General features: G+C 47.3%; 2 protein-coding genes and 1 non-coding gene across 3 annotated transcripts; 1 reads left to right on the forward strand and 2 right to left on the reverse strand.

Annotated features, from left to right (window-relative positions):
• Positions 1–2240: 2240 nt before the first annotated feature.
• On the reverse strand, positions 2241–81226 carry ITGA3 (integrin subunit alpha 3). The gene is made up of 26 exons (XM_056864620.1): positions 80997–81226; positions 75747–75854; positions 54130–54257; positions 50749–50831; positions 46173–46425; positions 44267–44353; positions 42408–42615; positions 36810–37003; positions 34993–35081; positions 34333–34466; positions 32819–32905; positions 31524–31591; positions 30444–30580; positions 28867–29013; positions 26210–26307; positions 23880–24045; positions 22200–22268; positions 20920–20999; positions 18813–18890; positions 18039–18141; positions 14350–14526; positions 13515–13625; positions 12598–12711; positions 9438–9536; positions 7883–8008; positions 2241–2526 (listed from the first exon to the last, which is right to left on the reverse strand). Exons 1-26 carry the CDS (start codon positions 81224–81226, stop codon positions 2365–2367), a joined length of 3336 nt encoding a protein of 1111 aa, XP_056720598.1. The 3' UTR covers positions 2241–2364.
• An 11130-nt stretch (positions 81227–92356) lies between these two features.
• On the reverse strand, positions 92357–92428 carry TRNAV-AAC (transfer RNA valine (anticodon AAC)). The gene has a single exon. It is a non-coding gene; the product is annotated as a tRNA-Val (tRNA).
• A 31732-nt stretch (positions 92429–124160) lies between these two features.
• DLX3 (distal-less homeobox 3) lies at positions 124161–137546 on the forward strand. Its single transcript, XM_056863424.1, has 3 exons — positions 124161–124598; positions 127535–127725; positions 137001–137546. The coding sequence occupies exons 1-3, from the start codon at positions 124268–124270 to the stop codon at positions 137346–137348; spliced, it is 870 nt and encodes a 289-aa protein (XP_056719402.1). The 5' UTR covers positions 124161–124267; the 3' UTR covers positions 137349–137546.
• Positions 137547–144179: the final 6633 nt, after the last annotated feature.

Raw genomic sequence — 144179 nt, forward strand, 5'->3', positions numbered from 1 at the left:
ACCCCTCACCATCTTTGTTGCCCTCCTCTGGACCCGTTCCCGCTTGTCTACATCTTTTTAAAATTGTGGTGCCCAAAACTGAACACAGTACTCTAGTTGAGGTCTAACCAGAGCGGAGTAAAGCGATACCATCACCAAGACTGCATTTGCCTTTTTAGCTACCGCATCACACTGCTGACTCATGTTCAGTGTTTGGTCTACTAAGACCCCAAGATCCTTTTCACACACACTGTGCCCTCACATATCCCAGTGAAGAGTACTGGCAGTTACCTAGCTATCTGGAGCATTTTTATCCCACCCTTTCTCCAAGGAGCTCAGGGCAGAATACATGGTTCTGCCTTCCCCGTTTTATCCTCACAACAACCCTGTGAGGTAGGCTAGGGCAAGAGACAACGACTAGGGCAAAGGTGACCCCGGCTACCGGAGGAGGAGTGAGTTTTTATATGCCGACTTTCTCTGCCGCTTAAGGGAGAATCAAACCGGCTTACAATCACCTTCCCTTCCCCTCCCCACAACAGACACCCTGTGAGGTAGGTGGGGCTGAGAGTGTGACTAGCCCAAGGTCACCTAGCTGGCTTTGTGTGTAGGAGTGTAGGAAACAAATCCAGTTCACCAGATTAGCCTCCACTGCTCATGTGGAGGAGTGGGGAATCAAACCCGGTTCTCCAGATCAGTCTCTATCGCTCCAAACCACCGCTCTTAACCACTACATCATGCTGGCTCTCTTAACCACTGCACTAAACTGGCTCTCTCGCTAAAGACAGATTCCATTGCTGATTTTTCGCTCACAGTAAGGCCAATGGGAAACAGTTTTTGTTGATTTGGCCCAAGCATTCCTCTCGCTGCCACCAATGTCAGCATTTCCCAAAGTGCAGCAGGTGATTTTTCATGTCATTTCAGAGAGGAGGAACCGAAAGGGGGTTCTAAAATAAAAAAAATTCTGCCCCATCCCACCTTTCAAGCCCATCTGCTTTGTTCCCCTTTGAAGCAGCCCCCTCCAAAAGCCTATGGAAGAGCAACGGGAAAAAAAGGTCAGTAGTTTTGCCAACACAGTAGAAGCTCCAGTGCCGATACATCCAGTGTTTACAGCAATACAAGTTTGGGGGTGCACATAGTGAGAGGAGCCGTATCCGTTCACCCTTCTGTCCAAACGATGCATAGTTTATAACGAGGACTTTGGAGAAAAGAATCTTTCTCCAAGAGCAAAAGAGAGGACGTTGAAAGTCGTAGTTGTCAATCAGCAAGGGAATAAAAGCCCCCCCCCCAAGCATGTTCATTAGCGAGGACAACATCTGTGCTATGCGCAAGCAACCTCGCACAAACAAACAACTGACCTCGCACGAGGATTATAAAAATACTGAGCGATCACACACAAGGTGGTCTTACACAAGCACATTGGGCATACAGTTGCCAACATCCAGGTGGGGCTTGGAGATCTCCCGGTATTATAATTTATCACCAGGCTACAGAGATCAGGTCCCCTGGAGAAAACGGCTGCTGTGGAAGTGAACTCTATGTTATTAGACCCTGCTGAGATCCCTCCTCTTCCCATACCCTGCCATCCCCAGGGTCCACCCCCCAAATCTCCTGGTATTTTCCAACCCAGAGGTGGCAACCCTAATTGGGAACATGGGCAAGAACCTGGCTCTATGCAATTCTGCGCATGTGAGCGGCGTGAAAAGCAACCGTGTTTGTGAGAAAGCGCCGTTGAGCATGAGCGTGCATGCTACAGTGGCTTGGCAGGACTTTGAAGCAGCGGACAGACACCCATTCCTAAAAGCGTGAACAGTGGGAGTCTTGCGGAAGGCCAGATAATCATTGGAAGGCAAACGACACCGCTCCGCTGCTAAAGCGAGGCAGGTTTAGCCCTGTAAGCTGCCCAGGTAGGAGACCAACTTGGACCCAACACATAAGCTTCTGTCACAGCAAGAGCAGGGAATAATCGTAAGAAATAAGAATGTGGGGAATTAAAAACGGGCACCAGAAAGCACTGTGGTGAGCACCTATATGGGCATGTATCCAGTGCCTAGGTAAGTTGGTTTCGAAGCTATCTTCTGGCAGGAATTCAATTCCCACGGTCCTGGTGGTGGTGGGGGAATGAAAATCCATCAGTACGCATTGGGAAAAAAAGGTTCCCGTCTTGGTGCCCCACAAGTCCCTCGCAGCTTTGGCGTCAAGTGAGGATCATTTCCTCCCTAGGACCCCCCGGCATCTGAGGAAGGATTTGAGGTACCCCCAACTTGGATCACATAACTTAGGTTTAAATAACAGTTCTTTTGTTGGTCCAGCGCTATTTACAGAAGGCAACCGATGCAGGCCCCGGGAGTGGAGAGGAAGGGCCGGAAAAGGGGAGGCAAGCAAGCGTCAGTAGTATCTCCCCGGCTCCTGCCAGCTTGTTACCCATTGCTTCTTGTGCTTTGCGGGCAGGAAGCCGCCGGCGGGCTGGTAGCGATCCTCCTGCCGGATCCGAATGGCGTGGTACTTGGGTAGGATTCGGTAGTAGCGGGTTCGCTTAAAAAAGTTGCACTGCACAGGAAGAGAGAGAGAGAAAGAGAGAGATTAAGAAAGAGTGGATGGAAAGCCACACGCAAACCGAGCTTGAGAAAGAGAGATTCCAAGACTGGCGGCAGGAGAAAAGCAAGCCCAATTATTGTTTCAAGGCAAGGGGGAAAGACAAAGAGTGAAGAAAACTAAAAGGGCCAGTTCAACTGACCATTTTCTGGTAGCGATTGAAGGACGAGCCCACCAGGTTTAAGCACAAGACGGGTTTGAAGACTAAAGTGGTCAGATATGCAAAATAAAAATCACACTCTCAAGGTTCAGGATTGTCCATATCCTTCAAATCAATACTACTGCAATATTCCTTGACAAACTCTTCAGCTAGCAACTGAGCTTTGCCCCGAAGCTTTGCCAAGGTTAATGATGGAAAGCCAAGGTTAATGATGGAAAGCATCCTTTTTGTGCTGCCTCCCGTGGTAAGGGTGAAGCAATAATGGCTCAAACAATTTGATATGGTGATTGGCCTTGTGGAAATGGCCTGGTGTCTCTCAGACACACTATACACTACAGATGTTTGTCACAAGGGGAAGAACCTCAGAACAGATGTTGAGCCATTCGGGGCAGGGAGTGGCTGAAATTCTGGACTTGCATTGGAGTGCTCACAAAACTAGGGTTGCCAACCTCCAGGTGGTGGCAGGAGATCATCCGCTATTACAACTGATCTCCAGCTGACAGAGAAAATGGCTGCTTTGGACATTAGACTATATGGCATTGAAGTCCCTCCCCTCCTCAGGCTCCTCCCCCAAAATATCCAGGTATTTCCCTACCCACAGCTGGCAACCCTACACAAGACTGATTATTAGGGTTGCCAGCTCAACTGGGAAATACCTGGAGACTTTGGGGATGGAGCCTGAGGAGGGCGGGGTTTGGAGACTTCAATGCCATAGAGTTCAATTGCCAAAGCGGCCATTTTCTCCAGAACTGATCCCTGTCTCCTGGAGATCAGTTGTAATAGCGGGAGATCTCCAGCCACCACTTGGAGGTTGGCCACCCTACTGATCACTGTACCAAAAAAGTCAAGTTGCACCGTCTTTGCCACATCACAATGGTCATGTGGATTGGCCAGAGGGTGTGAAAAGAAGGAAGGAGACGAAGGGAGAGAAAGACCCTTGGTTACAGCAGCAGGCACCACCTTAGAAGCCGCCCAAGAAATTCCTGGTTATTAAAGCCTTGAAAGAGAAAAGGACTTTCACAAGTTAGCAATACCATTAGAAGGTTGGCTGGCACCTGGTGGAGAACGTGAAGGGCACTGCAGGTGAAATACCCAACAGGATAACTGGTACCTGGCTGGGAATGCGGACACGTAATATTGGGCTTTTCCGCATCCTCATTTTCCTTCCTTCTAAGCGCCTGTTTCTTTGGGGGAGGGGGTTCAATTCCGCACGTGTTTTCCTCCCTCTGGTGGTCGATTTGGTATGAAGCAGCTTTAAACCCAGCGTATCTCCCTGCAGTTGTAAACCGCAGGGTTTTTTTAAACCGGATTTAATGCTGATGTTGAATCAACCACTAGAGGGAGCAAAACATGTGCAGAACTGACCTCCCCTGAAGATACCAGAACTTGCAAGAGAGGAACCCAAGAATGCGGAACGGTTCACAGTCTGGTCCTAAATGTTATTGACAGACCTGGTCTTCTAAACCTTGGAGGCCTCGGTAGAAGGTGGTTCCCCCCACCCAACCAACAAAGAGTCACATAGGCACTGATTGAGGAAGTATCGGGACACCCGATCATCTACATTCCACGTTTTCTGACTTAACACTGGACCACCGTTCTCCATCTCAGTGGGAAGCGTTAAAAAAAGTGGGAGGGTCAAAAGAGACAGCGAGAAAAAGATAGGCCCTGCCTACCCACCCCGCCCAGCATTCATTTACCAAGAGATGGGGCAAGGAGGTGGGCATTGTTCCCCCCCACCCCGAAACAGGAACTAGTAGCTGTCGGTCAGTCGCTTAGTTTCAGATGGCTGGATCTTCCTCTTGGCTTTCTGGCCCTTGGCCTCGTACATGGCACGTGTGTTTGCCCGCCGGAAGAAACCGCACTATGAGGAAGCAGGGGGGTAAAGGTCAGTTGCAATGGACAAATAGTGTGCAGTGGGTTTGGGTGTGTGTGTGTGTGGGGGAGGAACAGCCAGCTCATGTGTTTCAGCATCTTTTGCCCCAATAGATGCCTCAACTTTGGATAAGTTATTTCCCCTCCCCACCCACCGCCCACCCCCAATATGATAACTAGCAGGTCAATACCAGGCTGATACTGGAAGTTTGGAAACACCAGGCTGATGCCAATCTAAATAGTGGAATCTTTCAGGTTGAAAGTCCAGCCCGGCCGAATGCTTCCATGCCCACTCTGTGGGTAAAGCATCACGCATGATCAGCAGAAAGCGGCATACCAGTGCTGGCCTGTCCGGCGCTGCTGCCAAATTGTCACTGCATTGTCCAGACCTGAAGCACGTGCAGCTGAATGCGGTTCAGATCAATTTGCAAATTGCTTTTCTTAAAGAGGGAGCAACGTGTGTACGTATGACCCTCTTTGCCTGTATTAGGCTCCGGAAGAACACAGCAAGTTCCCTTCTTCAGGCAGCCAACGCAGACAGCCACAGCTGGAGAGCACTTCCCTCATTCTCTTACCCCCTTCTCAGGTCCAGCATGCTGCAATATCTAGGGTTGCCAGGTTCCTGTTCGCCACCGGTGGGAGATTTTAGGGGTGGAGCCTGAGGAGGGTGGGGTTTGGAGGGGAGGGACTTCAATGCCATAGAGTCCAATGGCCAAAGCGGCCATTTTCTCCAGGTGAACTGATCTCTATCGGCTGGAGATCAGTTGAAATAGCAGGAGATCTGCTACTACCTGGCAGTTGGCAACCCTACTTCAGTGCCATAGAGTCCCATTGCCAAAGTGGCCATTTTCTCCAGGGGAACTGACCTCTGTTGGCTGGAGATCAGTTGCAATAGCAGTAGATCTTCAGCTAATACACTGAGCTGGAAGGGAGGGGAGCAAAGACACTCGACACGCTCTGGAGGCAGCTGCTTTCCTTGCTCAGGGGAAAGTGGTTGTAACTCAAGCAAATGATATACTCCGCCTACTTAGTGCTGCTACTAAATAGTGCTATAATGTGGTTGGGGTGCAGCAGCAATTCAGTGAGTCTCGCCTGGCCAGGAGCATGAAGCGAGGCGAAGAGTAAGCTTGACATTGCCCTCCAATTAGGGCTGCCATCAAGCTTAGACTACTTGGTACATCATCGTGGCCTCTGTGCTGTCGCACATGGGCGCCTGCACAGAGGACCACTCAATGAACAACAGTTGCGGGTAAGTGCAACGTGGTTTTTCTTTCTGAAGTTGGTTTGTCAGCACTGCCTCGGCAACGGCCAGGAGATTTTGAGGGCAGGGCCTGGAGAGGGTGGAGTCTGGGGAGGATGTGACATCATTTCCAGCCGATGCTTTAGGAAGTTCCCCTAATCTCTATGGGAAAGACCACGGAGACATGGGGAAATTCCCAGAGCATCACGATGGAGTCCATTATCCTGCCGTTTTTTCTCCCGCTGCTCCATTTCTCAAGGGCGGGGGATCGAGGCTGAGGAGCAGAGTTTTACCTATCACACCTAGGCAAATGGCAAGCCTATTCGGAGGGCTTAGACAGAAGGTAGGTTAGGCTGAGAGTATGCAAGCTTCCATGGCAGAATGGGGATTTGAACTTGGGTCTCCCACATCCTGGTCCAGCACTCTAGAGCACTGTACCACACTGGCTGTCGTATTCTCACATCGTCCCAAGAAACTACACAGTCAAGCATGCATGTGTAAAAGCTTCATTTATGCGCACTATGCACCACGTTTCGGTTTGGCCTATGCAGCAGAGCATTCTTGGCAACAGAGGAAGCAGCTCCAGAAGTCTCCTTGGACCGTTTCCTACCAATCATGGGCACGGGACACAGAGTTTTCCAGCGTTCCCCTACATTCCAAGAGGCCCACCTCCCCCCAGCAAGGTAATTCTCAGGGCCACAAGATCTCAATGGAGGAATAGCCACATGGATTGGGGAGGAGCCGGAGTCAAGAAGAACAAGGGGATGAAATCTCTCCTCCTCCTCCCTCTGAAAGCCCATCCTTGCAGAGGCACGGGGCCGATTCCATACCCTCGCCCTTCCGCACTCCAACCCACCAACCCACATGGCTGCTCCTCTGCATGGATCCCGTGACCACAGGAATGATCTTTCCGGGGATCAGAAGGGGCTGCAGGAATGGAGGAGAAGGTGACCAAACGTCCATGCGCAAAGTGTTGGGAATGGGCCATCAACTGGCTGAGCATGTCTGGGAGATAGCTGCAGCAGCGCATGAAACAATTGTCTTCTCCCAGACATGGAATCACAGTCTTAGGTGTTCACCAGATGCTTCTGTTAATCAGGACGCAAAGCATCTGTTTCCTGACAGTCCAACCAGTTTCTCCGTGATGCAAAACAAAACCTTCTGAACATTTTGTACTGAACTCTTTGGCTGGTTTCCAGAATCGCCTCTTTAAGTGCCTGAGCTGAATGCCAGCACCAAAGTCTCGCCCTGACTTAAGAGCGGATGACGTCCCTGTGGATTGAAACGAAGAGGCAGGCTTCCTTCCTGCCAGGCCCATGTTAAATGTGCATGGCTGCAATTTCAAGGAAGGCAGCTGGTAAACTTCACAGCAGCTATGGATTCAGTGGATAGGGCCGTGTAGCACCTGTCCTTCAGACAACCTGGGGAGGGGCCATGGCGCAGTGGCACAGCTTCTGCTTTGCTCGCAGAAGCTCCCGGGTTCGATCCCCGGCTTCTCCAGTTTCAGAAAAGGATGAAGCAGTAGGTGGAGTGAGAGACCTCTGCCAGAGATCTGGAGAGCCGCTGCCAGTCAGAGCAGATTGCAGAAAAAAGGGTCTGACTCAGTACATGGCAGCTTCATGTCTTCAGAGCTTTGAGGCAGAAGGTCCCAGGTTGAGTCCCCTGGCGTTTCCCTATTCCATGCCCAGAAGATGCCCAAGATGCCCTCCCTCTCATCATCTGCTTAAGGTCATAGAATCAGCATTGCGGACAGATGGCCATCTAACCTATTCTTAAAAACCTCCAGGGAAGGAGAACTTACCACCTCCCGAGGAAGACTGTAGGTAGGAGGTGAAATGAAAGACCTCCACTTGAGACCCTTGAGAGCCGTTGCCAGTCAGAGCAGACAATACTGCCCTAGGGTCTGACTCAGTATACTGCAGCTTTATGTGCATTCAATTTCCAGAGTGTCCGTACAGAACACAGGACTATGAAGAAGCCTGTTCGCTTTCTCCTCCTCCCCTCCTGGCTCACCCCATTTCAAAACCTTCCCTTCTCACCTTCCACAGCACTACGACAATGATCCCCAAAAGCAGAAGGCCAGCCGCAACGGAAACCAACACCAGCCACAGTTCGAGCTCAGCTGGCTGCTCTTCACTCAGCTCAGAGTCAATGTTCACGGAGAACTAAAAGAAAAGGGGCAGAACAAGGAGGAACTGTTATCCCTTTGGGGAGGAAGTAGAAGAAGGAGAGTTGGTTTTTATATGCCCACTTTCTCTACCACTTAAGGAAAAATCAAACCGGCTTACAATCACCTTCCCTCCCCCTTCCCACAACAGACACCCTGTGAGGTAGGTGGGGCTGAGAGAGCTCTAAGAGAGCTGTGACTAGCTCTAAGTCAACCAGCTGGCTTCATGTGTAGGAGTGGGGAAACTAACCTGGTTCACCAGATAAGCGTCTGCTGCTCATGTGGCGGAGTGGAGAATCAAACCCAGTTCTCCAGATTAGAGTCCACTAAAGAGCAGGGGAAGCTGGTGCCAGCCAGGGACAGGCATGCATGCACCCTAGTAGAGGTAGGGATCCCAACCTCCAGACAAGGCCTGGAGATATCATGGAATTATAACTTATTTCCTGATGACAGAGATCAGTTCCCATGGCGAGAACGGCTGCTTTGGAGGGTTGACTCTACGGTGGTATACGCTGCTGAGGTCCCTTCCCTCATACCCTGTCTTCCTCAACCTCTGCTTTGAGGTCTTAGAGCTGGCCAATGCCAGAGAGAGGAATTTGTGGCCTCGCAGACCACAAAAGTGACCTTTTGGGAAGAGGCAGTGTCCTCCCGAACACATCCAAAGTGTAAAACTCAGGCCTTGCGACTTGTGGCAGCACACCAGACCTAGGCATGAGTTATTAAGAAAAACGTGGACCAAAAACAAATGGGATTAATCAGATAAACAAATTTGGGTTAGCCAGAAGAACTACTAGAGAGTTCACTCCTTCCTAAAATCATAGAATCATAGAGTTAGAAGGGACCACCAGGGTCATCTAGTCCAACCCCCTGCACAATGCAGGAATTTCACAACTACCTCTCCCATACACCCCCAGTGACCCCTACTCCATGCCCAGAAGATGGCCAAGGTGCCCTCCCTCTCATGAACTGCCTAAGGTTGTAGAATCAGCATTGCTGACAGATGGCCATCTAGTCCATCTAGCCTCTGCTTAAAAACCTCCAGGGAAGGAGCGCTTACCACCTCCCGAGGAAGCCTATTCCACTGAGGAACCGCTCTGTTAGAAAATTCTGCCTAATGTCTAGACGGAAATTCTTTTGATTTAATTTCAACCTGTTGGTTCTGGTCCGACCTTCTGGGGCAACAGAAAACAACAGCACCCTCCTCTATATGACAGCCCTTCAAGTACTATGAAGATGGTTATCATATCCCCTCTCAGTCTTCTCCTCTTCAGGCTAAACATACCCAGCTCCTTCAACCTTTCCTCATAGGACTTGGTCTCCTAGTTATGGGGTTTAATCTGTGAGGAGAGCCAGGCATGAGGCAATCCCGCATCGAGGTGGTAAGGGGGCAGGAGGTTGTCTCACCCAGCGAATCCAGTTTCACTCACCCACACAGTGTGGTTTTTCATGTTGATGGTGGAAGTGTTTGTCCTGAGAAACAGTGTGGCTTGCCCGTCCACCTTCACGCGGTCAAAGTTGTTGTAATCCTACAGGGGGTGGGACAAGAAAGGCCTGTTAGAAGCAGCAAGACCAGCCCTCTTTTTAATACATCCCACCTGCTGAACTTTGACCATATCAAGCTGCCTGACTGAACCAGACTGAGAGGCAGGTACAGGGGGCGACGATCGGCGTCCATGTGTAATGACATCATCGGCATCGCACCGGGGAGACCCTCTATCACTTTGTGGAAAGTGGTAGAGTGTCCCCCATATCCAATGCCGGTGCTTCCACATTGCACCAGAAATCATGTCATCACGCACGGACGCCGATCGCTCCCCACCCTTTCGGCTGGCCTGCTTCCACCCGCCAAACAGCTGAGTGTTGCGGGCCGTGGCAGGAATCCTCGGGAGATTGCCCGCCATTAGCGGGCACCTGAAAAGCCTATAATAAAAGGCACCATGTGGACTGTGACATGATCTAACAGTCTTGAAGAAGCTAAATGGACCTGGGTCTGCTCATGGCCATTCTAGGAACTGTGTGCTCACTGCCTTGGATTCCATGGGAGATGAAAGGCATGTTATCATAAAGCACAGGAACATATGAAGCTGCCTTATACTGAATCAGACCCTTGGTCCGTCAAAGTCAGTCTTGTCTACTCAGACCGGCAGCTGCTCTCCAGGGTCTCAGGCAGAGGTCTTTCACATCACCTGCTTGCCTAGTCCCTTCAGTGGTTCCCAACCATTTTTTGACCAGGGACCACTAGGACATTTTTGTTCGGTGCAGGGACCCCAAGGTTCAAAATAAAAATTCTGAGAATTTGAAAATAAACTTTAATCATAACTGTTAAACATTAAACTTAGAATAATATTTGAATATCTATTTTTATAATAGAGAACTTTTAATTGAAAATATTAATTTATTATGGGTTTATAACTTTGTTTCGCGGACCTTAATTTAGTTCTCGCAGACCCCTGGGGGTCCACGGACCCCCAGTTGGGAACCAGTGACTGGAGATGCCAGGGATTGAACCTGGGACCTTTTGCATGCCAAGCAGATGCTCTACCACTGAGCCACAGTTCCTCCCCAAAGATCAGTTTCTTGCCAGGCCAAGTACCTAGGCAGCTAAATGCACATTCGGGCTCCAGTTTAGAGGCACAGACATGGCTGGTTTGCAAGCGGCGTGTTGCCACAAGCGTATAATCTTCCACGCCAAGTGGTGCAATACGTCACTTCTGGCAACAGCTACAGTTGCTCAAAAATCACAGGCAGGAATTTGAGTTGGAACGACATTCGCGATGCAGTCAAATGGAATGCCTTAAGCCTCCCCCACCCCGCCGGTTTATTCTGCTTGACTGATTAATTCATCACTAAGAAATAGTGTTTCCAACTGAGAACTGGTTCAGCCTTTCGCTGAGGTTATTCCTGTTCCGAATTTTGCATCGTATCGAGATCAGTTCACACAGTGTCTACCTCGAGCCGGCAATAGATGTTTATCAGCAGGGAAGATTTCCAGAATGCCGGAGCTTGTTATTGATGGTTTGAGCAATACTGATTCCAATCTAGCTGCGGTTCAGTGGAGTGGATGTGTGGAGGCTGCATTTCTTTTATCAGTAGGAATGTGTATCCTTTCAGAATATTATTAACACTAAATGGAATGTGGATGTGTATGAAATTCATTTCGGCCTTTTCCTATCTCCTTCATAGGCAGTCTAGTAAGGACAACAATAATCAATAGCATTTGGATAATGCTTTCAGCGGTACACCATGCTCCATGCCCATTATCCTGCCGCAATCCTTACGACAGCCTTGCAAGGTAGGTCACTATTGTTACTGTAGTATTGTAGATGGAGGGGCACAGTATGCGTTCAAGATTTAATTGCCCTTTTTCAATGGTTTTGCTGGGCCGTATGCTAAAGATCCCTTTTTCAGACCGGCTGTGTTCCTGCCCTCTTCAGTCAGTGGACTCCTTGGTACATATCCTTTTGCATTGCTCTTACGTATACCAACTTAGGCTAAAATGGATTATATCATGTTTTAACAAATGGTCCACATCTTGTCCAGCAACTTTGGAGCAAAAGGTTCAGTTCCTCTTAGAGGACTCTGACCCTCAGCGTACTTATTTTGTTGCTCGTTTTTGGAGGCTGCAGAGAAGAGACGAAGGGAGGTGTTTTTAGAGATGGGTCTTATTTAAGTTTTATGGTTTTATTGTTCAATACATCAGTCTAATAACAGGAAGGAAGGAAGGAAGGAAGGAAGGAAGGAAGGAAGGAAGGAAGGAAGGAAGGAAGGAAGGAAGGAAGGAAGGAAGGAAGGAAGGAAGGAAGGAAGGAAGGAAGGAGGGAGGGAGGGAGGGAGGGAGGGAGGAAGGAGGGGCACAGTTGGAGTGGCTGAAGACCAACCAGTGGGTTTGTGGCAGAGGGGAGATCTGAACAGGGGGGCAGTACCCCAACTCTACAGGAATCTAATACACACAAACACATACTCACACATACATACTTACATACATACATTGCTTTTCATGCAGTCAAATGCTCTACCACTGAGCTATAACCCCTATACATACATTGCTTTTCATATTCATTGTTTTGTGGTACATCCATTTTGTCCCTGACCTGGATGGGCCAGGCTAGCCCAGTCATGGAAGCTAAGCAGCGTCAGCCCTGGTTAGTACTTAGATGGGAGACCACCGAGGAAGTCCAGGATCGCCATACAGAGGCAGACAATGGCCAACTGCCTCTGATTGTCCCTTGCCTTGAAAACCCCACGGGGTCACCATAAGTCAGCTGTGACTTGACAGCACTTTCCACCACTCCATCTGCTTTGAAATAGACTTACTGCACACTTCTAGGCCTCCTAGGGTTGCCAACCTCCAGGTACTAGCAGGAGATCTCCTATTGCAACTGATCTCCAGCTGATAGAGGTCAGTTCCCCTGGAGAAAATGATCGCTTTGGCAATTGGGCTCTATGGCATTGAAGTCCCTCCCCTCCCCAAACACCGCCCTCTTCAGGCTCCGCCCCCAAAAGCTCCTGCCGGTGGCAAAGAGGGACCTGGAAACCCTAAGGCCTCCCCTTAGCCAGGGCCACAGTGGGGAGGAAACCGGCGCTCACCTCAATGAACGTGCTGTTCCAGACCCGCGCTCGAACAATCACGTGTGCTGAGGCTCCGATGTCTTGCAGGGGGCACTCAAACCAGATGCAGCGAGATGTCCCTTTGGAGCAGCTCTGAGAACAAACCAAGGCTAATTAGAAGAAGAAGAAGAAGAGTTGGTTTTTCTATGCCGACTTTCTCTACCACTTAAGGGAGACTCAAACCGGCTTACAATCACCTTCCCTTCCCCTCCTCACAACAGACACCCTGTGAGGGAGGTGGGGCTGAGAGAGTGTGACTTGCCCAAGGTCACCCAGCTGGCTTCGTGTGTAGGAGCGTAGAAACCAATCCAGTTCACCAGATTAGCCTCCGTCGCTCATGTGGAGGAGTGGGGAATCAAACCCGGTTCTCCAGATCAGAGTCCACCGCTCCAAGCCACCGCTCTTAACTACTACACCACGCTGGCTCCCAGGGGACAAAGATAATAACTTTGGAAGAATAACACATGATGAATCTTTAGGGTGTCCTCATATATACAAAATGATACATTTTTGTGCTATAGGACTCAAAGGGGTGTAGGGAGAGACAAACCTGCAAAATATAATGGTTCAGTGGCAATGATGATAGGGCTCCCAGCTCTTTCTCCACCTACTACACTACAACTACGCCACCGTGGTGTAGTGGTTAAGACCAGTGGTTTGGAGCGGTGGACTCTAATCTAGAGAACCGGGTGTGATTCCCCACTCCTCCACACGAGCGGTGGAGGCTAATCTGGTGAACTGGCCCTGACCCCCCTTGACTGCAGCCGCCAGCTTGGAGTGGCCCGATATTTATTTCAAACATTTCTACCCCACTTTTCTTCTGTTGAAAGGACACAAAAACTACCAATAAAAGGTCTTCTGAGCTGAAGAAAAATGATGCCAGCTGCTAAGCTCACCAGTGCCGTTTCCGATTTGGCTTTCTTCGAAGCTGCCAAGGTGATAGGAAGTTCAGTTTTCGGAGATGCCTCCAGCTCCCGTTTCCGACGTGCGCTGCCTCCATCAAGTAGCTGGAACGGTAGAAGGAAGCGGTCATCTTTCCCTGATCTTTTGTCACACCTGCTCTGACCGGACAAACACGGCAGAGCCCACGGCGGTTTTCATGCGGTGGTTAAAAGTCCTAAGCATCTATGTTTGCTTGCACACTATTCACATGAAAGATGGCAGCTGTAATTGGGGCAGTGATGGCTATTGAGGGTGGCACAAGCATGGGACTGTGATGGGCACAGATCCAGTATGGCAGGGCAGAAGGTACAGCCCCTTCAAAAGTGGGATTGAGTAATGATGACCTAGAAAAAGCACACAGAAACAAGTCTTTCTCTTTCCAGCTTTTTAAAATGGTCTGCTTCTGGTCGGAAGTCTGTTTTATACAGGACTCTAGGTAAAAGGTAAAGGTAGTCCCCTGTGCAAGCATGGGTCATGAATGACCCATGGGGTGATGTCACATCCCGACGTTTACTATGCAGACTTTGTTTATGGGGTGGTTTGCCATCGCCTTCCCCAGTCATCTACACTTTACCCCCATTTTACCAACCTCGGAAAGATGGAAGGCTGAGTCAACCCTGAGCCGGCTACCTGCAACCGACTTCTGTCGGGATCAAACTCAGGTCGTGAGCAGAGCTTTTGAGTTCAGTACCGCAGGTTACCCCTCTGTGCCACGGGGCTTGCAGAACTATAAAAAACCCACTCAATAAACAAACAAATAAAATGGTCAGAGGTACATAGGAGACTCACTGTGAGGTTGAGGTAGTTGATAACATGCCCAGGAGGTTCACAACGCCGGTTCTCGTTCCCTTTCACCAAGATCTCTGTCGGGTACAGCAGCCATTTGCCGTTGCTGGCTTCATAAGGCCATTCGAAGCCTAAAGTGATAGTTCCCAAGGAACCCAAAGATTCGCCCTTTGTGGTCACCTAGAAGACAAAGGCCCACATTATTATTATTATTATTAATTATAATTATTGACCTTATTAACAAAGCTCCTCCGACCACAGATCTTCAGCTGTACAATAAGATTAAAATTAATTAATTATAACACACACTAACAGCCCATTCCTGAGAGAAGTCGCAGCGGGGGACGGCGTGGCCGTGGCACCGCGGCGCTGCCTCCAATGCCACTGCAAGGTCAAAAAAGGGGTTTTTATTTATAAAAAACCCAAAATGAGGGGGGGGGAAGCCCCATAGAAAACAGCGATGTTGCACCAACAAAAAGGTGGCACAGCACCTCTGTAGCTTTAGGGGGCATTCCCGAGCTGAAAGGGGTTAGGAAGCAGCCTAAAGTCCGCTCCGCCCCCTGAACGCCCTGGGAACGCCTCCTGGGACACTGGCGCTGGGAGGACGCCAGCTAGGGTTGCCAACCACCAGGTACTAGCTGGAGATCTCCTGCTATTACAACTGATCTCCAGCTGATAAGCTCCCCTGGAGAAAATGGCTGCTTCGGCAATTGGACTCTATGGCATTGAAGTCCTTCCCCTTCTCAAACCCCGCCCTTCTTAGGCTCTGCCCCCAAAAACCTACCGCCAGTTGCAAAGAGGGACCTGGCAACCCTAATGCCAGCGTGAGGCCACGCCGGCATCCACACTGCCACTGCAGTCCAGGGAGGCCAGCAAAAGTGCCCTTACGCCAGCGTCCGTGCCAGTTTGCATGGCGTTAAGTGGCACGGACGCGGGCCTATGGGTCACACCACCTCCTGACCTAAGCCCATCCAGCCCCCAACCTCAGGAATGGGCTGAATGTTGTTATAAAACATTGTTGTTATACACTATAAAACATATGACAATAATAACTAACATTATTAATTAATTCTGAGCTGGAGGGCGCTTTAAAAATATTACAGCAGACAGAAACTTAATTACAGATCCTGTCGTTTCTTGACAAATATCTGCTAGCAGAAAAGAGACTATCTTTGGTTCAAAAGCAAGTTGATTCTTTGTTAAAATAGGGGTAATCCACAATTCCCTAAGTGAATCCTATTGTACACAGAATAATAACACATGGTCAATAGTCTCAATGTTACCAGTAGAAAAACTATACAGGCGGTCAGAGAATGGAATTGCAATTATTATAATCAACTTCATTTACAATACAACTTTCTCACTGAAGCTCAAGGACAGATTACAAAATATGTAGAACAATTCAAATAAATAGAAAAAGATCTCCACGAAACAAAACAATGCAGGTAAAAAGCTGAAGGCCGGTTCTTCTTTCTGCGGGTGGTCCATAGAAGGACAATAAAAACAAATCAGTGCATAAACCACCATAGACCAGCATGGGAGAAAGGAAAGACGATTATGAAAAACGTTTGGAGTGGAGGTGGAAAAAATTATTTACGCTCTACGAATACAGATCTCGGGCCAAGTGATGGAAATAAAGCAGCAGCAGGGGTCTCACAAATCTTTAACACATAATTAATCTGGTGAAACTCAATTGCTATGGGAGACTGGGATGTCTATTAGCATTACATAGCTTTAAAACTCCCTTGGTTAGTCAAAGAATGCAGCTGGTTTTCCAGGAAAGCAGCTTGCTAGATTTTCTCTTCTCCCTATTAAAAATAATAATCCTCTATGAGCATTCTGTACACCACGCGTACCGGTTTGGCGTGCACCATTTCCTAGGCTCACAGTGCACATTTTTTTAAATTAAAAAACTCAGGGGAAAAAGACACCCAAACGGATATCACATGTAGCTTTAAGGTTGGATGAGCACCTTTAATATCTATTCTGGGGGTGGGGGTGTTGTATGCTGTCTGTTACTGATTCAACATATTTATTTTTCCATCCTTCCTATTCAGCAGCATTGGGTCCCCTTTGTGGGGGGGGGGGGAGAAAGGGAAAGCAAAATAAAAAAAATAATTACATATAGCAGTACAATCTGAGCCAATTTAAACAAACAAGAGGAAAGCAAGATTTAATATTTTAAAAATTAATTACACATAGCAGTACAATCCAAGCCAATTTAAACAAAGCAAGCTTAACAAGAGTTATTGGCTGGGAGAGGGGGCAGGATACAAATCCATAAGTAAGTAAGTAAGTAAGTAAGTAAATATTTTATTTATTTTATTCCATTTCTATCTCGTCCTTTCCTGACTACAATCAGGCTCAGGGCAGCTAACAACCAGGAACTACAATTAAATAAAATGGGTAGTTATATAAAACAGAGTTTAAAACCTTATTAACTTAAAAAAAATTCAAATTGGCGCCCTTAACCATGAAAGGCAAGAACAGAGATAACCTGTCAAAGAGGGGGAGGAAAGCAAAGGAGGGAAAGGTAGGAACAACTGTAAACAGAAAATAACTAAGGGAATGGAAATAGGGGTAGGGAGGCCAGCTAGGATGGAAAAACCGTCGCTGCTTCAACCATAGGCCTGGTGGAACATCTCAGTCTTACATGCCCTGCGGAATTGAGCCAGGGTTTGTAGGGCCGGGGTCTCACTTGATAGAAGAAGAAGAGTTGTTTTTAATATGCCGACTTTCTCTACCACTTAAGGGAGAATCAAACCGGCTTAATCTCCTTCCCTTCCCCTCCCCACAACAGACACCCTGTGAGGTAGGTGGGGCTGAGAGACCTCTAAGACAGCTGTGACTAGTCCAAGGTCACCCAGCTGGCTTCATGTGTAGGAGTGGGGAAACAAATCCAGTTCAACAGATTAGCCTCCGCCACTCATGTGGAGGTGTGGGGAATCAAACCCGGTTCTCCAGATCAGAGTCCACCGCTCCAAACCACCGCTCTTAACCACTGCACTACAATGACAGAGAGTTCTACCAGGCTGGGGCCAGAGCTGAAGAGGCTCTGGCTCTGGTAGATGACAGCCAGATACTTCTTGGGCCAGGGACCACCAGTAGGTTGTCACTAGCTGAGCATAGCGCTTTTTTCCCCAGGGTATAATGGGAGAGGCGTTCTCATAGGTATGATGGTCCCGGATCTTTCACGGCTTTGAAGGTCAGTACCAAAACCTTGAACCTGACACAGTACTCAACCAGTGCAGCCGGCGGAGCACCGGTTGTACTGTATATTGGCTTTGATTTAAATATGAGATATCATCCTTAGTTTCCTGTGACTCTTATTGTGAATTTGGCCTACAGGCTAGAAGGAGACGGCATCTTGTAAATATTTTTCATAACATTTGGCACAGAGAAAAAGACATGGGCATGCCTTGCCATTGAAGAATCCCCCTCCTTTAGGTGTCCTTTGCCCCACAAATTCGTTGTGGGTGGAGAAACAGTTTTAATCTGTGGTCAGAGTTTTAGTTCATTGATCTACTGACCAAACTTGAACAGCCCCATGGGCTATAGATTTCTTTCAGTACACAGATCAGTCTGGAATACAGATTAATAAGCATTTAAACCCACAGAGATTAGGGGCCGGGGGACTCTGAGATCAGCAGTCCCTGATGGGAACAGCCTTCCATCCCAAAGTAGGCCCTTACCTGGAAGTAAAATTCAATGGGGCTGCCCACGTCAACCTCACTCTTCATGGCCGACTCGCCCATGACCGTCCCACTAAAATACGACTGGAGCCACCGATTGACTCTGCCACAGAAGAGACAAAACGGACATGTTTATAATGGTTCACCCAGTGCTGGTCCTGATGACCTTTTGATACATAACTAAAACCTGTGTTGTTTTTTAAACCCAGGTGGTGGATTGTCCCACCTCTTGCTCGGTCCCTCCCCTTCCATCCCAATTAACCTCGGGGAGATAATCCTAAATAATGCACCTTTGTCTACGCAAATGTATCCATTTCCCACAATTCGGTTGCACAGGCAGCTTCCATTCTCCGTCCTCTTACTGGTCCCCGTTATCTCCTGACGCAGCCAGCCCAATGTCTTGGGCGTGCTTGGAAACTGGCAGCGATCCGCAGTGTGATGCCAACGTGCCCACCAGATCTTTTTCCAGTACCCACCTCTGTGTTTGAGGCAAACAGGCAGGGGCTTTTCCTAGCAGCCCCTGCCTGGCAAATGCACCCCCCTGCCCACAGTCTGCTGGGCAGTGGGGCCAGCCTCACGCTACCCAGCTGACAATAGTGCCCACCCCCCTCTCTCGCAATTCTAAAGGAGCCCACCTCCTCAACACCATCGGGGAACCCCTCTACTTCCTTCAGCCTCCCATCTTCCCTAGCAATAAGATGCCTATTAACATTTCCACTAATTTTTAACAAACACACAAACAAACACAAAAGCAACCCTTCAATAGATACGTACATCATCAATGATGCATCGACTGTGTAGTCCACCATCAAGACTGCCGACACTGGCATCAGATCTGATTGGTTGCTTATCCTGCCAGAGACACAATATTCAGAAGGTCAGTTTTTGGCCTCCCAGAATGGATTCTTTAGTTATTTTGGTGGCCCAGAAACCACAGTAGGGTGGTTCCTGTGTCCTGTGTCTGGGCCATATGAAAGGAGTGCAACTAGCAGATCTCCTCCACACTAGGATTACTCATGAGTAGGGTTGCCAGGTCCCTCCCGGCCACCGGTGGGGGGTGAGGGGGTTGGATTGCCAGCTCCAGGTTGGGAAACCTCCGGAGATTTGGGGGGTGGAGCCTGGAGAGGACAGGGGCCTCAGTGGAGTACAATGCCATAGAGTCCACCCTCCAAAGCAGCCATTTTCTCCAGGGGAGCAGATGTCTGTAGTCTGGAGATGAGCTGTAATTCTGGGGGATTCCCAGGTCCCACCTGGAGGCTGGCATCCCTAGTCATGAGGCTACCTTATACTGAATTAGACCCTTGGTTCATCAAGGTCAATCTCGTCTACTCTGACTAGCAGCAGCTCTCCAGGGTCTCTGTCAAAGGTCTTTCACGTCACCTGCTGCCTGGTCATTTTAACTGGAGATGCCATGGATTGAACCTGGGACCTTCTGCAAGCAAAGCAAATGCTCTACCCCTAAGCCATGACCCGTCTTGCTTACATCCTCTCAGTGCAAGCAGAGGAGCAGGGAATACTGGCACACCACATGGTCCCATCTCTGGTCCTGATTGGAAATGGCATTTTTTGTTTATGCAGAAGAGGACGCGAGAGGTAACCCACCCAACCATGCTATTTGCTAGAGGGTCTCCATATGCTCGCTCAGATGCCAGGTGTTGAGCCCACATACTAGGAAATTATTAGGGGTGTGCATTGGATAAAGCCGACCTCCCCTCCACCCCCGAAAAATACTTTTTTGGTATTGGGGGGGATTATACTGGGGGGGGGGAAGCAGCAATAAAAGGGAGCCAAAAAGCAGATCCTGAATAATCCCAAATTTATTCATCATTATTCAGAGCAACCTTGGCCCCGTTGCCTGCCCACAAAGAGAGATTGAATCAACTGAGCGCATATTGTTGGACCGTGCCTTATACAACAAAATCCACAGTGAAACTGTTGGGCCATTGTTGGAAGCATTCCCAAGGAGATCTAATAAAATCAAAATTAAATATCTTCTTTCGGATAAAAACCATCAAACGGCACGAAGGGTTGCCAGGTTTTGTGCCCAGGCCTATAACCTTAAAAAACTGAGAATCGATCTTAAATTAAAGAGTGTTATAGATTGTAAGTCCTTGAGGCGACTTTATGTTTAGCTCTTGTTAAACACATTACGTTTATCTGCATTCGTGGTTGATGTGTTCGATGATTCTTTTTATAATGTTCCCATTTTTGTACTTTTGCTGTATTTGCTGGTCGTGGACTGTAATAAATACATTTGATTTGATTTGAACTTTGGCCCCATCGCCTTCTTTACATCCCCTTCCCCCTCCCCCTCTCTCCCACCCTTACCTGCTGGCTGGGTTCGCTGCTGGCTCTGAAGTCCTGGTGGCGCTCGAAGGCAGCCGTGACACAGGCAGAACTGAAGGCTGGCCTCCAGTTGACCCCAGCCTTAACTCTGCAGGCGTATTTTTCGGGTTTAGGTTTAATAAACCTGAAAAATTTTCAATTTTCCAAGAAAAGCCGAAATAAGTATTCGGCTTTTTTTGGATTTATTGAAAATTCCCGCTTCTATGAAACCCGAACCCGAAAAATATCGGAAAAAATGGCTAGAAGTTACAAGCTAGGCTCCCTGATAGTCTCCCTGATTTTCAGCCTCCTTTTTTTGGCCATTGAGTCACATCTGACTTATGGCAACCCCTGGTGGTGTTTTTGAGGCAAGAGAGGGTCAGAGGTGGTTTGCCATTGTTTGCCTCTGCGTCACAACCCTGGTATTCCTCCCAACCAAATACTTGCCAGGGTTGACCCTGCTTAGCTTCTGAGACTGGATGAGATCAGACTAGCCTGGGCCATCCAGGTCAGGGCTTTTCAGCCTCAGCCACCTCGCTAGCAGAACCAAACTCACGTGGTAGGCTCCACCTGAACGACGACCTCCTGGGTGTTCAGCGTAATTCCGATAACTTCAAACGTGATAATCAGCTCTGCCTGGAAGGAAGGTGACATTGCACAACCTTGTTACGCAGCATGCCTTGCTGCATGGGGCAGAAGCAAGCCAAATGTTCATCACAGCAGGGTGCCCTCTCTGCTCTGTGACCTTGATTGCAAGATGTCAGGGAGTAGGAAAGTGAGAACAGGACTCCTGTCGATGGCTCGTTGCAAAAGGGTTAGATGATATCTCTGGGCTTGTTCCTCTTTTGTAAGTTTGAAAGGACCGCCCCCCCACTCATCTATAAAATGTGTACACATACTGGTGCTAAGGAGGGTTTCGCTTTTCAAGTAGGACTGTGCATGATGTTTGGCCATGTTGATTTCTGATTGAAAGAGGCCTTAAATTTGCAAATGTTCACTTTTTTGAAGTGCATTACTTCAAGAGTGACAAACTAGTATCCGGGAGACCCAGGTTTGCATCCCCACTTGTGCCATGGAAGCTTGCTGGGTGACCTTGGGCCACTCACATGTTCTCAGTCTAACCTACCCCACAGGGTTGTTGTGAGGTTAAAATGGAGGAGAGGAGACTGATGTAAGCCACTTTGAGTCCCCATTAGGGAGAAAGGCAGGGTGTAAATGAATTGAATTGAATGAATAAATGAATGAATGAATGAATGAGAAGGACAAACACTGTGAGAGCCAGCGTGGTGTAGTGGTTAAGAGCGGCAGACTCTAATCTGGAGAACTGGGTTTGATTGCCCACTCCTCCACATGAAGCCAGCTAGGTGACCTTGGGCCAGTCACAGTTCTATCCAAACTCTCCCAGCCCCACCTACCTCACAAGGTGTTTGTTGTGAGGAGGGGAAGGGAAGGTGATTGTAAGCCGCTCTGAGACTCCTTAAAGGTAGAGGAAAGAAAGGTATAAAAACCAACTCTTCTTCTTTTTACTTTTACTACCTTGCAATAACCAAGGATAAGATGCTATTGTTCCACAACTGCCTGTGACCTGAAGTGTGTGTGTTTGTGAGAGTGTGTGGTTGCAAGTGTGAGAGGGCTGCTTCTCAGCGGCACCCCTGGGAGGCAAGGAGCAGTTGGTGAAGGTTCCAGTGATCAAATAGGTAGAGTTTCAATGACCTGCAGCTCACCAAAGGGATTAAGCGTTTGAACCCACGTTTTCTCTGAATCAAACTGCCTTCTGTGTCTCCTACAACAGACATCTGTCCCTCCGAGCGCACTCGAGCCTACAAAGCCACTCACCCGCTGGTTCTTCTTGAAGGGGTTGCCTAGCTCACACAGGACTGTTTCCTCAAACCTGCAGGCCCCACTCTGAAGAAAGTAAAGAGCCCTTTTCAGTCGGGTTGGCTTTCAGTTAAATTCATTTCAATTAAAGACCTTTATACATTTTTTTTAATATGATGAGAACCAGTATGGAATAGTAGAGAGATCATTGAACTCTGACTGGTACGGGGGAAAGGCTTATGTCCCCTTTCCCTGCATGTCACAGCCCCAATCCAGATTGCATCACATAAACCTGGAAATTACAGCCTGAGCAAGGAAGTCCTAGCCCATTTATGCTTAGTAGTTAGCAGCAAATTCCAGGCTGCAGTGCCCCACAGCTTTTTTTTGAGTTTTTCACACTGAACCGTCATCCAGGAAGTGACTGCGAAGCCGGCGCATACCTGCTTCGCATTTCTTAAGAGCCCCTTTAACTCGACCTTTTGTGTTTGCTCCGCTCCGCCCCGCCTCGAAGAATCCCCTCAAGGAAGCATGCAAAATTCACAGTCACGGGTTAGCTATGCAAACGGAGGTTGCTAATGGAAGGAACAAAGGAGCAGGCGAGTGGGGGTGTGTGGAATTTCTCCTTTTGCGTCGGGACCGTGAATCAGCATTTTAAAAAAACAACTTTGTGCGAGCATCAAAATTGACCCTGCATAAATGACCCTAGAGTACATCTGATTGACAGGACAAGTGGGGGACCCAACGACTTTGCAATGAATGAATTGACCCCTGTTGCTAACCAAGGCAAAAAAACAGTAAGGAACTATGGAAAAGAGCACTGAATAGCCAGAAAAAGTCAAGGGATTCACTGGGGAATCAGAAAGGAGCAGATATTTGGGGATTTTTGAGGTGCCGTGGCTCAGTGGAAGAGCACATACTTTGTTTGCAGAAGATTCTGAGTCGAACACATAAACACAAGAAACTGCATTCTACTGATTCAGACCATTAATTCATCACAGCCAGTACTGGCTCTCCAGCGTCTTAGGCAGAATTCCTTCACATCACTTTTTTACCCGAGCATAATGACTGGAGATGCCGAGGACTGAACCGGGGACTTTCCACATGAAAAGCGGATGCTCTCCCCCTGAGCCACAGCCCCTCTCCTAAACCAGTGAACACATTAGCTAGGCTCCCTGATAGTCTCTCCCCTTTTCAGTCAAGACTGACCTGGATGGATCAAGGGTCTGATTCAGGATAATGTGAGAATATAGCGAAGCAAACCATGGGTCTATCAAGGTCAGGACTGCCTGTGCCCATCTGCCCACAGTCACCACAGCAACTAGCTGAACCCCCCTGTGTGGTTGCCACAGCAACTGCTCACACCCACCCAATCATGGTTCAGGGTGGCAATTTCTTTCCACCTTGCACTGGGTGAGGGATGCCTCTTGCTTGATGCCAGGATGTCCCAGTGTAGGGGGGTCTTCCCAACAGGAGCAGGGGAAATTATTCTAAAGCCCCATCCTGGACTTTTGCCCAGGGCCCCAGCATCACTAAGACTGCCACTGTTCTTCTCCATGTTAAGATCCTTCACAAACCATGGAACATCATCCCACCACCCTGCCTATAAACTTCTCCTTGGCTTCTGGCAAGCTGCTGGCCCAGGAACTAGATAGTCCATGGTAGTGAAGAAGTTCTTATAGAAGAGGAGGTCTCTCTCACCGGCCGGACAGAGGAAGGTAGCAAAGAAGGTGGAACAGTGATGTTAAGCTGGGCCTCATGAGCATCCTCCCCGTTGGTGGCTGTCGATGGGAAATTGGTGACGGTGACGTTCAAGTGCAGTTTCTTGACTTCCCGGCTGTACTGCAACACCTGAGTCCCATGCCGTCTGTCATGGAGGAAGAAGAAGAAGAAGAGTTGGTTTTTATGCCTTTAAGGAGTCTCAAAGCTGCTTACAATCACCTTCCCTTCCCCACAACAGACACCTTGTGAGGTAGGTGGGGCTGAGAGAGTTAGGAGAGAACTGTGACTGGCCCAAGGTCACCCAGCTGACTTCACATGGAGGAGTGGGGAATCAAACCTGGTTCTCTAGATTAGAGTCGGTTGCTCTTAACCCCTACTGAAGAGCTGCAAAGGTCAAAGAAGCAATGTGTAATGGAGGAGAAGGGGTTGTGAGAAAGGTGCTTAACCCCTCCCACCAGCCTACCATTTTCCCCATGAATCTTGGTTCCTCCCAGCTGCTTTTCACTGTGATATCTTGTGAGGGAGGTGGGGCTGAGAGAGTTCGGAGAGAGCTGTGACTAGCCCAAGGTCACCCAGCTGGGTTCATGTGGAGGAGTGGGGAATCATAAGAACATAAGAAAAGCCCTGCTGGATCAGACCAAGGCCCATCAAGTCCAGCAGTCTGTTCACACAGTGGCCAAACAGATGCCTCTAGGAAGCCCCCGAACAAGACAACTGCAGCAGCACCATCCTGCCTGTGTTTCCACAGCACCCAAGATAATAGGCATGCTCCTCTAATCCTGGAGAGAATAGGTATGCATCATGACTAGTATCCATTTTAACTAGTAGCCATGAATAGCCCTCCCCTCCATGAACATGTCCACTCCCCTCTTAAAGCCTTCCAAGTTGGCAGCCATCACCACATTTTGGGGCAGGGAGTTTCACAATTTAACTATGAGTTGTAAACTCGGTTCTCCAGACTGGAGTCCACCGCTCTTAACCACTACACCACATTGACAGAATCGGGATACAGCTGCAGATAGAGAGGAGTTTCCCATCTACCCACTACCTCACACCACATTTGGACATTTGATCCTCTCAGCAGAACATCTGCAAGGTGATGGACTAAGGACGGGGGTCCTCCAGCACATCATGCTTTTCAGACCCAGGACCCACCTTGAATTCCAGCTTGTCACATGGGACCCAATTTTTAATTTTTGTTTAAAACACATTTCTCTTTCTCTGGCTGCGTGTTCAGATGTCGCACCAAGCAGACGTTCAGTTGGTGTTGTGCATAAGCCCAGTCCACAGCTTAATTCAGGCACAGCAGGTTTGCAAGGGGCAGGAAACCAAGGGTTGGATCCAGATTCAACAGGCAGTTTCCATTGCTTCCCACTACTGAGCCCCGCCTCTGTCATTCCTCAGGGTCTCCATCCCCCAGGAAAAGCATTTCATGCAACTCAGTGGGCTGCAGTGGGAGGGGGGAGGCAGGAAAGTTCTGTTTTGCTGATGGAAAATTAAGTCTGGAGACTAACAGTGTAACCCAGCATGGTGTAGTGGTTAGGAGTGGTGGACCAGGTCTGGAGAACCAGGTTTGATTCCTCATTCCTCCACATGCGTGGTGGACTCTAATCTGGAGAAACAGGTTCGATTCCCCACTCCTCCACATGAAGTCTGCTGGGTGACCTTGGGCCAGTCACAGTTCTCTCAGATCTCTCTCAGCCCACCCGGAGGCAGGCAATGGCAAACCATCTCTGAGCGTCTCTTGCCTTGAAAACCCTACAGGGCAGCCGTAAGTCACCTGTGACTTGACAGCACTTTCCACCACCAATCCTAAACAGAGTTACACCATTTTAAGCCCATGTCTTTAATGGACCTAGGAGGGTATAACTCTTCTTAGGATTCTACTTTAAACCACATTGTCTCCATTTGTACATTGTGGGTAACCAGAGCTCGATTTCAACCAGGATTTCTTCCTTCTACCCTACACAAGAAAGGAGGAGGCGGTAGCAAAGTGTGTACGACAACCTTTTTTCCCTGTTTCACCAGTGGAAAAGCTGGCTGGATCCCACCCATGAAGGCAAGAAGACTGATGTTCTAGTGAAGTCGAAGGTGGTTTGCAGTTGCATCGATGACACCCAAAGGTTCTCCACCAATCCACCTCCCCCCCAAAAAACACATACACACACAAACACATACACACCAATCCACCTCCCTCCCACCAAAACACATACACACCATTACTATCTTTTCACATATCCTGAGCAGGTTCCCCAAATAAACCTGGGTGAAAGTCTACGAAAGCTGTCTCCCTCACAAGAGACCCTTACCTGGGCAACACCTGGTTCTGCTCGTTTGCGAAGACGGCCTGAATCTGCAGGTTGCTATTGCAGACACTGTCGATCCCACATTCCTTCTGGAACTGAATCTGAAAGAGAGGGGTCGGTTTTATTGGAGGCCCTGAAACAGGCAGCACGTCTCTCTTGAACATACACGAAGCTGCCTTATCCTGAATCAGACTCTTGGTCCATCAAAGTCAGCATTGTCTACTCAGACAGGCAGCGGCTCTCCAGGGTCTCAGGCAGAGAGGTCTTTCACATCACCTACTTGCCTAGTCCCTTTAACTGAAGATGCCGGGATTGAGCCTGGGGCCCTTCTGCATGCCAAGCAGATGCTCTACAAACTGAGCCACAGCCCCTCTTTACTGTTTGCCACTTGCTGTGTGAACATGCACAGGACATGCCATGAAAACAACAACAACACAATATCATTGTAATAACAAAAGTGCCCCATGGCGCAGAGTGGTAAGCTGCAGTACTGCAGTCCAAGCTCTGCTCATGACCTGAGTTCGATCTCGACGGAAGTCGGTTTCAGGTAGCCGGCTCAAGGTTGACTCAGCCTTCCATCCTTCCGAGGTTGGTAAAATGAGGACCCAGCTTGCTGGGGGTAAAGGGAAGATGACTGGGGAAGGCACTGGCAAACCACCCCGTAAACATAGTCTGCCTAGTGAACGTCAGGATGTGACGTCACCCATGGGTCAGGAATGACCCGGTGCTTGCACAGGGGGACTACCTGTACCTTTTTTTAACAACAAAAAATGGCCAAGTCAAGAACTTCTATGAGCAATCCTACGCAGAGTTACTGCGCTCCAAGCCTACTGAAATCAGTGGGCTTAGAATGGCATAGCTCTGCCCAGGACCATGCTGTTACTCACTTTGTTGTTTTTGTCATCAAGTCACCGCTGACTTATGGTGACCCCAGTAGGATTTTCAAGGCAAGAGATGTTCAGAGGTGGTTTGCCATTGCCTGCCTCTGCATGGGCTGAGAGCGTTCTGAGAGAACTGGGACTGGCCCAAGGTCACCCAGCAGGCTTCATGTGGAGGCATGGGAAATCAAACCCGGTTCTCCAGATTAGGGTCCACCGCTCTTAACCACTATACCACACTGGCTCTCTGTTAGCCATTAGGAGAGCAGAAGAGCAACAGCCTGAATCACCCTGACTAGCCTGAGCTTGGCAGAGCTTGGAACCTCTACAGGGTCAGCCCTGGTTAGTACTTGGATGGGAGACCACCAAGGACGTCCTGGGTTGCTACACAGAGCAGGCAATGGCAAACCACCTCTGCTCATCTCTTGCGTTAAAAACCTTACGGGGGGGGGGGCACCGTAAATCAGCTGTGACTTGACAGCACTTAATCATTATTATTAATCTCGCACCGAATGCGTGTATAAATAAATGAATACATCGCTCTTCAGTGAAGCAACTCCATACATTTGGCTGCGTCACTTGGCTGTGGCACAGTAAAACATAAGGGCACGCTGCAGCCATCACGTGATGGCTGCACAGATCAATACCCCAAATAAAAAGGTCTGGCAATGTTTAAAAAAAATGGACGTTCTTTATGGAATATCACTTATTCTAAACATTAGAACCATGGCAAATGCTCTTCTCCATTAGATGGTGCCAGAGGGCAGCTTGGACAATGGAACCATCAAGTGATGACGGCAAACCTGGGACTTCTTACAGACTTTTTAAGGTCTATGTCTGTATGTCTCTGACAGTACAGATGCTTGCTGTCATCTGGTTGCCTGCCTGCAAGAACTCTAATTGTTGGCTGAGCTCTAAAACATCCTGGCGTACTCACACATACTTTAACTGATGAGAAGAAAGCTGCCAGCTATAGAATGTTGGCAAACAGCACAGAATCGACGAGCAAAGTGAAAGGGCAGGGCAACACATAGGGAGGGGGATTCCATACATAACCTCGTGTCTAGAACAAGCAAAGTTTCAGTTCTTCCAGACTACCACAACAGAAGGCCCAGAAATGCATGAGCACAGAGTGACTGCTTAAATGTGTGGTACAGTAGAAAGCATAATGCTGCATTGTGGCTCCGAATAAAATGGGACATGCGGTTCTTTGGGAGGACACAAAGCTGCCTTATCCCAAATCACAGCCTTGGTCCATTGAAGCCAGTATTGCCAATTCAGACTTGCAGCAGTTCTCCAGAGTCTTAGGTAGAGGTCTTCTGATCTTTTTAACCGGAGATGCCAGGGAATGAACCTGGGACTTTTTGCATGCCAAGCAGCTGCTCAACCACTGAGCCACAGCCCTTCCCCTGGTGTTGGTGCTGGTGTCCATGCCTCCTGACTTGGCTACTGCCAATGACAGATGCCTTTGAGGTTGGGCAGGGCTTCAGGACAGAGTGTGTGAATGTGCATGGATGGAGAAAACATTAAACCAACACTTGCCTCTTGGCTTTCAGTTTGGTTTGGGAAATTTGCGGATCTCTGGAAGATCTGCCAGTATCTACAAAAAAATCACAGCACAGCATGGTAGGTGGGGCAAGTTGTAAGGTGGAACAAGGGCATGGCCATGCATTAATGATCCTATGCAGTTACTGGAATGGAAGAAAGAGACAGAGACAGCTAATAGCACATGAACTCGTGCACACAGGAGACAGAATGTCTAATTTTCTGCACATAGCCAACCTCAGTATGCTCTTCCCGGTGCTGATCCTCATTCAAGACAGGAAACTTGTCAAGGGAGCGAAGACCTAGCTGGAAGGTCATGGGTTTTTCAGCTAGGGAGTAGTTCATGGAGAACGCAATAGGGTTCAGCTTGTCTCGGATGTCTTCCTGCAGGACAGGTGAGAGTTCATCACAGGTAGCTCAGATCTGAAGCTGGTCTTTCTTGATTGCTCTTGGAGCCAAGAACAACCGTCTCTCTTCTTGCCCAGGTACTGCACAGATTAGCCTTCCTCACACTCTAACCTGACGATCTTCCTCACTATTTCCTGCTGCTTATCTCAGAAGCATAAGGGACCATCTGATACCAATGGTCCTCCTTGCCTGGGGACTTCCTACCGAGTCCCAAAACAACCCCAAAGTCTTTGGGCAAACAGAGGCCTCCACAGTTCACTTTGAGAGCCTATTAAACTGGAGATGCCATCCACTGAAATGCAAATCCAGGGCTGGTTAAAGGCACTTTTGGTCATCCCAGACAAGGGTATCCATTAACTCTGGGACCCATGCTTCCTTCAACTGAGTCCATGCCCTGCCGCCGTGGCATTGCTGCCGGGGCTCCGTTTGGTCCCAGCTGGTGGCAGCACATAATCAAGAGGCAAAACCAGCTTCCACCCATGCTATTGACCTCTTTACTCATCATTCACTGGGAAAACTTACATGCCACCTCTCATGAGACCTGCTTGAGGCATCTTACAACTCAATCAATAAAGTATGGGTGGGAGCAAGAAAAATCCAGAGGAAAAATAATGGGAAGGATCCAACTAGTTTCTTCTGGTGGTAAAAAAAGAGAGGAGGGATTCCCCCTTTGACCACCCTGAAAGGTCACTCGGGATCATGGGACCCCCATGGACAAAACCCATGTGGCTGTCATTAGGATGAATGGGAAAGCTGTCTGGATCCTACCCTATAGCTTTTTTATTGATTGGTTTTGGGATACATAACCTGTTTGAAAATATGCTGCCTCATGACATGGGATCATAGGTCTTTCTTAAGCTCTGGGTGGTCCTCTCTGATTGGCAATGCCTCTTTGGGGCATCAGTTTTTTTCTCCCTAAAACTTGGTATTTGAGAGCTTTGAAAAGCAGGTATCTGGAGAGGTGGCATCAAAACGTTTTAAATAAATAAACAAAGATGCCTGGGATTGAACCTGGCCCTTCTATTCGTTCTAATTTTATCTACATACTTTATTTATACCCCAATGCGGACCCAAAGCAGCTTATACCATTCTCCTTCTCTTCATGTTATCCTCGCAACAATCCTGTGAGGTAGGTTAGGCTGATATGACTGGCCCAAGGGCACCCAGCAAGCTTCTTTGGCAAAGTGGGATTTGAGCCTGTGTCTCCCCCATCCTAGTGCAACCCTCTAACCACTACCCCACACTGGCTCTCTTCTGCATGCAAAGCAGGCGCCGGAGCCACGGTCCCTTGTCAAATGATGCTAAGCAGCAGGATCATGGGGAGAGGCAGTGTCCCTATGTAGACTAGAGGCCCTCTGGTTCCCTCCCAGTCATCAGTTTTGGCCCTTGTATTGCCCTCTCCTCACCCGTAGGAGGACCTTCAGATTTTGGCACTTCCTGTTCGGCATGTATAATCTCCCCCGGTAGACGGCAGAGTTTGTGCCGGCAAAGTACACTCGAGGCGGCCGGCGGTCGCGGTCAGCTTCCACGATGTAATTCAGCTCTGAAGCGAGGGGAGGGGAGGGGAAAGACATGAAGACAGGCCAGGGGCACCGTTGAGAAACGGAGAGACGCATGTGCCATTATCACTTCCATAAGAATGTAAGAATAGTCCTGCTAGATCATTCCATGGTCAATCTAATCCAGAATCATTGTTCCATCAGTGGCTAGTCTGATGCTTCAGGGAAACACACAACGAGGATCCCCCCTCCAGCAATGGCCCTCACCAGCTGACTGCTCCCCACCATCTGACAACCAAGGGCATTCTGCCGCTGAACCTGGAAATCCCACTCACCTATCGTGGCTAAGAGCCAATAATACCCCTATCCTCCAAAAATTTGTCCAACCCCCTTTTAAAACAATCTAACCCAGCTATCTGCCCTGACCAGATGGCCCGGACTAGCCTGATCTCATCAGATCCCAGAAGGTAAGCAGGGTCGGCCCTGGTTAATACTTGGATGGGAGACCACCAAGGAATACCAGGGTCACTATGCAGAGGAAGGCAATGCGCCAAGTTCATCTCTTGCCCCCAGACTCATACGTTTAGAAGCCCGGCCATGGTAAAGGCCAGTTCAGATTAATTCTGAAAAAATGCTGAAAACAAATTAATCCTCAAGAAGAATAAAAATGTTTTCTGAGGTCATGTCTGACAGGGACTCAGTTGAAAGATGATGCCCATTTATATACAGAGGAAAATTCCAGACAAATAGAGAAGGGTGCCCCTGAGTATATTCAGAGTGCCGTAAGAAAGTCCTGTACATCTAGAATGATGGAGAAGAGCTTCAAAGTAAGAACTCCTGGATGTTGGTAAGTGCTGTAAGCAAGTTCTGCACATCTAGAATTATGGGATAGTGCTTTACAGTCAGCACTGGCGGAGTCCTTGCACCTCTTTTAATAATAATAAAAAAGCACTAACAACCTGGGCAGGATTCCAACCTCGAACTCACCAATGCTCTCTCTGTACTTGGGATCCCCAGCACTTTGGGAGTAGGAGAAACACACGCGAATCTCGATGCTGTCAGTGAGGAAATGGAAAGGAGGAAAGAAAGGAGTGAGAAAGACAGGGAGATGCGCTCAGTAACAATTACAGTAAGCCAGACCATCATTATTATCCCCACATTACTGAAGGGGACATTGAGGCTGACAGCAAATGAATCTGTGGCTAAGGTAGGTTTGCCAACCTCCAGGTGGGTCTTGGAGATCTCCCGCTATTACAATTGATCTCCAGATGGCAGAGATCAGTAAAATAAATTTAAAAATTTAAAAATGCAAGGTTTCCCCCAATGGGGCAAACAGCATGCTACTTTGGGGTCAGGAAGGATTTCTCCTCCAGGCCAGATTGGCCAGGGATCCTGGAGAGTTTTCTGCCTTCCTCTGGGCATAGAGCAGGGGTCACTGGGAGAGTGGGGAGGGGGGAAGGTAGTTGTGAATTTCCTGCATTGTGCAGGGGGTTGGACTAGATGATCCTTGAGGTCCCTTCCAGCACTGTGTTTCTATGACTGACCCCCTTGGGCCATTTCAAGTCAGGAAAACAGAGCAGGGCTGGGGGGACTGAAACATCTTCTCCCATGCTGTGGTCTCAACTGGAATCAGACCGCAGTATGCTTTGGGACCAAATTCCCAGTGAGAAATGCGCAACTGAAATCTGATGGGAAGTCAGAGCGAGGAACCCTTACACAACCCACGGAAAAACACATTTAGTTATGACTGAGCGTAACTGGCTTTAATGCTGACCTGCACTTATGATTGGGGAGGGGCCGTGGCTCAGTGGTAGAGCATCTGCTTGGCATGCAGAAGGTCCCAGGTTCAATCCCCGGCATCTCCAGTTAAAGGGACTAGGCGAGGTGATGTGAAAGACCCTGCCTGAGACCCTGGAGAGCCGCTGCCAGTCAGAGTAGACAATACTGACTTTGATGGACCAAGGGTCTGATTCAGTATAAGGCAGCTTCATGTGTTCATGTGAGCTTTGTTTTGTTTTATTTGCATGTATTCTAAATCTCCTTCCCTCTTGTGTAAACCCCATCACATCTGTCCATGCTGGGAAGGGCAGCCCATTGTTCTCCCGGCTCTTTCCGACATCCTCTGAAAGACCTGCGAACTGGCAGAACATTTCCCCTTCATCTTCCTTTCTGTAGGCTAAATATACCCCAGTTCCTTCAAATTTTTGCTAACATACCCTAACACTCATTGGGGGTGGGGGTGAGCAAGGGAAAACCCACAGAGCTAAGAGAGAGCACGTTACCAAGAGTCTTCATTACATCTGGCTGGGTCCAAGGTACTCGGTGTAACCGTGAAATCCTTGCTGACGATGTTGATCACCGGACGGGCTCTGCCGAGAGACAATTGACAGAAGGGAAAACGGTGAGATGACCAGTCATAGCAGGAAGGGCTGGATCTAACCAGCTTTTCTGGTTGGTAAAGGTAAAGGTAGTCCCTTGTGCAAGTACTGGGTCATTACTGACCCATGGGGCGAAGTCACATCCCGACGTTTACTAGGCAGACTTTGTTTACGGGGTGGTTTGCCAGTGCCTTCCCCAGTCATCTTCCCTTTACCCCCAGAAAGCTGGATCCTCATTTTACCGACCTCGGAAGGATGGAAGGCTGAGTCAACCTTGAGCCGGCTACCTGGAACCAACTTCAGTTGGGATCGAACTCAAGTCGTGAGCAGAGCTTTTCACTGCTGCACTGCAGTTTACCACTCCGCAAGACAGGGCTCTTTCTGGTTGACCACCCCAAAACAGTTATGTCATGGATGAGGTGATCTTCATGGACAAAAACCATTGGGATATAGGCTGTCATAAGGAGGGGAAGTGAGTGAGATGGCGCAAAGCTGGCCGCATCCCATGTCAGAGCCAGAGAATATAAAATCTCTCTAACCTTGGAATTCTAAGGATACTTTTGGAAACTGAGCTGAGAAGCAAGGAATTCAGCCCTTGTAAACATAGCCCCCTTCCAAAATAGCTTTTGGGTCCTAATCCTGGTTCGAATTAAAACCCTCCCTCACCTAGAAACACAGCCCTCATGTGCTTGACGGTTACGATGATTGGACAGACAGCTGAGCACTCAGCTCATGCTCAGGGTTGCTCTGTCCGGGGGCACCAAAGGAAAAATCTCAGCTGGCACACAACATAGAGTTCAGGGCCAAAGAAAATCTACCTTGGAAAAGATGCCCAGGGATACCACGTCCCCCTACTTGAAAGTCACTAATGATTAGGGGTGTCCATTCGGCTGAAGCTGAACCCCCCCCCCCACAAATACCTTTTCGGTATTTTTCGGGGGGGGGGGTTACCAGTAAAAAAAAATGGTGGAAATTAAAGGGAGCCGAAAAAGTGGATCCTGAATAATGCCATTTCTTTCCGGCATTATTCAGGCCGCTTTGGCCTCCCTGCCATTTTCCCCTCCCTCCCCACTCTCTTCCTCCCTGCCCCCTTACTTACCTGAGTCTGATCCATGCTGCCTGCTGGCTCTGACCTCCTTGTGGAGGTCAGAGTTAGCAAGCAGCATGGATCTGAATGCCCCAGGGGAGCAGAACTGAATGCTAGGCACCTTCAGCTCTGTGCCACATATTTTTTTGGGTTCAGATTTAATAAGCCCGAAATTTATTTAACAGGGTTATAATTAGTTGGTAGGAGCCAGAGTGGTAAGCTGCACAGGGGACTACCTTTACCGTTTATAATTAGTTAGCTCACGCTAACTCAATAGATACCTCTCTAGACAGACAGACAGACGGCCTCAGCCAGTCTTCTCCCATCTCACCTGAGCAGCACAAGGTTTTCAGACAGGCTTCCCACCAGGAGATCAGGGTAGGAGTTCCCATCCACGTCCATTCCCCCGCTGAAGGAATAGCCAAAAGTCCTGATCCCGGGGCCAATATCTTCCCCGCTAATGACCTACATTGGTGGAACACAAACGGGGAGGTGTGAGGAAGGCCACAAAGGAAAAGATGGTGGCAGTGATAATGGCGAGATTCATAGAATCATGGTATCATAGAATCATAGAGTTGGAAGGGACCACCAGGTTCATCTAGTCCAACCCCCTGCACAATGCAGGGAATTCACAACTACCTCCCCCCACACACACACAGTGACCCCTACTCCATGCTCAGAAGATGGCAAGATGCCCTCCCTCTCATGACCTGTGCTAGGTCATAGAATCAGCATTACTGACAGTTGGCCATCTAACCTCTTCTTAAAAACCTCCACGGAAAGAGAGCTTACCACCTGCCAAGGAAGCCTGTTCCACTGAGGAACCGCTCTAACTGTTAGAAAATTCTTCTTAATGTCTAGACAGAAACTCTTTTGATTTAATTTCAACCCATTGGTTCTGGTCCGACCTTCTGGGGCAACAGAAAACAACTCAGCACCATCCTCTATATGACGGCCCTTCAAGTACTTGAAGATGGTTATTCCTTTTTACCTGCTGGGGCTTTTCAAAAAGCTTCTCGCTGCTGCTCTGGTAGATGTATACTTTCCCTGAGCCCTCAAATGGAGCGCCGATGGCGATATCTGTGGGTCAAAGGAAAAAGAAAAAGGGCAAACACACATATGGATTCATTGCTTATCTGAAGATGGAGTCAAATAAAATAATGGGTTTCATTTACAATACCAGAGTCTCTTCTTTTTAAAAGCAAATTTTCTCTACCTATCTCCATTGCCAACCAAATACCTTCTAAATCTCAGAATCCCCCCCTTTAAAAACAACACCTCTCTACTTATTGACCCAGTTTTAGAGAATTGTGAAAAGAGAAGGCGGGATGAGAAATGGGCTGCCCACTGAGGTCCACCACCTTGCAAGGAAAAGACAATGGCACAGTGTGAAGTTGCCAGTCAAAAAACCAATTTCCTTGACCTTTGGTAGTCCCAAAATAAAGCAGACCTCTTAGCATTTCCTCGGGGACATACCTGAGGAAAACATAATGTGTAGTTGGGCCTATTAATAACATTCCAGGCTCTACCAACATCATGCAGGGGCCATTGGTCCACAAAGACTATTATGGTACATCATAGAATCATAGAGTGGGAAGGGGCCATACAGGCCATCTAGTCCAACCCCCTGCTCCATGCAGGATCAGCCTAGAGCATCCCTGGCAAGTGTTTGCCCAGCCTCTGCTTGAAGACTGCCAGTGAGGGGGAGCTCACCACCTCCCTAGGTAGCTGATTCCACAGTTGAACAACTCTTACTGAAAATTTTATACAGAATATCCAGCTGGTACCTCTCCGCCTGCAATTTAAATCCATTATTGCGAGTCCTATCCTCTGCTGCCAACAGGAACAGATCCCTGCCCTCCTGTAAGTGACAGCCCTTCAAATGCTTAAAGAGAGCAGTCATGTCTCCCCTCAACTTCCTCTTCTCCAGATTCAACATTCCCAACTCCCTCAGCCTTTCCTCATAGGCAGGGTTGCCAGGTCCCTCTTCGCCATCAGTGGGAGGTTTTTGGGGCAGACCCTGAGGAGAGCGGGGTTAGGGGAGGGGAGGGACTTCAATGCCATAGAGTCCAATTGCCAAAGCGACCATTTTCTCCAGGTGAACTGATCTTTATCGGCTGGAGATCAGTTGTAATAGCAGGAGATCTCCAGCTAGTACCTGGAGGTTGAGCAATCAAAAATCAACACCTCTGCACCAACTTGTATCCCATTTGGGAACATGGAAACTGTAAATTTGTCTGGGCAACCTTGTTTCAATGGATATCCTGATGTTGGAATAGATAAGCTAAAAAATACACATGGTTGCAACTTTACCCCTAAAAGGGTGGTGCTTAAAAGTCTAAAGAAATTTTTTTGGAAGCTACAGACGCTTACATTGAAATGAGTACATTTTGACACCAATATATAAACGGGACTGAGGAAGAACTGAAACGATCGTATCCTTTTCTACCCTTCTTTACTTGAAGACATCGACCTCGGATTGATTGTTACTGTACCAGGACTGTGAAATACTTTGTTATATATATGCAATTGGTTTGTTAGCACGTTGTTATATACCCAGGACTGAGAAATACTTTGTTGTATATATACAATTGGCTTGGTAGCACATTGTTACATTCAATATACTATTGTCATTACACATTGTTATCAGCCTGTTTCAGTACCTGGAGGTTGGCAACCCTACTCATAGGGCTTGGTTTCACTGACTAGGCCACACGCACCAATCAACCTCAATACATGCAGGGCCCTATCAGACCCACCACTGTCAAAAACAAAACCTGAGCTCAGCCTGAGAGCAAAGCAGCCTACCTTGGAAATCATCTTTGTCAACATCTCCAATGTGGGCCACAGACAAGCCGAAGGAGGAATTGCTAGGGCCTGTCAGGGTGTGGTTGGGGATGTGGTGGAATGTCCCACCAAGGTTCATGTACACATAGACTGCCCCGCCTTTCTCCTCCTTCCGGTCGAAGTAGTAGGGTGCCCCAACAATCAAGTCTTGCCACCTACCAATAAGAAAAGGGTGAAAGACCAATGAGCAAAGCGTGAAAGGTGACCCAACCTCCCTACTGGGCAACTGAAGGATTTAATCAAGTTCTAGAACTGGAGGGTGGACATAATACAACACAACAAGTCTTCTGGTCTCATTAGGTTGAAACACATTTCTGAATTAGGGTGTGGGTAGTGTGCTTAGAAAGTTCAGCCACTTTCACTCAGCAAAACCATAGATGCCAGCATTCCCAGCAGCGAGGGAAGCTTCTGAACACGTCAAAAGCCTCCATTGTGTTACCAAAAACATTAAGCCTTCCGCAATCCCTTTACTGCTTATTTCCCTCTTCCCATTCCAAGCAAGAAAATTTTGGAAAAGGGGAGGGGGTGGAAGAGAATCAAGGGGTTGGATCCAACCAATTTCTTGGCTAGTGAAAAAAGGCGATGCTTGGGAATGTGGGACCTGCATGGACAAATGCCACATGGGCCACAGAGATAAATAAGGAGATAAGTAAAGAGATAAATTCATTGAAGACTGAGGGACCAAGCTGGCTGGATCCAACCCCAAATTAGGTAACGCTAGATGGGGTTTCCAAGTCCAGGTTGGGATATTCCTGGAGATGTGGGAGTGAAGCCTGGGTATGGCAGGGTTTGGGAAGAGGAAGGATCTCAGTGAGGTATAATGCCATAGAATCTACCCTTTAGAGCAGCCATTTTATCCATGGGAACTGGTCTCTGTAGTCTGGAGGTTGACAACCATAGGTAGGGTTGCCAGATCCCTCTTCATCACCGGCAGGAGGTTCCTGGGGCAGAGCCAGAGGAGGGCGGGGTTTGGGGAGGGACTTTAAAGCTAGAGAGTCCAATTGCCAAAGTGGCCATTTTCTCCAGGTGAACTGATCTCTATCGACTGGAGATCTATTGTAATAGCAGGAGATCTCAGCTAGTACCTGGAGGTTGGCAACCCTAACCATAGGCTAGGAAATAGCATAATGCAGGCCGGTGGGAGTTCTCCTTGGCTGTCCTTATTTGAGAATTCTCTAGGAATGTTTGGACATGTCCGTTCAGAATCAAGATTTTGGTGTTGGAAAGTGCCGTCAAGTCACAGTTGACTTATGGCAACCCCAACGCAAGAGACACTGGGAGGTGGTTTGCCATTTCTTGCCTCCACATGGGCAGAGGGAGGTCTGAGAGAACTGTGCCTGGCCCAAGGTCATCTAGCGGGCTTCATGTGGAGGAGTGGGGAATTGAACCCGGGAGTCCATTACTCTTAACCACTACACCACACTGGGACGGCCAATAAATCAGTCTCTGACTTCTTCAGTTAAAAGAATGAGTAGGTGATGTTGAAGAGACCTTTGCCTGAGACCCTGGAAAGCCACTGCTTATCAAAGGAGACATTCGTGACCTTGACGGACCAAGGGTCTGACACAGTATAAGGCAAATTCATGTTGTGTGTCCACGAGAGACTTGTATAATTAATGTACTTCTGGACAGAACTATGGAGTATTAGATTAGCTGCTGTTCTTTGCTTTGTCAGATAGTAAATGAGATTAGAATGAAATTTTAAAGTGCTCCTTGTGGAATCTGACCGAAACTGTGAGCATAAGGTTTTGTTTTTTTAAACCACACCATTAGAATTTGATAGGGTTACCAGGAATCAGATGAAATTGCTTTGGGGCCAGACCTAGCAACTGTTGTACTGGGTGGGGAGGAGAGACCTATAAATTGTTTCATATTTGGATAAAGTAGATCAGAAGTGGATTCCCACCCCCCCCACACACACACCAGATATCATACCAATGTGGTGTAGAATTTAAGGTATCAGACTAGATACGGAGAGAACAAGATTCAAAACCAGTACTCAGCCGTGAATCTCCCTGGGTAACCTTGTGCCATTCACTCCCTTCTCTCTGCCTAACCTACCTCACAAGGACGTCGCGAAGATCAAATAGAGGTGAAGGGAATGATGTAACCTGCCCTGAGCTCCTTGAATGAAAAGCTGAGCTGCTGGGGGAGGCAGACTGTAGTCCTGCTAGGTGGCCAGGGAAGAAGAGTTGGCCTTCATATCCTGATTTTCTCTACTTTTTTAAGGAGACTGAAACTGGCTTACAATTGCCTTGCCTTCCTTTCCCCACAACAGGCACCTTGTGAAGTAGGTGGGGCTGAGAGAACTACCTTGTGAGGTAGGTGGGGCTGAGAGAACTATGACTAGCCCAAGGCCACCCAGCAGGCTTCATGTGTAGGAGTGGGGAATTGAACCTGATTCTCCAGATCAGAGTTCACACACAGCACATGTGAAGGAGTGGGGAATCAAACCTGGTTCTCCAGTTTATAGTCCACCACTCTTAACCACTACACCACCCTGCCTCTGGTTGTCTCTCTCTGACATCACTGGGGCAAGCAGCCTTCCTTTACCTCATCCCAATGTGCGTAAGTTAACAAGAGATGCGGCATTTTTCTTCCCCCTCCCTTATGCCAGCACTATGTAGTGGTTAGAGTGTCAGACTAGGACCTAGGAAACCCAGGTTTGAATCTCCACTCTGCCATGGAAGCTCGTTGGATGACCTTGACACACTTTCTCAGCTTAACCTACCTCATAGGGTTGTTGTTGCAAGGGGCCTATCACAGAAAGAGAGGTGGCTAAAGGAAAGAGCATATAGGAGCCTGTGTCAGGCTGACCCTCCCTCTTTGGGAAAGCGAACATAGGAGACAGCGAGGGCAGGGTTGCCAGCTCTGGGTTGGGAAATACCTGGAGATTTTGGGACAGGGGAGGGACTTCAATGCCCTAGAGTCCAATTGCCAAAGCGGCCATTTTCTCCAGGGGAACTGATTTCTATCACCTGGAGATCAGCTGTAATAGCGGGAGACCTGGAGGTTGGCAACCCTAAGCGAGGGAGACACGACGGCAAAAAGGAGAAGACTAAGAAGACTTCCTGCTGGGGCTGCTGGGTTGAGCGCCATGTTTCCTGGACACTTCAGGAACAATCCAAGAAATGTTCAAATTGGGGTGCTAAATAGCACCTCAACCCGGTCCTAAACAGTGGACTTGGGAAGCAGGAATTCCCTGCAGCCACTTATGCGGTTTGACCTCCAGAACTCTCCGAGGGAGGCTCCTAAGCCCCTCGGAGGTTTTGATGCCGGTCCTGCGGGCAAGAGGGAAAGTCATCGCCGGAACATTTCATGGGTAATCAAGGTTCAGTCCTCCCCCTTCAATCACCATCTAAGAAAATTATCATCACCGTAACCTTATCATCCAACATCTGAGTAAGTTGCAAGAATTCTTCTGTCTTTACCTTGAAATTGAAGCTCTGGAAGATCGTAACAATCATCAATGCAATCTGCATCTCTCTGTCCAGAATATAAGTGACTTTGTTTGTTTAAAAAGACTATAGTTGAACGGCAGGAGCCTTATCTATTCAATCTCCACTTTGGCATAACAAATGGGACGGCTGATAGACACTCTAGCTACCAATTAGAAGCCGAGGTGTTAAAAGGGGTGGGAGCGAATGGGCTAAATTCCTCTGGAGATGACGTCTTTCCGATTCATCAAAGAAAACCATCGAGACTGAAAGGGAAAGATCATACAGGAAAATCGCAGGGCTCGAGTGTGTCTTTATTGTGCAACACGCAACATATTCCTACTACTGGAAAACAAGACAGCCGAAGGTCCGCGATTTAAATAATGCCCAGCTCACCCCCTTCTTTTACAATCGAGCAGAGTGTCAATAATACTTGATGGTCCTTTACAACAACACTAATTGTTTTACAGCGGAGAGAAGAATTTACAGCCATTTAATCCCGGGACCTGTATAATTGATGAATAGAACCACTACAAGGTCTTGGACCCTGCCAACATATTTAGAACAGCACTTCTTGATATTGGTGAATTATTAGAACTATTTTCAGAAATAAACATGGGAAAGGCCGACGAGAAAATACAGGAAATGTTAACAAAATACATGGATGCCTTTACTAAACAATATGAGCAACAATCTCAATGTCTGGCTCAGCTAACCAACATATTGACTAGTCTAACTCAAACTACCAACCAGACTAGTCAGAAATTGGACATTTTGGCAAGCGAAATTACAAATATGAAATCTCAAATATCTACAATGAAAACTGACATGGGAAAAATGGATACTTCAAATAAAAAGGTAATTGAAGAACAGAAAGATATTAAAAATAAACAGATACTTCAAGGTAATCAAATTCAAGCTATACATTTCCAACAAGAAAATGTTTTAGACCAACTGGCTACTATGGAGTTAAAATTAAGACAATCGAACGTACGTCTTCGCAATTTTCCAGAAGCAATGGGATGTACCAGAATAACTATCATAAAATCATTGGCTGACCTGATTCATATAAGTGAACAAGATCTGGATTATGCAATAAACAAAGTATATAGAATTCCTTTACCCACCAGTTTGGAGAAGACAAAGGCAAGAGATATTATGATTTCCTTTTATGATATAAGGATGAAAGATTATATTATGCAAACCCTCTATGATAATCCTTTGTCTGTGAATGGAAATCCTCTTATCATTCTTAAGGATATCCCACGACATTTGATGATGAAGAGAAATATGTACAAAGAATTTACTGGGACATTGAAGAAGAATGGAATAAGATTCTGCTGGATCTTCCCACAGGGACTCACTTTTACCTACAAAGAGGTCAGATTTACTATCACTTCACAGGAGGAAGTAAAAAACTTTTTGAAGAACTATGAAAAAGATCTAGCTGGCCTTAACCAGGAGCCACAACATCAACAAGAAGAGGAGAAAAAGGAGTTGGCCTTGACATCTGGACAAAAAAGACAGGACATCAAAAATAACAGAAGTGTTGGAAAAACAAAAATTCACAGCAAGAACAAAACTAAAAGGAAACATGCAGTTTATGGGTGATAGAGAGAAACAGAGGGCTAAACAGGGATTTAAATGATGACTAGGGAATTTTGTATTTACTGATCTAATCCTTTTATCTTAAGAACGGTTTTGAAAGAAAATCTGTTACTATATATGCAATCAATAATAAACACGTACTAATTGTAAATGAATTGAATAATTTAGAATTAACTTAGTAATCAAGCTTGATGTATTTTTCTGGATTAGAACTTCTTTGCAAAAGAATAGATAAATTTATAGCAAGATGGAGGAAGGTGAGGGGGAAGTCTCTTATTTGAATATCTTTTCATTAATAGCTGAATATGCTTTTCGATGACACTGTTAAAGTTTTTTATTGTATGATTTATGAAATGAATGTGTTGTTGAAAAGTACCAGACAGTAAAATATTTTAAAAATAATAAAAATTTTATGGGAAAAAAAAAAAGGAGAAGACTAAGACCCACGTTCAGGACAAGTGTGTGCGTGAGCCTGTAACCCCCCTCTCCTTTTACTCAATGAAATGGGACTCACCCATCATTGTTGAGGTCAGCTAGAGCGATGGAGCTGCCAAAATAGGAGCCCACTTGCTCCCCGGAGAGCATCAGTTTCTTCTCAAGCGTCCTGCTAGCATCAAAGACCATCAGGAAGACAGCCCCGGTGTGGTTATAGCGGGGGGCCCCCGTGATGAAGGTGATGTTGGCGTTCCGCAATACATTAGCACCTGCCTCGATGGTATAGCCTGTAAAAGATGAAATGACAGAGGGCAGCTGCGCGACCAGCTTTCGTTTCTGCATGGCTCCAATCAAATTCCCAGCTCTTACAGTGATCTTCACCTGGTTTCTGGGGCTGAAACTTGGAGTGGTCAGACCAGTGGCTCCCTCCTGGGGGGGGGGGCTGTGGGATTACCCAGGGGACACTAAGAGGCAAGGAGGCAGCAGGGGGGCATTAGAGGTGGGTCCCTTCAACTGTGTTGTTGGATAGGGTAGGGGGCTCTGGGGTTGAGTTTGTGGAACCAAGGGGGCGGTGGCTCGAAATGTTTGGGAACCACTGGGTCAGACTAATATTAGACCTGTTGCAATGGGGGACAGCGCTCATCAGACACACACACACACACACACACACACACACACACACAAAGTAACTTCCTCTCGGCTGTGAATTCTATCACTGAATACAAGCTTGTAGATAACACTGAGAGCCCAAACTCAAATTAGGAAGATTTGAGAAATCTCAAATCCTGGGGCTCTCACTGGCATATTTTAAGAATGTGGGCAACCGAGCCTTCGGCACGCCACTCATAGAATCACAGAGTTGGAAGGGGCCATAGAGGCCATCTACTCCAACCCCCTGCTCCATGCAGGATCAGCCTAAAGCATCCCTGACAAGTGTTTGTCCAGCTGCTGCTTGAAAACTGCCAAAGAGGGGGAGCTCAACACCTTCCTAGGCTGCCAGTTCCATTGCTGAACTACTCTTACTGCAAATTTTTTGTTCCTAATATCCAGTCAGTACCTTTCCTCCCATAATTTAAACCCATTATAGCGAGTCCTATCCTCTGCTGCCAACAGGAACAGCTCCCTGCCCTTTTCTAAGTGACAGCCTTTCAAATATTTAAAGAGAGCAACCCTATCCCCCCTCAATCTCCTCTTCTCCAGACTGAACCTTCCTGAACCTTTCATGTCCTCCAGTTATTTCTATTTCTGTTCCTTCTTTCTCATCTTTAAAAATTTCCCAGAGGCTTTCCTATCATCAAGAAGACCTTTCCATTTCTGTTTCTCCGGAGTACTTTAGAAGTTCCACCTTTTTCTCTTTTTGTTTTGTTATCTCCCCCCTTTTAAACACGCTTTCACTCTCTTTTATTGCGCTGTCTTTCTTTCAAGAGCCCTGAGCGCCATTTGCCGCCACAGTTTGGTAACAGCAACAAATAATTTCTCTGCCTCTGTTCTTCTGAAATGGGTAGGGTTCCCAAGTGGCCGGTAAGGGTGAGCAATTTTCCTCCAACTCACCGGGCCACCCGCTGTTTCTCAGCTGGCTGGCAGGCAGAAGTAGGCCAGTTGGGGAGGGATCTGTGCGCATCATGCATGCGCATGCCACACTGCCAGCATTTCCGGGTTACCCTGGAAGTGCCAGCAACACTCCAGCAATCTTCCCCAAAACTCTATGATTTCCATAGAGTTTTCGGAGGGGAATTGTTAGAATGTCGCGTGCACAGCACTTCCAGTGTACCCGGATGTGCCGTGCACACAACACTCTAGCAATTCCCTTCCGAAAACTCTACGGAAATAATAGAGTTTTGGGTAAACCTGGAAGTGAGGGAATTCCACCCCGCCTGCTCATGCCTGTGGATTACTGCCCCAGGTTGACATGGATATTGACAATCACTGGCCATTTACCTATGTAACTGTTGCTATACTTCTCGTTTGGATAGTGGATTTCGTCTTGGTCCCACGAGCTCTTTCGACGGATCACGTAGTCGGAGCCTGTGCCAGAAAGAAGCAAGGTGGAACATTTTCACCAAAGGCAACCCAAGTGCCACTGAGCCCATGAGTTTGATCACCCGGCCAGTCCCCCTTTCCTTTCTAGGTTTCTTTTTCTCAGCCACTTCCAATGGTGATTGTCCAAAGAGGATTGTTAGGATGCTGTTTCTTCCCTCCAGTAACCCAGATATATGAGGAGGTGGGGGTGCTCTAATAGGGATGGACCCTGGAATTACAGCTTATCTCCACACTACAGAGACCAATTCCCCTAGAGAAAATTGATGATTGGAGGGTGGACTCTATGGCCTTGTACCCCGCTGAGGTCCCTGTCCTCCCCAGGCTCCATCCCCAAATCTCCAGGAGTTTCCCAACCTGAAACTCACAACCCAACCCTCCATCCCCTGCCAGTGGCCAAGGGGGGACCTGGCAACCCTATGCTGTAAACTATTAAGAAGTAAGATGTCTTCCTCCATTGGGTGCTACAAATTTATTTTATTAGGAATATTTTATTTTACTAGGAATATGATGGAAGCCTTTTGCAAAATGGATTCACAACAATGCATGAGAGGTTTCCAGTGTTAATCGCTGAAAGGCAGCTCACAAAACCTTTGTACAGTTTGCAGAGGAGATATTGGGAGAGGCAGCCCAAGGCAAGGTAGGCAAAGCCATGAAGGTTGAGGGGTGAGAAAGGGAACAGGATGACAAGTGAGTCTAGGGTTGCCATCGTCCAGGTCTGGAAATAGGGTTGCCAGGTCCCTCTTCGCCAACGGCGGGAGGTTTTTGGGGTGAAGCCTGAGGAGGCCGTGGTTTCGGGAGGGGAGGGACTTCAGTGCCATAGAGTCCTATTGCCAAAGTGGCCATTTTCTCCAGGGGAACTGATCTCGATCGGCTGGAGATCGGTTGCAATAGCAGCAGATCCCCAGCTACCACCTGGAGGTTGGCAATCCTATCTGGAGATGTCCCAGAACTAAACTGATCTCCTGATTACAAAGTTCCCCAGGAGAAAATGGCTGTTTTGGAAGGTGGGCTGTATGGTATTACACTCCATGGAGGTCCCTCCCCAAACCCCACCCTCTCTAGGGTGTACCCCCAAATATCCAGGAATTTCCCAACCTGGACTTGGCAACCCTAAGTGGGGACCAAATGGAAGGCTAGCCAAAGGAAGCAGAGGCTTGGGGGGAAAGAAGGGGAGGAGTTAGGGAGTGGGCCAAAGAAAAGGCAGGTGGGGGTGGATATAGGATGCTGAGGATTTAAAAGGAAAAGGGGGAGTGGGGGGAAATGTCCCCCAGAGCCAAAGTACGACTGTTCGGGGAAACATGAGAACTGTGAGAAGTACGGATTATAACATTCTGATCTAAAACAAGCCTGATCTTTGGCTGAAGATTTTTAGCATAGAGAAGACTTGTAAACAACCTTCAAGTTACACAAACCTTCAGGATTCCATTTTGCTAACAACGCACTATGGCTTTAAACAAACTGAAGACATTTGTCTTGTTGATGAATTTTAAGGAAACACTGTTGAAGTTCTCAACTTTGGCAAAATTAATTGTTTCCCATGTGATGATTTTTCTAAGCAACCACATCCACAACGGGGAATTTAAAAAAAAACAAATTACAAGCACACGGACTGGAGGTTTTGCAAACAAATCCAAATGGGTAGAATTTGTTTGATGGTTTCCCCCACACCCCTTCTTTCTTTCACCTCTTAACTGAATCAGCACATGCCACGATTAGAATCCCTTTCCCAAACCGGATTATTAAGAGGCTCAAACAGGGCAAGAAAGACTAAAAAAAGAACGGGCGCATGCGCAGCGGTACCGACCTTGCCAGTTGTAGGCCCCGGGAGCTCCGAAGTAAACCACATTGCTGTCGGTGAAACCGCCACTGATACCCATCTGGCACATGCCGGTCTCCTCAAGGTCAGTGTTGGCGTTGCACATCTCATTGTGATAAGTCTGCCAGTCATCCTCCTCCTGAAGGGTCAAGTCGTTCCCACGGACAAAGCACTTCCCCACCATGCGACGCTGGTCCTCGTTGCCGGCCCACAACACCCTGGTGTAACGGTGAGCGCAAGCCTAGCAAAAACCAACCCAAAAAGATCTCGGTCAGTACTGTATTAGAAGGTGGGAGAGTTGGAAGCCCTTACTCATCTAATCTGGACTCTAATCTGGAGAACTGGGTTTGATTCCCCGCTCCTCCACATGAGCGGCGGATGCTAATCTGGTGAACCGGGTTGGTTTCCCCACACCTACACATGAAGCCAGCTGGGTGACCTTGGGCTAGTCACAGCTCTCTTAGAGCTCTCTCAGCCCCACCTACCTCACAGGGTGTCTGTTGTAGGAAGGGGAAGGGAAGGCGATTGTAAGCCAGTTTGATTCTTCCTTGAGTGGTAGAGAAAGTCAGCATAAAAAAACCAATTCTTCTTCATCATTCCATGTGGTGAGAGAAACATTTATTTATTTAATTCATTTGTACCCTGCCTTTCTCCCCAATGGGTCCCCAAAGTGGCTTACATTGCTCTCCTCACTTCCATTTTATCCTTACAACAACCCTGTCAGGTAGGTTAGGCTGCGAGTGGGACTGGCTCAAGGTCACCCAGTGAGCTTCCATGGCACAAGAGGGGATGTTCCGTGCATGGCTCAGCTCTCACCCTGGAAGCGGTTGAGTTAAAGAGTTTCTTGCCTCACCTCAAAAAAGGGCCAGAGGTTTCAACGTGTCCATCACATGTGCCACCTATGTGCTGTTGCATCACTTCTGGGGAAAACCGGGAAATGATGTTAGGTAGCTCTAGGAATAGGGTTGACAACCTCCAGGCGGTCAGCACAGGAGCGAATGAATATAACAAAGTGCAAATATTTATATAAATTGCTACAACATAAACATAGAGTCACAACTATATACTTATTGAACAAACAATCTAAATTATCTATCCTATGTACAATGTATATTACAACTGTGTAGCAGTTGTGTTACCCTACGTGGGAACTGGTTAAAATTTATCCTGCTTGAACTTTTAGCAAACATGCAATATTTAGGCTCGAGATATTACATGATGACTGATTTTTGAGGGACTGATGAAGAAATGTAAAGCCAAAGAATTCAAAACAGCCGTATCCCTTCTTCAATTTTTGGCATCATCTCATGGCAATGTCAGTAACACCATTTAAAGCTTGAAGAGGAACCAAAGACTTCCTTGTGAATATAGCCTAAGGACTATACCTATACTTTGAATTTTCAAGTCTGGTTTGTTCCAACTTGATTGTTGTAATATACGTACATAGTAGGATAGATAATTTAGGTTGTTTGTTCAATAAGTATATAGTTGTGACTCTATGTTATATGTTGTAGCAATTTATATAAATATTTGCACTTTGTTATATTCATTCGCTCCTGTGCTGATTTCCAAACCCTTCAGGTACATGCACAGTGGTGTCTTTTTTCCTTTCAACCTCCAGGTGGTGGCTGGAGATCTGCCGCTATTACAACTGATCTCCAGGCAACAGAGATCAGTTCCCCTGGAGAAAATGGCTGCTTTGGCAGTTGGTCTCTATGGCATTGACATCCCTCCCCTCTACAAACCCCACCCTCCTCAGGCCCCACCCCCAAAATCTCCATGTATTTCCCAACCCGGAGCTGGCAACCCTATCTAGGAATCTCCAGAAACTATGGTTTCACCAGAGAGTTTCTGGTGATTCCTAGCTACCCTACATAATTTCTGGGTTTCCCCTAGAAGTGATGTAGCAATACACAGGATGTCAATTGTTTCTAGCACTGCTTGGAACAGCAGTGGGCAATGGGAAGCTTCGTGCCATAGTAGGAGGCTTCTGATGGCTTTGCTGCAAACACTGTCATTTGTGAAGCGCCCCTAAGCCTTAATTTTAAGTACAAGCGGGGTTTGAACCTTGTCTCCATTGTGTTTTGGCCTACAAGCTGGCAGCTCCTACTTGTCAAACAGTTGCTTGGACTTAGTTGGCTGTTCCGTCGCCATAACAGCCATTTTTGCCTACAAGACAGCGCTTCTGTTCATAGAGGAAGGAAGAGCTGGTGGCAAAGAGGGACCTGGCAACCCTAGTAGCCCCCCATGTTGCCCCATGTGCTGTTTTTGGATGCCCACCAACCCAGAGGAACACATTTTCAAGGGGCACAGAAGGCTTCAACAGGCAAGAAAGAGAGGAGAAATTCCCTTCCTTGAGCACAATTTGGTTCACGCTGCATAGGATCTAAGCCACTATGCTGGACCCTATGTGTTTGGATACCCTAGAGATCTGTAATTCTGAGAACATGGCATGGGACAAATAAGAGAAGGTAAGTAGTCCTGAGGATCAGGAGCTTCAGAGGACTCCCTTAAATCCACTGGGCTTCATAGGGTTGCTGTGCTTGGCAACTAGCAGGGACATGGGGAGAGCACCAAGTCACATGGGCCACCATGTCACTTGCAGTGAAAACTCAGATGTGGCATAGGGTAGCTCTCAGAATCCCCAGAAACTCTGTGGTAAAACCACAGAATTTCCAGAAATTCCTAGAGCTACCTTTCGTCATTTCCAGCTTTCTACCAGGAGTGACGTGATGGAGCATGCACGATGGAGCATGCGTGTCAGAGCATGACGGAGCACCACTTGGAGTGGTGGCAGGCAACAGGACCTGGGGGCAGGGGATCCCCCAACCCAACCAGGAAACTGGCACACCTAGGACTCCGTCTTAGTGGATAAAAAAAGTAAGGGCGATCCTTGATCCTTCAAGGGAACAAATGAAGCAGCAGGAGCGTGAGTTGCTGGAGAAAGCGGCATCTGTTTGGGACGAAATCCTGCAGTTCACATTATCCTTTTTAGCTAATGACAATTGGCACAAGTGCACTTTGTTGTTCAAGGCGCCAGGCCGTCTCGCTTCCAATACCCAAAGCCATTTCTTGAATTTCATCTAATTCTACTAGAAAAGGTTTCCAGACCATTTAAAGATGCTGATGTGGCGAAGAACCAAAAATAGCAACCCTTTGAGTGGTTCACAAAAAAAGAAAAGAAAAGAAAACGGTCTTGTGAAGATGGCCCTTCGACAAGAGATTGTAAGGAGCCCATGTGGGGAAGAGAAGAGCATGCCTCAGGAACTGAACGCCTGCTCGGATATGGAATGGCATTGAAGTCCCTCCCCTCCCCAAACTCCACCCTTTTCAGGCTCTGCCCCAAAAACCTCCCGCCAGTGGCAAAGAGGGAACTGGCATCCCTATCCCATTGCCTGCTGTCATTTGGAGTGGAAGCAGGATAAATTTTGTTTAAAATGCAGCCTTGTATACTTACCAGAAGTTCTTGCTGAGGTGACAAAGGATAGCTCTAGGAACCTCTTGTGACTCTATGGTTTTACCAGAGAGTTTCTGGCGATTCCTAGAGCTACCCTCTGTCACTTCTGGTAAGAACCTCTGGTAAGGCTGCATTAAAAAAATATTATCCTGTGACACTGCACCTCCTACCTCTCGCTGGTTGCCAGGCACCCTACCTCACAGTGATGTTATAAGGACAAAATGGGGGAGGGCATGCCATATTCCATGGCAACCCTATAACAAGTAGCCCTTGATCTGAACAGTATCCATCAGAGGAGGGCCCATGGCCTCAAGGTCAAGTTAGGGATGCCAGCCTCCAGGTGGGACCTGGGGATCCCTTGGAATTACAGCTCATTTCTAGATTGCAGAGATTAGTTCCTCTGGAGAAAATAGATGCTTTGGAGGGTGGATTTGGTGGCATTGTACCCCATGGAGGTCCCTGTCCTCCCTACGAACCATCCCCAAATCTCCAAATGTTTCCCAACCTGGATCTGGCAGCCCAACTCTCCATCCCCCGCCGGTGGCCAGTGGGGACCTGGCAACCCTACCTCAAGTTTAGATACTTATTAATTTTGGGGTGTTTGATAAGTTTCACCGGAGCCCCGTGGCGCAGAGTGTTAAACTGCAGTACTGCAGTCAAAAGCTCTGCTCACGACCTGAGTTCGATCCCGACGGAAGTTGGTTTCAGGTAGCCGGCTCAAGGTTGACTCAGCCTTCCATCCTTCCGAGGTCGGTCAAATGAGTACTCAGCTTGCTGGGGGTAAAGGGAAGATGACTGGGGAAGGCACTGGCAAACTACCCACCCCGCAAACAAAGTCTGCCTTGGAAATGTCAGGATGTGATGTCACCCCATGGATCAGGAATGACCCGGTGCTTGCACAGGGGACCTTTACCTTTTTAAGTTTCACAACATTTTTTTTTTTTTGCAGATCACATTGTTGTTTTTATTGTTATTATGGTTAGGGGTTTCTAAAGCTGGAAGCGGCCCATGATCCAAGTATGTATTCCCAAGAACAATTTATAGGGGATTAAAAGGCAGTAGAACCCCCCGAAACCCCTTCCATATACAGTCTCCACCACCACTCACCATCACTCTTCCAGAACTTGATCTTTGGCTTGCTATCGTCACCCCTAGCCACATGTCTTGGACGATATTACTGTTGGGTTCACCTGGGGGGGGGGACACACAAGAGGACAGTGAAAGGAGAACTCTCATTAGGAGAAAATCCACATTCTGAGCTCCACCCTCTAGTCCTTTCAGGCATAGTTTCCCCCATCCTTAAAAAAGAGAGAGCACAGATTCAATATGTACTGTGGGTAGGGATGCCAGCTCTGGGTTGGGAAAGACCTGAAGATTTTAGGAGTGGAGTGTGAGGAGGGTGGGGTTTGGGGAGGGAAGGGAAGGGATGGGACTTCAGTGGGGTATAATGCCATAGAGTCCACCTAAAGTAGGGGGTCCCTCTTCGCCACTGGTGGGAGGTTTTTGGGGTGGAGCCTGAGGAGGGCAGGTTTTAGGGAGGGGAGGGACTTCAATGCCATACAGTCCAATTGCCAAAGCGGCCATTTTCTCCAGGGGAACTGATCCCTATTGGCTGGAGATCAGTTGTGATAGCAGGAGATCTCCAGCTAGTACCTGGAGGTTGTAGTAGTATGAAAGTATAGGTACAGGAATAAATAACACAAAAGGTAAGTACCGTATTCTATGTTATTAGTTACAAGTATAAAACACAAACCGTATAACAACAATCCTGTATAACATCACTATATTCCTAATTCAAAATCAAAAAAGATAATCCCTCATGTGCAATCCAATGATAGTCCAATATACTGTGTCCAATTGTAGTCAACCAATTCTCCCGACCCAGGGAATGTTCTTAACAACGCAGCTTCGCAGCCACAAGGTAGAAATGTCCTTGTCCAAGATGTTCAACATTCAAGTGTATAAACATCCATAGCACAACTGACCAATGCACAGAATGAAATTCACAAGGACATTTCTACCTTGTGGCTAAGAAGCTACGTTGTTAAGAATATTCCCTGGATGGGGAGAATTGGTTGACTACAATTGGACACAGTATATTGGACTATCATTGGATTGCACATGAGGGGTTATCTTTTTTTTTTTTAATTAGGAATACATTGATGTTATATAGGATTGTTATTATACGGTTTGTGCTTTATACTTGTGACTAATAACATAGAATATTGTACTTACCTTTTTTGTAATTTATTCCTATACCTATACTAAGTTCATACTATAACAATTGAGTATAGAGGTGTGATTTTGTTTTCCTAGTACCTAGAGGTTGGCAACCCTAACCTAAAGCATAGGTGGGCAAATCATGGCCAGGGCTCCACCTCCAGCCTGTGGGAGCTTTTCAACCATCCCTGAAGCTGTTTAGCAGTTTGTCTGGAGCATTGACCAATAGGACTGAAGCATCACCTGGTGGGTTGATACACCTGAAAAACCATTACCTCAAGAACCAAGTGCCATTAAATACCATTAAGAGCAGCACCGTCAGAGAAAGGATTTTGTCTCCGCCTGCTTTCAAGGGCTTCAAGTTGGATGCTGGCTCGGTGCATTTCCTGTAACAGTAAAGCTGCCAGCTCCGCATTAGGAAATACATGGAAATTTGGGGGTGGAGCCTGAGGAGGTGGGGTTTGAAAAGGGGAGGGGCTTCAATGGGGCATAATTACAGTTGCCGGCTCCGGGTTGGGAAATACCTGGAGATTTTGGGGGCAAAGCCAAAGTGGGCAGGGTTTGGGGAGGGGACGGACTTCAATGCCATAACGTCCAATTGGCAAAGCAGCTATTTTCTCCAGGTGAACTGCTCTCTATCGGCTGGAGATCTGTTGTAATAGCGGGAGATCTCCAGCCACCACCTGGAGGTTATCAAAACCAAACAACACTAGGTTATAAAGGCTTATGAGCTACATTAGCAATGGATGACAATCAATGTGACAAGAAAGCAAATTGCATATAATATACAGATAATGAGCACAAAATCGCAAAAACCCAACCCCCAACAGGATAAAAGGGAACCTGAGAGTTCAACAGGTAAGTCCGTGTTTATGTTGTAAAGGGATAGATAGTCTTCTGTCAAGGGACAAAAAAAGCCAAGAAAATCAGGTACATTTCTTGATCTACCTCTTGCCGGGGGTCTTTTGGAGACTATATGCTTTCTTGTCACGTTGATTGTCATCCATTGTTAATATAGCCCATAAGACTTTATAGCCTAGTGTTGTTGGCATAAGGCCATAGAGTCCATCTTCCAAAGTGGCCATTTTCTCCAGGGCAACTGATCTCTGTCACCTGGAGATCAGTTGTAATAGCAGTAGATCTCTAGGCCCCACCTGGGGTTGGCAACCCTGTATAACAGGAAGATCCAGCGTCCAAATCACAGCCGTCAAAAGCAGGCAGAGATCCAGTCGTGGCCTCTCAGGCTGAAAAATTTGCCCGCACAAAAATTGCAAACACAAAAGGATCAAATACACTAGGAAATTTTTCTCACATGACTAATGCTCCACGTTCTTGATCTAGTGCTTATACTGATGAGTTCTTGAGCTGCAAATAGTTCTGTAAATTATTTCTGTAGAAATGGACTGGAGATGTTCTGTAAGCAGGGTTCTGCAACCTATGGCTCTAGAGCCAAATGCAGCTCAGTACAGAACTAGAACTCTTGAAAAAAAATCAGATCTTTAAGTTAAGTTAAGTAAGGATACGCGGGATGCTAGAATAACCAGTATGTGAAGGCAAAGATTTTTATGAGTCTAAAAGACTGCTTAGAGATGATTTACAGAAAGGCAAATGAGAGAGGTGAACAGTTGCCAGAAATCCAGTCCATACACAGATTTATGTAAGCACACTGAAACATTTGTGCAAAGATGCTCCAGCGTATATTTATCACTTATTATGAGGCCTTGTGATTGCAGCTGCCTAATAAAGGTCTTGCAACATTTGGGCTGAGGAAACTTTATGGATTGGAAGAAGAAGTTGGTTTTTAGATGCCAATTTTCTCTACCTTTTTAAAGGAGAATCAAGCTGGCTTACAATCGCCTTCCCTTCCTCTCCCCAGAACAGACTCCCTGTGAAGTAGGTGGAGCTGAGAGAGTCCGAACAGAACCATGACTGGCCCAAGGTCAGGCTTCATGTGGAGGAGTGGGAAAACCAACCCGGTTCTCCAGATTAGAGTCTGCCGCTCCTGTGGAGGAGTGGGGAATCAAACCCAGTTCTCCAGATTAGAGTCCACCGCTCTCTAACCACCACGCCACACATTAACATGTCGATGGTCATAAAAGTTTAACGGTATCACTTCAGCGGTGTAAACGGGCTCTCTTTACACTGGCTCTCTGTCGAACTCTTGCTCTGAACGTTGATGTCTTCTGGTCTCAACAGCCCCGGCCTAGGCCTGGATCAAGTTTCGAACCCCCTCCCACTCGAGCGCTCCTCTTACACGTGGCCACATACTTGAAACCTTGATGTCCACCCGTTTGCAGTCGTCAGTGGCAGCGGTCAGTGGGCAAGCGTACATGGCTCCCGTCCGCGGGGCGTTCGGCAGCTCTTCCGACACATCACGGGGAGCCCCAGCGAGCAGCCTGAGCGGGAGGGGAAGGGAAACAGGTAGGATTAGCCAACGAGAGGCTCTTCTAGGCAACGTGATACCCTTCCGGGAAACCCTGGTTCAAACCCCCCAATCCGCCACGGAAGCTTGCTGCATGCCCTTGGGCCAGTCGCACACTCTCACCCTAATCCAGGGGTCCCCAATGTGGTGCCCGCCAAGTGTTTTTAGAAAGTGGGTGTGGTCAGGCGGGGTTACTGCCCGGCAGGACTTCTCATTAGTATTGGGGATCTGATTGGCTGGGCAGATTGGGGATCTGCCTGGCAGGACTTCTCATTAGTATTGAGGATCTGATTGGCTGGGCAGATTGGGGATCTGCCCGGCAGGACTTCTCATTAGTATTGGGGATCTGATTGGCTTGGCAGATTGAAATAACATGGTTTCAACACTGCCACCAAAGTGTTGGTTTTATTCTCTCCTCTTTTCTGGTGCATTTTTATACATTACTCTTCTTGTCCTCTGCATTTGGCCTTCCTCTGTGTGTGTACCTCCTGCAGTTGGCTCTGCCTCCCACATGGGGTTGCCATAGGGTTGCCAACCTCCAGGTGCTAGCTGGAGATCTCCTGCTAATTCAACGGATCTCCAGCCGATAGAGATCAGATCACCTGGAGAAAAATAGCCACTTTGGCCATTGGACTCTATGGCATTGAAGTCCCTCCCTAAACCCCACCCTCCTCAGGCTCCACCCCAAAAACCTCCCACCGGTGGTGACGAGGGTGCTGGCAACCCTACCGAACCCGCATGTTGAAGCCTAGTTCTCTATAAAACGTCTTCCATTTCAGTCAATTATCCCTGCCGTCCTGACACAGAAGCAGCTGGAGCCCACATTATTTAACATTCAGAAAGGGCAACTGTGTATTTATTCCCACACTGTGTGGTCTCATATGCCTCTTAAGTTAGAAGTGAAAGTGTGCCAGTGGTACATTTCATGGTGACAAGCGGCACAGTGGAGGAAAAATATTAAGAGCAAATGTCAGAGAGGACCGTAAGAGTGGGAGAAATGTCCAGCTGCAATGATGGAGGAAACAATGATGGAAAACATGTGGAAAGCAGAATTGTTACAGACGCCCACGGCTAGAAGTAAAGGCGACAGTGGAGCCGGTCTTCACAGAATCACACCCTTCTAACTCCATAGCCCTGACCTGGATGGCCCAGGCTAGCTTGATCTCATCAGACCTCAGAAGCTAAGCAGGGTCAGCCCTGGTTAGTACTTGGACGGGAAACACAACACATAGTTAAACTGTGGAACTCCCTGCCCCAGGATGTGGTGATGGCTGCCAGCTTGGAAGGCTTTAAGACGGGAGTGGACAGATTCATGGAGGAGAGGGGTATTCATGGGTATTAGTTAGAATGGATACTAGTCATGCTGCATACCTATTCTCTCTAGTATCAGAGGAGCATGCCTATTATCTTAGGTGCTGTGGAACACAGACAGGATGCTGCTGCGGTCGTCTTGTTTGTGGCTTCCTAGAGGCACCTGGTTGGCCACTGTGGGAACAGACTGCTGGACTTGATGGGCCTTGGTCTGATCCAGCAGGGCCTTTCTTATGTTCTTACGTTCTTATGTTCTTAAACTGCCAAAGAATTCCAGGGCTGCTACGGAGAGGCAGCCATTGGCAAACCACCTCTGTTAGTCTCTTCCCTTGAAAACCCTATGGGGTCACCATACGTCTTGATGGCATTTTACACACACACAAAACTCTGTTGACTTTGATAGACTTAGAAAGGTTATAGAATCATAGAGTTTGGACAAGGAGGGTTTTTTGCCATCTTCTGGGCATGGAGTAGGGTTCACTGGCGGGGGGGAGGTAGCTGTGAATTTCCTGCATTGTGTAGGGGGCTGGACTAGATGACCCTGGAGGTCCTTTCCAACTCTATGTTATGCAAAAAAAAAAAAAGCCTTACCACGGTTGGCGGTTTCTAGATTAAGGACAATATATCTAGGAAGTATGGTGATGATGTATGGTGAGGTTAAACAAGAAAACTCTCTCAGCTTATAAGGATTCAAGGGTACCACGGAAGGGGATTAAATTGTGTTGTGAGGTTGCCCTTTTGCATAAAACAACTGTGTTTGATATAAAAAGCACTTCTCAAAAGGATGGCCCCATTTCCTGAATGAGCCACAATTCTTCTTTAAGGATGGGATCTGAAATGAGCGCTTAAGTATGAATTCCATTAGTTATTACAGTCAAAGAAAAGTTCTAAAAGACATACAATCACGTTAAGTATGAGGCAGAGAAGTTCTGACCTGGGAGATATAATTTGTGAACTGGTCAAAAGGTTAATCAGAAGGGCGATCAGATGTGGGGTAACAGACCTGCTGCCTTGCAAGAGTACTTGTTTGCTTCCACTGTTATCTGCTTGTATATTTGCAAAGGCAGCGAAGAGACTTTGGCCATTCCCTTGCTTTTATAGAGGTAGGACCAGGTACAAAAACAGACAAAACCATGTCCCTAATCAGGAAGTTACACACCAGCGTAGCAATGCACACACATCATGGGAAGTTACCCCTTGCCCCTGGTATTCTCCCCCAGCCATCTGATTAAACTACTCCCTCTTCCTTTGCACATCCGTTGTCGGGAGCCAGGCTGACCGGATTCGGGACCCCTGCAGGAGGTCACAAAGGAAGAGAGCCACGGCATGTTTCATCCAATGACTCAGGTGCTTTCTACCTAGGCTGTGAAATAGTTTCCACTCAAATCACTCGGCGCGTGCAGGCCCAGAAGAATGGGCAGGGATTCATCATCAACTCTGAGTCATAGACTCGGCTTACAGATGCCACGGTCTCTTGGCAAACCTTCAGAGGTTGTGCCAGCCAAGACCGTGATTAATCAAGAGGGACTGTTTGATCGCTTCCGTTCCCCTCCCCATCTTTTCTTTCCCCACGCTGTACTACTTTTTCGTACTTGCAGCCTGTGTGCACATATTCAACATCTATTCTACAATGAAGGAAAGAGACTTTCTTTCAATCCCCGCACCGGTTCCTGATAGCAATGTTCATGTTTCTAGTTTTAATATCACACCACATTGTCCCAAACTCCAGTATAACCTAATACGGTTTATCATATTATAAACTCATATGATCAGTTGTCTTTATCCCGCTACAACTGATCTCCAGCCGATAGAGATCAGTTCACCTGGAGAAAATGGCCGCTTTGGCAATTGGACTCTATGACATTGAAGTCCCTCCCCTCCCCAAACCCCACCCTCCTCAGGCGCCACCCCAAAGACCTCCCACTGGTGGCAAAGAGGGACCTGGCAACCCTATTTATCATATTATAACCTCATATGATCAGTTGTCTTTATCCTACTTCATTACTTCGTTTATTTGGGGCCCCCAAAGAGGCTGAAACCTCTGACCTCTGCCATCTGTAGGTTTGCCATTTTCCCCCTCCTGGGGAGAGGTTCCCCCACTTCTCGTCGGTGCTCAGTAGACCAGCAAGTAAAATTAAGACCAAAAAAACTGCCATTGCACGGGCAGCATGATGCCACTTCCTGGGCGAACCCAGGACGTGATATCATGCCGCTCCAGGATTCAGCTGAAACTCTATAGTAAAACCCGGAAATGATGTCATGCCGCTGGTGCAATGGCATCCCCGCTATGTCCCTACCCTCCCAGTCCCCTGCCAGGTGCCAGCAAGCCTTCTCATCAGCCATTATGTGTGACACTAATTCTGTCCAAGTCAGTTATACAGAGTACTGTGGACCTCAATTCCTTCTCCTCCCCTTTCCAGTAATTTTTTCCTGTAAGAAGCCACAAAAGGATTTTCGCTTCACGCAGCTGAAGAAAGGCGTTCTGATTCACAAAAGCACATACTTAAACGTTATTCGTCTTTAAGGTGCCACTGGACCTCTGTTTTATTTTACCACACAAGCAATCACTGCGCTTGCTTGGGTAGCGAAAAGCAAACCAACGACACCTATCCAGACGGAGAGGTGTTCCCACAATCCACCCTCCAAAGCATCCATTTTCTCCAGAGGAACTAAACGAGATGAGCTGTAATTCCAGGGGATCCCCAGGTCCCACCCCTGGAGGCTGGCATCCCTATCCTGGCCACCGGCAGGGGTTGGGGGTAGGAATTGTATGGGTGTGTTAAGTGCCGTCAAGTTGCTTCCAACTCATGGCAACCCTATGAATCAATGTCCAAGTCCTGGTCTATCCAGGTGCAGATTCGCCAGCCATCCTATAAGATTTTTATTAGTCGAGGCTTCCAGACAATCGTTTTATAAGAGCAGAGCAACCACCCATTTTGCTATGGTCATTCACTGTGAGCTACCAAACTATGTGGAAAGCTGAGCTGAAACGAGAGACTTTGGGGATATTTATTACTGAGGGAAAATGTGTATTGTTTAGTGGGTTGCATCTTACCCACTGGGCCACCGTTGATGGTGGGAAAGGAGGGATGTCTTTTTCATAAGTAAAACAAACAGCAGCTTGTTCGTTGAAAGAGAGGAACTCTTTTGACTGCCAAAAAGACTGTGAGACCTACGTGGGCAAAAGACCATATGGGAATGGGCCATATTTAGCGTGCTATACAGTCCCATAAGAACCAAGCATAACCTCCACTCAGCTTCTCTTTATAAATCCTGTGCAACCTCACGTTGCCAGTTCTGGGTTGAGAAATACCTGGAGATTTTGTGGGTGGAGCCTGGGAAGGGCAGGGTTTGAGGAAAGGAGGGACCTCAGCATGGTATAATGCCATAGAGTCCACCCTCCAAAGCAGCCATTTTCTCCAGGGGAATGGATCCTAATCCTCTGGAGATCAATTGTAATAGCAGGAGATCTCCAGATGCCACCTGGAGGCTGGCAACCCTACTGGTAACTGCCTTCCTCGCTCTCCACCCATAGGAGGGGGCTGCATCCTATGACTCCAGAGCAAAATGTGGCACAGTACAGAAACGGAGAATGTGATGTAAACTGCTTAATGTCCCCACTGGGAAGAAAAACAGGGTATAAACAGCTGAACGGATAAAATTAATAAATGTAGCCAGGCTCACTTCCTTGGGACAGCCACACAAGTTGATACTGCATGCTTCTTTTTCCTTTTAGTATTTGTTTGCTTTGTTTACACCTCACCTTTTCCCCCAATGGAGATCCAAAGTGACTTACGTCATTCTCTTCTCTGTTTTACCAGGACAACAACCCTGTGAGGAGGGTTAGGCTGAGTGGGCATGACTTGCCCAAGCAGTTGTCCAGGAAGCTTCCACAGCAGATCAGGGACGTGATCTCGGGTCTCGCAGATCCTGCTCTGACATTCTAGCCACTATACAATGCTGTCTCCCTTTCTGCTGTGTGCCCGCTTTCTGCTTCTGAGCCGGCTATCGATTGCTGAAGTGTGGGAGATGGAGGGGCGCTGGCATAACCAGTGCTCCTTCAGAACAGGGGGTTGGTCTGGATAGCCTTTGGGACCTCTTCTGACTTGGTGCTTCGACGTGTCCTTGGCGTCCAAGCACGCCCGAGCTTTCTGCTCTCCGTCAATCAAGCAGCCCGCAAGGGTCAGGGAAGTCCAACTCGCATGACAAGGAAGTCATTGGCACGACACACAATAGCTTTGTGCCAGTGCCAGGAGTTGTACCCGCCCTGCTAGGAAGAGGAAGGAGGGGAGGTGACATTCCAAGGGCAGAACCAGGGAGTGGGATGCATTTTTCTCCGCCGTTTGTATCTCCCATTCGCCCGGAGAGAGTCGGCTGGGTCAGAACGTGGCTTTTGTGCAGGCCCTTGCGTGTGTGGCAAAATGGGAGGGAGAGCGAATGCCGTGGGGTGTGCGTGTAAAGGGACGGGGCAGTGTCTTGAGGGAGGACGGTGGTGACCTTGAAAGGTCAGCTTAGCCCAGAATTTAGCATCCATGTGCAAATCTTCTGAGCGGCTCTCACTGGCTTCAACTGAGTCAGTTTCCTTAGCTAAATAACACCTCTTCCTGCAGTTATGTGTACATGAAAGAGGGGGGCTGAACTCAGACCTCTTCTGTGCAAGAGACAGAAGGTTGTCAATTACAGAAAGGTGACCAAGTACCCTCAGAAAGGATATTGCAGAGCTGGAAAAAAGGCAGAAGAGGGCAACAAAGTGAAGATGAATAAGGTTTAGAGTTGCTTTCTTATGAGGAAAGGCTAAAGAGCCTGAGTATTTTAAGTATTGGGTGGGGGGACAATAACAACAATGGGGGCATGCTAGAGGTTATGCATGGGGTGGAGAAACTGGAAAGAGCTCGGTGTCTCTTCCTCTGCAATAATAAGACAGAGCTTCATATGTTCATGGGACCATTGGTCTGATCCAGCAAGGTTCCACTTATGACCTCCTCCTGCCCAGATGACTTTTGGAAGACACATCCTAATCTGTTCTGGCTCTAAATTTTGTAAATGTAAGACGCAGAAGAAGAGCAGACATGCTTTCCTTCAATGGGGTCTCCCTCCATGACACTGCATAGGTTTCTAGGACAATGCTTCTCTGGATCGAGACCAGAGTCTGACTTCTCAAGGATAGCCCATGTGGTGTAGTTAGGGTTAACAGGTGCCCACGGACAATTGTTGCCAATGCCCGCCAGCACTCATTTGGTCATTGGGTGGAAGCAGGCTGGCAAAATGGGGGGTGGGGATGGTGACCCGGAAGTGCCGGCATCACACCTGGGCGACACTCTAGCACTCGGCCCCAAAACTCACAGATTTCCCCTCCACCCAGTCACGCACATGATTTTAGCCCCTTCCACCTACACCCAAGATATTCTGGATGGCAGCCACATCAGCTAATTGGTAGTGCTGTCAACTCCATGTTGGGAAATTCCTGGAGATTTGGAGGCAGAGCCTGGAGAGGGTAGGATGAAGGGAAGGACCTCAGTATGGTATCATGCCATATTGTCCACCCTCCAAAGCAGCCATTTTCTCCAGGGCAACTGATCTTTGTAGTCTGGAGATCAGTTGTTAGTTTCAGAAGCTCTCCAAGCCTCACCAAGAGGTTGGCAGCCCTAAAAGTTGGAGGAGAACAAATTGCTTTTGTTTCAGATCAGGACACAACTTCTGTTTACACTCAGGATCTTCCTTAGAGCTGACTCAGATCTGATGCTGGTCACTTGCAAAACCACCGAAAAGGCCTTATGCAGCATTCCATGCGCTTCTGGTCTCATTTACAAGTTCTTAATTAAGTTTATGGGCCAGACTGTAGATGGGCAGCATCTTACAGCAGCTGAGCCGTCTGCAGCACTGGAGAAAAAGATTTATGTGCAATGCTAGCCACATGGAGCTCAGTCACAGTTCAATGGCTTTTGCAAAACTCCTGCATGCATCCAGCACTATGCCTAAAATTTTGCCCTATGTAGGGTAGGAAGGAAATTCCACACAGGTCAGACTGGCCAGCGACTGTAAAGTGACCAATTTCTTTACAGCTTTTCACACATCCTGCATGTGTGACTTGGCTAGCTTGTTTGAGCTATTTGTTCTGTAGGCCTTGTATTGCAGAACCTTTGATCTTCAGGGGTCACCTGCTGTTCTAGATTACACAGGCAGACTGTCACAAGGAGTTATCCTTAGGGCTGTCAACCTCCAGGTAGTAGCTGGATATCTCCTGCTATTACAACTGGTCTCCAGCAGATAGAGATCAGCTCCCCTGGAGAAAATGGCCGCTTTGGCAATTGGGTTCTATGGCACTGAAGTCCCTCCTTTCCTCAAACCCTGCCCTCCTCAGGCTCTGCCCTAAAAACCTCCCACTGGCAACTCTAGTTATCCTGCCCTATAAAAGGGCTGTCTTCTTGGCCCATTCCTATTCTCCGACAGCTATGAAATTCAAATTTCCACAAATAAGATCTCAATCTTGCAGAAAGCCCGGGGTATTTTTTTTTTAATTAGGATTTGTCCCTTTTTCAATGCTGCCTTCCTAACTTGGGCAAAGATTTGGGTTCAGCGTTAACAAGCAGACCTGGCGCATCCAACGAAAGCCGTAAACTCTCCCTCTGGGCATCTCCTCTCCTGGCGCCAAGAGTGGCACAGTTGTAAACGCGACAGTGCCAGCTAAGCCAAGCATAAAGACAGCAAGGGAGAGACATCAGCGAGAGGCCTCAGGGGTGCCAGCCTCCAGGCAAACGTCATCGTGAAAAACCCAGCTAGCTCAGAGACAAGCCCAGCCCCAGCAAGATGCTTGCAGCACAGAACAGCTGCTAGAGGAAAGTAGCAAGAAGGAGCTGAGTTTGCAGGGCAGGAGAGCAAGGAGGGAAAAGCAGCATTAACATACCTCTCAACCCCTCCACTGTAACGAAACAGAAAAGCTACCAGCCAACCCCAGCTCAATGACTTAATCTGCCCGCAGGAAAAAACAGCAGGGGAAAAAAACTCATCCTTCCAGATTTCCAGAAGGATCAGAGCTTCAGACTGCCTCGGTTGCTTGCCCCGGGATCGCAAGGAGGTCGAGAAGATCGCTAAGACAGGCGCTCGGCCCTTTTCCTTGCCTCGCAGAAGGGAGCCTGGAAAGAAGGGAGAATCTCTCACCAGCTTCTTACTCTTCAAGATTGTCACGGCGTGCCGTTTGATCTGTTTTTTTATTCCCTAAGCATTTTATTGGTTGCCTTTCTTTTCATTCCAATCTACCCAGCCAAATTTCAGACCGGGAGGAGAAAGGGTCCCTATTTTGGAGGCCAATTGAAGTGCTTATTTGCACATTTGAAATAGGGATGTGTTTGGCAGCCGCAGAAGTCTGAACAGAGGAGGCCTGGAGGCATGCGTTTTGTTTCCCACACAGCTTGGTAACTGGGAACCCGAAATTGCATGATCTCACAGAGAAAGTACACAGTGCGGGCAAGAAAATCATGGAGCGACTCCATATTTAACGTGGGATCCAAAGAGTGCTGCCCAGCATGAATATGATTGGCAAGAACAAAACACACACGCATGGGCACTGTCAATCGCAAGCTGTCAATCATGCAGAGTAAGGTTGCCAGCTCTGGGTTGGGAATTACCTGAAGATTTTGGGTGCAGGGCCTGAGGAGGGCGTGGTTTGGAGAGGGGACTTCAATGCCATAGAGTCCAATGGCCAAAGCGGCCATTTTCTCCAGGGGACCTGATCTCTATCACCTGGAGATCAGTTGCAATAGTGGGAGATCTCCAGCTGCCAGCTGGAGGTTGGCAACCCTAATGCAGAGGCAGGGATGGGAAGAGTATCCCTTTTATTAGGTGCGGTGGAACACAGGCAGGATGGTGGTGCTTCAGTGGTCTTGTTTGTGGGCTTCCTAGAGGCACCTGGTTGGCCACTGTGTGAACAGACTGCTGAATTTGATGGACCTTGGTCTGATCCAGCATGGCTTTTCTTATGTTCTTATACCTATCCGTGCAATCTTCTTGGTAGGGTTGCCAGCTCTGGGTTGGGGAACACTTGGAAATTTTGGGGGGTGAAGCCTGAGGAGGGCATGATTTGGGAAAGGAAGGGGCTTCAATGGGCTATAATGCCATAGCATCCACCTTCCAAAGCGGCCATTTTCTCCAGGTGAACCAATTTCTATTGCCTGGTGATCTGTTGTAATAGTGGGAGAGCTCCAGCCACCACCTCAAGGTTGGCAACCTTACCTCTTGGACAAGGGGTCCTCAATAGGGTTGACAATCTCTTGGGGTGGAGATCTCCTGGGATTACAACTGATCTTCAGACGACAAAGATATGCCATCATGAGTCAACAATGGCCTTCTTCTGCCACCATTAGGGTTGCCAACTCTGGGTTGGGAAATACCTGGAAAGTTTGGGGGCGGACCTTGGGGAGGGTGGGGTTTGGGGAGGGACCTCAGCAGGGTAACGTCATAGATTCCACCTTCCAAAGCAGCCATTTTCTCCAGGGGATCTGTTCTTGGCCAGCTGGAGAGCAATTGTGATAGCAGAAGTTATCCAGGTGCCACCTGGAGGTTGGCAATCCTAGCCATCATAGGTGTGACAGCTGGAAGGCCCACACCCATGAATCCCACAAGCTTTGGGGTGGCACACCCTGGGAGGGGGAAGCATAGTGGATGTTGCATCTTTATGGTAAAGACCACAGAGCCTGGTGTTTTCCTAGAGTGTCACGGGGGGGAGGGGAGCTGTGATGTTGTCTCTCCCCCATTTTTCTCCCACCGCTCACATGAATGAGTACTGGCAATTGAGGGCGAGGGCAGGAGTGTACTCACCACAGGCAGGCACCTGGTAAGCCTAAGTGTTCTTTGCTAAACCACAGGTACTCCCACTGCTGATTCTTTCAACCGGAATTCCATTTATTCATGCAAAAGGCAGGCAGCTGGCAAACAATACAAGAACTCAGCAGAAATGAAAGTAAAAGAAACTAATTGTGGATGCTAGAATATGCATCCATAATTGGATAGCTTCTTAACCCTTCCCAAACACTTTACTGCAACAGGATAAACAGATCTAGGCAAATAGGGTTGTCAGTTTCCTGGAAATGCAACTGATCTCCAGATGACAGGGATCAGGTCCCCTCGAGCAAAGGTCAGCTTCAGAGGGAAGACTCTATGGCATTAGCCCTCACCGAGGTCTCTCCCCTCCCCAAACTATGCCATCCCCAGGATTAGGGTTGCCAAGTGCCAGGTGGTGGCGGACAAACCTCCGCCAATCCACCTGGCTTCCCACCGACCAGCTGCCAGGTACTAGCTGGAGATCTCCTTCTATTACAACTGATCTCCAGCCGATAAAGGTCAGTTCACCTGGAGAAAATGGCTGCTTTGGCAAATTGGGGACTCTATGGCCTCCGCAAACCCCGCCCTCCTTAGGCTCCGCCCCAAAAATCTCCCTCCAGTGGCAAAGAGGAACCTGGCAACCCTACTTCCTGCAGTGGCCCATAACCCTGTGCCATGGCTGGAGATAGAGGGTAAGAGTTGAGGCGTAGGGATAGACTACACAGCTTTCTGGTCTCCTCCAGCCCTGTGATGCTGTCATTAGTGAATGATAAAAGCACAGGTCTAAACACACTTGATTTTGTGCCAGGAAAATTTGAATTGTAAGCTCAATATATATATATATATATTATATATATATATAAACCAAATTCAATAAAGCATTACAGCAAGTGAGTGACTTAACATCAAATACTCGATCTAACTAGCTGCAAAGGGTTTTTTCCCCTCCCTCCTTTTCCACAGTGATTATTCCCAGTAAAAGTAAGCTTTGCCAGAGCTGAGCTGTTCGGCCATGCGGGACTTTTTCTGCGAAGGGAAGAAGGGAAGTACATTTAGACTCCGTTAAGAACAGATTCAACTCACTCACTGAAATTAGACAGACTTAAGACGCTTAACTTTATTTATAGGTCGTTACTATCAGCAAAGGCAAAATCTCTGCCAGGGCCAGGTCCTTCAAGACCTTGTAAATTCTCCTCCGCAAGTTAGTTAAGATCAGTGAAGTGCACTTACAAGAAAGGCCACTGAAAAAAGCCAGCTCATGTCAGAAGCTTCAGATGGGAGCAAAATCTAATATTCTGCTTTGAAAGATGCCCATGTGAACTCTTGCAAGACACCCCCTCCCATCAAAATCACTTTTAAACAGCCAGATGTGCCTCTGTGTTTGAACAAAACCCGGACCTGAAGCTGAGATTATCTCAATCAGCCATTTGAAAGCTGGGCCACATTGAGACTGGTGGAGGAGCCAGGAGAGCAACTGGGAGGAGGGGACTGCCCAGTGTAATGCAAAAAGAATCAAATCAGCCCCCCCTCTTTGCATTGCGCAGAGTGGGAAGCTGCAGAACTGCCGTCCAAGCTCTGCTCACGACCTGAGTTCAGTCCTGACAGAAGTCAGTTTCAGGTAGCCGGCTCAAGGTCAACTCAACCTTCCATCCTTCTGAGGTTGGTAAAATGAGTACCCGGCTTGCTGGGGGTAAAGGGTAGATGACTGGGGAAGGAACTGGCAAACAAGTCCGCCTAGTTAATGACATGATGTGACGTCATCCCATGGGTCAGTAATGACCCAGCGCTTGCACAGAGGACTACCTTTTTACCTTTGCATTGCAAACATAGGTAATATCTACAGGGCCGGCCCAACCATAAGCAAACAGTGGTCATCTAGGGTGCCAGGCTTTAAAGGGCACCATTCTAAGTTATTTTTTCTCATCACTTCTTGGACTTTTGCCTTGGACACAAAAACCTGTGGGCTGGTCCTGAATACCTACATTCCCCAAATTCTTGCTGTTCTGCAAAACAGACAAGTCATCGTGCCACGTGGGGCAGTAAGAGATTTGGAAGAGATGCAGACTAGTACATGCTGTAACTTGCAGCCATGTGGGGAGGCAACGGTTCAGATGAAGGGGGCAACCTTTGCCCACAACCTCAATTTTGGAAGGTTAGCCGGCTTGTCTGAACGTCAATTGGGGCTTTGCCGTCCAGCACAGTTTCAGCTTCAAAAAGAAAGCCAGAACTTCTCTTTGATGCTCTCTTTCTGCTAGAACAAAACCGGAGGGAGAGTCAATTTATTGGGGTTTTTTTAATCATTCCCTCCAAAGCGTCACCACCGTGTAGGAGTCAAGGAAGCCTTTCAAGCACCTCTTTCCTTTGTGGTCCATCCAAGAAATGCAGCGAGAAGGACGCCTGATTTTCAGCTCAAAGGACCGTGTCAGTTTTGCCTGGGTCAACGCAGGCAGCTTCTCGACGGAGCCAGAACGAAGCTTTCCGAAGAAACACAACCATTGCGGCTGCTACTTAAAACAATAAATGTAAAAGTCCACACAGCCAACTCAGCCGCCGCAATGTCCCGTCCTCAGCCACTAATGCACAGCGTCTACACCCAAAAGCACCAGGGAGCCAGGTTCTGCATCAGTGTACGGTAATATCTAGGGCCACCTTGGAAAATTCATGTCCCCCCCTTCCAAAGTCCTAATTTGTACAACACCAGCAGCACGTGCAAAGCGCTGTACAGAACACCCACCATAAATCCACCCCCCACCCAGTCATAAACTACTGGCAGAGAAAGGCAGTTCAGCTTCCATCAGAACGGAGCCGAATAAACGTTTTAAGGAAAGGGGCACGGTCGCAACAAAGATTCCTAGAATAACCCGACAATTAGAGGATTTCACGGAAAACATTTTTCTTGGATGATCTAGCAGATGCTTTAGTAGTTTATAGGGCAGCGTTATTTACTGGAGCTTCTGAGAAATGAAGGCATTAGTTGCTTGACAGTTGCTACTGGAGGCCCATCGTGCTTGTGTTTTGTGGATGGTTCCAGAACTCTACTGAGGTTTTTGCAAAGGCGGACAGCGGATGGACAGACAGACATGGGTCTGTGGAATTGGGGAGGGGAGAAAGGCAGGTTGTGACTGAGCAAGGTCAGTTCCCAAAATATTTTGCAGAAGTTGGTCTCAAGGTTGGAGGAAAGACTGGTTGGGCATAAAGAGGGTTTGAAGGATGAGAAAAATAATAATTTTTTTCTTTCCTGGCAGCAGTGGCGGATCTACATGTTTGGCGCCCTGAAGCATGAATTGTTATGGGGGCCCCTTCGCAACCAGCAACAATAGGGCATCGTCCAACAAGGTCCAAAGGGCCTTGCTGCCCTTGCAAGGACCTTGAGTCCGAAGTGGCGGAGAACAGGGGGGTGGGATGGAGTCCTTGAAAATGGGCCATACAGTGACAAAGTAAAACTACAGAACTATTATGCCATGCGCCAACGAAGGATTTGAGGATCCAGCTGCCAAAATGTAGGCTGTGAATAGATTCTGGCGAGCTCAGTGAGCCCTTACAGCTGAGGGTTCGAGCTCTGCAAGCCCCCGAGAAAATTTTGAAATTGGACCAATTACAGGGACATTTTCAGGCCACATGAAATGGGTATTAGAGCATATTCTAAAGTCAATATTAAGTACTTCAACCCATTGGCTTATGAGACGATCACTAAAAAACGCCATCAATTTTGTTGAAAAATTCACTCATTAAAAAAAGTTGCTTCAGGGGGCCCCTCCGGGATTAGGGGCCCTGAAGCTTAAGTTTCATTAGTTTCACAGTAGATCTGCCTCCGCCTGGCAGAGGGAAAGACAAGGACAAAAAAGGAAGGGGGGGCCCTTAAGATTGACAGCTCTAGGTTTAGGGTTGCCAGGCCCCTCTTTGCCACTGGCGGGAGTGGAGCCTGAGGAGGGCAGGGTTTGGGGAGGGGATGGACTTCAATGCCATAGAGTCCAATGGCCAAAGCGGCCATTTTCTCCAGGTGAACTGATCTTTATTGGCTGGAGATCAGTTGTAATAGCAGGAGATATCCAGCTAGTACCTGGAGGTTGGCAATCCTATCTGGGTTGGGAAATATTGGAGATTTTGGGGGTGGAGCCTGGGGAGGGTGGGGTTTGGGGAAGGGAGGGACTTCAGTGCAGTATAACACCATAGAGTCCACCCTCCAAAGCAGCCATTTTCTCCAGGGGAACTGCTCTCTCTTGCCTGGAGATCAGTTCTAATAGCAAGAGATCGCCAGGTACTACCTGGAGGTTGGCAACCTTAAGTCCAAATGAATGTGTTTGCCTCAACCATGACAGGATTGTACCGGGGGGGGGGGTGGGGGGAGAGAGAAGAATTGTAGCCTGAATTTGGAATACACCTTTTTAGCACGTGGCTTTCTTGGCCCAATTTCTTCTCAAAGGTGAACAGCATTTGTGGAAGAGAGGCGATTAGAGACCTGTGCTTTCCAAACAAACCTGCCTGCCCTTCAGACTTTGTCCTTGGGCCATGGCTGTTTTCTTAAGGGTTGGAGGTTGCCTTCAAGATCTCTGCTATGAAGAAGAGAATCTTTCCTTCCAAAAGACCCCTTTGCCAGAAGAATATCCAGGGCTTGCAGTAGGAAAAGGAAGAAGGAAGAGGAGGCTGTAAGAAGTCTCACCACCGCATCTCAGCTATGCAGGTATTGGCTGTGGCAGGCTATTACATTTTTCTCCTGCCACTCTACAGCTGCCTCCTTCCCATTATACCCGCCAGAGTGTTTCACCCCCTTGGAAAGGAAAAAAGCCCTCCGCTTCATCCAGAGCCTTTCACATGAATCTCTGGAATGCCCTCCCAGATGCTTTTCAAGCCAGGCAGCTGTTGCCATCAGAAACCCTCTCCAGGGCACAAGATATCCTTGTTCAATGGGGAAGAGAGAGAGAAACCCTCCAGCTGTCTCTGGAAAGCAGAAGCCAAAGCTTTGCTGTGTTTCTTCTGGATTTGCCCTGGTGTTTGATAAGCAGAAAAAGGGCCAGAAACAAACCATGCAGCATTGGCTTTATTTGACAGGAGGAGGAGGAAGAGAAGTTGGTTTTTATATGCTAACGATCTCTATCTTTTTTATACGAAGAATCAAAGCAGCTTACAATCTCCTTCCCTTCCTCTCCCCACAACAGACACCGTGTGACTGAGTTAGGTGGGGAAGAGAGTTCAGAGAGAACTGTGACTAGCCCAAGGTCATCCAGCAGCCTTCGCGTGAAGGAGCGGGGAATCAAACCCGGTTCTCCAGATTAGAATCCTTAACCACTGCTCTTAACCACTATGACACGCTGGCTGTGACAAAAGAAGAAATGCTGAAAAATCGATCCCAGGCAACAGAGGTTACGGGACTCCAACATGTCTGCTCGGAGACCCTTACTACCAATACCAGATGTGTAGAATCTGGTCGTGATGTGTGGAATGGTTACTTCAGAGCCCTGAAAAGACACTATGTAACAGCTCAGGGTCACCCACATAACCTCATTAACTTATGGAACTCATGGCTACAAGATGGCTTAAAGCGATTCAGGGCCGCAAGGTCTCCCGCCAGCAACCCCTGCTTCCTTCAGGAGAAAAAATTATTTAAAAAATAATTGGAGCATAAGAACAAAAGAAAAGCCATGCTGGATCAGACCAAGGCCCATCAAGTCCAGCAGTCTGTTCACACAGTGGCCAACCAGGTGCCTCTAGGAAGCCACAAACAAGACGACTGCAGCAGCACCATCCTGCCTGTGTTTCACAGCACCTAATATAATAGGCATGCTCCTCTGATACTAGAGAGAATAGGTATGCATCACGACTAGTATCCATTTTTACTAGTAGCCATGAATACTCCTCTCTTCCAGCATGATGTCGCTTCCAGGGTTTCTGAAGAAATGAAGTCATGCCACAATATTAGAAAAAAAAATGCTAATGTGATGTCGCTTCTGGGAAAGCTTGGAAGTGACTTCAGGTAGCACTAGGAATTGCAGGAAACTATGGTTTTGCCTGGAACTGGCATCATGGTGCAGATGACAACGTGGCCTCCTCAAACTCCCCATCCCGGAAGCTGCCACAACCCTACAAGTAAGAGTATTGTGATGAAGGACTTAATACAATTACCCTTATGCAGAACTTCTTCAGAAGTGTGCACAGAAGAAATACCCCCAAATAAGCACCAAATGGTTAAAAAACAGAATTGGCATCCCCACCCCAAGTGAGGCTCTTCAACCTTTAACAACCCCCCTCATATGCACATATGCACACTTCTATATTTCCCTCTTTCATTTCAAGTCCAAACCTGGAAAAGCTCAACTAACTACATTTCTGCTTGGCAGGCAGCTGGGGAAAGCAGAGGCACTAGGGTTGCCAAGTCCCTCTTCACCATCGACAGGAGGTTTTTGGGGCGGAGCCTGAGGAGGGAGGGGTTTGGGGAGGGGAGGGACTTCGATGCCATAGGGTCCAATGGCCAAAGCGGCCATTTTCTCCAGGGGAACTGATCTCTGTTGGCCGGAGATCAGTTGTAATAGTGGGAAATCTCCAGCTACTACCTGGAGGTTGGCAACGCTAGTTCTGGTAGCAGGAGATCTCCTGCCACCACCTGGAGGTTAATGAAAACAATGGATCTATGCTTTAACCACAGTTATACCAAAAAATCAGCACGAGGGCTCTGCTTTTAAACATAAGATTATATTCACCAATTGCCAGTTGCAAGTTTCCCTTATTTAAGTAACACTATATACATTGTATTATATTGTTTAAATGTTAATTTTGATTTCAATGTATATAGTGTTACTTAAATAAGGGAAACTTGCAACTGGCAACACTATATACATTGAAATCAAAATAAACATTTAAACAAGATAATACAATGTATATAGTGTTACTTAAATAAGGGAAACTTGCAACTGGCAATTGGTGAATATAATCTTATTTTTAAAAGCAGAGCCCTCGCGCTGATTTTTTGGTATAACCACCTGGAGGTTGGCAACCCTAAGAGGCACACTGGCATTAAAGTGGTGGCAGTACCAAAAAAAGCTGGCTGCCACAGCACCCCTGACAAAAAGGGCAGTCCCTGCCATGCACTGAACATCAGAGGCACCAGCTTTGATTTATACCAAGGTTAAAGAAGAGAAGGGGAGGAAAGGCCGGCTCTTAAATAACATAATACTGGTCTCCATGGGAACTGAGGCCTAGGCTAAGAGAGGGAGTTAGTTGATCAAGAGGGGAAAAAATCCAACCGGTTGAAAAGGTCTTTTGTAAAGCCGAGCAGGCCAGTCCTGCAAAGAACAAGAATGTTCACAGGTCCGTGGGAACTCCACACCCTGACCCTCAAAAACCGGAGCCTTCCCTGGGCCTCTGGGGTTTAAGCTTGCAAGCTCCAACTAATCCAGGATGGAGAGAGAGTGCAAAATGCCCTTTGGGGGTCATACGGGATTCCAATCTGCAAAACTAAACAGCGCTGGAACTCAGACGCCTGCCTTTCCTTACCTCTCAAGGTCGTTCAAGGGCTCTTGCTAGGGATGCCAACCTCCAGGTGCGGCCCGGGGGTCCCCCTGGAACCACACCTCTCCAGACTACAGAGATCAGTTCCCCTGAAGGAAAGGGCTGCTTTGGAGGATGGACTCTATGGCATTGAACCCCACTAAGGTCCCTGTCCTCCCCACCGGCTCCATCCCCAAATCTCCAGGAATTTCCTAACCTGGAGCTAGCAACCCTACAGCCCCCCACCCCTGTGCAACCTTGCTCTTCCTTAGGTAATGGTCATACATAAGAAGGTACATGGGCTGAGGAGAGAAGGCAGCATGGTATAGATTCATCTCATCAGATCTCGGAAGCGACACAGGGTGGTGCCTTGGATGGGGGACCACCAAGGAAGATTCTGCAGAGGGAAGCAATGGCAAACCACCTCTCCTTCTCACTTGCCTTGAAAACACCTTACTAGGGTTGCCATAAATCAGTTGTGACTTGACCGCACTTACATATGTATGCAGGTTGGCATCTGTAGAGGACAGAGGAGACGAGATGCCGTTCATGGACTTCCCAGTGCATTTAAAGCTATCAGCTTTCCTTTATGACAGGTAATTTAAGATCAGTCAGAAATAGGGTTGTCAACCTCCAGGTACTAGCTGGAGATCTCCTGCTATTACAACTGCTCTCCAGCCAATAGAGATCAGTTCCCCTGGAGAAAATGGCCGCTTTGGCAATTGGGCTCTATTGCATTGAAGTCCCTCCCTTCCCCAAACTTCGCCCTCCTCAGGCTCTGCCCCAAAAACCTCCCACCGGTTGTGAAGAGGGACCTGGCAACCCTAGTAAGAAAGGCTCTGCTCCAAGAACCATCTCACGGGGAGGCCCAATAGGACTCCACGCAAGGCAAAGCCTTCTCCGTGGTTACCCCCAGGACATCCAAATACCCTAACGCACCCTTCAATGTAGAAAGGAATGAAACCTTCCCATTCACATTTGCCTTTTGAAGACTGAGATCTCCTGCCTTTTTATCTTTGCTACAATTTTAAACTTGATGTTAAAAGAATAAGACTCGTTTTATAGATTTGTCATCATTTTGTGGCACTTGGAAATTCTTAAGAGCTTCAAAATCTATTAAATGAATAGGAAGATAAATTTCACGCATTCCACAGAGGAAGGGAATGCAACCATCTTCGGGGCCCATGACCTCAGGAGAAAGCAATTTCTAAGATGGGAACCGCCATGGAGAACGAATGCTTCTTTCAAGGGTAACAGTTTATTTAGAGGGCATTTGAGTGACCCTAAAGATTAAGGATACAATATCCATATGGATTTTCTAAGAAAGATTAGAATCTAGTCTTCCTAGCTTGCAAATTTATGGATCTTTCCTCAAGTGGAGGGAAGGAGAGAGAAGATCTATGTACATTTTATTTTCCATAATACCATTGTCATGGATGGTCGCTCTTTTCTTAGGGGAGGGCCCTGCCTTTGAATTTAACCTCCGAGAATTTTGCCCAAGCGTGCAGTTCTTGGGAATAAAAGTTTTGGAGTGAGATGGGGTATTATGCATGTGGGTTAACTGGAGGGATATTCCAGATTTTTAGATGCCAGCACTGAATATTTAAGACCCTTTCCTCTACTGATTTGCCGCAGCCTACTTATGGCAACCCCGTAGGGTTTTCAAGGCAGGAGACATTCAGAGGTGGTTTGCCATTGCCTGCCTACACATGGGCTGAGAGAGTTCTGAGAGAACAGTGGCTGGCCCATTGTGGAGGAATGGGGAATTGAATCTGGTTCTCCAGATTATAGAGTCCGCATAGGGTTGCCAGGTCCCTCTTCGCCACTGGCATGAGGTTTTTTGGGCGGAGCCTGAGGAGGGGAGGGTTTGGGGAAGGGAGGGACTTCAATGCCATAGAGTCCAATTGCCAAAGTGGCCATTTTCTCCAGGTGAACTGATTTCTATCCGCTGGAGATCAGTTGTAATAGCAGGAGATTTCCAGCAAGTACTTGGAGGTTGGCCCACCACTCTTAACCAATCAATCAAAACCTTTAATGGCATATAATATTAGGCCAGTACAAAATACCAATTAAAATGTCAAACATCAGATATATACACAAATTAGGCACAACAATTTACTCCCAGTTCCCTTTTTTTGCTAATCATTAGAGCGTTATTAAGGAATTTGGCAACCTACTCAGTTATGCCTGGAGAAGTATCTTTCAGTATATATTGTTCTTTTCAGTTTGTAAAGATGGGGTCAATATATTTAAGCCCTATTATCTGTATAGAATGGGCAATGGAAAAGGATGTGCCAAATTGATTCGACACTTTTCAGTGCACCTGGGCAAAGTCTGTCATCATAATCCACTTTTTGGGATCTACCAAATAAAACCGCTGATGGCATAACATTGAATCTAGCCAGGGAAAAAGCTCTACGCAGTTGTGGATTGTCTAAAAGATGAAGATACGAGGCTGTGCTACCTGCCTTCAGTGAAAGCCTTAAGGGGGAACAGCTTTTGTCAGCTGCACTTCCAAGATCTTGAAATTGAATAAGATCTTGAAATTGAATTAACCACTACACCACACTAGCTCTCACTTTACATTTCCTTATTTCTGTGGTCTTCTAAAATTTGGGAAGCAACTCCCAGAGGCACAAAAGAGGATCCATGAGCTTTAGGGCTTCTAGAGGTTATGAATCGTTGCTCTACAACAAGTTCTCTCTGCACCCTTGAAGTGTGACCCCATTAGACCAGGTGTTTCCACACCACAAGGAGCACAGATACAAAGGTATGCACTTTAAGGCACTACTCAGACGGGCAGCAGCTCTCCAAGGTCTCAGGTGGAAGTTTTTCCCATCACCACCTGCCTGGTCTGTTCAACTAGAGATGCTGGGGATTGAGCCTGGGATCTTCTGTGTGCCAAGCAGAAGCTCTGCCACTGAGCCTGGGCCCTTCCCACTGGTTTTTGGGTCATGGCCATCATAGCTGCTGTGGTGACCGGCTGCCCTCTTTTTGTTTCTTTTCATCGTGCCTGCACTATAGTGGCTTTATCTATTTCCATTCCAATTTTTAATAAGCAGCAACAGGTCTCTACAGTAACCCCCCTTTTTTTAAAGAATAGCTCTCAAAAAGCTGGTTGCAAGGCACGAAAGGCAAGCTGGGAAATAGGTCCCACGAGGGACCAACGGTGGGAAAATAGTTAAATTGTGGAACTCCCTGCCCCAGGATGGGGTGATGGCTGCCAACTTGGAAGGCTTTAAGAGGGGAGTGGACACGTTCATGGAGGAGAGGGCTAGCCATGGTTACTAGTCAAAATGAATACTAGTCATGATGCATACCTATTCTCTCCAGGATCAGAGGAGCATGCCTATTATATTAGGTGCTGGGGAGCACAGGCAGGCATAATAATGCTGCTGCAGTTGCCTTGTTTGTGGGCTTCCTAGAGGCCCCTGGTTGGCCACTGTGTGAACGGACTGCCGGACTTGATGGGCCTTGGTCTGATCCAGCATGGCTTTTCTTATGTTCTTATGAAAATGGGTGCATAGCAGGGCAAGAAAACGCACACTGTTCCACCCAGACTGCATGATTATGCACTCAGGCTGCATTCTTTCCAAAACGATTGGAGTAAAGCCGGTTTGGGAATAAGCATATCGAAGACAGGGGAAAACCTGGGAAGCGGATGATGAGTGTGGAAGGTCCAAAACATGCTCCTGCCAGGAAGCCAAGGTGAGAAAAACCTCCGTGTAGAAACTGCCTTTGTCTGAGAGGCTGCATCCACACGTTACTGGACTTTGTGTGATTGTGGCATTCCTGTGGTTATTCGCAACTGCATGGACAAGTCAGGCCACAAAGGCAATTCCTGCTGCAGCACGAGAGGGCAACATCCCAGGCCGTGTGAATGCCGTTCTGCTCCAGTTCACTCAGCGCGGCAGCCGCATGGGAGGAGCCCTCGAGAAGGTTACCAAGCTCAGGGAGGCGCCTGCAAGATGAGGCATGTGCTTGGGAGAACAAGCCCAAAGGGATAAAAAGCACTGCCAGCCGCGTGCTGCAAAGCAATCCCAGCCAAACACCAGTTTACGTGCCCCAAAGGGACATTTTTGTCCTGCACTCCCAAATATGGCTATGCCCAGCCCCGACCGCGATGCCCCCTCCGAATAGGAGGCAGTGGGTGCCAAATCATGCTTCCTTTCCTAGTCATGGTCTTTAAAAAAACCTCCTTTTGTACAATGCAATAGCTCCAGCCATTTCATAAAGAGAATCATAGAAATAAGCCATCAAGCGGAGACACAAGATTACACATAGTACAGACATGTGTTCCCTGATGTGTAGGGTTGCAAGGTCTCTCTTTGCCACCAGCAGGAGGTTTTTGGGGTAGAGCCTGAGGAGGGCGGGGTTCAGGGTGGGGAGGGACTTCAATGCCATAGAGTCCTATTGCCAAAGCGGCCATTTTCTCCAGGTGAACTGATCTCTATCGGCTGGAGATCAGTTGTAATAGCAGGAGATCTCCAGCTATAGGTTGGCAACCCTACCGATGTGCTTCTTGCCGCTTTGGTGCAAGAGGTTCAGTTCAGGAAGGATCCATTGCACATGACCCAAAGGCCTTTGCATGGGAGGTCTGGTTTCTCCTCCCCTCCCCTACCAAGGCTCTAAGCATTGCTTCTGCAGAGTCAGCAAGGGGCAGGTATTTCCTTAATCCCTGTCATTGTGGACGAGACTCCGAAATGTGCAAGCGCTTCCTGATCCAGGAAACAGTACAAGCAGCAGAAAGGTGTATGCAGGCTACTGGCTGAGGCTTTCATTGACAGGGTTGCCAATCTCCAGGTGGTGGCTGGAGCTATTACAACTGATCTCCAGCCAACAGAGATCAGTTCCCCTGGAGAAAATGGCCGCTTCAGCAATTGGACTCTGTGGCATTGAAGTCCCTCCCCGCTCCAAACCCCACCCTCCTCAGGCTCCGTCCCCCAAATCTCCAGGTATTTCCCAACATGGAGCTAGAAACCCTACTCATTAAAGGATGCTTTTATGGGACATCAAGATTAAAACAAGCTACTCATTAAAGGATTCTTTTATGGGACATAAAACAAGCTGCTGCTGGAATTTGCTGTCATATGTGATGCGAGCATGGATGGGAACTGTGAGCATCGAGGCACCCCAATGTCTTTGTGGGGCTCCTCCTTCACTCCCTGGGACCGACTGTGGGGCAACTGTGTGTATCCCTTACACATAGGGTTGCCAACCTCCAGGTACTAGCTGGAGATCTCCCACTATTACAATTGATCTCCAGGAGACAGATCAGTTCACTTGGAGAAAATGGTCACTTTGGCAATTGAACTCAATGGCACTGAAGTCCCTCCCCTTCCCAAACCCTGCCCTCCTTAGGCCCCACCCCAAAAACCTCCCATTGAGGCAAAGAGGGACTGGCTGGCAAACCTACTTACACACCAGTGTGGTGTAGCGTTTTAGAGCAACGGACGAGGGCCAGAGAGACCCAGGATGAAATCCCTGCTCTCCTACACCCACCTGGGTTACTTCTCTCTCTCAGAGGAATCCACCTAACTGGGTTTTTAAAAATAATTTATTTATTAGAATATTTATACATCGCCTTTCCTCTTAGTTCAAGGTTTTTTGTAAAGATAAACTAGGGAAAGAGGTGCCATCCTAGAAGGAAAAACAGAGCGGAAAATATGCATAAATAACAGGGCAGGATTCCAGCATATTCTAATGAATGTCAAATATCCATTTGGAAAGGTTTGTCAATCAGAAGTGGGAAGAAGGGTAAGTTATATGTACCAGTTCATCATCCAAGGTCTTTGGTAAAGGCAGGGGGCTCCCAATTGCGTTTTTTCCCCCAATACCGTAACTAGGGTTGCCAACCTCCAGGCACTAGCTGGAGATCTCCCACTATTACAACTGCTCTCCAGCCAATAGAGATCAGTTCACCTGGAGAAAATGGCACCTTTGGCAATTGGGCTCTATGGCATTGAAGTCCCTCCCTTCCCCAAACTTCGCCCTCTTCAGGCTCCACCCCCCAAACCTCCCGCCAGTTGTAAAGAGGGACCTGGCAACCACAACCGTAACTCATTCATACAGATTCTGTATCTGATTTGACCACTGAAAGGGAGTCCCAAAAGACCATTGTATGAGCCAACCCGTCACCAGCCTTTCTTTCTATGACCATTTTGGAATCAACCAATCACACCCCAACACTAGCCTTTTAAGTACAACCCACAGTACCCATTACCAGTCCGGAACTCTTTTGGGCACATGGTCTAACAGATGCGCACACAAGAACCTGTCCCGCCGGCAGACGCCGCTGGCCCATGGCCAGCTATCACAACACGTGCGGCACATGTGCAAAAGGGCAGGCATCTAGGCACATGCTCAACGAGAGGTCAGGTGGCCCCATGCCAGGGGAACCATGCTGCTGCTCTGAAAGAGACCGACATCCCAACTGGGGATTTATTAAAGATGGGAACAGCTGATGGTGTAGCAAAAAAAAAAAAAAAGACTGCTAATGCGATTCCCATGAAAACCAAAGCCAGATAGGGAATGCAGGCTACACATCCGAGTAATTTACACACAGAGACAAAACTTTCACAGTCTCAATCTGACTCAGCCCTTACTACCTGACTCTCCACACACTATGGTAAAAGTAGCTTTTGAGAATGACTCACTCCCTTTGACCTTTGATAAGTTACTTCTAGTTATTCCTTAGCACTAAGTTGCATTAACTTCAATGAATGGAGCCTAGACAATGGCTTAAAGGCAGGTTGCTGTTATGCTTAGATGGGTTTGTGAACAAACAAGCGGCCCATGGATTAGAAGAAGAGTTGGTTTTTCTATGCTGACTTTCTCTACCACTTAAGGGAGACTCAAACCAGCTTACAATCACCTCCCCACAACAGACACCCTGTGAGGTAGGTGGGGCTGAGAGAGTGTGACTAGCCCATATTCACCCAGCAGGCTTTGTGTGGAGGAATGGGGAAACCGATCCATTTCCCCAGATTAGCCTCATGTGGAGGAGTGGGGAATCAAAACCAGTTCTCCAGATGAGAGTTCACCGCTCCAAACCACCGCTCTTAACCACTACACCACGCTGAAACTCACTCAGCCCCACCTACCTCACAAGGTATCTGTTGTGGGGAGGGGAAGGGAAGGTGATTGTAAGCCGGTTTGAGACTACTTAAAGGTAGAGAAAAGTGGGGTTTAAAAACCAACTCTTCTTCTTCCTGAGCATGCAGTACCTCATATGAGGAGCATGGCACACGTGGAAAAGGGGCTTCAACCTCCCTCCCTGTGTCATTTTCCCAACCTGAAACAGCCCCAAGGGAGGGTGCTATTTCGAGAGATCCATGAGTTTCCTGGGACCAGATGGGTTTTGCCAACAGGCCCGACAGCACATGGCAGGCTAGGAAAATGGCACAGGCAGGGGGAGGAGCTGAAACCCCTTTGGGCTTTTATTAATTAAATTTATACCCCACCCTCCCCGGCACTGCCAGGCTCAGGGCGGCTTCCAACAGAATAAATACACAGATATAAATATATCAGTATGAAAACATAACACTTGAAACTATAAGTGCGTACACAGGAATTGAGGAGAAACCGCAGCTCACATTTGTCAGCTATGCTCGACACGGGGCAAGGACCTCAGACCCAACCCTGTGTACTTCGTAATGTGTGAAACAACACATAAAATGCAACAAGGCGGGCCTGAGTGTATATGAAATCAGCACAATGGGACCTGAACAGTACTCATCCATACACATCTAGACATTAGGAAGAATTTTCTAACACAGCGGTTCCTCAGTGGAACAGGTTTACTTGGGAGGTGGTAAGCTCTCCTTCCCTGGGGGGAGGTTAGATGGCCATCTGTCAGCAATGTTGATTCTATAACCGAAAGCAGATCATGAGAGGGAGGGCATCTTGGCCATCTTCTAGGCATTGAGCAGGGGTCACTGGGTGTGTGTTTGTGGTGGGGGGAGGTAGTTGTGAATTTCCTGCATTGTGCGGGGGTTGGACTAGATGACCCTGGTGGTCCCTTCCAACTCTATGTTCTATTATCTCTTTTCTAGGGAAGAGGAAATCTTTCTCTCCCCCCCCCCTTTTAATATATAAAGCCCAGTTGAATCTAACAGGTAAGAAATGAATGAAAAGGGCTAGCGTGATGTAGCATGTAGTGTAGAGTGTTGGAGTAGAATCTGGGAGACCCAGGTTCAAATCCCCATTTGTGCCAGGGAAGCTTGCTGAGTGACCTTGGGGCAGTTACATTCTCTGAGCCTGACTTTCATAGGGTCGACATGAGTCGGAAGCGACTTGACGGCACGTAACATGCACACAACCTACCTCACAGGGCTGCTGTGAGGATACAATGGAGGAGAGGAAAATGATGTAAGTTGCTTTGGATCCCCACTGGGGAGAAAGGTGGAGCATAAACGAATAAAACCAATCAATTTAAAAAACAAAACAAAGCAAGTTTGGATCAAGCATGAAAAATTAGTCACTTCTCCACTCGCATGCAGAAACCTTAAAAAGACCCCCTTGTTAACCAGCAAGAAACTCAGAATTAAACTTTCCACCCCAAGGAAGGAATAAAGGAGCACAGCGTTTAATTAAAAGCAGGTTGAAGTCTGCCAGACTTCATTATCAAAAAAAGAAAGGGGGAAAAAATGGAAACATGCACTGCAGACCCGTGCTTCCCTGCCCTAGCAATGCATTAAAACAGGCCACACCAACAGCCATGAAATCTCAGGTTCTTACTCCAGAGCTCTGTGTTAATCAAAAGCCTGCTCATTCTTACAACACTGAGAAATTCCTCGGGCACTATTCGACATCTCCGAAGTAAACTTTCGGTTCAGAGACACATGCATGGAAGGTTTTGCCTTGGATTTGCCTACTCTTTAAATGCATATTTCCCCCATCCATATTCTCAAAACTCAACAATAAGCCCCCACGCAGAGTTTTGAGAACTCGGATGGGGGAAAACGCGCATCCCAACAAGCAGCAAACCCAAGGCAAGACCTCCCGTGCGTAAATGGCCAGCCTGTGACCCGAACCCTCCCGCCGAAACGAGAACACCAGACAACCCTGCGGCTCTCCGCATCAAACACGCGTCGCCACTTACAGGTATCCCTGCGGGTCGGTCCGCTGGTGCAGAGCGACCGACAGCCCGAAGAAGCTCTCCGGCGTCCGGCCTTTCTTGAGGACCACGAATTTGGTGTCCAGGTTGAAAGCGGCACCTCGGGGGGGCCAGAGGGAGACCCACAGCGCGCACCCCCAGAGCAGCGCCTCCCGCCTCCAAAGGCGGCTTTTCCGCGCGGGGTCTCTGCAAAGGTGAAATGGACTAGAAGCCATGGCGCGCCTGGTCAATTTCCCCCAGGTCTGCTCCTCGCCCCCTTTTTTTGCAGCCCGGCGTGCGCTTCTGACGCTCAGCGTGGGTTGGCTGACCGGTCCCTCGCTTGTAGGTCGGGTTGGGGGGGAAAGGTTGCAGTTGGTTTCGGTTCCTGGAGTTGTCCCCTTCGGCTTCCTCCTGTGTTTCCCCCCCTTTTCTTGCCGGCACCTCCTTAGATCCGAGGAATCCCCCCCCCCTTCAATTCTTCTTCCCACCAAGCTTGAAATGCAACGATTCTCCGCCTGGTGTTACAAGGGGGTGGGAGGAGCGGATCTGCGCGCGCCTGGTCACCACCTCCTCCTCCTCCTCCTCCTCCTCCTCCCCACCTTGCACAGAATCCGAGCGGCCGCTTCTGGCTACACTTTTCTTCCGGGGGAAAAAAAAAGAAAAGAGCCGCAGCCAGGCAGGATCGACAGGCTGTTGGCTTCTTAAAGGGACCCGGGCAGGTAAACCAACCCGGGAGGGTGGAGGGCAGGAGAGGGTTTCTCTAAAACCCCAAGGCTTGCCTGGAAGCCTGGGGCACAGGTTTGGAGCCGGGTGTGAGGAGGACCTTAACGAATGACAGAGGTCAATTCACGGTGGTCCATCCGTTTTTGTTAGTCTTTAGGGTGCTACTGGACTCTTGCTCTTTTCTACTAGGATGACAGAGGGAAAGATAAAACTCTGCGCGTGCTCGCCTTTGGCATGACGCCCCATCAGAAAAAGGAAGAAAAAGGTTTTAGCGTGCATGCCAGATCTATTAGCCTAGCATGCATGCCAGACCTGTTATTGTTCTGGAAAAGTGCAATGTTAGAACAATGCAACCAGGAGAGGCTGTGGCTCAGTGGTAGAGCATCTGCTCTGCATGCAGAAGGTCCCCGGTTCAATCCCCGGCATCTCCAGTTAAAGGGACTAGGCAAGGAGGTGATGTGAAAGACCTCAGCCTGAGACCCTGGAGAGCCGCTGCCAGTCTGAGTGGACAATACTGACTTTGATGGACCATGGGCCTGATTCAGTATAAGACAGCTTTGTGTGTTCATGTGCCCAGCTAGATTTGAGTCCAGTAGCAACTTAAAGGCCAACAAGATTTCCAGGGTATAAGCTATCCATGCCTATCCATGGCTATAGACAACCATGGCTATCCATGGCGACTAGTCAAAATGAGTTTTGCAACTAAGGCTGCACAGATCATTAGCTGTGTGATTTTCCCCACACAGCAACAGATTTTTTTTAAAGCTTCCGTGTGACACAGCCATGGATATTTTTATCTTCATAACAACAGCCCTGTGGGGTTGGTTATGCTGTCGTCAAAGGTCACCCAGTGGGCTTCCATGGCAGAGTGAGGATTTTAGTCCTAGGATTCAGATCCTAGTCCAAAGCTCTAACCACTACACCATGCTGAATAGTTGTAAAAATGTAAAGTTTGATAATTTTTCCCAATTTTGCTCCTGATATTTTGAATGTACTTAGAAATTTAAAAAATTGAATGCTGATAACTCTGGGTTGCTTTGGCAAGCATACAATATGAGATCACAGACACTTTTAAATATTGCATATTAATACATGTGAATTATTACTCAGATATTATTATTCAGATATTAAATACTATTCCATGCAAAACATCAAATACTACATATCGTGTGTCAGCTATAGAATGCTGTCAAACATCACCTCTCAAAGATAACCATAGGCTTGTCAAATATGGACATAACTCTTCAGTAACTCTTCAGCAAACATATGTGCATCCCGGAAACATCTGGAGAATGTTCAACAAAAGTCAGAGGGCTAAATTCTGGGAAGCAAATTTCTTGCCACTCAAAGGTCTGCGACAGAACAGAGACGTCAAATTGGGGTGGCAAAAACTTGACACGCAGCCAAAAAAAAAAAAAATGCAGACTCACACATTTTTCTGCTCTTAACCACAAAATGTTCCCAGGAAGTTTGTGCAATGTTGCAAGCCCTTCCAATGAAGAAAGGAATGCTTTAATAGTCGTTGATGTTCTCTCTGCCTGATAATTTCAGGATTCTAACTACAGCAGAGAGGAATGAGGGAGGAGCACGACATATAAAGGGTTAAGCTTTGCAGGCTAGTGGCGTTCCCATCAGCAGTTGAGGAATATTGAGGAAAGGGGATTTGAAGAGGAGCTTGATTGCTCATCCTATTCTGCAAGGCACCCCAATATGCCCTGGCTATTGAGCCCTGGCTTCTCAACATCCTGAGCATGGTTTCCTGCTGCTTGTGCTCAATTTCTAAAGGAGTGGATTCTGGGGCTCAGGTCACCTTGGGTAGCCCAAAATCAGCACCAGAAGCTGTCCATTGTTAAATGTATGGAACCGGTGGCGGGAGATATGCTTTGCAAATGCTCAACAACAACATTTCTTTATGACATGAGCTCTGCTCCCATATGAATCTCTCCAATCACTAACCTCATTTTCAGAGCCAGCGTGATGTAGTGGTTAAAAGCGGTGGTTTGGAGCAGTGGACTCTGATCTGGAGAAGCGGGTTCGATCCCCCACTCCTCCACATGAGCGGTGGATGCTAATCTGGTGAACCAGGTTGGTTTCCCCACTCCTACACATGAAGCCAGCTGGGTGACCTTGGGCTAGTCACAGCTCTCTTAGAGCTCTCTCAGCCCCACCTACCTCACGGGGTGTCTGCTGTGGGGAGAGGAAGGGAAGGGGAGGTGACTGTAAGGTGGTTTCATTCTCCCTTAAGTGGTAGAGAAAGTCGGCATATAAAAACCAACTCTTCTGCTTCCTCCTCCTGTAGATGTTCCCAACTCTATGAGAGACAGTATGGTGTAGTGGGAAGAGTGTTAGAGTAAGATCTGGGCCTTGGACCAGTCACACTCTCTTAGCCTAATCTACCTCACAGGGTTGTTGTGAAGATTAAATGGAGGAGAAGAGAACCAATATAAGGTGCTTGGGGAGGGGAAGGTAAGGTATAAATTAAGTAAATATATAAACTATGCCTACAGGAGAAAGGGTTATTCTGTGGTGGCCCACCAATTATGTATTTTCTGCTCCAGAGCTACTTTTCCTAACATCTTTATTGGGTTTTGAGTACCCAGTTAAAACGCTTTTGTTTTTCCCAGCTAAATTATCGCTTCACTTGTTGCCTGCAGTGGCATGACTTTTACTGGCGATCGCAATTTGATTTTCCTTTGATCTTTTCCAAAAACCACTTTGGGGGTTTTATAGAAAGGCAGAGTAGAAATTGCTTAAATGAATAATTTTTTAAAAATGCCTCAGGAGCTGGGAATTTATTAGCCCTTGTGCAAAAAGGAAGTTCATTGTCCACAAATCTTGCCAAACTCAGTTCAGGCCCAATTTGCACCCTCCAAAAGTTTCTTCATGAATAATAAAAATGCCAGGAAGCAAACAAAAAGTTCCATAGCAAAAGCTGCTTCAAAGATCACATTAAGGCTTCAGCGTTAATTGCTTTTAGTGTCAAGAAACACCAAAGTCAGTCCTGTCCAGGTAGCTGTTAATGGGCTCTTCTTCCAACGAACGTTCCCGGCATCATAAGCAGGGCGAATCGCGCCATGCCAAAAATACTCTGGACCACTCTTCTATTTAATCTCTTAGGGCTGCTTCAGAGAAGATTTTCTTGTACTTGGGCAGGAACGATACTCAAGTGCAAAATCCCTCTCTTGAAGATCATATCGAAAGTTCCTGGTCTCTTGAAGAATACACGCCGGGAGTACTTCTTTCCCAGTCAGGCCCCTGCAGGCTTACATTTTCAACAGGCAAGCAGTGAAACGTGCACACACAAGCAGGTCAAACATGATGCGTGGGGCATGTGCCCTGCAGTCTGATTCCTAGTTCATGCTGTTGTTGAACTTGGAGGGGAGGGGAGTCTAAAACGACTGCATTATTGCTTCAGAATTCATCAGCCAATACAAGATTTAGGGGGTTTATTTTTTTCCCTACGTTGGATTTCAAATGCTTTTGCATTCATATCTCATCGAGTTCTCCTTCTTATTACAGCCCTTGTCTCACATGGCTTTTGTACATGCAGGTTCTGTGACACCCAGCATAGTTTTTCTTTGGGGGGGGGGGTTCAAAGGGACCCTTCTTTTTTCACCAACCGAAAACTGATTGGATCCAACCCTACTATCTTTAAATTTCAAAACTCACCTTCTAAACCTCTGCTAAATTTCAACTGGGTTGAACTGTAATGACAGGAAAACAAACAACATAGACAGACTACAATATTAGGTAAACTAATGTTGGGTAATAACACCAATTATATATGCACATGGAACATCTCAAATTCTCAGGTAAGTGTTCCCAAATAAGAACTCACAGGTAAGTACACAAATGCAAAATGCAACAGTCCCAAAGAGCTGTGAATAATGTAATAACATAAATGATGTCAAATATTCTTTATGATAAACACATCTTGTGAAGACCCAGCAAAGAAGAAAGATGGTCTTCTAGAAGGAATCTTCCATTTCTTCATGTGACTTCATCAGTTTCTTATGCCTCATAACATATATGTGCTGAACAGCATCTTGTAGCTCACAGCTTACATACGTCATATGTTCTATTACAGGTCTTTGACAATGTTCGAGAGCTGGATACTTTCAACTGGGGCAAGAATTTAAACCGCAACTGTCACCATCTAAAGCCAAAACATCCACCCAGCCACGAATCCAGGCTCTGAATATGAAGCAACATTCGAGACAAGAGTCCTTGCTACTTCTTTCTTTTGGCCTTTCTGCCCTCTTTTCCTCCCCTGCGGGGACCCAAAGCAGCTAACTGTATTGTTTTCCCCTTCTCCAGTTGTACCCTCACAACAGCAACCCTGTGAGATCGGTTAGTTTGCAACAGTGACTGGCCCAAGGGGAGGTTCCATAGAAAGTGGGGATTCGAACCTGGGTCTCCCAGATCCTGCCCTAACCAGGAGGGCCCAGGCTAGCCTGATCCCGTCAGATCTCAGAAGCTAAGCAGGGTGGGCCCTGGTTAGTACGTGGATGGAAGACCACCAAGGAATACCAGGGGTGCTATGCAGAGTAGGGTTGCCAGCAGGAGCTTTAGGGAGTTGAGCCTGAGGAGGGCGGGGTTTGTGGAGGGGAGGGACTCCAATGCCATAGAGTCCAATGGCCAAAGTGGCCATTTTCTCCAGGGGAACTGATCTGGCGGTTGTCAACCCTAACGCAGAGGCAGGCAACGGCAAACCACTTCTGTTCATCTCTTGCCTTGAAAATCCTACAGGGTTGCCATAAGGCGGCTGTAACTTGATGACCCTTTACATACTCCCGGATCATAGTCCAACACTCTAACTGCTACACTACTCACGTCTCTTTGTCTTGGGGACATGCCAAGTGCCTTTCCCTCGCCACTGACAAAATGTGGTCGCACCCGGCACGCTTAGAGGAAAGAGTTTCTTGAGTGTGGCTTCCAAGCCAATTGCTGCCCTGGCAACACCGTTCTTCTTAGGAAGTCCTCGCTCAGCAAACTGCAGCCCACGGTTCAGAAAGGCCAGCCGCTCCTTTGAAGCTTGCTCCACGAACAAGCCGTTGTGTTTTCTCAGTGCTGGGCAGGTGTAACAACAGCCCTTCTGTTTCTGTAATGCCAATTGTCCGCCTCCCTTTCCGTCTCTGCGGCCTGCGCCTTGTTTGCATTAGGAAACCCCGGCGGTGGTGAGAGAGTGTACCTTGTTCCAGCGGCCTACGGAAAGTGGCATCTGCCAGGAGGGACTACTCCCTGATCCCAGGAACCATTCCGAAAGCGGTTCCCCCAACCCGACTGCTGAGATGATTCAGAAGCACCAGAGCAAACTAGGGTTGCCAGTCTCCAGGTGGTGGCTGGAGATCTCCTGGGTATCTTACTACTCCTATGGAGTATTTAACCAGTCTGGAAATTCCAAAGAGCCTTTACCTTGGCCAGAGGTCGAGCCCTCCCTTCAGCCATTCAAGAAGGCAGGTTCAAGAAGATCCCATATGAGGAGAGAAAATGCCCCTGTGGTTCCGGATCCATAGAAACTTTAGAACATGTCTTGTTTTATTGTCAACATTATACAACTATCTGAGAAAGGTTGATCTCACCAATAATTTACAAATTCTCTGGATATGCAGGATATACCTACATTCCGACTCTGTTACAAGATGTAAACTCCGATATAACATACTCAGTGGCTAGATTTTGTGCTGCTGCATTGGATGCACGGCGGAGGTGGGTCCGCGCCAATCCACAGTCCTGAAATGAGGGGTGACAGCCCTAATGATACGTGTTCCCCTTTTACTGAAGTGATTTTATTCATGTCAATAAGTGAATCAGCATGTTTTATTCTGATATACAGATATTCTATATTTATGTAAACTGGTGCTTTTATAGGTTACTTGTGCTGGTCATTGACCGTAATAAAGATTATCTATCTGGAGATCTCCTGGAATTACAACTGGCCTCCAGGTTGGTGAAACAAACAAGCAAACAAAAGCTCTCAGAGATGTGGGGGGAAAGTCATATTGTTTAAAAAAATCCTGACCTTCCTCCACCTCTCCCATTTTGTCCTCTCAACAACCTTGCAAGGTAGGTCAGGCTTAGAGAGAGACTAGCTAAAGGACATGCAGTGGGTATTGAACCAAGTTTGCCTGGATCTGAAACTCAAGCTTCTATATACGTCGGCTGCCAGAATTATCTACGCCAGGTACTCAAAATCCAACACAATACCAGCCACTACAGAATGGAGCAGTAAACTTTTGCATGAATGGCCAGACTAACTCACTTATTAAAAAGGAACTCAATGGATGAACTTTCGGCAAAATGGCAACCATTATATGACCATTACTCACGTGCCATGAATATTTGCTAGAAATAAGAAGTTTAGAGAATTATTCTACAAACTACTCAGCAAGTGTTTTTAACAATGGCTATATGTTTAAGATGTTATTTTGATTTGACAATAGTTTAGACTGTGTAATGCTCGCAAGCAGAAACAGATTTGATTTCTTTTCCCCCTTCATTTCCCCTCTTACTTTCTGTATCCCTTTATAAAAATAATAAAATATATATTTTTAAAAGCTTCTATATACCACACTGTCTCTCAAACCTGAAAACATTTATTTATTTATTTATTTATTTATTTATACTCCACTTTTCTCCCTACTGGGAACCCACAGTGGCTTACAGCACTTCTCTCCCTTCCTCCCTTTTGTCCTCACAACAACAGCCCTGCGAGGTAGGTTAGGCTGAGAGTGGGTGACTGGCCCAAAGTCACCCAGCAAGCTTCCACGGAAGAGTGGGGGTTCAACCTTGGGCCTCCCAAGCCCTATTCTTACACTCTAACCACTATGCCAGGCTTGGCTATGCTATGTTATTGTCCTGTGTCAGACAAGAACATGGGGCTGTGGGGGGGTGGGCTGTGGCTCAGTGGTAGAGCCTCTGCTTTGCATGCAGAAGGTCCCAGGTTCAATCCCCGGCATCTCCAGTTAAAGGGACTAGGCAAGGAGGTGATGTGAAAGACCCCTCCCTAAGACCCTGGAGAGCCGCTGCCCGTCTGAGTAGACAAGACTGACTTTGATGGACCGAGGGTCTGATTCAGTATAAAGCAGCTTCATGTGTTCAAGAACGAATGTCTGCAATCGCCATGCATACCAGAAGACACTGACGGTTGACCTGTAAACTGTGAGAGATCCCAGCTTAGCAGGAATAAAGTCAACAAAGCAACTGAAAACTGACACCCGCGGGAGTGCCAAAGTTCAGTTTGAGCAAGGGAAAAACGGCTTCTCTGAAGGACCCACTGGCTCTCTCTTGCCCTGCCTGTCTCATTACTTCCAGGGAGAGACCGTGTTTCTTTGCCTGCTGGACACACCATCTCCCATCCACAGGGAGGAAAGAATGTATATTAGGATATTCTGCCTTTGTAATGTACTAAATTAATGTTGTTTTAGCAGCCGTGGTGCATCTCCCAGGAGTCCTTCCGAAATAAAAGCACGAGGTACGATTCCCTGAAACAAGGAATAGTTTCTTGAAATACAGAGCAGGATCCTGGCCGACTTCTAGATCAAAGCGTTGGGGAATACCTGGAGATTTTTTGGGGGGTGGAGCCTGAGGAGGTATAATGCCATAGAGTCCGCCTTTTTTTTCCAGGTGAACTGATCTCTATCACCGGGGGATCAGTTGTAATTCCAGGAGAACTCCAGCCACAACTGGGAGGTTGGGAGCCCTACCCACGTGAGATGACCGTATCAGCTAGGGTTGCCAACCGCCAGGTGCTAGCTGGAGAGCTCCTGCTATTACAACTGATCTCCAGCCGATAAAGAATCGTTCCCCTGGAGAAAATGGCTGCTTTGGCCATTGGACTCTATGGCCTTTCCTTTTATTTCAGGCTCTTTTGTCCAAAGGTCTTCAGCACAAATACATAAATTAATATAAGCTAAAATACTATAGTATACACATTTAAAATAAGCAACAAGAATAACTTAGGATTCTTAAGGTGCTTAAACATTGAAATCAAGATCATTTGGCCGAAGTTCAATTACTCTACAGACACAGCAGGGACTGCAATAGTACACATATCACTCTACAGGTGCAACAAATACAGCAACTACAATGGTAAACAGGACGCTGAATTCTATGGCATTGAAGTCCCTCCCCTCCCCAAACCCCGCGCTCCTCAGGCTCTGCCCCAAAAACCTCCCACCGGTGGCAAAGAGGGATGTGGCAACCCTAATACCAGCTCTTCCAGGCCCCGATCGCTCATCCCTTGGCTACAGTTCAGTGTTGCACAACTGTATATGGGCCCTTTCATATTTCATTTTAACACATCTTGTTTGGGTCTTTCTGCTGTTTACATAGCAACTTTGTATGTTTTAACATTCTTGTCTTTTATTAGTGTCAGTTGTGAAACTATCAAGACGCTAAAGCTAACTCAGGCCACAGGATGTAATTTTAGCCCAGAAACAGACGAAAAAACACTTTCTCCCACCAGATAAATTCATATTTTATGTCTCTGAAATGTATATACTGGGAAACCAGCCTGCGAGCCAACAGTAATTCTTTCCTTGACGGTTTGCGGCCCGGCCCCCCCATGCCACCCCAGGGGAATTGTGTGTGGCCTAAATTACACAGCCTCCGTCAACAGTCTTGGATTTATTCTCCGTTGCGCAGCAAGGACGCTGTCAGTAGATCTCCTGCTACTACAAATGATGTCTAGCCGATAGAGATCAGATCACCTGGAGAAAATGGCAGCTTTGGCAATTGGACTCTATGGCATTGAAGTCCCTCCCCAAACCCCGCCCTCCTCAGACTCCCGCCAGTGGCGAAGAAGGACCTGGCAACCCTAGCTGACAGCATCCCTCCTGTTACAGCCTACGTTGTGTATTCAGCCTAAACCCACAATTCCCTCACGGGGCTGCCAGCTCTGGGTTGGGACCTACCTGGAGATTTGGAGATGGGGCCTGAGGAGGATGGGGTTCGGGGAGGGGAGAGACTTCAATAGGGTATAATACCATAGAGTCTACCTTACAAAGTGGCTATTTTCTCCAGGTGAACTGATCTCTGTCGCCTGAATATCACTTGTAATAGCAGGAGATCTCCAGCCACCACCTGGAGGTTGGCAACCCTATTCCCTCAGTACACAAACTGCTGGAACGGTGATGGGAGATTTTGCGGGTGGAGCCTGAGGAGGGAGTAGGGTTGCCAGGTCCCCGTTCGCCACCAGCGGGAGGTTTTTGGGGCAGAACCTGAGGAGGGCGGGGTTTGGGGAGGGGAGGGACTCCAATGCTATAGAGTCCGATTGCCAAAGTGGCCATTTTCTCCAGGTGAACTTATCTCTATCTGCTGGAGATCAATTGTAATAGCAGGAGATCTCCAACTAGTACCTGGAGGTTGGCAACCCTAGGAGGGAGGGTTTTGGAGAGGGGAGGGACTTGTACTCTATCGCACTGAACTGCCAAAGTGGCCATTTTCTCCAGGAGAACTGATCACTGTCACTTGGAGATCAGTTGCAATTGCGGGAGATCTCTAGCCACCACCTGGAAGCTGGCAACCCTACATGTATAATCAGAATGAAGCACCAGAGCAGTCGTGGGGTGGGGATGGGGGGACACCACGGGGAAACGGCCCTGCATAAATGACCTAACACTTTGCTTTGTCTTAACTCTCCTTTTTGCCTAAGAAACGGAGCCTCAAAAGTAGCGTTGCCAACCGCCAGGTAGTAGCAGGAGATCTCCTGCTAATTCAACTGATCTCCAGGCGATAGAGATCAGATCACCTGGAGAAAAATGGCTGCTTTGGCAATTGGACTCTATGGCATTGAAGTCCCTCCCCTCCCCAAACCCCGCTCTCTTCAGGCTCTGTCCCCCAAATCTCCCACCAGTTGAGAAGAGGGACCTGGCAACCCTACTCAAAAGCCCGCTCTGGGTTTCCTACCGCTCAGGATACGGGAAGCAAACTCCCACTGTACACTCCTCAGCAGAAGGATAACCTTCTTAGTCCACTGGAGTTCAGGGGCTTAGGAAGGGGTAATTCTGCTAAGGATTGCACTGCCAGTATGTTAGGAATTTTTGACAAAACAAATATTGGGCAGCCCAGCCCAGCCCAGCAGAAAGCGGAGAAATTCAAGCGCTTCCATCCAATCTTACAGAGAGGCCTCGAGGTCCCCCAAGCAGCTTCCTTATCTCTGATTAATTTTGCAAATATTTGCTTGCTTTAGTGGGTGTGTAAGGGTTAGATGGCTGGCTTGGACCTTTGCGGGCATTCAGAGCGCTTTCAGATGGACCGGGGTGGGGGTGAAAAGAGAGGAAATGAATCAGATACCAAGTTGACTTTGAAAAAAGCCTCAAACACATGAACACGTGAAGCTGCCATATACTGAACCAGACCCTTGGTCCATCAAAGTCAGTATTGTCTGCTCAGACCGGCGGCAGATCTCCAGGGTCTCAGGCAGAGGTCTTTCACATCACCTACTTGCCTGGTCCCTGTAACTGGAGATGCCGGTGATTGAACCTGGGACCTTCTTCATGCCAAGTAGAGGCTCTACTACTGAGCCACAGCCCCTCCCCAAGTCAGTACTGTCTACTCAGACTGGAAGTGGCTTTCTGGGGTCTCAGGCAGGGGTCTTTCACATCACCTCCTTGCCTGGTCTTTCACATCACCTCTTTAACTGGAGTTGCTGGGGATCGAACCTGGGACCTTCTGCATGTTAAGCAGATGCTCTACCACTGAGCCACAGTCCCTCCCCAAACCAACGTTCATGCAAACTAGCATGGAAGTCAATATGAAAGATGTCCTATTTGGGGAGGTGGCAGAGCAGAAGCTTTGCATTCAAAGAGATCCCGAGTTCAAGAGCTGACATCCCAACTGATCTCAGGTCAAAAATCCCTCTCCCAAGATCCTGCTGCTAGCCTGAGAAGATAATACTAGAATGGATGGATCGATAGTAGGGTTGCCAACCTCCAGGTGGTGGCTGGAGATCTCCTGCTATTACAACTAATCTCCAGGCGACAAAGATCAGTTCCCCTGGAGAAAATAGCTGCTTTGACAATTGAACTCTATGGCATTGAAATCCCCTCCACAAACCCCACCCTCCTCAGGCTCCGCCCTCAAAACCTCCCAAAGGTGGCAAAGAGGGACCTGGCAACCCTAATTGATGTCCTTCCCCTCCCCAAACTCTGCCCTCCTCAGGCTCCACCCCCAAAATCTCCAGGCATTTCCCACCCAGAGCCGGCAACCCTACCTACCACCCTGTCCCTACCAACAAACATGTGCCGTGCTTGGATAACTGGATGACAAGCTAAAAAGGAGTCTAGCCTGCTTTCCCCCTGCCACGCTCGCTTCTCATGAGCAGGGATTAGTTTCTTTAAACAGAGAAGCATTGCCCCAGGCTGCGGCCCAAAGCATTTCAGTCCAGACACTGGCTGACCTCCTCTAAACGAAGCCTGAGTCTGTATTACATAGATATGCATATGTAATGCATATAATTATAGGCTGGCTTCCTCTGCCTTGGCCCTAATCATAGGTGATCTCCCAAACGATCCCAGCGGGCAAGGTGGAACCACACCTGAGCAACCCAGAACACAGGGGAAGTCAAGACGCTGAACTTTGGAGCCGCAGCCCCTTGGATCCGTTCCAAGGTTCGTCGGGAGGGTTAGGGCCCGATAAAACGCCTCTCCGGGCAGGCGTTCGGGGAGGAGCCCGCACAAAGGGACTTCTTTTAACATCCGTCCTGATTCTCTCTCCCCCCCAAGCTTGGTCACCAGGCCCCACCTTGCATCTCATGGCAAGAAAAGAATAAATTTCCTTCCCCAGAAGGAAAGTCAACTGTGCCTCCAGCGTGGCCGGCCTGTCCCCAGAATGAGTCACTTCCCTTCCTTCGCTGATGTAGCTTAGTCTTCGCTCAGGACAGGACATGCCTGGAATTATCATCAGGAGAGGCTTTTCGCCCTCCTTCCCACACCCTCCCCCCCACAAAAAAACCTCCAGAGATAAGGGATGGGCATCTGTCAGAAAGGCTTTGGCTGGCCTGCGTCAGAGAAAGCAAGCTGAAGCATTTTGGAGACAAGGTTCACCCCTGAAGCTCATCCCCAGAACCTGTTTTCCACACAGCAGGCTAGGAATTGAGGAGATTGTCTGAGCATGTGCAGAGTGCTTCTGCTCACTCAGTGTAATCTAGGGTTGCCAACCTTCGGGTGGTGGTTGGAGATCTCCTGCTATTACAACTGATCTCCAGGCGACAGAGATCAGTTCCCTTGGAGAAAAAGGCCGTTTTGGCCATTGGACTCTATGGCGTTGAAGTTCCTCCCTTCTAGTACTACTACTACTATTATTATTATTACAAAGCCTTGCTCCTTTTGGTGGGGTAACCTTTCTGGTTCCACTGCAGATTCATAGATTCTTCAACTACGAGAAAGAAGCACAATTTCTTAAAGAACTATTGGGGCCATATACAAAGTTGCAGGAAAAATCCAGGGCATCCCCCTTCAGATAATTATGCACAGTGTAAACACTACTCACTCGTCAGGATTCGAACTGAAGACAGCAGCAGTTAGGCTCATCAAACAACACCCCTGATTCTTTCCTAGAGGAAGAAGGGCCGGGTTAACCCTTTCCTCTTTCTGTAGTTTTCCAGCTCCAAATAACCCTTCCCCATGCTCGAAGAGCAAGGATTAACCTGAACCCTTCCTCCAAGGAGCTCAGGGTGGCAGACATTTTTCTCCCTTCCTTACATTTCACAACACTCTTGTGAGGTAGGTCGGGCTCAGAATGACTGGCCCTAGGTCACCCGTAGGGTTTCCAGGTCCCTCTTCACCACCGGCAGGAGGTTTTTGGGGCAGAGCCTGAGGAGGGTGGGGTTTGGGGAGGAGAGGGACTTTAATGCCATAGAGTCCAATGGCCAAAGTGCCCATTTTCTCCAGGGGCAGTGGCGGACCTACATTTTTGGGGCCCTGAAGCTTGAACTGTTATGGGGGTCCCTTCGCAACCAGCAACAATAGGGCAACATCCAACAAGGTCCAAAAGGCCTTGCTGCCCTTGCGAGGACCTCGAGGCCCAAATGGCGGAGAACAGGGTGGTGGGGTGGAGTCCTTGAAAATGGGCCGTACACTTATTAAATAAAACCACAGAACTAGTAAGCTGTGCACCAACGAAGGATTTGAAGATCCAGCTGCCAAAATGTTGGCAGTGAATAGATTCTGGTGAGCTCAGTGAGCCTTTACAGCTGGGGGGTTCGAGCACTGCAACCCCCCAGAAATTTGACCAATTACAGGGACATTTTGAGACCATATGAAATGGGTATTAGAGCATATTCTAAAGTTAATATTAAGTACTTCAGCCCATTGGCTTATGATTCTATCACTAAAAAACTCCATCAATTTTGTTGAGAAATTCACTCATTAAAAAAAGTTGCTTCAGGGGGCCCCTCCGGGATTGGGGCCCCTGAAGCTTAAGCTTCATTCGTTTCACAGTAGATCCGCCTCTGTCCAGGGGAACTGATCTCTATCAGCTGGAGATCAGTTGTAATAGCAGGAGATCTCCAGCTAGTACCTGGAGGTTATAGCAAACCTCAAAACCTCCCGCCGGTGGCAAAGAGGGACCTGGCAACGCTAGAACACTTTGCAATAACACTATCATTCTAACAACCTAGGTTCTTCTTTTTGAGCTGAGTACCTGGAGGTTGGCAACCCTAAGTCCCTCCCCTCCCCAAACCCCGCCCTCGTCAGGCTCCGCCCCCAAACCTGGCAACCCTACGTTCCACAGGCCCAGCCGCCCCAGGGCATGCAGATATTCAACGAGCTCAACTATTTCCCAGAATAGAGATCTAAGCTATCCCTCCCCAGAACCAAAAAATTAAGCCTTAGTCATCCTGCTCTATCTCCGTCCAAGTTTCCACTTTCAGTCACAGCTGACTTCAAAACTTCCTGGCCGGTCCCTCTTCCTACCTGCTGCTCTGATGATAAGGGGTGTGCGTGTGCGTGAGTGTGCGTCGACCTCAAAGAACGAACAACACAATGAAAACAAAAGGAGAGGTCAGGAAATGCAGGCCGGGCTGGGTGGGTTCCTCTTGGCCAGAATCTCCTCCCTGTTGTTTCCCAAAGGCTGGGCATCGTAATCACAGCTGCCTCCGGCTCCTGGAAGACAGGCGAAGAACAACCGCGCGCCTGCACTGCCGATGCAAACCAGTCTGAAACCGGTTTAGCCATCTTGGCTTCCAGCATCCCCACTGCAAAGAAGACTCAGCCCCAGAATATGTAGGCATGCTAGGACTGCCAACTGACCAGGCCTTGAATCAAAGAGCCAGTGTGGTACAGCGGCCAGCGGGTAGAGTGTTGGGCTAGGATCTGGGAAAATCTTGCTGGGTGACCTTATGGCTTACCCTCTCTCATAATACTAGAACTAGGGTTGCCAGGTCCCTCTTTGCCACCGGCAGGAGGCTTTTGGGGTGGAGCCTGAGGAGGGCAGGGTTTGGGAGGGGAGGGACTTCAGTGCCATAGAGTCCAATGGCCAAGCAGCCATTTTCTCCAGGTGAACTGGTCTCTATCGGCTGGAGATCAGTTGTGAGAGCGGGAGATCTCCAGCTAGTACCTGGAGGTTGGCAACTAACTAGAACGGAAGCTGCTGAAGCTGGAGGATGAGAGACTCAAAACAGATAAAAGGAACTATTTCTTTACACAATGCATAATTAAATTGTGGAACTCCCTGCCCCAGGATGTGGTGATGGCTGCCCACTTGTAAGGCGTTAAGAGGGAAGTAGACACATTCATGGAGGAGAGGGCTATCCATGTCTACTAGTCAATAGAAATACTAGTCATGATGCATACCTCTCCAGGATCAGAGGAGAATGCCTATTATATCAGGCGCTTTGGAACACAGGCAGGATGGTGCTGCTGCAGTCCTGCTGTTACAACTGATCTCCAGCCGATAGAGATCAGTTCCCCTGGAGAAAATGGCCGCTTTGGCAATTGGACTCTATGGCATTGAAGTCCTTCCCCAAACCTCACTCTACTCAGGCTCTGCCCCCAAAACCTCCCGCTAGTAGCAAAGACAAACCTGGCAACCCTAGTTCTCCCAGATCCTAATCCGACACTCTTACCACTACACCCCACTAGCTTTCCTCAGGATTCAGGACTCAACCCAGCAGTCTACTTTAACTGCCTCAACTGCAAGGGAGGGAGTGTGGGTATGAATCCTGCCTCCAGAGCTTAGGATATTGTCAGCGGCTGTGTTCTGCCTTGATAACCTCTCGATGGGGGCATTCATCACTGTTTAGGGATGGAAGAGACATCCTTCCGTCTTCCCATCCCTTGGGCGTAGAAAACACAGAAGGCCCGCTGACTGTTTCTTATCCTCACCCATCTGTGTATTTACAGGATATTTACGGGACCAATATATCTTGATTTTGTTTATGCAGCTTTTTCTCAGATGAAAGGAGCGCGCCGAACAAACTGGCCGATGGGAAGAGATGAGCTCAGTTTTTCAAACGGCTGAACCCGAAGGAAATGAATTCCAGCAATGCTACCCCTTTTAGCCTGGGTCGACACAAGAGACAGAGACGCTCGTTCGGAGAACCGCAGGAGCCACAGAACGACGAATCTGTACCTCTGCTGTTGTGTCACAGTGCCTGTGTGTGTAAAGTGCTGTCAAGCCACAGCCAGGTTATGGCAACCCGTAGGGTTTTCACGGCAAGAGACAAACAAAGGTGGTTTGCTTTGTCTGTCTTCACATAGCAACCTTGGACTTGCTTAGGGGTCTCCCATCCAAGTACTAGTTAGGGCTGACCCGGCTTAGCTTCTGAGATCTGATGAGATTGGGCTGGGATCCTGGAAGGGGTTTTTCCCCCCATCTTCTGGGCGTGGAGTAGGGGTCACTGGAGGTGTGTGGGGGGAGGTGTGTATTTCCTGCATTGTGCAGAGAGCTGGACTAAATGGCCCTAGTGGTCCCTTCGACTTGACGGCACTTTACAAGGACACACATTTTCCGTTAAAAGGATCCGATTCTAGATGATTGGGAAGACCTCCACCCAAGAATCTGGAGAGCCACTCCCCGTCAGAGTGGACAATATTGACCTTGACAGAGCAACCTTCTTATTCGTGTTCCTTTGGGTGCAATGACTCATTTTAATGCCGCTTCATACATCTGCTTAGTTCCGGATTTGAATGTGCTTCCCTGATTATCTCCCAGCTGGGTTATTGCTTCTGCTCAGTAGCCTGGGTTTGGAAGAGGGTAGAAAGAGTCTCTTTGGATAGGGCACAGTGTCCAAGGAGGATGAAATGGTCCCATCTTTAATCTCCCAATGGTGTCTATTTATTCTCTAAAGCAGACGTTGTGAGCCCGCTCCTTGATCTGGATTTCTGCAGGCTTAGCTGTGGAAACTCCAGGATCAACAGCTTCCATGCCCAAGACTCTTTTACTTGGCAAGGCTATCAAGTAATTCTTCACCTCCCACTTGGTAAAGATCCATCCCAGATGCCATATTAAAACTCCTTTTTTTAAAAAAAAACTCATTCAGGGCAAGTTTTAAAAAGAAGAAGAGTTGGTTTTTATATGCCAACTTTCTCTACCACTTAAGGCAGAATTTAAACCGGCTTACAATCACCTTCCCTTCCCCTCCCCACAACAGACATCCTGTGAGGTAGGTGAGGCTGAGAGAGCTCTTAATAGAACTGTGACTTGCCCAAGGTCACCCAGCTGGCTTCATGTGGAGGAGTGGGGAAACCAACCTAAGTCACCAGATTAGCCTCCGCTGCTCATGTGTAGGAGTGGGGAATCAAACCCGGTTCTCCAGATCAGAGTCCACCACTCCAAACCACTGCTCTTAACCACTACACCACACTGGCTGATGAAGCGGGTCAAGTTTGCATTAGACCAACAAGAGCACAATGTGAATCAGTTGCTCTTTATCTGTACAGGCTGAATATCCCTTATCCAGACTGCATGGGACCAGAAGTAGTCCGTATTTCGGATCTTTCAGTAAATCGGAATATTTTGGAATTTTTGCATATATAGAATGAGACATCTTGGGGATGGGACCCAAATTCATTTATGGTTTACATACACTTTATAAACATAGCCTGAATGTTTTTAATAATAACGGTGTTTTTAATAATTAACTAACAACAGCAGGCTTTCAATCTCCACCTATGATGCAGTGTACATGGTATTTTTTAAATTTATTTTTAGGTGAGAGAAAACATGGAAAGCAGGCAGCACAGATCTGCCTGCACGCCGGCTCAAAGGGATCAGTTTTCGGAATGGGAATGAGTTTTCGGATCAGTCCAGATATGGGATATTCGGATAAGGGGTACTCTATCTGTAGTTGGTTGTGCTCACAAATTGTTACTTTGGGCAAACGGCTCCTCGGGCTGTTTGAGGGTGGGAAGACAGTAAGGGGGGAGGCTTCAGCCCCCCCTCTCCCCATGCACCATGGACTTGATCCAAGTAGAGCCCTGCCAGTCTGGGAGTTGCACTCCCAGTGGGGAATTCACAAAACAATGACTTAACGGGAAAGTAAGGGGTTCGAACCCAGGTCTCCCTACTTGCAGCTCCACAGGCCAGCCTGGCTATTATCAAATGCGTATGCCCTGTAGCAGGGCAGCACACAGCCTCTGCAGAGTTAAAAAAAAGGACCCAGAAAATGATGTGGTGGGGGAGGGATATCACTCAAGACTCACTCGACAGCATTCCAAGCTGCTATCAGAACCGCAGCAACAAAGACACTTGCGCCAGGCAATAAATATGCTTTGCGAGGTTCAAAACAGTGTGGTCGATTTGTGCGGAAAACGAGGCGCCCCTGCACAAACAGTACTGTCCCGAGGCTGTGCAAAACCAACACCGGCCAATTGTGTGCCGTCTCTTCCTTTCTGTCAATCAAACGGATCTTGAAATTGTTATGGACAACCACTGATCCCGTGTGTGGGTTTGGGGAGGGATGGTCTTTAGAACAGCTGGGCTCCGAGGCAGCTGAGCCTCTGTTCTATGCAGCACCGTGGTTCTGCAACAACATGCGGTCTCTTATCTCTTGCATGTTAACTAAGTGTCTAAGGCAGGGGTGGGGAGCCTTTTTTCTGCCAAGGGCCATTTGGATATTTATAGCATCATTCGTGGGCCATACAAAATTATCAACTTAAAAATTAGCCAACCAAGCCCCAAGCATGCAGCTGCCCCAGATGACACACACACACCCCTGCATGGGCAAGCAGGCAGGCATCCAACCGGTGGCGCACTCGCCCACCTGGTGGCACAGGATGGTCTGTTGCACCAGCCGGGCGTAGCCGTCCAGCCACGCGCCGGAGTTGCTCCTGTTTCGCATGGTCGGGGCCGGATGGTCCGTGTGGTCGGCTCCTGCTACCTCCGCCTGCAGGGATGAAATGAGGACACACTGGCTAAGGACTCCCCCCCCCCGCGCTCATTCTGGCCCTGCCTCCTTTAACCCCTCCATTGTTGCCACTTCTGCCCCCAGCCCTCTTGTAGTACAGAGGGAATACGTTTCTCCATGGCCCAGGTGGGAAAGGGTTAATACAGTTTCTTGGGCAGTCCTAGCAGCTCCATAGCTAATGACTCTTCTGCAAGGGGGAAAAAGGTTCCTTTTCTCAGCAAAACAGATCTGCCTTAAATAGAGGCTATTCCTGTCTATGGGAGGGGGTGGATCATCAGATCCTTCTGAGCTAGAGATCTGCCAGGACCCACGAAGGGCCAGACCAAATGATTTTGCGGGCCTTAAACGGCCCCCAGGCCTGACGTTCCCCACCCCTGGTCTAAGGTATCAGCAGGAAATGTCTGTATCTGAATCATTTCACTATCGAGGGTTTCTCTACATTATTCTCAGATAATAACCCTTACTTTACAAACTGTATTTTATCTGGATACAACTATTTTTAACGATTGTAACTGTAATTCCTATGCCATTAAAGGTTGATATATAAAACCCTTACTTATTTAGCTGGGTTGCCAGCTCCAGGTTGGGAAACTCCTGGAGATTTGGGGGTGGAGCCTCAGTGGGATACAATGTCGTAGAATCCACCCTCCAAAGCTGCCATTTTCTCCAGGGGAACTGATCTCTGTAGTCTGGAGGCCATTTGTAATTGAAAGGGATCCCCAGGTCCCACCTGGAGGATGGCAGTCCCATGACCTGCTGCGTGAATGCATATAAAACCAGCATTAAATTTCTGCACTGCAAATTGCCAAGACTCGAGCCTCTGTGGAAGATCTGCCCCTAATCCCCATATGTTGCAAACTGTCCACGGTCACTCAGGGGTGAGGAAAAGCATTCTCCACGGACTTCAAGAACCAGCTTGGGGTAGTGGTTAAGAGCGGGGGTTTGGAGCGGTGGACTTTAAGCTGGAGAACTGGGTTTGATTCCCTGCTCCTCCACATGAGCGGCAGATGCTAATCCGGGGAACCAGGTTGGTTTCCCCACTCCTACACATGAAGCCAGCTGGGTGACCTTGAGCCAGTCACAGCTCTCTTCGAGCTCTCTCAGCCTCACCTACCTCACAGGGTGTCTGTTGTGGGGAGGGGAAGGGAAGGTGATTGTAAGCTGGTTTGATTCTTCCTTAAGTGGTAGAGAAAGTCAGCATATCAAAACCAACTATTCTTCTTTCACTCCTCAACCTGTCACATTCCAGGTGCCAGGTTCAACAAGCTCTGAGGGTGAGCTCCTGTCTCCTAAGAAATCCATGCTTTATTTTATTTTTTGCAGGGGGGAAGCCTTGCGGACACCTTGATGATCGCCTCTGGAAACCCGCATTTGTGTCAGCGGTGATCAACTCTCTCCCCCCCACAAAACACCTCCCAGCCCTGGTCCCAGGAAGTGGTTAGCTCCATCCCTCCTCCCCCTTCCCCGTAGACGTAAGGAAGAGAAGGGAAGTGCAGGCAAGACCCATCCTGAATAAAGCATGCCTGGGGGGCAGGAATGTTATTGGGAAGGGAGTAGAAAGGCATGCTATAAAAATGTGGAGAATTTTAGCCGAGGTACAAGGAAGGCGGGTGGAAGGGCAAGTTCAAACATCTAGGAACAGGCGAAGTTGGGCAAGTTCCCCCGACCGGCACTGTTCATCTGTGAAGAACCAGCTTTTCCCAGCCTTCAGGCCTCTCATTCCTGATATAGCCAAACAGTGCTTCATTTGTAAAAATACAGGTATTGGGGCTCAACTAGGATTGCCAACCTCCAGGTGGCACCTGGAGATCTCTCGCCTCACTGAAGATAAAGCTAGTCCCCTGTGCAAGCGCCGGGTCATTACTAGGGTTGCCAACCTCCAGGTAGTGGCAGGAGATCTCCTGCTCTTACAACTGATCTCCAGCTGATAGAGATCAGTTCCCCTGGAGAAAATGGCCGCCTTGGCAATTGGACTCTATGGTGTTGAAGTCCGTCCCCTCCCCAAACCCCGCCCTCCTCAGGCTCCACCCAAAAAATCTCCAGGCATTTCCCATCCCGGAGTCATTACTGACCCATGGGGCGAAGTCACATCACGACGTTTACTAGACAGGCTATGTTTACGGGGTGTTTCGGCATTGCCTTCCCCAGTTGTCTACACTTTACCCCAGCAAGCTGGGTACTCGTTTTACTGACCTGGGAAGGATGGAAGGTTGAGTCGACCTTGAGCCGGCTACCTGAAACCAACTTCTGTCAGGATTGAACTCAGGTCGTGAGCAGAGCTTGGACTGCAGTGCTGCAGCTTACCCCTCTGCGCCGCGGGGCTCCTTGGGAGCCTCACTTAGTGGCTTTACTGGAAAGAAAGAAGCCCTCTTCGGTGCGGTTTTGGTTCTCCAACCCCAAGTAACAGAAGTCTGCTACTCACCACCCTCCTGATCTGTGTGGTCCGGTCACCATTTTGCATGCACAGGGCAACACGCCCATTTCCCAGCTTTGGTGCGCATGACTGGAAACCTAGATTTTTGAGAGTACGTCTTTGCACATGGTGGAACTAGAAAATATGCACAGTGCCCTGTTCGTATAGAATGACAATGGAATGCATTGAAAAGATCACACGTAGCTCGATTTCCCCTAACGTTCTTTTAGAAAGCACACAACACCTTCCCTGAGGCTCCCAGAGACTTCCCTTCTAGACACTGATCAGATCTATCCTTGTTTAGAAACAAGAGAGCTGTGCGATTTGCTCACAATGAGGGGCTCTCTTTGTAAGCTCACCCTCTGCCATCACTGTGGTTCTGCTTGAACACATGAAGCTGACTTATATCTAGCCTATCAAGGTCAGGATCGTCTGCTCTGACTGGCAGCGCAGCAGCTCTCCAGGGTCTCAGGCGGAGGTCTTTCTCGTCACCTACTACCTGATCCTTTTAACCGGAGAGTCTGAGGATTGAACCTGGGACCTTCTGCATGCAAAGCAAATGCTTTACCATTGAGCCATGCCCCCACCTCTAAATATTATTTGAAAACCGCGAGACCAAGTCAGACTGTTTCAGAGGGTAGAACAGCTAGATTCGAGTCCAGTAGCACCTTAGGGACCAGCAAGATTTCCAGCCCTGGACTTTTTAACCGAACTTGCAGAAGTTACACCACACCACCAGGGGAGGGGCCGTGGCTCAGTATTAGAGCATCTGCTTGGCATGCAGAAGGTCCCATCCAAATACTTGCCAGGGTTGAGGCTGAGAGTGTGTGACTGGACAAAGGTAACCCAGTAAGTTTCCATGCAGAGTGAGGATTCGAACCTGAGTTTCCCAGAACCTAGTACGATACCTTAACCACTACACCATGCTGGCCCTCTCCACCACCTATTACCTGGCCTTTTAACTGGAGATGTTGGGGATTGAACTTGAGGCCTGTTCTGAATCATAGAATCATAGAGTTGGAAGAGACCACCAGGGTCATCTAGTCCAACCCCCTGCACAATGCAGGAAATTCACAACTGCCTCCCCCACACCTCCAGTGACCCCTACTCAATGCCCAAAAGACAGCAACAAAAACCCTCCAGGATCCCTGGCCAATCTGGCCTGGAGAGAAATTGCTTCCTGACCCCAAAGTGTTGATCGGCATTACCCTGGTCATGTAAGAAAGGGCCACGAGCACCGAGCACTGATTTATCACTTCCTGCCCTCCATCTCCTGATCTGTCTAAGTTCAGAGAATCAGCATTGCTGACAGATGTCCATCTAGCCTCTGCTTAAAAACCTCCAGAGAAGGAAAGCCCGTCACCTTTTGAGGAAGGCCATTCCATTGAGGAACTACTCTACCAGGAAGTTCTTCCTGAATGCAAAGCAGATTCTCGACCAACTGAGCTGCTGCGCTTTAGGAGATGCTCAGACCCCAAGATCTTGTTTAGTTGTACGGGGCAGCATTTGCAAGACGAGGCCAAGCATTTGGTAGAAGGCAACTTGGGCTGCTTTGACCGAGCGAACAGCAGTTGCGTGGACCAGTCCTGACTAATCTGACAATGAAGTATTCATGGATTGTTAGTCTTTACCATCACCTCCGGCATTAGTGGCAAGCTCAAGGCAGGAGATGAGAAACGGATGATGCATGAGGGTTGAGGCTGCTAGTCTGCACTTGCCAAAGGTTCCCCACCCCAGAACACCCGTCAGCACTGGGAAAGCTCCGTTTGCAGCAAGGATCAAGGAGCTCAGTCATTCAGGACGAATGATGCTCGAGCAGCTGTTGTTCGGCTCATGCCCTGTTTGTCCATCACTGGCAGAGAGCCGAATGTTCAGCATGCATTGCAAGCCGGTTCATTGAACAGTGCTCGCAAGCAGTTTGAGCCAGGTCATCAAGTTACTGTCCACATATACTCCCATCTCCACTCACAAAGCCCTTGTCTGTGTACGGAGGAGGAGGAGGAGGAGAAGAAGAAGGAGTTGGTTTTTATATGCCGACTTTCCTCTACCACTTAAGGAAGAATCAAACCAGCTTACAATCACCTGCCCTTCCCCTCCCCACAACAGACACCCTTTGAGGTAAGTGGGGCTGAGAGAGTTCAGAGAGAACTGTGACTAGCCCAAGGTCATCCAGCAGGCTTCATGTGGAGGAGTGGGGAAACAAATCCAGTTCACCAGATTAGCCTCCACCACTCATGTGGAGGAGAGGGGAATCAAACCCGGTTCTCCAGATCAGAGTCCACCGCTTCAAACCACCACTCTTAACCACTACAGCAGGCTGGGCAAGAAAATTCAATTCTGCTCATACCCCATCCTTGTTGCTTCACCCATCTTCTTCCTTCAGTAAACTATTTCCCCCCGTAACCCCTAATTCAGTTGCCTGTTTTGACTCTCAGAAACACCACCCTCACCCCTGGATTACTGAGGTTCACTATCTCATAGGCTACCCTCGTTCATACCCCCTTCCACCCCTCCCCATCTTGTGAACATTCCCCACTAGGACATCCTCATGGAGTAAAGGTCAGGGCTTGCCAAGGCATATGAATACCGGAAATCCAAAGTGACTCGAGAACACACACATCACTTGGACAGAGCGAAACACTGTCCAGATTTCCCTCCCCAGCACAGCTGGAATCTCAGGAATGTGACAGCTGGAAGGAAAGCCTAGACTTGCCCCTACACCTGGCATGAGGCTCCACTCCTCCTACATGATACCACCTGGTGCAAGGAACAGCCTTGGTGGCGGAGCCAACTGCTGCCCACCCACACCTGCCCTACCAGGAACAAGGAGAGATGCTAGAGGGACCACAGGTGGAGTCAGAGCCACAGAGGGCTTTGTCCCCGAGTCTGCTTTAAATACCAGATCTCAATACTTTATCAAGCAAAGGAGAGAGCAGATTTTAGCATGTGCAGAGCGTCTTTCTCACACTTTTTTTTCGGCCCTGACCCAGGCCTGGTGGAACTCCCTCTCTAATGAGACCAGGGCCCTGCGGGATTTATCACAGTTCTGCAGAGCCTTTAAGACCGAGATGTTATGCCATGGGTATGGCTGAGGACAGCAACAGTTTTCCATCAGAGCTGGCCTCCCACCCCTCCCCTTCTTCTTCTCCGTCTGATCATTATAGGGGACCCTGACTGCTTCCCTGGGCTGGTTTTTGGCCCTGTGGGGCAGGTAGTTGAGCGCTGTTGTTTTACATGTCAAACCCAGATAGCTAGGGAAGGGAAAAAGAGGCCAGCTACAATGGAAACCAACATGTTCGTGGAGGAGAGGGGTATTCATGGCTACTAGTTAAAATGGATACTAGTCATGATGCATACCTATTCTCTCCAGGACCAGAGGAGCAGGCCTATTATATTAGGTGCCATGGAGTACAGGCAGGACGGTGGTGCTTCAGTGGTCTTGTTTGTGGGCTTCCTAGAGGCACCTGGTTGGCCACTGTGTGAACAGACTGCTGGCCTTGATGGACCTTGGTCTGATCCAGCACGGCTTTTCTTATGTTCTAGTAAATCCTGAATATTTCCAGGATTTTTCGGGACTGTTTTTTCGGTTTCCTGAAAAATCTCCATATATATTTGGGATGCTGAATATACAAAAAATAATAATACTTTATTGGTATTTTGGGGTCTATTTTTGGCTTGGGTGTATCCAAATGCACATCCCTAGTGCTGTCACCATCTGAAGTGGCCACATGAGATCTTCCTGGTAAATCCTGAATATTTCCAGGATTTTTGGGGACTATTTTTTTGGTTTCCTGAAAGATTCTTGTATATATTTGGGAGGCTGAATACATTTTACTGGTATTTTGGGGTCTATTTTTGGCTTGGATGTATCCAAATGCACACCCCTAGGGCTATCGCCATCTGAAGCTAGATGAGTGGCCACCCGAGAAAGGGCCTTCTTAGTCATGGCACCAAAACTGTGGAACAGTCCCTCCCCAGGGAGATGTGCCTGTCCCCCTCTATCACTGTCTTCCACCAGCAAGTGAAGACGTTTCTGTTTTGTTTGGCATTCCCTCTCAGACCAAGGCTCATCAAGTCCAGCAGTCTGTTCATACAGTGGCCAACATATATATTCATTTGCATTTTAAAGTTGTTTACTGTCTTGAGGGCCCCAAGTTGGATAGAAAAGTGGCATACAATTGTTGTAAATAAAGAAAACAAATTCACACACACACACATTCTGCAACTTGCCAGAACAGTGCACTTTCTTTCATTTTTATTTCCTAATCCCACTCTTCAATTCAACTGCTTCCGGAAAATCTTTCATATTGTTCATTTAATGCTCATAGACCAATCAGTCGTGAGAACAGGAAAAAGGTACCTTAGGAAATAATGTAATTATTAAACATACCGACTCAAGTATAAAAATGAAATTTACAGCTTCCATAAAATGTCATTAAGATGATAAGTATACATAATTGTACAATTTAAAATTTAAGAGTATTATTTAATGCCACAGATATAAATTTTGCAACTGCCAAAGTCACATCTGGGTCAGTGTCTACTAGTAGGTTGACAACAAGTTCCTGTTTTTCCATAAGTTTTCATTTTTGAAGGTATATAGAAATCAATTTTTCTCGGGCTGCATTATACTTTTTACACTTGATGAAAAAGTGCCAGATGGTATCTAGAAAAAGAAGAGTTGGTTTTTATATGCCGACTTTCTCCACCACTTAAGAGAGACTCAAACCGGCTTACAATCACCTTCCCTCCCCACAACAGACACCCTGTGGGGGAGGTGGGGCTGAGGGTGTGTGACTGGCCCAAAGTCACCCAGCTGGTTTCGTGTGGAGGAGTGGGGAAACAAACCCAGTTCACCAGATTAGCCTCCGCCGCTCATGTGGAGGAGCGGGGAATCAAACCCGGATTCTCCAGATCAGAGTCCACCGCTCCAAACCACCGCTCTTAACCACTACACCACGCTAGCTCCCCTGATTTGCAGTCGCAAAGCTGCTCAGAAAAGGGCCGGAAAATCTTTTTGAAATATTTATATAGAATACAAAACTAACAGAAGGCAGGCTTTGTCGGTTGAAAAGTCAAATACATACCTAGATCCTAGAATCAGAGCAAATTGCAACCCATAGCACTGGGCATGTCCTCCAGAAAGCTCTCAAATATAGCTCCCTGAAGGCACTCTTCAGAGGGTGCTTTCCACTGAATTTGGTAGTCAAGACGAGAGAGGTACTTCTACGCACGCAGAGTTAAAACCACTTAGAACTTAATGATGTAGATCCTATGAACTATGCCTGAACTGTCTCCTCTCACTTCCCTTTCCCCAAATGTATGACTTTGAAAACTTTGTAATCTAGTAGTAATCTTGCTGCCTCCTTTGTAGGGAATATATTTAATTTATTTTATTTTTTTAGAGAGAAAACGATCTTTTAAGCCTTCCAAGTTTTGGGGAAATCCAAAACCTTCTTGAAAATTTAATACACACCAAAGGTACTGGAAACTACCCAATACAGTTTCTCTCAAGTTGAGGTTAGGAGGTATGCCCTGAGTTTGTTTTTAGAAGTTCTTTCTGAGGCATGTGTTCATTGAAATGCATGTGTTCATTTTTAGAAGTACTTTCTGAGGCGTGTGTTCATTTTAATGACAAATTTGGAGAAATAACAGAAATATTTCAAAAATATAGGGTGAGCTCTCATGAATGAAAACCTCAGACAAAGTATTCATGAGGGCAATGTTATCTTCCTAGCCTGTTTTGGAGGTGATTAAAAAGCATGCCCAACTACAAGAACAACCAAGGTGATAATATGTGACATCAGTTCTTTAAAGTGAAACAATCTGAGAGGCAGATTCCAGAAGCTTCTATAAAATTCAGGGACATGCCTCTCAGGGTGAGCTTGGGAGCAGTAAAATTGTTTTGGTGGTTCTGAAGTATATCACCATCTGAGTACGACTACTTAATTAGATCTGTCTGTCTAGATTCATAGCCTCCCCCGTCTCAGGGACAAACAGAGGAGGGGCCGTGGCTCAGTGGTGGAGCATCTTCTCGGCATGCTGAAGGTCCCAGGTCGCAGGTCGCCTGGGAAGATCAGCAACTGGGCATCATTTGAATTGCATCTGGAAGGCAAGAGCAAACCAGTGCAGACGTTGAACCACTGACCTAATACACTACATATGACCCACCTGTCCCTGTTGGAAGCAGGAAACCATATTCGGAACTAGCTGAAGCTTCTCTACAGTCTCCAAGGCTTGCCCCATGAGTGCAATGCAGTAGTCTATCCACATATGAATGATGCCTGAATGAAGATTGCAAGGATACATCACAGAGAGGAGCACTTCATAAAACTCTCAGTATGACTCTGTCTTCACGTACATATTTCAGTCGATTTTCTTGGAGGGGTGTGTGTGTCTCCTTTCCATACCGAGAAAAGAAAGTCACCACAATGCTTGAGAGGTCACCGACTTCCTGGTCTTCAGGTCCAAGAAGAACCGATCAGTTTCATTGCCTTCTCTCCCCCAATTTCATTTCCTACTCTGAAGAGACGTGGAAGGAAGGTTTAGTACTTAAAAAAAATAAAACGTTGCTCATTGAGGAGCTGTGAGCAATGTCAGGACAGGACTCCTATCTGATGAGGCGTTACCTCCCATCACACGCAGGGCTGATAGATTCAACTCAAAAGGACCTTAAGGCGGCTACTGTGAACAGCGCAGAAAGTGGCTTTGGCTGGTGAAGGAAACATGATGCAGGGAGCCCAGGGCAGGAGGTGCTGCACACAGTGGGGAATGGAAGGTAAAGAGCAGGAGACAAAGGGGTGCGTGTGTGGGAGGCTCAGAGGACCACATACACAGCAGAGGAAATAAGCTGATGGTAGAAGATAGGTGGGGTGAAGGATCCAAGAAGAAATGGGGACTTGGAGGAAGATGTAGTGGCTCTCTCTGAAAGTAGGTTTGAAAAACCCATAGACTGTTCTCCAGTGCCTCCTAGTGGTCAGTGAGTGGAACGTCTTAAAGCAAAATTTTCTCACATCTGTATTCTCCTAAAATAGCGAAGACTTGAAACGACTACTGCTGAAAGTTAAAAGAGAAAGGGCCAAAGCAGGACTACAGCTGAACATCAAGAAGACAAAAGTAATGACTACAGGAGAATTACACAACTTTAAGGTTGACAGTGAGGAAATTGAAATTGTTGAAGTCTTTCTATTCCTTTAAGTATTCTTTAAGTATATTAGGAGTAGGAAACCAGCTAGGGAAGCGGTTGGACCATTGGATGACAATGGGAGTAAAGGAACTCTAAGGGAGGATAATGTGATTGCTGAAAAGCTAAATGAATTCTTCTCATCTGTTTTCACTGTTGAAGAGACAGGGCAGATTCCTTCTCCTAAACAGAGATTTTGGAGAGGGGAAAATGAGGAACTGGGGCAAATAGTGGTAACAAGGCAGGAAGTCCTAGAACGTCTAGACAAACTGCAAACTAACAAGTCACAGGGACCAGACGGTATTCATCCTAGAGTTCTTCAAGAACTCAAATGGGAAATTGCTGAACTTCTAACAAAGATATGTAATATGTCCCTTCGATCAGCCTCTGTACCAGAGGACTGGAGAATGGCCAATGTAACACCCATTTATAAAGAAGTTTCCAGGGGGGACCCAGGAAATTACAGGCCAGTTAGCTTAACGTCTGTTCTGGGTAAATTGGTGGAAAGCATTATTAAAGATAAAGTTGTCAAGCGTATAGAAGGGCAAGGTCTGCTGGGCAAAACCCAACATGGCTTCTGTAAGGGTAGGTCCTGCCTCACTAACCTATTAGAGTTTTTTGAAAGCATCAATAAGTATGTGGACAGGAATGAGCCTGTGGATATTGTGTATTTGGATTTCCAAAAAGCTTTTGACAAAGTCCCCCACCAAAGACTGCTAAGCAAATTTCATAGTCATAGGATAAGAGGACAAGTCCTCTTATGTGGATTGAGAGTAAGGGTAGGTCCTGTCTCATTAACCTATTAGAGTTTTTTGAAAGCATCAGTAAGTATGTGGACAGGAATGAGCCTATGGATATTGTGTATTTGGATTTCAAAAAAGCTTTTGACAAAGTCCCCCACCAAAAACTGCTAAGCAAACTTCATAGTCATAGGATAAGAGGACAAGTCCTCTTATGGATTGAGAGCTGGCTGAAAAATAGGAAGCAGAAAGTAGGAATCAATGGTCAGTTCTCACAATGGCGGGATGTGAGCAGTGGGGTGCCTCAGGGATCTGTGTTGGGACCGGTGCTTTTCAACCTGTTCATCAATGACCTGGAGTTGGGGTTAAATAGTGAAGTAGCCAAGTTTGCAGATGACACCAAATTATTTAGGGTGGTTAAAACAAAATTGGACTGTTAAGAGCTCCAGAAGGATCTCTACATACTGGAAGAATGGGCATTAAAATGGCAAATGAGATTCAATGTGAGTAAGTGTAAAGTGATGCATATTGGGGCAAAAAATCCCAACTTCACATATACACTGATGGGATCTGTGCTGGCAGCGACAGACCAAGAAAGGGATCTTGGGGTGGTAGTGGATAGCTCAATGAAGATGTCAACCCAGTGTGCGGCTGCTGTAAAAAAGGCAAATTCCATGCTGGCCATAATTAGATGAGGAATAGAGAATAAAACTGCTAATATCATACTGCCCTTGTACAAATCTATGGTGAGACCACACTTGGAATACTGTGTACAGTTCTGGTCACCACACCTAAAAAAGGATATTACAGAGCTTGAGAAGGTACAGAAAAGAGCAACCAAAATGATTAAGGGACTAGAGCAACTGTCCTATGGGAAGCAGTTAAGACGCTTAGGGCTGTTTAGCTTGGAAAGAAGGCAGCTAAGGGGAGACATGATAGAGGTCTATAAAATTATGCATGGTTTGGAGAGAGTGGACAGGGAGAAGTTTTTCTCCTCTCCCATAATACTAGAATACGGGGTCATCTGCTAAAGCTGGAGGGTGAGAGATTCAAAACAGATAAAAGGAAGTATTTTTTCACACAACGCATAGTTAAATTGTGGAACTCCCTGCCCCAGGATGTGGTGATGGCTGCCAGCTTGGAGGGCTTTAAGAGGGGAGTGGACATATTCATGGAGGAAAGGGGTATTCATGGTTATTAGTTAGAATGGATACTAGTCATGCTGCATACCTATTCTCTCTAGTATCAGAGGAGCATGCCTATCATTTTGGGTAATTCACAGTGGGTAGCCGTGTTAGTCTGTTTGCAGTAGTCAAAAAGGGCAAGAGTCCAGTAGCACCTTAAAGACTAACAAAAATATTTTCTGGTAGGGTATGAGCTTTCGTGAGCCATAGCTCACTTCTTCAGATACAGCTAGATACATTCAGATACATTCAGATACATTCTAGCTGTATCTGAAGAAGTGAGCTGTGGCTCACGAAAGCTCATACCCTACCAGAAAATATTTTTTTTAGTCTTTAAGGTGCTACTGGACTCTTGCCCTTTTTATCATTTTGGGTGCGGTGGAACACAGGCAGGATGGTGCTGCTGCAGTCGTTTTGTTTGTGGCGTCCTAGAGGCACCTGGTTGGCCACTGTGTGAACAGACTGCTGGACTTGATGGGCCTTGGTCTGATCCAGCAGGGCCTTTCTTATGTTCTTATGTTCCTTGGCTCCATCATCAACCAAAAGGGATACTGCAGCCAAGAAATCAGGAGGAGATTGAGACTGGGAAGGGCAGTCATGAAGGAGCTAGAAAAGATTCTGAAGTGTAAGAATGTGTCACTGGCCACCAAGATTAAGTTAATTCATGCCATCGTATTCCCTTTTACTATGTATGGGTGTGAAAGCTGGACAATGAAGAAAGCTGACAGGAAGAAAGTAGACTCCTTTGAAATATGTTGTTGGAGGAGAGTGTTGTTATGGATACCGTGGACTGCCAAAAAAACAAATCAGTGGGTTATAGATCAAATCAAACCTGAACTGACCCTAGAAGCTAAAATGACTCAACTGAGGCTATAGTATTTTGGACATATGAGAAGGCAAGAGTCTCTAGAAAAGACGGTCATGCTAGGAAAAGTTGAGGGCAGCAGGAAAACAGGAAGACCCAACAAGAGATGGACTGACTCAATAAAGGAAGCCACAGCCCTCAGTTTGCAAGACCTGAGCAAGGCTGTCAAAGATAGGACATTTTGGAGGACGTTGATTCACCATGAGTCGGAAGCGACTTGATGGCACTTAACACACACACACAATTGGACATGGGGGTAAAGTGTAGACGACTGGGGAAGGCAATGGCAAACCACCCTGTAAACACAGTCTGCCTAGTAAATGTTGGGATGTGACGTCATCCCATGGGTCAGTAATGACCCAGTGCTTGCACAGGGGATTACCTTTACCTTGGGCATTTCCCCCTGTGTTTTTCTTGTTTTTACAAAATTTTAGAAGATCCATTAAAAAAGCCATGCTGGAGCAATGGTCCATGTAGACCAGCAGGCTGCTTCATGCAGTGGCTGAACAGATGTTGCCCCCCGAAGGGGCTGCGGCTCAATCTCCTCCAGAAACTTGTTCTTTGAAACAGTTATTTGAAACAGAACCTCTCAGAACACTGACCTAATATGTTTCATGTGGCCCACCTGTCCCTGTTGGAAACAGGAAACTATATCTGGAACTAGCTGGAGCTCCGTACAGTCTCCAAGAGCCATCCCCATGAGTGCAATGCAGTAGTCTATTCATATAAGAACGATGCCTGAATGAAGATTGTGATGATATATCAAAAAGAGGAACACTTCCAAAAAAAGTTCCTCAGCACCTAATATAAGGGATGCTCTTCCCATCCCTGCCTCTGCATTAGGGTTGCCAACCTCCAGGTGGCAGCTGGAGATCTCCCACTATTACAACTGATCTCCAGGTGATAGAGATCAGTTCCCCTGGAGAAAATGGCTGCTTTGGCCATTGGACTCTATGGCATTGAAGTCCCCTCTCCAAACCAGGCCCTCCTCAGGTTCTGGATAATGCCACCATTTAGCAATTAATATTTTTGTCACCTACACACAAATTCTCAATTAATTCATGGGGTGTTGCTTTGTCACTAATCTGGGCCAAATCAGTGAAAAAGCAATGCCATGAATTAATTGGGAATTTTGTAACTAATCATTAATCCCACAACAAGCTGTTTTCTGTTGCCCCAGAAGGTCGGACCAGAACCAACGGATTGAAATTAAATCAAAAGAGTTTCTGTCTAGGCATTAGGAAGCATTTTCTAACAGTTCAAGCAGTTCCTCAGTGGAACAGGCTTCCTTGGGAGGTGGTGAGCTCTCCTTCCCTGCAGGTTTCTAAGCAGAGGCTAGGTGGCCATCTGTCCACAATGCTGATTCTATGACCTTAGGCAGATCATGAGAGGGAGGGCATCTTGGCCATCTTCTGGGCATGGAGTTAGGGGTCACTGGGGGGTGGGGGAGGCAATTGTGAATTTCCTGCATTGTGCAGGGGATTGGACTAGATGACCCTGGTGGACCCTTCCAACTCTATATTCTGTGATTCTATTATTCTAACAAGGGGAATGCTCTTCCAAAATTTATTTATAGCTGGTTGCGCCAGCCAGATATGACTTAAACTAGCTTTTGCAAAAAAAAACCAAAAAAAAACCCCATTACTTTCAAAGAGGCTTGCAGAGAAGAACTCCTTGGCTGCATTTGGTCATCAGTTTTTGATAATACTAATACTAATAAATGAACCATTTTTATCCATGTACACAGTTCAGATGCTTTCCCTCACGTTGAGCTTCCCCAGTAGTGATATTGAGGTTTGTTTGTTTCTTTGGAAAAACTGTCTGTTTCCAAAGTGCAATGCATAAACAAAGTTCCAACCACAAAACTAACCATAAAACAATACAAACTGCAGACCTAAATAATAAACCCAGTAATCTTACTAACGGCAGAAACTGAGCAAAATCTAAATTATATTGGTTTATACAGAAACTAATGAAGGGTAGCCTTCTCTTATCGGCACAAATGCAGTTATCTTTGCCCTTTCTGCAGTGTTCCAAATTTTCCACTCTCTAATAGATGAAACCTCAGAGGAAAGCCATTTACAAGGCACCAGCAAAGAGATATCTAATTAGATTACAACAGTCACAGTTAGTTTACAACCATTTCTAATTCGATTGCAACAACTCTAGAAGGAATAAGAACATAAAAACATAACAGAAGCCCTGCTGGATCAGACCAAGGCCCATCAAGTCCAGCAGTCGGTTCACACAGTGGCCAACCAGGTGCCTCTCTAGGAAGCCCACCAACAAGACGACTGCAGCAGCACCATCCTGCATGTGTTCCACAGCACCTAATATAATAGGCATGCTCCTCTGATCCTGGAGAGAACAGGTATGCATCATAACTAACATTCATTTTGAATAGATATGAACATAAGAGAAGCCCTGCTGGATCAGACCAAGGCCCATCAAGTCCAGCAGTCTGTTCACACAGTGGCCAACCAGGTGCTTCTAGGAAGCCCATAAACAAGATGACTGCAGCATTATCCTGCCTGTGTTCCAAAGCACCTAATATATTTGAGCAGACCAACCACACATTCATGACTTCCACCGGCGGCTGCACCCAAAGGCCTTTGGAGGCCGGTGACGGCCCACGCCTGCTCAAGGGCCCACAGCGCCGGCATCCGGGAGGCACACGCCAGCGTTAGTGGCCCCAGCACCGGCATGCAGGGCTGGATGCCGATCTCTGGTCGCTGCTATGGCAGCACTGGGCCCAGATGCTGCCGGAGCCTGCCGCCGGCGTCTGGATGCCGGCAAAGGCCGCAGCAGCGACCTGGGAGGCATTCCCAGGGCGTAACAGCATCTTGGGAGGCATTCTCTGGGCGTTATGGCGCCGGCCAAGGGGCGGGGCTGCCATTAGGCGGCCTCCTGAGTCGTTTTGGCTTGGGAACGCCCCCTTTCTTTCAGCCAAGATATGCCACCTTTTAGTTGGCGCATCTCCGGGTTGCACGGATTTTTGGCGCCGGGCGGCAATGCATTCCTCTCAGGAATGCACTGCAATTTTCCCCTTTCCCTCTGTGTATTTTCCCCCTTTAACTGGCTCTCAACTAGGGATGTGCACCAGGGGGGAAAATCAGTATTTTTAAAATCTGTATTTCAGGGAGGGCATAAGTATTCCGGATTAATCGGGTCTATAATACTGGTTTAGTATCCACATTAGGATTTTTTTCAGGATTCCAGGATTATCCGGGTCCATTATTCCCCACTGGGGATCTTTCCAGGGGGCTGAAGTGGCTGTTTTTTAAGCAAATGACAGCAAATTTGCAGTGGAGTTAGTGATGCCTGTCCACTAAACACCCCCCAAGTTTCAACTGAATTGGTCCAGTTGAATTTCTCCAGGACAAAGAACAGCCAAACACACAAGAGCAAGCAACCACTAGCTGGAAGCCTCCTAAAGCAAACAGAACTAAAAAGTCCAACAGAACCAATGTTAACCAGCAGAACCGCAGGCCAGAGTGGCAAACCCAACATACCCAGTGGCAAACCCGAGAACCCAAGCCAAACAAACTGAAGCAAAGGAAGGGAGTCCAGCCCAACAGGACCAATGTCAAATCACAGAAGTCAAGCAGAACCTAGGGCCAATGGGGCAGCATAAACCCAACAGAACCAATGTCAAACTAGAGAATCCCAGCAGAACCAACCTGGCAACTCCTCCTAACATGTGATTCTGTTTGCCTGTTGAGTGCTCCCTCCCCCTTTCACTCCTATTGCCTAGAAAATCTGCAAAAATCACACACACACCAAATTTGGTGCTTTAAAAGACTAGCCCTGGATATTCCTGAATATTTCTGGGAATATTCAGAATTGGAATACTGGTATTGCCAAGATTCTTGAATATCTATCCAGATCCCAAATATATCTGAAAAATAGCAATAAGTTATTTATTGGGTGTATCTTTGGACTGGATACATCTGAGTGCTGGAGAACTGAGTTCCTCATACCTCCACATGAAGCCTGCTAGGTGACTTTGGGCCAGTCACAGTTCTCTCAGAACTCTCTCAGCCCACGCGGAGGCAAGCAATGGCAAACCACCTCCGAACGTCTCTTTCCTTGAAAACCCTATGGAGTTGCTAAAAATCAGCTGTGACTTGATGGCCCTTTCCACCACCACATCCCTTCGCTCAACTAGTGTCAATATGGTTGCCAGCTCAGCTCCAAGTTGTAACAGAACCACTTGGGGGGGGGGGTGTCAGAGACTGGCAAAACGACATCACACAACACCATGACATCCGTTCCAGCTAGGAACATGGGTCTCCCCTTCAAACGGCTGTCTGAGTGGCTGCAGAGTCCAAAAGGTTGGTAAAAAGGATCACAGATCAACATGTAATACATCATTCTATTCTTAAAGGTGCTCCCATTCCAGTAAATTGTATTGGGTGTTAAAAAGCCATCCATGTGGGCATCATAGCCAGTAGATGGCGCTGTTTCACCAAGCAACAGATGAAGTGGGGAAGAAGATTGTAGCATCTTTTTCACCCCTGTAAAATGAACCTTGCCCTGACCTGGATGGCCCAGGCTAGCCTGATCTCGTCAGATCTCAGAAGCTAAGCAGGGTCAGCCCTGGTTAGTATTTGGATGGGAGACCACCAAGGAATACCAGGGTTGCTGTGCAGAGGAAGGCACTGGCAAACCACCTCTGTTAGTCCTTTGCCATGAAAACCCCAAAAGGGGTCGCCATAAGTCGGCTGCGACTTGACGACACTTTACACACACACACACACACACACACTGAATGTAGATGGTATTTTGGAAAGGACAAGATCCCCCAGGCAAAGGTTTGGTGGGCTAGAAGAGCTGGTTGGTATGAGGATAAGGAGAAAGGGGGGCGCTTTTATTCATTTATTTGGCACATTTTTATAGCACTTTTCTTTTCAAAGGCCCTCAGGATAGTGTACAGCAAGGTAAAATGTACGCCATTGCATTATAAAAATCACAGTGGGTTAGAGCATAGGACCAGGACCTGTGAGACCCAGGTTTAAGTTCCCACTTGCCAGGAAACTCACTGGGAGACCTTGGGCAAGTCATGCTCTCTCAGTCTAACCTACCTCACAGGGTTGTTGTGGGTGGTAAAACGGAAGAGAGGAGAGCCAGAAAGATGCCTCCAGGAAGCCCAAAAGTAGGCTTCCCCGTTGGTGATATATTAATGGCCCTTCTCATGAGGAAAGGTGAGATAGAATAGCCCGATCTTGTCAGACCTTGGAAGCTGAGCAAGTTCTTGGGAGTGAGGCCACCACCTCTGCTTCTCACTTGCCTTGAAAGTCCCTTGCTGGGGTCACTATGAGTCAGCTCCCATTTGACAGTGCTTTACACAGACACAATGGCCCTTCTCGGGATACTTCCTTAGCAAAACCAATCTTTGCTAAAGAGAGCCAGCATGGTGCAGTGTGGTTAAAAGTGGTGGACTCTAATCTGGGGAACCGGGTTTGATTCCCCACTCCTCCACATGAGCGGCAGAGGCTAATCTGGTGAACCGGGTTGGTTTCCCCACTCCTACACACAAAGCCAACTGGGTGACCTTGGGCTAGTCACAGTTCTCTCAGAGCTCTCTCAGCCCCACCTACCTCACAAGGTGTCTGTTGTGGGGAGAAGAAGGGAAGGAGATTGTAAGCCGTCTTGATTCTCCTTAAAAAAGTAGAGTAAATTGGCATATGAAGACCAACTCTTCTTCTTCTGTCTTGAATATCCCCAGCTTCACCCTCCTCCTTTTCGTATCAGATTCTGCACCGGTGAATCGAGTATAACAGAGGAACTGAGGAGGCAGCAAGAGGTGGCATGGCAAATTAGAAAGACGGAGGTGTAGATCCTTAACAGTGAGGACTAGAAGGTTGAGAATTGGCACAGAACTTGGCACAGAGAAAGGACAACACAGAGACCACAGTCACTGAGGAATGAGGTTGCAGTGTGCCAAAGAAAGGAGACCTGCACATATCACAGGTTTCAGAAATGGTGAAAACAAAGGGGAGATGAAAAATAAAGGAATGACTACCTTCTGCTCCTTTGCACAGCTCTTCGGTACATGGATGGGGCTGCATTACTCCAAGATGCCTGCTAGATGGCAGTGTTGCATTGCAGATTTGCATACCTGCAGATACAAACACAAGAAATAGCATACATTTATTTAAAATGTTAATCCCATTGTGCTTGCAGGGAGCTCAAGGTGATGTACATGGCTGTCCCTTCCTCATTTTATCCTCACAGCACCCCTGTGAGGTAAATTAGGCTGACAGTGACTGGCCCAAAGGAACCCAGCAAGTAGCATAAGGATTTGAACCCAGGTCTTCCAAATCCTTGTCTGGCCTGTTAACCACCAAGTCTATGAAACTTGTGAGTCACATGAGCAGTAACAATGTTTGGAGGAAGATCTCTTTCTCACCTTTTTACACAGACAAAGATTTGCTGACAGCTGCGCATACTGTAGGACTAAATAACCCAATAAACCTAACCTGCTATGTCTATGATTTCTGGTTCTTTAAGCTTGCATGGATTTGGTTATTTTTTGCGCTATGATCTGGGGATCTGAATCTAACCACTACATCTCACTGTTTTATACTTGCATTTCTCTTCCTATGAAATGCTGAGTGACATACGTGGTTCTCCTAGTTTTAATAGTGCAAGAAGTACCAGTATCAGAACATTCTTCAGAGTTCTTGTTTTCTACAAGGAGAGATGGTAGAGCACTAACTTGCCTGGAAACTGCCTTGGAAATTCAATATTTTCAAGAATTTAAAAGTCTTGTTTGCTTGCATGGGCTTTTCCGGAGAGACCATGTGCAAAGCTAAACCAAAGTTTTTTGTTAAGGAATTTCGCCAGTGAAAGATGTCAAGCGTTACTCACGAAATTCCATCGAAAACGTATCTCCTAAAAACAGACCATTTTGCCCAAATTTTAAAATCTGGATTTTAAAGATTCCAAGATGGAAACCTCAAACCTAGATGTTCAAGTGTGCTTTTGAAACAGTCACATTGGGAGCAATTTATTTATTGTAAGTATTCTTCAAGAACTATCGGTAGGTCAGCTTTCAAATAAATGCTATCTTGAAATGCCAGAACAAGACAGTTCCCCATACCTATATGTCTCGGGGGAGGGGGGTTCCCTCATAGCTATATGTCTTGGAGGGAGGGACAAAATATATTGGGTCCAAGCAGCTTTTATGCTGATGAAAAACACAGGAGGGGTTCATTTGATCACTTTGATTTGCTGGAGATTATGGGACCTGTATGAGCAAAAGCAACATGGGCTGTAGTAAGCAGGAGAATTGAGTGAGATGGTGTAAAAAGATGGCTGGATCCAAATCATTATATTGTTCTAGATTCAAGTATGCTGGGTTTTCCCAACATAACATTTGGGGCACAGAATTAATGTAGAACATATGAAGCCTTTATCCTGTATTACTTGTCCAGGGCTGAACCTGGGGTTTTATTGATAATTATAGAAACGTACAGAAATCCCTAGATATAACCAGAGCTGCCACAAGGATTCCAATGGGGTTTACTGGCAATAGGGTTCTATTCTATTCCTGCATTGGGCAGGCGGTTGGACTAGATGACCCTGGTGGAAGGGGGTTGGACTAGATGACCCTGGTGGTCCCTTCCAACTCTATGATTCTATGATTCTGTGGTTGCCAGGTACCTCTTTGCCAGTGGTGGGAGGTTTTTGGGGTGGAGCCTGATGAAGGCAGGGTGAGGGGAGGGACTTCAATGCATAGAGTCCAATTCCCAAAGCGGCCATTTTTCTCCAGGTGAACTGATCTCTATCGGCTGGAGATCAGTTGTAACAGCAGGAGATCTCCAGCCACGACCTGAAGGTTGGCAACCCTAACTGACAAGATGCACTTCGAAGTGATCCCAGAAACCCCAAATGTGATGTTGGAATTTGACCAGAGGATGAACATTGAACAGAGAAACAGGCCAGAAGTGAACTTAGAGCTTCTGACTAGAAGAGATGTTCTAATTGAGTCGCAATCAATTATGCTAGCATCTCCTCCAGTAATTTTACCGCTAGTCAATTACTTTCTTCTAGATCACTGTTCCCCCCCCCATTGACTGAAGATACAATTAGATGGAGAGAGAGAGTTGGAGACAGACACTGAGAGATCTCAACAAGAGGTGGCATGATGGAGTGGTTACAGCTGACCTCAAATTCAGACCTCTTTTCGGTCATGAAGACCACTAGGTGACGTTCAGCAGTTCTCTCTCCCAACTTAGCCTGGGGGAGGTGAGGCTGGGAGTGACTGGCCCCAGGTCACTCCGGGAGCTTCCGTGGTAGAATGGGGACTCGAACCTGGATCTCCCAGGTCTCATAGTCTGGTGCTCTAACCACTACACATGTTGCCTCTCCATAGTTTCCCCATAGCGATAACTTGTTGTGAGCAACATGACCCCCTCCTACAAACAGAAGCACGATCCTATGCAGATAAACAGACAGACTGACCAAGAAGGATAATTCAAATGCTGAAATTCATTTAGGGGAGGGGGGGAGCTTCCCATGGATTAGATTCCATTGTTTAGCTAAGGGTAGTGTTTTCCCTCTGGCACAAAGAAGCCTTACACTTACTCTTTTGTGAGAAATGGATCTATAGGATCTAGCCCAACAGATCCTTTCTGAGTGAATTTGGTTCCACAAATTCAAAATGTACAGTCTCCTCCTTCCATTATTTTCCCCAATTATAAATCCTGCCAGCTTTAGGGCTCTTAGAAACAGCAGGAAAGAAGCGCTCAATCTGGCCAAGCTGTCTTCTGGTCGGTCAACAAGGTATGCAATTTAGTTTTGCTAACCAGCCCCCCTGAAAATATATATATTATCAAATTTTCAAAAGAAAAAATGTTTGCTGTTTGGAAATACCCGGTTTAAAAACATCGTGCATCTCTCAGCCAGGTGCTCAGAGAAGAATGGTTTGTGCTCCCTTGACCCTCACAATGAAACAGACACACACCCACAAACACCTCGACACCCTAAACTTTCGCCACCTACACAAAGGCGTCCTTCGCCATCGCACAACTGCACCCGCCTCACATTCCTGCACAAACACAACATACACATCCCGGCAAGCAGAGACTCTCCTTCATTCCCAAAGCCCAATGCCCTCTTGTAAACAGTCACCTTCACAGATCATATAGCGCGTAACAACATGGCACATGTGCGCTTCCTTGTACAGAAAAGGGGTGTCACAACTCTCAAAGGCTTGGGGAGATGGGAGGAAGGTATCTGGGCAGCTGGGGAGTCGGGAGAGATTAATCCTGTAAAAGATCCTGATTTATTACAGCAAAGCTGACACCCGTTGAGTGCATGTCCTTCCACGCACACCTCTTCAGCACTACAAACAACACGTGACAATATACGCACATGAGCACTTCTCCACAAGCCAAAATTACAACATTAAGGAAAAAAAAATAGAAAGGAGTGAGGGGTAAAGCTCAACTTCGTAACTGCACATATTTCCACTTTTGGAGGTACAGAGTTTTATCTCCTCTGCAATGCTTATCCTTCCACCAATGCCTAGAGGCAGGTCCCAGTCATTTGAGTTTTTTCAAATGGAGAAAAACAGAGTTATTATTAATATTAGCCTAATACTGTCGATGTATGCTGATGATTTGCCCGTGGCAACCCAGTAAGCCCTTGGTGGTGCAACATTCGAACCCAGGTCCAAGACAGTGCTCTCTAACCACTGGTTCATACTATTTTTTTCCACTCATGTTCTTGTGCTGGCATTTAGGCATGAGACCCAAGATACATCCTTGATTCGTCTACATGGTCTGAAATTCTTGTGCAGAATTCTCCAAATTTGTACTTGCCTGCAGAAATTCAAATTTTACATTCTAATGGCCATATGCAACTGTTGGATTTAAGGCAAATAAAAGGTACAAAATGTGCGACAAAGAATCATAGAGTTGGAAGGGACCACCAGAGTCATCTAGTCCAACCCCCTGCACAGTGCAGGAAATTCACAACTACCTCCCCCCCACAGCCCCAGTGACCCCTACTCCAGGCCCAGAAGATGGCCAAGATGCTCTCCCACTCATGATCTGCCTAAGGTCATAGAATCAGCATTGCTGACAGATGGCCATCTAACCTCTTTTTTAAAACCTCAATATTCACTGCCACAAACTTAAAATCCTTAAGAACGGTTTTCCCTTTAAGTATTATTTTGAAAAAGTAAAAGAGGAACACTTTAAAATCCCAGACTTTTGCTGATCTTAAAATGACCCAACTAGAAACACAGTATTCTCACAGGTATTTATGTATGGATGCATGCACACCTCAAAGCCGCATATTTAATATGTGCCCCCCGTACCAGACATTTGAACACCAAAGAACCAGCGTTGCCTAGTGGTTAGAGTATCAGACTAGGATCTGGGAGACCCAGGTTCGAATCCCCACTCTGCCATGGAAGCTCCCTGGGTAACCTTGGGCCAGTCACACCCTCTCAGCCTCACCTACCACACAGGGTTGTTGTGAGGATAAAATGGAGGACAGGAGAACAATGTAAGCCACTTTGGGTCCCCGGTGAGGAGAAAGGCGAAGTATAAATGAAGTCAGTGAACAAACACCAAATGTTTGAAGTTTGGGATACGCTCATGCCTGGAACTGGATTCAAATTTCAACTCAGTTTTGAACTTTCCTTCCGTAAAATGGGAACAATACTTATCTATCTCAAAAGGTAGTTGGGAGAGAGCGAAAACTCAAAAGCCATCACTGACTTTCCTGTGGCAACCACTAGAATCGGTGTGAGTTGTGATTCACTTAGGCCTCCCTGCCTTCGGTGGGGCGGCGTTGGGACTAACACCTTGCAGGTCGAAGGAAAGCATCTGCCATACAAATTAACAGGTGCTGTACACAACCAGCGAAGTATCCTGGCACCTCAAACACAAGACAGGTAGCAAGACTGTACACTGAAAACAGCATCATCAGAATGAGAATGCCAATAAACTCCTAAGTGCCTTACGAAAGGACAAGGGACCGTCCGAGATTAAAAAACGGCAATTAAAAAAGCCGGGGTTTGAAACCTCCCGATGCCCTCTTGCCAACGGACGGCCTACCCAAGGGGACCAGGTTTACTCTAGGCAGGCCACGCACCACTCTCTATGGGCTCCAACACCCAAACGCACCTTAGCATAGGAGAGCAGAACATGCCCTTTGGACACACGTGCAACAATCTACGCGGCTCCCACGTTTAGGCAAGCCCACAGAGACCACTCCAAACCCCCAACTTATGCTGTTTCCTATAATCCAGTGACCCCCCTTTTAAATCAAGGACGGGGGAGGACTAGAAACGTCCTTTTTTTTTTTTTGCGTGGCATTTCCCCCTCCAAAGATTTCTCAAGAGGAGCTTTCTGAGTGTTTGTGCGTGTATGTACGAGAGCGCGAATGAGTGAAGGGGTACATTTATTTTCTCCTCTGCTCTTTAGGGTTTTGTGGCTGTTTTTTTTTTTTTTTAAAGTACAGAGAGATAGAAGGAGAGACAGAGAGAAGGAGGGGGGAGAAGTCTGTTTTGCCTGCAAGGCAATATCTCTGGAGCCAATCGGAATGTAGCATCCACCCTTCCCTACTCTCTAATTAAAGGGTTTAAGCAAGCTGGCTGGGTTAGATTTCTTACACATTTTCCCTGGAGGAGGACAGGAGCAACAGCTATTACTGGAGCAATGCCTGCGTAAGCCTACTCAGGAGGAGGAGGAGAAGGAGGAGGAGGAGAGTACTTGCCCAAAGTCAGAAGCCACCGTGCCTATTGCGTTTTAGTTTCATTGCCGGACTGGTGTCTCTTCCATTGGGGGGACCTTTCTCATCATGAGTGGATCCTTTGACAAGAAGATCACTAGCATCTTGACAGACATCTCCAGCTCTCTGAGTTGCCATGTGGCCACGAAAGACTCCCCCACGCTCCCTGAGTCGTCCATCACGGACCTTGGTTACTACAGCACCCCGCATAACCAGCACGAGTATTACCCCAGTCAACCTTATACCCAACCTATGAATCATTATGCGTACCATCCCCAGTTTAACCTGAACGGATTAGGGGGGACTGGGACCTACTCCCCAAAATCTGATTACCCCTACAGCACTTCTTACAGACAGTACGGATCTTTCCGGGACCAGCAGCTGACCAGCCAAGAAACAGGTAAGAACACTTTGTATGCTTTGCAAGTAGAGTCTTGAGGATGTGGGTCTGAGGGGGAATGAATTGAGAGAGGTGTTTTTTTACGGGCCTTGAGAAACTCCTGCATTGCTGAACCTCTTTCCCCCCTTCTTCTCTTGGAGATTGTGTATGGAGGGAGGGTGTCCTAATATAGTTGGATAACACCTGTGTGACCTTCCAGAAAACTGTCGAATCGAAAAGTTCCCTTTTGCTCAAATGCCCCAGAAATACCCACACCCACACACTCCGGAGGACCCGGGACCCCGGTTGGATCCTAACCATGAACCCCTTGAAAGGAATTACAAGAGAGTCCTCTGTTCTCCAAGCTCTGTGCACTGAGTTTGTATACTTGTGCGATTCTCAAATCACTTGTCACATCAATAATATTATCCTTCAGTAATGAGGAATTGTCAAATTGGGATTCAGTTTTGGGGACACCTCCCTCCAGCCATTATCCACCCACCCCCAAAATGGAAATCAAGAACAAAAACATGTAAATGTAGCTAAGGAAACCTCTCTTTCAGGGTTATCCCCCTGCCCCAGCTAAATTATAGTTTTTCTATAAACAACACAGGGAATTGGTTGGTGTATAGATTCTGGTCTGGATAGCGAAGTCCATCACGGAGAAAGCAGAGTTATACAACATTTAGTTGTCGGTTAAGGTGTAAGTTACAGGTTAAATTATAAGTCCATTGGTTGTGAGGGTTTCCGTTTTTGAGTAAGAGGAGAAAAGGAGTTGGGGGTATCCTTCCCCCCCCCCATCATTATCGTCATTACGTTTCTTTAGTAAACACCAAAGAAGATTACTTTGAGAAATAAATCGTTTACGGAGAACAGAGTTTTGTGAGATCACCAGGGCAGGGGGAAAAAAACCTCCAGTTTTTAAAAGATTGCGGATTGGTCTGTTTGTTTGGATCTCGGTTTGTTCTTCACAAATCACGTACCAGTCAACTGCTGTATGGATGCCTAGCATGTCTTCTTTTGTTTAAACAAAGACTGGATTTTTGTTTGTGCGAAACATCACGGTTAATTCTGTGACTTTTTTTTTAAGGCAAAAAGAGCAGGTTCCCTCCCCTTTCAAAAATTAAGCCTCAGTTTTGTTCAGCCTTTGCAAAGTTTCCAAATATATATTATCCATGAGTGGCTTTCTTCTCCCCCCACTCATGCAAACAGACTGCAGAATTTGCTATTTTCTTCTTGAAGTCTTGAGACGTTAAAAATCCAATACTGTGAGGCAGCGGAGCGCTCCGTTTTGGTTGTGTCCATGAAAAAAAAAGGAAAAGGAAAGGGGGCCCTTTAAAATATGGAAAGATGGAAAAACAAACTAAATCCAGGTCAGTTCAGTTGGAAGACAGTGTGGGTTGCTTTCTTTGAGTGTAAATGAGAAGATGAAAACGGCAATTGTGAGGGGAAAGGCTCCACTGAAACAAGCACAGCTCGATTCCAAGCAAATGGGTTGAGAAGGGTGTAAAGGTGAGAAAAGTTTCTATCTGCAAACAAAACTGTAGATTTTATAGGTTAGCAGCCCTGGTTGGACACTCAAGGTCTAGAATCCACGCCCTCACTCCCCACAAATATTTCAGGAAGGGAACATGGGGGTTGTGTGGTTCTGACTGTTCCCGCATTACCGGACAATACTTCCTGCCAAGAAAATAAAATAAATACATCAGAGATCTAAATGAGACAGATAAAGGGGCGGTTATAAAAAAAATACAAGCGAAGTCAAAATGGAACGGAGCAGTTGAATTGGTGAGCCACGAGGTCTGAGATGGATCAAAACCAACTAGGCCAAAGTTACGTATCTTTGAGGTGAACCGAGACTCGTAAATATTAAAACTATTATTATTATTATTATTTAAAAAGAGAAAGCGTAACAGAGAGGGACAAAAAGAGCACATTGGAGTGTGTGGAAACAGGACAGCAACAGGTAAGCCAGAGAATCAAGCCAAGCAAAGAAAAAACCAAAAGACCAAAAAGTTCCAAGCAAAAAAAGAGAGAGAACAGAAAGTGACAAAAGATAAAAGGTAGATTCTTCAAGGATTTGATTATTTTCTTTATCAGAATCTGCTCCTATGTTTCTCCATTAAGCAGCATGTAATGAAATCCTTAAACCTTGGGCGAGGGGCGCTGCGTCTTTGCGTTTTATATTCTTAGACAATTCTTATGCTTTCTTCCGCATAAAATGTGATCGTAATGATCTCCAAAATACAAGTTCCAGAGAGATGAACGGATTGGTCAATCAAATGCATCCAAACACACACCGTGACCCACAAGCCGCTGGTAATCCCAGCTGCCCCCGGCCCAACCAATCTAGTCCTAAAAGATGGTGATTTTGTAGAAAACGTTGTCGGAGGGCAATGAGACGGAGGTAGCTGTCTGCGTAGAGTACTTTGCAAACTGCTGGCACTGTACAAAAGATCTGAAGGAGTCAAACAGAGAAAGCGGCCGGGTTGGTCGGGTAAAGTTGGTGTTCCTGGTTGTAGGGTACCATTAAGTTACTCCTTAGAGAGCAGGAGTTTTGGGGGTTGGGAGTTTTGGGGCCCACATATGTTTGCATTCAGCACAGCCAAACAAAAAGTGGTTGTAACAGGAGATCGGTAACCATTCTGGAGTTACGGGAAACTGCCTTTCTCAAAGGCCTGGCTCCTCTGTGAACAGGCTAAAATAAACGAGATCACGGGATGTTTCTTTGTACCAAGATTTCATTCATTCTCCTCTCCAAAGAGCTGAGAATTTGGATTCACCTGCTAAAATACATTTGCACCCTCCAAATCAAATGGAAGACGGCAGAAAAGCAAGAATTTCAGGGAACCTTCCCCCAATTCCTTTCTTTTAAAACATGATTTGCTAAGGTTTCTGAGTCTCACGTTATTTCTCCTGCTTTCTTTCCTTTCCCTCTCTCGCACCCGCCTCTCCAGTTTCAGTGAAGGAAGAACCAGAACCAGAAGTGCGAATGGTCAACGGGAAACCCAAGAAAATCCGAAAGCCACGCACGATTTATTCTAGCTACCAGCTGGCCGCTCTGCAAAGGAGATTCCAGAAGGCGCAGTACCTGGCACTACCAGAGAGGGCAGAGTTGGCTGCACAGCTCGGACTCACCCAAACTCAGGTAAAACTCCAGAAGCAAAACCCCAAACTCCTGTTTTGTCTTTCTGCCTCTGTTTAGGGAAACACGAGATGACGCAGGGCCGGCAAAATCTTGGGTTAGCTGCTTTTTAATGGGCCTCCATGGGAGAGGACAGTAGTTTGGCATGCAGGCAGGGGCCAAATCAAACAAAATCAATACCTTTGGGCGCTTGGTTGACTTGTTCTCAAGAAAAACCTCTCTCTTCGAGTTCATTCAACGTTCCGTCCCCAGAGTCCAGCTCAATTAATACGAAATTAAAATCCTGCTTAAAAATCTGAGTTGATATTTTGAACCAGTATCTGAAATCCAGACCCCTCTTTGTAATTTTTCTACACCCTCATCTCTAGCCAATTACTGGGATTTTTTTCTTCTCCCCTTCAGACTCCCTGGCCTCCCGATATCTTCAGCCCTTTGTCTGCCTGGCACCTCCTGTTCCTAACTTCCATTTGAAAAATTTTACCCCATCCCCACCAGTCTTTCACGTCTCTCATTTGGTAGTTGTGCCAGTTATCCACCCAGCTAGCCTGATCTCGTCAGCTCTCAGAAGCTAAGCAAGGTCAGTCCTAGCTAGGACTTGGATGGGAGACCACCAAGGAATACCAGGGTCGATATGCAGAGGAAGGCAATGGCAAAACACCTCTGTTAGTCTCTTGCCTTGAAAACCCTACTGGGTTGCTATAAGTCAGCAGCGACTTGATGGCACTTCACACATACACAGGACTGACCTCTCTCAACCTCCCCTGTTGGAATTTTCATGCACATTCCATGACCTCACACAGCAATGGTTTGGGATGGAAAGGCTGAAAATAGAACCACGGACAGTTTTTATGTTGCCATAAAAAGTCAGGTGGCAGTTCCTTTGACTGTAGTAATAGTCCTGATTCAATCGCAGTGTGCTCTGCGATATATATCACGGTGGTGAGAAACTTGGGGCAGAGAGGTGAGGGTTCAAATCTCTCCCCCCGCCTTCCTGCCTGCCACCAGCAGACTCAAGACTTGGCTGAGGCTCAGAGATCTAGATCGAGGTGCTGACTAGCTTGAGAGGGGAGGGGAACGGCATCAGAAAACATATGGGTGGGGCGATGCAACATGTATGATTCTGCAGCTTCTCCGTGTACCTCCTGAATGAAGTGAGGAGGAAGTTGGAAGGAATGGAGGGAGGAGAACCCTTCCTTTAGCTTGTAGATGAGCTGGTGAGTGGTTTGGAGGTTGCCTTGGGAAACAGGGAGTAGGCAATTTCTTAGGCGTGATAGGAAACCAACCTACACCTCCGGGAGTTTTGATTCTTCTTCTGGAGCCTTCTTTAATGTCATTTGTCAAGGTCTTTGGCTCTTCAAAGGTCCAGATGACATGGCCACAACTGTGAAGGAGGTTGGGCGAGATGGACCTGTGGTTCCTTTAAACACACGCAATCGGCCCGGGAAGAAACATATGCAAAGTAGTTTGTCAACAGATGCTGAACAAGTTTAGGGAAATGAAGTCAGGAGAAACAAAGGTGCCAGGGTTTAATCAGGACCATTCTGGTTGGCTGTTGATGGATAGGGCTTCATTGGAGCTAAGACCCACCAGAGCCCAGGTCTCAGGCCCTGGCACCTGTGACAAGGAAGAGACTGTCTCTGAGCATGTGCAAAGTATTCTAGCCTGACTTTCGGCAGACTCATTTTCTCAGGACTCTGGAATTTCAGAGGCTGGGTTTCAGAGGTTCCTCTTCAAGGGCAGGCTTGGACATGCATGTAGGGTTGCCGGATCTCTCTTTGCCACCGGCGGGAGGTTTTTGGGGGTGGAGCCTGCGGAGGGCAGGGGTTGGGGAGGGGAGGGACTTCAATGCCATAGAGTCCAATTGCCAAAGCGGCTATTTTCTCCAGGTGAACTATCCTCTATGGGTTGGAGATCAGCTGTAATAGCAGGAGATCTCCAGCTACTACCTGGAGGTTGGCAACCCTACCTGTGTGCCACTCTTTTCTTCTGAAGTAGCTACTGTCCGCAAATCCAAAACTAGCACAACACGATTCGGTTCCAGTTGTCCCCCAAAGGCAGCCCAAACCAATTCCTCTAATCCTCTCGCAACACAAAACACATTTTCTGGGAAGTCAGTCTCTCATCGAGCGTGCCAATGGAGCTTTCTGTTAAATCCGTGTTCTAGGCTGTGTGGCATAACCAAGGCTTTGCCTGTGGCACTGAAGAAGATTTCTTCTCAGAAATGCCTTATGACAGTGTGTACATTGCAAACTCAGAGACCGGTCGGGCCAGAAGGCTCACATAGGGCCACCTTGTCCGGCTTTTCCTGAGGACCAAGCAACACAATACGTGGGAGGACTGTGATCAGATCTCCTGAGGTTTCATCTTTGGATCGAGGCCACCGTGCTGAGGTTGATCCTTTCCGCATGCTATTTCTCTGACGGGAATTGTTCCCCATTTCAGAAGTTCATCATGGCCGAGAGAAGAAACATGTATCCCCCTCCCTCCAGCTCCAGGGAGATGATGGTTTAAGATAGGGGTGTCAAACATAAGACCCGCGGGCCAGATCCGGCCCCTTGAGAGCACTTATCTGGCCCACAAGCCAGCCACCCCTTTCAATCTTGATCTGGCCCGGCGAGGCCTGGCCTGGCCCAACCAAGTGACATGTGATAACCGGCCCTTGTAACAAATGAGTTCAACACCCCTGGTTTAAGTTGTGCAAATGGTAAAAGACTTAACCACCACCCTTCCCCAGTGGTGTGGCCCTGGTCCAAGCCAGAGGTGCCTCCCATCGGCTCTTTTTGAAAAAAAATGTTGAGAGAGACCCATCACAAATAGGGTTGCCAACCTCCAGTTGGTGGCTGAAGATCTCCCACGATTACAACTGATCTCCAGGCGATAGAGATCAGTTTCCCCTGGAGAAAATGGCCGCTTTGGCAATTGGACTCTATGGCATTGACGCCCCTCCCCTCTCCAAGGTGGCAACCCTAATCACAAATAAAATTTATCCCTCAGAGAGAGGGTCCAGCAGACCCCTCACAAAAACTCTGGGAAATTCCATCTCGTTCTTTCCTATGGAAGATTCAGCCCCGAAAACCATTTGATCCTATTTTCCCTACTAAAATTTGGGGAACCGAAGTACAAGGATGTAACAGCAATGATCCTACTTCCACTGTTTGCTCCAGATTGACTGGAAGGCTTCTATATCCAGGTGTGTGGAGGAATATAGCATATGGAGATAGAAGAGCTGAGACAGAGAGAGGCTGGAAAGCATTCCTTTCGTCTCCCGCGCCAAACCCTGCAATCTTTTTCTTATGCAGTAAGACAAAACAACAACATACTTTGGGACATCTGTAAAGTCCTTTTTCTTCATCATGGAACGACCACCGTCTCCCACCCTCCGCAAAAACATCCGGGGGCTAGGGTAAAGCCTTACCACACAAACTGGTATTGTAACATTTAAAAGACAATGCCAGCCTCAGCGATAGGGCTGCCAGGTCCCTCCTCGCCACCAGCGGGAGGTTTTTGGGGTGGAGCCCTGAAAAGGACGGGGTTTGAGGAGGAACTTCAATGCCATAGAGTCCAATTGCCAAAGCAGCCATTTTCTCCAGGGGAACTGATCTCTATCGGCTGGAGATCACTTATAATAGCAGGAGATCTCCAGCTAGTACCTGGCGGTTGGCAACCCTACTCAGTGATTATGCCTGATGGGGAAAGTACATTTTGATTCCCAACTCATAATTCAGAGCGAATCGCGCCATCCTTTTCCCAATTCATCAAATCCTGTCACAAGCCAATTTCTCCCCAGGCTTCCCAGGGAAGAAAACACCAACATTTGGTCAAAAATATCCATAAAAATCAGTTTAGCAAAACTTCTCCCCTCCGTTTGTATAAACACCTTTCCCCAAAGCCAATTGTGAAAGATAAATTTGGGCTCCAGTGGTAACAGAAGTATCTTTTCCATTTAAAAACTGGAATTTTCTTTATTTCCCCCCTTTTTTAATTGAAGAATTAAATCTTGGATAAAAAGTCACAAGTCCCTCAAACATTCTTTTTTTTTAAAATTAGAAACATAAATATATACAATATACAGATCTCAAAAAAACATTAAGCTGGTCCTATAATCATAAGCAATAAAAATATCTCTTAGCTATTCCTGCTATTTAATAAGTAAACAATGGTTTATAATAATAATGATTCTCTAAACCCCTCAAAATATGAATACCAATACCACATAGATATTGCTCAAAGTAGCTGAGAGGAAAAGTGAAGAGAAATTCCCTCTATAGCCCTTTCATTCCAGCACATTATGAACATAGTCCCTCAAACTTTCAAAGCAAATTTGGCATGTTAATAATTTTTTTAATGAAGGAAATGTTGTTTTGTATTAACTTGCCAAATTCAATACTATATAGCCTGTGGGGGGGGGAAAACTCAACCGGGAGAGTATAGATTTTGAATTCTGGCTAGGGATGCCCTTTATTTTAGATCTTCTTCCCCTGTCTCTGTTTTGGCCTGGATTCTGGTCCCACCTACATGGACCAAGATTCAAACCCGCGGCCTGCTTGTTTATTTCCTCGCCCAAGCCTTAAGGAGGTCAACAAGGGAGGGTAGAAGACGTTAGGAATGCGAAGCTGGCCGAACGCACTGACGGTCAGAGACAACAAGGCCTTTTTTACAAGGCAGCCTTTGTAATTGCCTTGATCTAAATAAAGCAGGGAGGCTTGCGTGCTTCCGGGTTCTGGAAAGCCAGGAGCGTTGTGGCGGGGTGGCCACCTCAGAGGGCTGGAAATTGCAGCCAGTAAAATGTCCTTGGGACGAATGGGTGGATAGGTTTTTGTTTATGTGGATGCTATGGCCAGGAAGGAATTTTCCCCTCGGGTCAGATTGGTTAGTGACCCAGGAGTGATGTTCTTACAGCGATGTAATGCTTGGCTCACTCACATGAGTCATCTGGAACTCTTTGCTCGGTAGGGTGATTTTGGCTCATGCCAGCACTGAGGCCCCTGTGATTATCAGAAAGGAATTTTCCCCCAGGTCAGACTGGGTAGCATGTGACCCAGGAGGGATTTTGGCCTTCTTCAGTATGGCAATGCTTGGGTCCCTTGCCTTAGTCATCTGGGCTCTTTATTTTGCAGGTCCTTTTCTGATTTTCCACTGTATCTTCACACAACAACTTGTAATTTAGGTGGAGAGTGGTTGACCCAAGGTCACCTAGCCAGTAAGATCCTTGGCTGAGTGGGGATTAGAACCTGGGTCACCCCATCAGCTGTCTCTTCCTTACCTAGCAAGAGCCACTGGAAAGCTGGAGCATTGTCAGAACCCTAGACGGGCCTCAGAGGTCCTGGCTTCAAATCTCCACTCCTCCATGAAGCTTGTTGGCTGTCCGGCTCCCCCAGCCTAGCCTACCTCTGTGAGAATAAGAGCAGGAGCCACAAACACCACCCTTAATGCCTTGGAGGAAAGGCAAGATTTTAAAAAAGTGATTGATAACTCCATATTGTCAAATGGAACCAAATGAGCCAAGACCTTGATAACGCTTAAGGCTTCTTGCGGTTTTCAGATATGTTTTTCTGTGGTTATCATACGGATTTATGGGTTAGGAATTTCTGGACTTTTTGCAAGGTGTATGTAATTGGCAGGGGTGAGACATCTTTCATGGAGGATAGGGTTTTCCATGGCTACTAGTCAAAATGAATACTAGTCATGATGCATACCTATTATCTACAGTATCTATTCTCTCCAGTATCAGAGGAGCATGCCTATTATATTAGGTGCTGTGGAACACAGGCAGGGTAATGCTGCTGCAGTCGTCTTGTTTGTGGGCTTCCTAGAGGCTTCTAGTTGGCCACTGTGTGAACAGACTGCTGGACTTGATCCAGCATGGCTTCCCTTATGTTCTTATGTTTTGTGTAGGCTGGGTGTGCTTGTGTGTTGGGTGGTGGGCCATTTTGGGAAGTATCTTGGAGACGAGAAAGATCTTTCCTTAAAGCATGCAACCGCACAACACAGAAAGAGTCTTGTGAACTCTTGGATATCTTGGGATGCGCTGATTGAAAAACAATGTTCTTCTTCTTTGGACATGAGGGGGAGCTATTCCTTTAATCTTGGTGGAACGAACTCTTTGGATCCGTTTGTCGCAATTTGCACAATTGCTTTTGTGCACGGCATTATTCCTCTGGGTCAGTTCCTTACCCTGGGATACATTTGGGGCCCAAGCCGCATTAACACTCTGGTACCATCCTTGGCATTTCAGCGGCACTTGCCGAGAGAACTAAGATCGCACTCTTTGGTTTCTGGCCGAGCCGAACCACGTCCGCCTCTGTCCCGTGCATGCTCATTCATCGACCCCGGGCTCAAAAACCATATCTAGGCCGTCAACCCTCTGTAGAACATCATCTCATCCTTTCCTTTGAGGAACAGCCTAATGTGAAGCACTCAGTGAGAACTCTGGCTGACTTCCCCCAGTTTGTTCAATCCTTTCGTGACTTCGCAATCTGTCATTTCAATATTTAAATAATTAACAGGCAACGAGTACTTAAGGCTACAGTTTGTTAGACTGGAGAATTAATTGGTTCGGAGTAGCCGGTTGCCAACTTCACGGTGTCAGTCACCAGTGGAGGGGGGGATCCACTCCCCAACCCCACAGCGTGGCTTTTTTTTCACAACTCACCCCACAGGGTTTAACCTACTCCTTCTCTCTCCCCCTTCCTTGTTTTGACCACAAGGAGTTTCTCCCATCTAAGCTCCTTCCTTCCCCGCCTGCCATCCACTTTCTTTCGTCCTTCCTGTGCTGCTCTGCCAAAGTGGGGCACGGATGATGTCATGCCCTAGAAGCGCTATTAAAAAAAAAAAAGGATTTCAAGCCTACTGGGGCCACACTCCGGGCCCAACCCTGCTTTTCGACACCACAGGCCCAACCCTGACGCTCTTGGCAGTCGCATCTGAAGACTCATAAAATGTCCGAGAGCTCTGGTCGCAAAGACTTTTTATCCCCTCTGTAGGGCTGCCAACCTCCAGGTACTAGCTGGAGATCTCCTGGTATTACAACTGATCTCCAGCTGACAGAGATCAGTTCACCTGGAGAAAATGGCCGCCTTGGCAATTGGACTCTATGCATTGAAGTAGGGTTGCCAACCTCCAGGTACTAGCTGAAGATCTCTGGCGATGACAACTGATCTCCAGCCGATAAAGGTCAGTTCACCTGGAGCTCACCTGGAGAAAATGGCTGCTTTGGCAATTGGACACTATGGCTTTGAAGTCCCTCCCCTCCCCAAATCCTACCCTCCTCAGGCTCTACCCCCAAAACCTCCCGCCTGTAGCAAAGAGGGACCTGACAACTCTACCCCTCTGAAACCTTTTTTTGGAAAGGAAGGAATGTCACGTCTCTTCAGTGGGGGGGGGGGCTCTGTGAAAGTGGGGGGGGGGCTCTGTGGGGCCTTTTGGAAAAGCAGTGTTTCCACCCTGTCGTCTGACAGGTTCCTGAGCTTTTGACAGCCTCCTGACAGACAGCAATGAAACCGGTCAGGCTTTCTCTTTTCCACTGATACTTCACAATGTCAAGTAGGAAGGGCTGAACGTGTTTCTTTTTGAAAATGGAAACAGCCTCTTGCTCCACCTTGCCCGTGTCTGCTGATGGGAATGTTTTTATAGACAAGCCCATTTTATTCACACCTTCCCAGCCAGCCTTCATCCATCACAGAGAAAAGGACTTTCTCTTTGCAAACATTATCCAAGCAGGCTCTGTTTTCCCCACCCCCTTTCCTTAGGCATCTGGGTCCACCGCAGAGAGAAGGTTTCTTCCTCTCTATGGTGATTTATTTCTTTTAATAGAGGTGTTCGCGCATCCTGAATTCCTGTTTTCTAACCCCAAAGTCCTGTTTTCTAACCCCAGATACAGGACACACACAGAGGGAAACAAATTCGCTATAAGATCAGCAACAAGGATATTCTTTCTCCACAAGTGTCAGGACTGAAAACAAAAGCCAAGGGTGAAGCCAGTAATGTGTGTGTGTGTGTGTTCTGTCAAGTCACAGCTGATTTATGGTGAGCCCGTAGGGTTTTCAAGGCAAGAGATGATGGGAGGTGATTTGCCATTGCCTCTGCGTCATGCCCCTGGTGTTCCTTGGAGGTTGCCCATCCACATACCAACCAGGTATTTGCTTAGCTTCTGCTTAACTTCTGAGATCTGAGCTTCTGCTTAGCTTCTGAGACCCTGCTTAGCTTCTGAGATCTGAGGAGATCAGGCCAGCCTGGGGCTATCCAGGTCAGGGCCCAGTAAATTTAGGCTCAGATTAAACCCAAATTCGGTGACCACCATGCATCTGTTGTAAGATATCTCTGGCGTGCCATCCCATAGAAATCTGGGCAGGTTCAGTGTTGTGAACCTGTGACATACACTCTGTGGAGCTTTTAGAAGTTGTCGTTTTACTAATAGTTGTTGTTCAAAGCCCCAGTCCTGGGTTCTGGGGGATGTACGTAGTGGGGTTCCCCATGCTCCTCGTTTGCCCCTCAAAAGCCATCCCTAAGCTTCTGGCAAGCTTACAACAAAGGTATCCAGTGCAGCAGAAGAAGCTCCTGCCAACAAAACTACGACCCTGGTGTTTAACATGTATTTTGCTTGGCGGCTGACTAAGGAGCTCTGCGGTCAAACTACTTCACTGAAAAACTGCTGTGGGAATGCTCCCCATGCTAAGGGGAGAAAGGGAAAATGCATTGTCAGAAAAAAAAAACACATTGGTTGTTAGGGTTGCCAGGTCTCTCTTCGCCACCAGCGGGAGGTTATTGGGGCGGAGCCTGAGGAGGGCGGGGTTTGGAGAGGGGAGGGACTTCAATGCCATAGAGTTCAATTGCCAAAGCGACCATTGTCTCCAGGTGAACTGATCTCTATCGGCTGGAGATCAGTTTTAACAGCAGGAGATCTCCAGCTAGTACCTGGAGGTAGGCAATCCTATTGGTCATCCATCCAACCTAGAGTTGCCAACCTCCAGATACTGGTTGGTTATCTCCTGCTATCGCAACTGATCTCCAGCCAATAGAGAATGGTTCCCCTGGAGAAAATGGCCTCTTCGGCAATTGGTCTCTATGGCATTGAAGTCCCTCCCCTCCCCAAACCCCACCCTCCTTAGGAGCCACCCCAAAAATCTCCTGCCGGTGGTGAAGAGGGACCTGGCAACCCTAATCTAACCCTTGAATCTATTTACAATGCCAGGAAAAGACCTTAAAAAAAATGCACACAGTACTGTTCCCATGGATATGAAACCCCATTTTCACTTCTCCTTTTTTCTTTCTCACTTCAGGTAAAAATCTGGTTCCAGAACCGAAGGTCCAAGTTCAAGAAGCTCTACAAAAACGGCGAGGTCCCCCTGGAACACAGCCCCAACAACAGTGACTCCATGGCCTGCAATTCTCCGCCGTCGCCCACCATTTGGGACAGTAACGCCCACAACAACCCAGCCACCCGGAGCCAGCTCCCCCAGCCGCTTTCCTACAACTCCCCGCCGAGCTACCTGGAGGACCATAACTCTTGGTACCACCATCAGAACCTGAGCGGGCCTCACATACAGCAGCAAGGACCTCCGCCCACTCCCGGTTCTATGCATCACCCGTCTCCGGGGCCACCTCCCAATCCCGGAGCGGTGTATTAACCTTCTTTGCCTCCTGGAGGAAACCAGTGGAGCAGGAAAAAAAGGAATGACGGAGAAAGAGCGAGGGAGACAGAGAGGGAGAAAACAGACAGACAGCAACAAGTCAAAACGCTTTGATGTGTTTTGTGGGGCTTGTACACATTCCATCTCATCTCAGGAACAAGCGAACTGTGACAAGGTTAAGATGTTGGGGAGGTGAACAAAAAAAAAATAGGAGGAAGGGGACAGGTAGGAGACAACTTGTGCTCCAAGCTGTACGGGAACCGATTTGGTTTTCGTCCAAACGACGCCACCAAACCTCACCTCCCTACGTGGTTTATCTGTGGGCAATTTCTTCTCCACCGCCAAAGCTAGCTTCATGCAGAAGACACCTGACCATCTCGGTGGGCGAACAGCCAAGACTCATACCACGCAATGCCAGGTTTTCAAAAAGGAAGTATACAACTGGTTCCCCCCCCCATTTCTCTTTGTTTGTTCAACATGTTTGTTAAGCTTCCCAAGCGAAATGGTTTTGAGAGAGGTGTCATCTCGAGGACGCTGAAAGAGCTGGCAGGGCTTCAAAAGCCGTCATCCGTAGTAGGATCAGGATTTGCCGTGTTACTCACCCGTGCAAATATGGAACAGGGAACGATTTAAGAGATCCAGCTGTCTCTCTTCCTGTTTGCCCCTCGCAAATAATATCCTGTTAGAAATTTAAAAGGCAGATTAAGAAAGGATGGCGAAACATTGTCACCAGGTTTTCTTTCGAAATTTTTTTAAAAAGAGAGTTTAGGACTAAAATCAGTCCTTCGAAATCTTATACAGAACTGGACAGTATGTATTTAGAAAAAGCTGTCTTAGAGAACCGGTGGTTACGTAGAACAAGGGAAATAGTCAGAGCCCCATAGAGAGGATACTGTACTCAGGCATAGATTCTGAACTCAAGCGATGTCATACTAGAAACCCTCCAGGTTATGTACAAGATTAGGAAAGCCAGTCTGGGAGATCTGAGAGACAGTTCTTCTGCTAGCATGAATCTGCTGGTGTTAAAAAGTCCCGATACAAAAAGAAAAGGAACGTTCTGTTCCGGTAGACAAGTCCAAGCTTAATCAGGGCAAAGATTTGGCTCGTGGGGAGAGATACATACGGGTACCCGTGCGTCTTTCTTGAGGGCCGAAAAGCAGCTCTGGGAGAGGAGTGATTTGCACAAGGAAAATGGTCAGGGGAGGAGGGTTAACCCCTTCTCCCCCAGTGGCCCTGACCTAAATTCCCTCCACACCTCCTTTAAAAAATGTTGATGGGTGATCCATTTACAGAACCCCAATCAGCAGGTCAAGCTTCGCCCTCAGGTACTGAAAACTGAGAGGTCAAAATATAGTCCTAGTATTGAGTGAGGTGGTCGGGAATAGAAAACCCGATCTATTCGGCATAACACTGCCAGTCTGAGGTAGCTCTTTGTGGAAGTAGAAATGACACTCGGTTTACGCTGGATTAAGAAGGCAAAAGTTCAGATCCTTGGTTGACACCTGCCGATGCTGGAGATTGGAAGGGGAGGGGAAGAAAAATATGGGGGGATTTGACCTCAATTATTAAGGTTACTCTAGGTTTACATCATATTAGCAGCCCAGATTTACTTTGGGGCCAAATATAGAAACAAAACTCCTTTTCTTTAATGGGATTTTTGGATTTTATATTCTAAACTATTAATGTAAAAAAAAGGGGGGGATCTTCATTTATGCCAGTTCCAAACAAGAGATGCTTCAAATCTGCATCAGCATTACAACCCAGATATTTGCTTCTTTGTGTATCTGATGTCAATTGATATCACTTAAGAATTTGACCTTCATTTAGGGTTTTTAAGGGGTTGGATAGGGGACAAATGTTTATTTAAAAATTTTTAGGAAGATATTTAAAATACTTTGGGGGATGACTTAAGTTATTTTATTTTTTTTGAAAAAGGAAAGTGTAAACTTGCTAATTGTCTTAAGTGTTGCTCTTCCCGTGCCCTTCTAAGCTATTGTCAAAGCAGAGAGCTTATTTTTTGAAAAAAGAACCAGAACAAATCCATCTTGGATATTTTTTTAAATAAACAGTGGTGCGCATGTGTGTTTTTTTAAAAATAAGAGCTGCAGTTTTAATAAGCATTCTCTTGTGTTGTACAGTGTCAAGGTTGCTATTTATGTTGCCTTGTATAATACATGAAGAGGGAGAAGGGGGAATGTAAATATGGCTAATTTGTATAAAGCTTATTTCAAAGTTTTGAAAAAGTTTCTTTTTCTTGTTTTTTTTTTTTAAAAAAAAAACTGGCTTGGGAAAAAAAAAGAAAGAAAGAGCAGCATCTCTTTGAGATGAAAACTGTGTTCCAGCTTCCTTTCTGCTTTGGTAGTGACCAGAAACTTTATGTATAATGTTAATAAAAAATATTTTAAATCTTGCAAGACAATGCTTTCATTTCCTTTCAAGATGCCGAAATCGGAGCCCTATAGATTATTGTAGATCTCTGTCTGCAAACCTCTGCATGGACATTTAGCAACTCTTGCGCATTTCCCTAGAATTCTATATTTTTCATTCTATGTGCTCAGAGCTGACAAACAGACATTTCTCCCTGTGTTCATATAATACAAATTGCAGACTTGTGCAGCCTCAGTTTGCCTTGGGGCTGTGCAGCGAAGGGAGAGGGGGTTTAACCCTTCAGCCTCCACTCTAGTTCACCACTGAAAATTAGCTCCCCTGCTTTGTTATTAGCATTTTAAAGGGATAAGTACAGCTTAATAAAGCATATTTCTTTTCTCCTTTAAAATGCTAACAACAAAGCAGGGATCCCTGTAGGGAATAGGGAAACAGGGTTGCTGCTGAAGAGTTAAAACTCCTCTCCCTTCTCTTCATGACTCCAAGGCAAAGTGCTAAACAAGCCTGCAATTTGTATTGTATAGGGAGAGACTTTCTGGCATGACCTTATGTTCCTCCATTTGAGCTCTCATTATATTAAACATCATTATAATACAAGGCATCGTATGACCAATTCTCAGAATGGCTTCAATACGTGGAGTCAGTTCTTCAGCATGCTCAGAGGTGGTCGTGTGACTACTTCAGCACACAGAAGGTGTGGAATTTTGTTTATCTACATTGCTGTTTAAAATGAGATTTGAGCAGTGATCCGCCATTTCTGCACATGCCTGTTTGGTCATGCCATTGTTCCAAGTACACCCAAATGGCAGTATAATCTAGGGTGGTTGCCAGTGCCAGATTTACGTATAAGCTAAACAAGCTAAAGCTTAAGGCCCCACTCTCTTGGGGGCCCCAAAAAAATTTAAAGGAAAAAAAACTGGATGTACATTTCCAAAATATAAGATAAAAAAAAGAAATAAAATAAAACCTACATCCAGAAAATGGCTTTAGATACCTATTAGGTCCATAAATTACCATATAGCATATATTAAACACAAAAAAACAGCGACAATTTGTTGTTGACAAAGGACAGCTGGACATATAAAGGGCCCCATTACCTTCACTAGCTTAGGGCCTCATCAAACCTAAATCCGGCCCTGGTGGTTGCCCTGAAATTATTGAGATTTTTAGTCCATCAGTAAACTTTGTGGCTGAGTTGGGATCCGAACCCAGATCTCCCAGATCCTAGTCTGGTACTTGAAATACTACACCATGATGGATCTCATCTAGGTAGTTCAAAGATAACTGCTCCATGAACGTCCTGGCCTCTCCCCTCCTGCCAGCAGGCAATGTTGCCCACCCTCCAATAGCGAGGGACTGATATTGCAATTTGCAGCCAGGGATCATGAGGGCAAACAACTCCACCCTCATAGCATAGGCAATTTGGGAAGGGTGTGTGCGACTTTGGAGAACAGGGAGGCCTGCATCCACCCACACCTCCCACTCAGCAAAGCAGGGTTCTCGGCAGCCAATGTAGTTTTGCAAAGGATAGGGAGGCAAGCAGAGACAAATGAGGGGGCATCAGAGCACTCACAAACAACAAAACGAGGCGATACTAACAAGAAAAACTGACAAGAATAAGCATAGCTGCCACAACAAAATTTGTCTTGCTGGACCAGACCAAAGACCTCTTTTCCTCCAGCGCTCTCTAACAGAAACCAGCCAGATACTCCTTTAAGTACAGGGGCATCACGTACCACGGGGACATGGGGAGGGGATGTGGCTCAGTGGTAGAGCCTCTGCTTGGCATGGAGAAGGTCCCAGGTTCAATCCCTGGCATCTCCAGTTAAAGGGACTAGGCAAGTAGGTGCTGTGAAAGACCTCTGCCTGAGACCCTGGAGAGATGCAGCCAGTCCGAGTAGACGATACTGACTTTGATGGACCAAGGGTCAGATTCAGTATAAGGCAGCTTCATGTGTTCGTGGGACAAAGTACAGACAGCCTTGTACTGTTGACGATCTCCAGAATCAAGTCATCAGAAATGTACTGCCTCTGACCATTATGGAGAGGTTGTGGTTCCATGGCAGAGCATATGTGCCTTGCATGCGGAAGGTCCCAGGTTCAATACTTAGCATCTCCAGTGAAGGGATTTCAGGAAGCAGGAGAGTATTTTTGCTGTCTGAGGCTCTGCCAGTCAAAGCATCCAATAGATGGACCAATCAGTTGATGTGGCATGTGACAATCAACCAACAAAACTACGTAACACAATTTAGAAGCCGACAGAGAACCCTGCGGTTTTTCTGCAAGACAATGGAATGGAACGTCTGTTCAAAGGGCTTTAGAGATTGACGGAAATCTATTCTATGGAGCAGAGGATCTTCTCCCAGAGGACAAAACTATTATCTAAAAGAAAGACGGGATAACAAGAGATGTCAGAAGATCTCTCTGCTCTACCTTATTGGGTACCACAGTGGTCTCTAGCAGGTACTAGATACGACAGCAGGTAAATCCAGAAGAACAGGAAAACTTACTGACAATAAAGGACGCTGCAAAAATAAATATTGGTATGAATTCCCAGAAAACCTTTCTATCAGAAACCCTTGAGCAGATGAGAAGCCAATGGGTATCACTTTAAATATGTCTGTGTTGCAGATCTAAACCAGCTTGCATGTCTGGGAGATGTGTCTAAGCCTAGCTAGCCTTTCTCCTGATATATTTGCTTTCTACATGCAGGAAGATGGTTTTACATGGGGAGATACTCAAGCTTGTGAGAAGTGAGATGAAGCAGAACATAAGAAAAGACATGCTGGATCAGACCATCAAGTCCAGCAGTCTGTTCAGACAGTGGCCAACCACGTGCTTCTAGGAAGCCAACAAACAAGACGACTGCAGCAGCATCCTGCTTGTGTTCCACAGCACCTAAGTAGCAAGCTTGTTGGTAACAGAATATTAAGTGGCTAGTTGGCAGAAACGGCCTTAACCTGGATGGCCCATGCTAGCCCAATCTTGTCAGACCTTGGAAGCTAAGGAGGGTCATCGGTCAGCCCTAGTTATTTGGATGGGAGACCACCAAGGAAGTCCAGGTTGCTATGCAGAAGCAGGCAATGGCAAATTACCTCTGAACTTCTCTTACCTTGAAAATCCTGCAGAGTCACCATAAGTTGGCTGCGACTTGATGGCACTTTCCACCACCAGGCAGAAGAGAGCCCCGTTGGGTTCTGCAGGACCAGAGGCAGCTCCAAGGTTAGCACAGTGTGGTGTAGTTAGAGACAGCATGGTGTAGTGATTAAGATGGTGGTTTTGAGCAGTGGACTCTGATCTGGAAAACTGGGTTTGATTCTCCACTCCTCTTCATGAGCGACGGAGGCTAATCCGGTGAACTAGATTTGTTTCCCCACTCCTACACACAAAGTCAGCTGGGTGCCCTTGGGCTAATCACAGCTCTCTTAGAGCTCTCTCAGCCCCACCTACCTCACAGTGTGTCTGTTGTGGGGAAGGGAAGGTGACTGTAAGTCGGTTTGATTCTTCCTTAAGTGGTAGAGAGAGTCGATATATAAAAACCAACTCCTCCTCTTCTTCACAGAGGTCACTCCAAGTGGAAGCAAAGTTCAACTTCAGTCTTGTTGTAGGACTATTGATTGTCCAAGCACAGCCCCTTAAAGGACAGCCAGAAAGTTCTTACTGGGACACAATATCCTATGAATACACATGCAGCTGCCTTATACTAAATCTGACCACTGGTCTATCAAAATCTACTCTGATGGGCAGTTGCTCTCCAGGATCTCAGGTCAAGGTCTTTCACCTGACCTGCCATCCGATCCTTTGAACAGGAGATACCAGGGTTTGAACCAGCAACCTTCTGCATGCAAAGCTGATGCTCTACTGCTGAGTCATGCCCCCTCTTGGCTCACATCTTTGTACTTCAGTGCCACTGCAGGGATTCTAGGAATACCCTCTGCCATCTCAAATGGGGCTTTACAGTGGAGCAAGGAGTTTTAATGCAGGAGGAGATTTCAGGCCCACCTCAACAGCTGGCCTCAGTCCATCAAGAAGCTCCTCAGGGAGCTCTGTAGGTAGGATTGCCAATCTCAAGGAGAACGTCTGCTATTCCAACTGATCTCCAGCCGATAGAAATCAGTTCCCCTGGAGAAAATGGCCGCTTTGGCAATTGGACTCTAGGGCATTGAAGTCCCTCCACTCCCCAAACCCCACCCGCCTCAGGCTCTGCCCCAAAAACCTCTCGCCGGTGGTGAAGAGGGACCTGGCAACCCTATCTGTAGGCTGAACTCCATCAAATTGCAGGGAGTGTGGGATGCATCAGTTGAGGCTCTTCTGAGTCACTGCCAGAGACTGAGGTCATGGCAGAAGTGTTCAGGAAGCACGGTGCTATGTTTTGCTACCCTGCATGTTTAAATCAGCTCCAGGAATTCAACTATGTAAGCGCTGGTGCCCGGCTCCTACCAC

Source organism: Euleptes europaea, chromosome 18 (genome assembly GCF_029931775.1).
Source record: "Euleptes europaea isolate rEulEur1 chromosome 18, rEulEur1.hap1, whole genome shotgun sequence".
NCBI classification, from domain to species: domain Eukaryota; kingdom Metazoa; phylum Chordata; class Lepidosauria; order Squamata; family Sphaerodactylidae; genus Euleptes; species Euleptes europaea.

What these genes read in the sequence shown, in the direction of transcription:
- ITGA3 (XM_056864620.1), bottom strand. Translation starts at nt 81,226, where the DNA reads ATGGCTTCTAGTCCATTTCACCTTTGCAGAGACCCCGCGCGGAAAAGC. An exon ending in GAAAACCTTGTGCTGCTCAG is followed by an intron (nt 32,906 to 34,332) that starts GTGAGATGGGAG and finishes GTCTCTCGGCAG; the next exon opens with AGCCCGTCCGGTGATCAACA. An exon ending in ACCGGGAAGAGCATACTGAG is followed by an intron (nt 26,308 to 28,866) that starts GTTGGCTATGTG and finishes CCTCTCTTTCAG; the next exon opens with ATTCAGTTCCAGAAGGAATG.
- DLX3 (XM_056863424.1), top strand. Translation starts at nt 124,268, where the DNA reads ATGAGTGGATCCTTTGACAAGAAGATCACTAGCATCTTGACAGACATC. An exon ending in GCTGACCAGCCAAGAAACAG is followed by an intron (nt 124,599 to 127,534) that starts GTAAGAACACTT and finishes CCGCCTCTCCAG; the next exon opens with TTTCAGTGAAGGAAGAACCA. An exon ending in TCGGACTCACCCAAACTCAG is followed by an intron (nt 127,726 to 137,000) that starts GTAAAACTCCAG and finishes TTCTCACTTCAG; the next exon opens with GTAAAAATCTGGTTCCAGAA.